This window comes from Cupressus sempervirens, chromosome 6 (genome assembly GCF_028749045.1).
Source record: "Cupressus sempervirens isolate cs-2001-9-10 chromosome 6, ASM2874904v1, whole genome shotgun sequence".
NCBI lineage: Eukaryota > Viridiplantae > Streptophyta > Pinopsida > Cupressales > Cupressaceae > Cupressus > Cupressus sempervirens.
Window position 1 is genome coordinate 678992311 of NC_143123.1, and position 144179 is coordinate 679136489.

Genomic DNA, 144179 nt, shown 5'->3' on the forward strand with positions numbered 1-144179 from the left:
TTTATATTTGTACATCATCTTGTGGGTACCATCTCCACCAAGGTTTTCCCCATGATCAAGGGTTTTCCCTAGTTAACAGATCTAATGTTACTATGTATGGTTATCTTTTTATGGTTGCTACATCTACTATTTACATGTTTCAAAAATTTTAATGATATTGAGAGTTGTTTTAATTGTATAACTGATTCGCCCCTCCCCCCCCCCCCCCCCCCCCCCCTCCCTTCTCAGTTATTGTAGTGGATTTTACTTTCTAACAATTGGTATCAGAGCATCATGTTCTTAAAGGAAAATCTTAACAACTCAAGGAGATCTATGGTGCAGTTCAAGAAAGAAAGTTTGAAGTTTGATGGAGTTAACTATGGCAGTTGGAAGGAAAATATGTAGACATATTTTCTATGTATGAGTCTAGGTTACTGGTTGATTATAAAAAATATAAATCATGTGATTGAAGAAGACAAGCTTGAAGGTTGTGATGAAACTCATAAAGACATATTCATGTTCAATATGTTTGTTGCAGAAGCACTATTATCAACTCTTCTAGAAGCTGAATTTTCTCAAATAAAATCTTTAAGACTTGTTCATGAAATTCAAAGAGCTTTGCAAAGTACATTTAAAGGTGATAATCATGCTTAGAAGGTTAGATTACATAATTTGATATGTCAAGATGCTAAAATGATGGAAGATTAATTTTCAAGAAGTTATTTTGGTAGAATATTAGAGATTGTTATAATAATTAAGACTTGTGGAGGAGATAAATCATAATATGAAGTTGTATGCAAGATTTTGAAGACCTTGACACCTGTATATAGATAGACAACACAAATGATTAAACAAGTTATTCCCTTAACAATTGATTTTAAAAGTGAGGCTCTTCTTGGAAGATTATAGTCAACAAAAATGTGGATGAGACAGAGTGGAAAATTGCCTAGAGTTGAAACTGCCTCTAGTACATTAAGTGTTTGTTGTGATCTCATAACACATACCCCCTTTTGAGTCACAAAATGGGGATCCCCTAGTTTCAAAATCCTATTGGAACACCTAGTCAAGTGCTTTGATCATTTAAGACCCTCCTCTAAGTTTGTGTTTGTCCTCAGTCCCTAATTAGGTACGACTGAACAACTTCACATGGTCAAAAAATCAAATTTTGGCCTTTGAGTGCATAAAGTGTACACATGTGCATGTGTGCATCAGATTGCCATGGTCTATAAATAGAAACCCCCCTAAAGAAGTCACTTGTTTTCTACTCCCTCTAGTCACTGCACCTCACTGTTGCCATGTCTGCAACTCTGCACCCAGGCCTTCTACCTTTCAAAAGGTAAAACCAACCATTTTGGAAATACGCACATGCATAGTGGCACACATGTGCACCTCCAAAATGTGTGCATGTGCACCCAAAACCTAAAATTCCCAAAACACTTGCTAAATAAAGAGCAATGTGTGTACTTGTGCACCTTACGCATATACACACCTTATGCAGGTGCGCATAGTGCACACTTGTAACTTAAATTGATTCCAAAACTATGAAGATGTGTACTTTTGTACCATGCACACCTGCATAGGTGTGCTAGGTGCATAAGTGTGCATTCCAGGCACTTTGAGGGGGTTTTGATCAGTTTGTCTATTTTTGGTCAGCTTTTCATCTATTTGGGTCTCATTTGGGAGTCATCATAGTCTTCTGAAATCAGAATACTAACATTTCTCCCTTTTGTGTAGATAGAATGGCATCATTCTCAACCTCCATAGCAACGAAGATGACACCAAAGTTGATGGCTTTCAAGTATCAAGGAGCACTGAAGAAATCTTAGTTCCAAGATAAACACACAAAGATTTGAGATACTAAATTGGGACATATTGTCTGGAATGTATTTCTCACCCTATGCAGCAAACCTAAAGAGAGGACAACCATAGTGTCGACCCTTCTCCGAAGTGGATTGGTGAACATGGCTTCTCATCCAACATTAGTTCAATCACATGAACTGATCGTGATCTTAGCACGTCACTATGTACCTGAGGAGAAGGTCGTCAAGAGTGTAACTAGAGAGATAGTTTTGGATCTAAGAACATGAAACATTGAAAAGGTTTCCCACCTTCCAAGGGAAAATCAATACCTTCAAATCACCTATGAGGGCACAAAAAAATGGCATAGGGAGAAAAAACAACTTGGTCAAAGAGTTGGTACAATCAAAGTACCTAATTGATAGGATGCCCTTGGGTAGAAGAGCTAGAAAGGTTGATATGGCACGTGGATATATGATTGATGATATTGGCTACTTGATAGTTATCCTAAGTAGAGTCATGGGCCTTCTTGTAACAAGCCATCTAGAGACATGGATGGTACACTTCATTGAAACCATCAAAACAAGAAAGATGCCTATTGACTGGGCTATAATCCTAAGTGATAACTAGGAAGAACAATTGATTTTAGTGAAAAATAACCCCTGCTTATACATGACCTCATATATGGTATATCTATTAGTGACAAGATCTACAAATTATCTAGGGTTGTATAGAAAGGGAAGCATGCAAGATGCAAATTCTTGACCTTATGTCGTGTACACATAGTTGGTAAAGAAGAAACTCACAATACAAAGTGTGGAATATAGGGTGGTCAATGATGGCTTGATATTTTCCATCATCACGTTCATAGAAGATGACTGTGCAAAGAGGATGTCAGTAGAAGCTGCAACATAGATAACAGAGGTTGGTGCTTACTACATCTAGTTTAATACATTCACTATCTCCGGGTAGCCGATACTCTCTTGTGCCCAAAGAAGCTCTTGCGATATCCATCTAATAGGCTGATATTTCTAGAAATAGCCTGACAACTTTCTTCTGCATATGACAGGGTAAGAAAATAGCTCAAGAAGACCTAGGTGTGGTTGATCACCATCACCTTTGAGGTGAAGCAAAAGCAAGATATTACTACATTTGATTTAGAATGAGATCAATATCCTCTCAAGGATTATTAGGCACCTCAACCATATTTTCACAACATCTGGATGGTCTAGCATCTAGTGGGGAAGAAATTTGTACCTGAAGAGGCCCTGAAATATCACTGGATGAACATTGTAGATGACTGTGATTTTTGCATTTGGGACTATTGTAGAATGAGTCTATAGCTGGCAGAAAAGGTGCTAAACATGGAGATACCCCTCAAAGCATGGGACAAGGATATCCATGAGATACTAGATCCCTTGTACAACAGGGACAAGATCTATGAAAGGCCCATTATGAATGTAGAGATTGAGCTTGAGGAAAATGATGATATCAATCATTGGGGCCAACATGTAGTTGAGAAAAATAGAGAGTGGATCCAATTCTTCAAGTCCTACCTCTTTAAGCAATAACTTGACCTAAAAGAGGTAAAGGAACAAAGGTCACTATGTCAACCTACCCTACCAAACTACTAGTGAGACCAGAGATGATACACCAACATGAGCAAGAGGTTGATTATTTTGAGAAACAAAAGGCAAAAGGCTAAGGGTGAGAAGAGAAAGCAATCCCCTCGAAGAAGAGAGAAAGAGGAAGAGGCTCAAGTAGAACCAACTGCTTAGGAAGAAGAATCCCAACAAGATCCAAAATAATCTCAACAAGAGCAAGAATAGGTGCAATTGATGCAGGAAGGAGTTCCACCACCTCGAGCCTTAGCTGAAGAAGCCTCCTCATCAGTGCCCATAAGAGCTAGAACAGAGATGATGGTGGTAGGTGTGAAGAGGAGAAAACTAAAGAAGAAGAGAACTTCCTCACCACATGTACCAAAAACTATCACTAAGGTGGAAAATGAGGAGGAAGAGGAGAAAATAGATTTTATCCCTTTAAATAAGAGGCCTCAATCAACTACTGTGGCTAAAGAAGATATAAGAAGAAGCTCAACTTAGACACCACCTTATGCCCCTAGAGAGCCTATCCAGGTTGAGACCTTAGAAGATGAGAAACAAAAATGAAATGCAGAAATGGAGGGCGAGGGGGAAGACATTTTTGACCTCTTAGAGTTTGACTTCATGCTTGTAGGTACGGAGATAGTAGGAGAGAAAATATGAGACACCCCTAGGAATGAGTCATTGGTAGAAGATTGGAATCAACTACCTCTGCTACCATAGGTACCTTTGGGTATTCCTCCTCCACTAGCACAGGATATGCTCGAGGTAATGAATCAAGGATCAGTGACTCTACCTCCTCTGACAATTGAACTAGAGACTCAAACTCTAGAGGAAGAAGAGTATGTGCAGTTACACCTCGACGAAGTATTTAGGGAAGGAAAAATTATGGAAGAGAGGTAACAACCTCCTCCTCATATAGAGGTTAGATCCCCAACTGAACATGACCTCTCTGAGATTCTTCCTTGACATGAGAAGACTCTAGAGAGGAGTGATGAGGGAAAGGAGCCTATAGTAGAACCTACCTCTTAAGTGTAATACATATCATGTTACTAATGGGGACAACACCACCGTGGCTTAAGAAAGAGGTTATGTTCAGACAAAAAAGGCAGATGGAATTGACAAAAGAAGAGGGAATGATAAAATTAATAAAGGTGACTAAGAAGCCTGAGCCACCTAAGGGTGATGCAAAAACATTTGCTTTCATAACGAAGGATCAAGATCAGGACCTTCTAGCACACATTGTCATTTTGCCACCTCATGCAAATATAGAGGAATTAACTCCTAAGGACTACTAAATAAAAGAGATAGAATTAGGGAAACCCACAGTGGACATAATAAAGCTTCTGATCACTACAAGTCTCAAACAAGTGTTCACACATTTGGACAAAGATGAATCAGAGCTTTTGATGTTGAGCAAATAGAATGAGCTATTGAGAGGGTATTTGAATGAGGTCATAGGACCTATAGACCTTGAAAACCCTGAGATTGCTCTTGGAGCTACACTGAAAAGGAAGGAAACAAGGCCACTAATGGATTCATTTTTGGAGGCTTGTCAGAAATGGCATCATAGTTTTGAGGAAAGGGGAATGAAAATAATACAAGGTAATTTGAACCTATTGCAGAACATCTATACTAATACTAAAAAATTAGTTACCATTATAAACCAATATTTTGGGCTTATGGATGAAGTACGTACCTGGGCCAATGATTTATAAGCATTGAAATCTATCAAAGGGCAAAGGTACCAAATGCTAATGGAGATATACTCGACAAAGGAATTAGATAAGGTAGATGATTGGATAGAGAAGATATCTTTTGAGAATAAAGACATGGAAGGACTACACAAAGATATTCAACAAATAAATAATAAGACTTGAGCAATTTTTGGAAGCAGATAAATACTACAATGCCGCTAGCCTTGAGATTTTTGAAGATGAGTCAAAGACTAAACTCTCCTTAATAAAAATAGTAGTTAAAAATTAAGGGATACATTTGAGATAGCTTTGTTAGAAGATGATATTAGACAAGCTTTTAAAATAGAAGAAGCATTGTTGGAACTGGATTCTAAGCTTGAGGATTTTGCAGATACGAGGATAGATGTAAGAAACTACCAGCAAGTAGTTCAAAATAAGTATGATTCATTAGATTTACTAGAGGCTAAGGAAGTGACAAAGATAATAGATAAATTAAAAATAAAACATCCTTACACCATTTTGGTATAAAGGGGAAGAAAACCCAGATGTTGGAAATCAAGTTTTGACACTTAGAAGAATTTTTTGATTTTTCAATCTTGTCATCAAGGTGCGCTTTTCAAAGGTGTTCTTTTTTAAGGTGCGATTTTTCAAGGTGCACTTTTTTAGAGGTGTGTCAACAATTTTGAAGAAGAAGCAGTGCACCGATAGTTAACTACTAGTTACTATATTAGATCATTGCATGCATTGAAAACACATTTTGATGATAATTCAAGTCCTAAATACACCTAGAGAAGGCCAAGATTCCATTGTTAGAGCTCTCAATTACTCCCAAATCATCTCATAGCTTCTATCTTCTTATCTCCTTATTTTTCTTTTTTAAGTCATGTAAAGGCTTGTGCACCCATTAATTGATATAAATAAGGGTGGAGACCTACTTAGCACAATTTAGAGAGTCAGTCAATATGTAAATAGCTTTTTTCTATAAAAAAATTAGCATGACTTTGCATTAGAAGAGCTCTCACTCCTAACACAAAAGGAGGAGATAATTTCTTTTAAATACATGGATGTAATATGTACTCTAGGTTGTTATTTTGATGCTATAAAAGTTGTTATTGGTGCTCTCATTCTAAGTGTAGTAAATCTTACTAGAGTGTGTTATTTTTGTGAATGAATATTCATGAATAATAATGGAGTTGATAGTTTCATTACATTGTTATGATTGTGTGATCTTTTAGTTCTGGTGTTTTCCTTGTGTTAACGAATTTCACTATTGTGACGAATTGGAGAAAGGATCACTATTGTTCTTGCATGGCATTTTGTCTTGTGTGAGCACACTTTCTGTGGCCTTGCGATTTGATGAAACGTGAAACACCTTTCAATTTTTATTAAAGTCTTATTAATGATTGCATTAGTGGAGATGAGGAAGCACTTCTCTTAATTTTATTGGTTTCCTACAAGATCCTTTTGATAATTTAATTTGCAAACATGTTGTTACTTTGGCTTATGTTTGTTAGGAATTTTCTTTTCAGTAATTTGCTTTAATCTCTTGTTACTCCATCTTTGTTATTTTATTTTCAAACCCTTGGTTAACATAGGAATTCATATAGTTGCATTGGTAAACTGCATTCAACATAAAATGGAAAATACAATTTTTTTTTTTTTTTTTTTGTGGTTACATTTCAACAAAGTTGTATAGATTGGTGGGTACCAACAAATGCCTCCTTGTTAAATTCACATTTATCTTCAATTTAGTTACCCAAAAGGTTGAAAAATAGTCATCCAAAACCTTGGAGTTGGCCATTGATCAAATTTTCAAGAGAGAGAATTAAAAACATTTATGTCGTTAAGCATCATGCAAAATGACCGCTCAACAATGTTCAACCTATATTGACAAGGAGTGCAAGTTCAAATGGAAATTATGCCAATAGCAGCTACAAAAAAGTTGAAGAAGAAAAGAAGATTGAAAAAGGACTCGCCCTACCTAGGAGGAGAGAACCTAAAGATAACAAAATCTCTAAATGTTAGACTTGGTCTTCCAAATGTCCTAAGAGAGTAAGAAAGACTAGAAACCCCTATAAATCAAGAATGCCTAAGGAATGTATTTTTGCTGACAAGGATGAACTAAATGCTAAAGTGCAAGAAGTATTTAGTGAAAGTGATGATGAAATAAGATTTATTTCTATTAAGGAAGAAATCCCTGAAAAAAGAAGTGAGAGAAGAAAAAGAATATTTATCACAAGTTGAAAAGAAAACATCTGATTGGATTATTGATAGTGGTCGTTCTCACCACATGACTGAAGATATGAATAAGTTTGTTGAATTCAATAGTTATGATGGAGGAATAGTTAGAGTTGGAAATAATGCAACCAGTCATATTAAAGGAAAATGATCTATCACACTTGATGGAAAGACTAGCATTGATGATGTTTACTTTGTTGATGGTTTGAAACATAATCTCTTGAGTGTTGGAGAACTAGTTGACAAGAGATATCAATTCCAGTTTAGAAAGAAGACTTGCATTGTCAAAGATAAAGATGACACATTGATTAGTACTAGTACAAGAACATGAGGTAATGTATTTAAGTTGAATCCCACTGAGATGCCATGTTTATTTTGTAAGGTGGGTGATATTTGTTTATGGAATAAGAGATTTTGTCATATTAACTTTTATAACATTGCGAAATGAGTACTACATTTGCAGTTAGAGATTTTCCTAAGATTGTGAAACCTACTAACATGATGTGTAAGGAATGTTTAATGGTAATACATAATAAAAGTTCATTTCCAAGCAAGAAATTTACTACTTCAGCGAAGTTGGAGATGGTGGACACAAATTTGGGTGGTCCTACAAAAATAAGAGTGTTTTATGGTGAAAGGTATTTTATGATTCTTGTTGATGACTTCACTAGAAGATTTTGAAAAATTCAAGATATTTAAAAGTGGAGTTGAGAATGAATCTAGTTTGAAATTTAGATGTTTGAGATCTCATAGAGGAGGAGAATTTACTTCAAATGAGTTTAACAATTTTTGTGAAGATAGTGGTATAAAAAGACAGCTTTCAACCCCTAAAATACTTGAATAAAATGGAATAGAATAAAGGAGAAACACAAAAGTGACACAAGAAACAAGAGTAATGATGGTTGAAAATAATGTATCTAAGATCTTTTGGAGACAAGAAGTAAATATAATAATATACACTATAAATATAGTACAAATCAGACAAAGCAATGATAAGACACTAATAGGATTAAACCACCAACAAAAATAACAATTACATGCAAATATAAACAATATCAGAAAATAATAGATCATGCAAAAAAGAACACAAGACACCAAGATTTAATGTGGTTCACCCAATCCCTGGGCTACGTCCACCAAACAACAAGTTTGATATTATTATGATCTAGTGATTACAACTTGATTACAATCTGTAATCCCTTACAACTCAATATTGTTGCAAGAACCAATTTTTGCATTACAACACTGAAACAATCCCCAACTCTAAGCCATTTTATACAAGTATTTTTACTACTTTAGGGTTATAATTAATAATTACATGTCAGCCCAAAATCTCGATAAAATAGGGCCCAACTTTATTTTTTCGGGTCGATGCCCTAAGCCCCAAAGAATTTATGAAGTATGTACAGTACTTTCCTAATCAATCACCACAAACTAACAAACACCTTATAAACATTGGTTTGGACATACACCTTACATGAAATATTTTTGAATATTTGGAAGTAAATGTTACATTAAAAGAGATGATGATATTGGAAGGTTTGAAGATGATGATATTGGAAGGTTTGATTCAAGAAGTGATGAAGGTATGTTCCTTGGAGATTCATTAAAAAGCAAGGGATATAGATGTTTTAATTAGAGAACTAAAACTGTTATTAAAAGTGCAAATGTGAAAGTTGATGAAAATTTTAGAATTCAAGAAAAGATACTCAATCATAATTCTAATGAAGAGACTAATCCACGGCCTAACAAAGAGATTGTTGAGTAGAAACTATTTTATGAGACTAACACTGATTTGTAGAATGAAATTCAGAGAGAAGTACAAAGAGAAGAACCCTGAACATGGAGTTGAAATTAGAGTTGAAGCAATGAAACATAATAAAACTTTGATAAAGAATCAACCTAATGAACAAATCATTCGAAGCAAAGATAGAGGAGGTATGATAAGGATTAAGGTACATGAAGAAATATGTTTAATTTCTCAATTTGAACCAAAAATGATGATGAAGCTTGGAAGGATGACTATTGGATTAAAGTTATGAGAGAAGAACTAGAGAAAATTAAGAAAAACAAAACATAGGAATTGGTTCCTAGATCTAAGGATAAGAATATTATTAGAATTAAATGGGTATTTAGAAACAAGATGGATGAAAAAGGAAAAGTTGTAAGAAACATAGCTAGATTGGTTCGTAAAGGTTATTCAAAATATGAAGGAATTGAGTTTGAAGAAACTTTTGCACTGGTTGCTAGATTAGAAGTGGTTAGAATGTTTTTGGCATATGCAGCTAACAAGAACTTTAAAGTTCATCAAATGGATGTCAAACCAACTTTTCTAAATGGAGAACTTGAAGAAGAAGTATACATTGAGCAACTTGATGGTTTTCCTTTGACAGATAAAAATGATATGGTTTGTAGATTGAAGAAGGCATTATATGGACTGAAACGAGCACCTAGACCTTGGTATGCAAGATTGGGCAAACACATGACAAATTTGAGATTTGTGAAAGATAATGCTAATAGCAACTTGTATCTAAGAAAAGATGATACTAGATTATTGATCATTGTAGTATTTGTGGATGACATTATTTTTGGAGTTAATGATGAATTAAGTTATTTTCAGAAGAAATGAAGAAAGAATCTGAGATGAGTCTGATTGGTGAGATGAAGTACTTCTTGGGATTGCAAACTGTACAAAACAATAATGATATTTTCAAATCATAAGATAAGCATCTTAAAGACTTATTGAAAAGATTTGGTTTTTAAAGTTGTAAACTTGTTGGAACACCTATGATAACTGGATGTAAATTATCTAGCAAAGATGAATCCCCTACGATTGAGCAAAAAATGTATAGATCTATGATTGGTGGATTGTAATATTTGACACACACTAGACCTGATGTAGTTAATACAATTAGAATTGTAGCAAGATTTTAGACAATTCCTAAAAAGACACATTATGCAACAATAAAAATAATTTGCAGATATTTAAAGGGTACACTTCATTATGGACTATGATATGACAAATCAAATAACTTTACTTTATGTGCATACACCAATGCAGATTGGGAAAGAAGTGTAAATGAAAAAAAGAGCACCAATGGTGGAGCATTCCTCTTAAGAGGAAGATTGGTTTCTTGGCCTAGCAAGAAATAAGATTGTATTTCACAAAGTACAAAGAAGCAGAAAATGTAGAAGAAACAAACAATTATAATCATATTTTTTAGATGATGCAAATGCTAAAGGACATTGGGATTGAGTTTACTAAGCCTACTATCATATATTGTGATGATACAAGTACGATGAGTATGCCAAAGAATCCTATGTTACATTCTAAGACAAAGAATTTATCTAACAAGTATCACATTTTGAGAGAGAAAGTTGTAAAGAAAGAGATTGGATGAGTATATTAGCACAAAGGAGTAGATAGTAGACATATTTACAAAACTTTTGGTGAAGCACACATTAGAGTACTTGAGATGTATGCTTGGGGTTATGTCTCAACCTAATTTTGAGTAGTTGATGCAAAGATTGCACCAGTCCAATGGTAACAAGTCACTATTTCCTTTTATCTGGATTGGATCCTTGATGCTTCCTCTATGAGGGAATATATGTGTTTGAGTTGAGTCATTAAGGGATCTTGGTACTAGTATTTAACAATGTCTTTGGGCACTTGAGATGATTGCAGATCACACTTAGAAGAATTAACATAATGATACCTTTGTTATTGATGTCAATGAGGCAGAGTAGCACATGAAAAAATCTTTTAATAAGTATGTTTGGGGGAGAATAACACATGAAATATTGATTAATATCCTTTGGGGAGAGAGATGTTACTAAAGAAGAGATTGATTGATGAAGATGATTTGAAAATTTGATTGATGAAGAGGATTTGAAAAAATGTTGATGTATGGGGGAGATAAACACCTTCCTTGTACATGTTGGCTATAGTAAAAATGACATTTATGAACAACATGAATGGGGGAGCAGATGCAATCGAGACATTTAGTATTCATGGAACTTAGATATTTTTCATCTATGTTGGCATCAATGCCAAAGGGGGAGATTATTAGCATGAATGTTGATGCTATTCCTATTGGGGAGTATCCTAATAGTGTTGATGACAAGATTCAAAGGTTGAGTGTTGCATTCATGACAGAGTTTGTCATTGATGTCAACATACTGGTTATTTTGTGAAGATTGATAGAGCAACATATTTGAGTTTGGCTTTGTGTTGTTTGAGAATTAAAAATTAGTTTATGCACACATGGGACTATGTTCTAGAGTATGTCCAAGTGCTATAGTTAAGATCACATACAAAAATATAAAGACTAGACAAAGTTACGATGGGTTTAGTAATGACAAATTTTTTATAGTGTTTCTAAAAAGTGTGTATTGATGTTTTGATTGTATCTCCTAACAAAGATGGAATCTAGTTGAGCGAGCTTAGACAAAGTTTGAAGACATGTTGAAGATGCTTTAGTTTATCATGCACACCTAGATGATCAACAGGTGTAAATTTATGAAGATTGTGAGCCAACAAATTGCTTATAATTGTGAAACAAGATGTAATGTGACATGTAAATGTAATATCTTAAGTTGGTCCTATATAATTATTGTAAATTGGGAAAACCTCAAGGACGACTCAATAATTTTTTTATGGACTTGGTATAAAGGAAATATGTTTTCCTTGGTTGTAACCATCAGTGAGATCATTAGTGTAAATATGCAGTAATATCTATTTGATATATTGTGCAAACTTACATGCAAATATCTTTTGGACTAGAGAAGTATTTGGTGCAGTCAAGGCACAATGACCTTACAAGGAAATCTATTTGGCAAAGAAGTGATTGTTGAATAGTTGTTGATTTACACTTGTATTATTCAATAAGGATAGTACTTAAGTTTTTTGGATAGTGGTTCCTTATGTCTTCCTTTCAACTCCTAACAAGGTTGGCAAAAATCCTAATATGGTTGGAATCTCGTAACAGAGATTCAAAGTCTCCTAACAGAGACTCATATGTACTAAATATATTTCATTGACTCATAATAGGGTTCATCCTTTCACAAGGAACATTTATATTAGTACATCATCTTGTGGGTACCATCCCCATTGGGGTTTTCCCTGTGATCAAGGGTTTCCCTAGTTAATAGATTTGGTGTTATTGTGTATGTTTACCTTTATGTGGTTGTTGCATCTACTATTTACATGTTTCAAAATTAATAAGGATATTGAGATTTGTTTTCATTGCATAACTGATTCACCCCCTCCCCCCCTCTCAATTATCTAAGTGGACTTTACTTTCTAACACCTCCTGCATCATGAACACACTTATTTTTCTTCTATAATTTGCTTGTATAACCTTGTGTTATCCTTTTCTTTTTATGGTTGTTTACTACTTTCCTCATTAGTTAATGCTCCTCAACAACTGTATATATGTCATTCTCCTCCCCCCACCCTCCTTTATGCGACTGCGCTTAATGTTCCTCAACAAAGCAATGCATTTTCCATTCTCCTCATTCGCATCCTCCTTGAATGATTTGGTAATTATAAATTCTTTAGACCCTATGATTTTTTTTTCCATTTGCATTAATTGCCTTAATTTCTCTTTAAAAATGACAAAAAATTATTTCCTTCATAATTTTTCATAATCATTGCCTTTCATGCTGCACCAATGATCCAAATATTTCTTTAACAATAACACAATTTTCTTATGCAAAGAGAATTTTTTGATAAGTATGAGATGTTCTCCACAACAACTCTAGGTATGATGTTCATGGTTTTTGGGTCAAAATCATTGATCCATGTTTCATAATTAATGGTTCATAAGAATCCATCTCTCATAAAAATAGATGAACCGCTTAGAATTTTTCCTTTTCGAAAGATAGTGAATGGATTGCTCTTAATGAAAAGATGATATTGCAACATATAACACTACATAATGGAAAAATTTGGTAGCCATACTAGTAACCTACTTTAAAATATTTGAACTAGATAAAAGTACAACCTACCTTAAACAAGGGGAAAGTTCAATTGGTGGAGATACATAAATGAGGCAAAACTATGAGCCAAGACACACAACTAGCAAAAGTTAAAACATTGACAATCCATTTTTCATGAGAATAAATGAACCCAGAGCTAGTAGATTGTCACAATCCATGAGATCATTGTAATATCGCTTTTGAATTTGATTTTAAACTTTTTTTGCATCAACGTTTCAGATCACACTATGATCCATCATCAAGATGACTATGGAGAACATATGAAGAAATATATAATATGACTCATGGATTTGATTGTGTAAGTTTTTTTGCACCAATGTTTCAAATCACTCTCTGTGATCCATCATCACAATGAAGAAGGATAACATCCTATATTCTCCTTTTGAATTTGATTGTGTAAGTTTTTGGCACCAAAATTTTGGGTCACACAATGTGATCCATCATTAGGACGAAGAAAGAGGACATCATGTGTTCTCTTTCTTCATTCTACATATAAATCACAAAGCGCATTCCGAAACATTGATACAAATAAAACTTACACAATCAAATTCATAAATGATATTTCAACAAGGTTTCAAAGCAACTAAGTTCTTTCCAATTTGTGGTAGGTATGTTTAAGCCAATAGAACAAAAATGATATTCTAAAATAATAGATGAACTTTAAAATGTGAATTTGATTTCATAATTTGATAGTTTGAATGTGCTAGTTTTTTTGTTTAATTTAATGTTGTATTATTAAATGTAATTTAAAATTTGAATATATTAATATTTGATTTAATTTATTATGAAAATAAATATAATAATAAGTATATAGTAAAGAGGTATATTTTAAGTTAACAAATATTAATATATTTTTAAAAAGTAAATTTAAAATTAAAATTAATCATTTAAATAAGTTTGTTATGGTTCTTCACTTTTGGAAATTTGAAAAGCACTTAGAAACTTTTATATTTAAAAATATTAAACCCTAAACTTATTTATTGTTATTTTAAAATACTTTAATACAACTTTATTTCAAATATTTAATGATTTTTTAAAGAAAATATCAAGCCTCTCCTAATCTAAATTCTGAAGATTAGTATTCACTATCTTTTTCTGCAATATAGGAGAGAATAGATTAGTGATTTGAGTCTCGACATCCCTCATTTTGGCTATCAAACTTCTTATTTTTATTCGTTTGATATCTTCTTGTTATTTTTGTCTTCCTTTGCACAAGTAAACAATGGGAGACAGTTAGTATTCATTTTCTCTCATCACTTTCAGGTATTTACAATAATTGCAAGGGCATATTGACGAGAAGACTTTTTAATCACGATAGCTGAGAAAAATCATAGGTTAAGGAGCATGAGTATTGTGTATCGATAAGTTTATCATTATATGCATTTATGTTGGTTGTATTCATAAATGTAATATTTTCAGCTAAATCTAAAAATAAAAAGGAGAATCTTGATAGAAGAAAGAAGACAAATTGCACATATAAAAGAGAAAACAGAGCTATTGAAACAAAAATCTGTATTCATTTACAGCAGTTATCGTAATTATATAAACCTAATAGAAAACCTTCCCCTACGTATGCTGCAATCAAAGATGCATGACAATCTAAACTCAGAGTTAAAAATGGTGCTGGATGTTAAAAATAGTGAATCAACATTTGCGTTGACCACATCTTAGCGTTTGCATTGGCCACATCTATTTTGTCATTGCAATTGGAATTATGCACCAACACCCACCCTTAATTCTAACTTTGGAGAAAAGAAAATAAAGAGGAAAGAGGGAAAACTCAGTGGGAATAAACCCGCCCCTCAAAATAGTTGCTAATAAAGTAATACAACTACCATGATACAATTTCTTTCATCCCGAGAGGATCTCCAAGAAAGTGAAATGGAAGAGAAGATAGATACCTTCACAATGTGTAGTCAATGGTAGATACTCGAAACTGAGTGCAGAAGGTGGTCCATGATCTTCGAACAACAATCTTCCCTTTAGGAAGAAACATAACTGAAGATGTATGAATGAAGTCTCCCCAATCCTGAAAGGAATATGAAGGAAGAAATCTCAAGATGTATGATGCCTCTGACAATTGCTCCATGGTCTCTATATAGATCTTGAAATGGCTATAATCTTTTAGAAATTGTTGTAGAACATAATCAAAAGACACACTTTTCACCTCAAAAGGCAAATAGATCTCCTCAAAATGTTGTGCAAATGTATCCAAACTCGTATCAATCTGTGAAGAATGACTATGTAGAGAAGGAAGAAGAGGTCCAAGAGGCTCCCTCACAACAACTAAAGAAGAGTCACCTTCTTCAAAGAGAAGATGAATAAAATCAATGCTATCATCTAGATCCAAAATTAGGGATTCTACAAAAAAAAAAATGATATATCTAGTAGAAATCTATCCCGATGAACTGGATCCGAAAGACACAAATTATCCTGTTGCAAAGAAACATTAGAAGCTTTCGATGGAGCAACTCTAATCTCTGAAGAAACAACAAAAGCACCAAGGTCATCAATAAACTGATCATCCACAAAGGATGTGTTCACACAAGATGAGGCAACTGAAATCTTAGTATCACCCATAGAAGTCTGGTTATCTAAGGAATCATCACTTTCAGATGAAGAATCCATGTCTCCATACAACTGTCGGATGATGGTCCAAGCAATGAAAGGGCACTCTGTGTGCTCTATATGATATAAAATATCCTCAGAAATAGTAAGACATATTAGTCCATAGACAATATCATTACTATTAAACCATGCAATTTTCCATTCATACTAGCTTGGCTTAGAAAAGTGTCCAAGGAGATAGGGCATTAGATCTTGCTCAATGCAATAATCCTTTATCCCTTTTTTCCAAGACAGATAATTTTCTAAGGTTAGCTTGACAACAGATGGATGAAAATACATACTAAACATCATTGATCTCCCCCAAAATGGAACTTTTTCTCAGTTCGTGATTACAAATAAAAACACATTAACAACCCCTAATGTAATGAAAAAAAATCATTTTAAACAACCTCTAATTTGCAATACCTGCAAAAAAAAAAGGAGAATCTTGATAGAAGAAAGAAGACAAATTGCATAGATAAAAGAAAAAACAAAGCTATTGAAACAAAAACCTGTATTCATTTACAACAGTTATCGTAATTATATAAACTTAATAGCAAACCTTCCCCTACATATGTTGCAATCAAAGATGCATGACAATCTAAACTCAAAAAAATAGTGAATCAACATTTGTGTTGACCACGTCTCAATGCTTGCATTAGCCACATCTATTTTGTTGTTGAAGTTGGAATTATGCACCAACAATAAATTTTTATATCGTATTTAACATTTTATTTGCTAATAACTTATACTTGCTTATTATTATTTTATTTTTTGTTGATTTTATTATTTTTATACATTTGTTGTAAAGTCTTCAATGACAAAATTATTCGCTTGAGATGAAGGATTTGGATTTCATTCTATGGACATTTTTTGATAATTCTTGTTTAGAGTTGATTGAATTTTTTTTTCAAAGAGTTGATTGTATTTTGTTCTTGGTAAGTATAATTATTCTTTGACTTCCTTACAGATCTACACGAAACTTTGGGATGGTTCTTTGTATTTCAATTTTTGTTCTCATTTAGATTGCCAGAAATCTTGATGTCAGTTAGAAAATTCTAAAAACAACAAATGGGATTTGGTGGTTAATAAATTATTTTCACAATAATGTTCTGTATCTAGACACATCATTTTTGAGAGTTGCATGCATGGTTGGATGGGGATGGATTAATGTTGGGAATTATTTTTAACTATTAGGCAAAATGTGTGCCTTTGAGGAACTTATTCTTGAGTATTTTGAAGACTATATTAAATTTTTTTAAATTTAAAATACATCATAGTATATAATAACAAAAAAAAAGCCTTATTTCAAAAATATATTCAAAACTATTGGCTGCATAGCAACAATACTATATTCTAAAAGCGTAAGCTCATCTAGCCTATGCCGCCCATCAAGAATGATGAGTACCTTTCAAGACTATTAAATGTTCAAATCTATTCAATATTGTTTATTTTTCCATCCTTGGTATGGACTTAATGATCTAGTTTGATGACATTTTCAATAACCTGATGCATCAAAATCTGTGAAGATCGAGTCAAAATATATAAAAATTGAAGCAAGGACCAATTATTTCCAATATGTTGCCTAAATAACATTGACAATGCAAAATGTTAGTTGAATTATTTTGGAATGAATTTTCAACTTTCAAATGAACAATTGAAATGACAATTGTTGTTGATATACATGTTACAATAAGCGAACATGTTTTGCTAAAATTTTGATAATGATGAGCAATGAAGAATGAAAAATAGAAGCAAATGGATTTAAAAACAAACAAACAAACAAACTCTTATGTCTGTTCATATTTTTTCAAAGTTGTAGTGGGAGGTTTTTTTCAAAAACTGGTAACTTCCATTATTTTGTTTCACCTATTCTTGAGAGCTCATCTGTTATTAGCCTGGTTTTCTTTGCTGCAGCATATTCCTTCTGAATTTGTTCATGATATCATACATGACATTAATCAAAGATTACAAATGGAAGATATCTGTAAGTCCAATTTATGAGTTTGGATATTTGGGAGAAGTGGATGTGAAACAAATATTGATTTTGATGAATCTAAGGAGACTCTTTTTGATTTACAAAATCTATTCTCTTCTTCAGAAGTATCATAATGTTAAGAAAGTCATTGATGTTCAATGCAATGTTATGTTGTGATAAAATTAAAACTTGGATGGAGCAATTGATAACTTGACTTATATTACTTTACTCTACACTCACATTTTCTGATTCCACTCAATCCAGGAGTTATGGCCACCAAAATAAATGATGCCTACTAGGAGCATGGGCTTATTAGGAGTAGATAGAGGCAATTGATTGAGTTATGCCATTAGTGTGGGATTAGATTGCTAAAATAAGTAATTAATAAGTTTGCTAGAATAAGGGAGCATGTGTGGGGCTACTAGAAATATGGAGAGTTTCTTGTAACTAGAAGCATGAACATGGAGTTTAGAATCCTCAATGGCAATGCAAAAGGTTAGTCTATCAATGCTATCTCTAGGTAATGCTTAGCTACTGAGGCTAGGTTTCCAAGGCAATCTGGAAATCAGTGAGCATCACATGGGTATTGCAACTAAGCAGGCAGCAAAAAAATAGTGTAGGTAGCAAGTAACTTTTCATAAGCAAACTCAATTACTTTTTAGAATTATACATGGTTACCTTAATGTCAAAAAACATGATCTACTTGTTACTGTACAGTTATGTGTGCCATTCCACAGATTCTTTTTTTTTCTCCTTAGAGTGAACATATTGATAATGCCAATGGGAATGATATAGAGCAGACATATTATAGAATAAAATAACAAATTTTAGATTGCACATTTGGTAGAAAATGACAGCTTTGCATAAAAAGTAAGGGCAACAATGTCAACAAGCAGACATTTGTATGTATAATAAATACAGATTCATATAAGAGGTAGATAAGAAGTACAAGTTTCTATAGAACTATAGACAAAAGATTTATGATTATATATCTTAGTGTTTATATATTTACATTTGGAAAAATATAAGGATGACTGAAGTTAAGAGTTATTTAACTTTAGTTTGATATCTAAGCTAAGCTATTGGTAGAGAAGTTTGATTGTGCTAGTAACTCATGTACAATTTTTTTAAATTTTGTTTACAGCTTTCATGTCATTATTCAGAAGACTCCATTGTTGTGATATGTTCTTCAGTTCAGCTATTCTTCTTTAGCTTGTGAAATTGCCATATAATTAGTGTTAGAAAACTTTGACTGAGATATTAGTGTTATAAAACTTTGACTAAGATATTCGTTGTTATTGAAGCAGTTCTATTTTGAAATACATGTTTCATTGAATTGTTTGACATACCTTTTCACCTGACTAAGTAGTTTGCATTAGACTAACATGGACAATTGTATTTGATTAAGTGAGTGTAAAATAGTCTTCAATGGACAATTGTCTAAGTGTGAAGACAACCTTGGATTTGTTCTGCATGTAATCTTCATACTTGAGGCTACAGATTGCTGAGATTAATTTGTCAATCATTGAGTCATCAATGGAGTAGTAAATTTGCTAAATTTTTTTCCAGTAATAAGCATTGTTTTTAAATGTAATGTGTTGACATAAATGATGTTCTGGTTACACCTGGTACAGTGAGCTGTTTCATTGTTAGGAAGTATGTATCCTTCAAATATGTGTTGATAGTTTGGACAGAAGGCGCTGAATGGAACAGAGAATGGATTTGCAACTTTCAATACACCATTTACCTATTGCACAGTACACTCTGTATGTAGTTGTTGTAGCAAAATCTATGAGCTTTTTATGTTTGAAAAGTGCGCATGTATTACCTCTGTAGTTTTTTGCAATATTTCATGTAACATCTGCAGGGTAATTTTGTCATTGAGCTTGCAGATGAATGTTGATTGGCCTATACAGAGTGTTTTCTTTTCTCACTTTTTGTAACAATATTCTTAATAGTAATGTTGGCATCTCATTTTGAGCAAGTTTATCTTTGGCTACAATGTAATGGTGAAGAAAATTGGGATGGATCTCTAGTTGCAGAGACAATAATGAAAGAGACATATGGGGGTCTTGAATGAAAAACATTTAGTTTTATGTCCTATTGACTGTATTAATTGTATTTGTATTTATTTTTGTTATTTCGTGTTACCTATGCATAATCTTCCTCTGATTGGCCATCATTTATTTCTAAGAAATTAACATTCCCTTATTTCAATGCACCAACCATCGATGCACCAATAGTTCCAATAGGATAATTGCTAGTGCTATTTAGGAGAGTTTGGATTGTGTTGTTTGGAATGAAGTTGTATTGATTGCATATGCTATTTATTTTTTCCACTGTACTTGAATATTTCAGTACAAGTATATAGTCACAATCACCTCTATCATACTCTGATTTTGATACAATGTCAAAATCTTCTATAAAAACACCCATGCCTGGTACTATTTTGTCTTCAAATTGTTGTACTAAATATGTGTTGACAGCTAATGTTATTGTCATTTCTGCTTTTTGGTCTGTTAGATCTGCACGTAACACTTCACGGGTTTTGTTCACCTTGTCAAGAGTAGCTTTATACACAACCAAAACATCTCCTTCAAATGTGTTTCCCAGCTTGCCTAAATTGAGCTCTTCAATGGAGATGTGAGCACTAGTTTTAACTCTTATCCTAAAAAGGTTGTTGTATTAGTCTATTATGCATGCAAAAATGGAAAAAGAAATGATATATGTAATGAGGGATAGAAAATACATTTTTGTAGATTGTTCTTGCCTTGTTTGTGTAGAATTTTCTGTTGTTTTATTTGTATCCATTGTTCCTTTAATTTCGAAGAGGTTGATTATCAAACTTTTTTAAGAAGTCAACTTTTTGGTGCAATATTAGTTTTGTTTCCTTTGTTTCAAGTGTAATCTCGTGAGCAAGAGGAGAATGGGGGAATCTTTTTTTTGATGTTTGCTAATTAGACAAAGTAGGTGCCATTGTTGAAGTGACTAGCCTAGTGTGTTAAATGCAATTGCAGTACTATTGGGAAATGGTCTGACCAATATGCCTTTGTTCTATGGATGGAGCATATATTCGAGGTTATAGTTGACCAAATGTGATCGATGAGTGGTCTGTTCATGGCATGTGTGTGGTTCAAAAGGAAGTTTAGGTGAAGATGTTGCATATGTGTTGTTAAGGCTTTTGTGCTTTTGCCAGTGGATGCCATGTCAATGTTGAAATCTCCAACAATGTAAGTGTTTATATTTTGATCTATTGCATTTTTTATATTGTCCAATGCTTTCTTAATATCTATTATGGGAGAATTTGGCCTTGCATAGATGTTTGAAATGTTCAATATATTGTTTAACTTTGAAATAGTCAATGTTATTGCTTCTACATATTGTGATGTGTAATTTGTTTTTTTTGTTATTATGGTTGGATTTCGTATCATTATCATGATGCCATGTATTGCATTGTTGCAATGAGTAGTGAACAATCCATATAAACTATGATTTTGGGGCAGGGAAATGTGTGCTTCTTGCAAGCATAGTACATCAGATAACATAATTTCAAAGTCATTTAGTAAATCAAGTTCATGGGCATATAAATTCTGTGTATTTAATGTGCACAAGAGAAAATGTGGAGTTGATTGTGGACATGCAGGATCAATGTCAAGGTGCCAAGATGCATTTGATTGCAAGTGCTCCATTTCTTTATTTATTTTGTTTTTCACTCGGAAATGTTTAGGGCTTAGAGGTTTTACAAGGAACAAGTTTTCCATTGTTTTTGTTCATGATAATGTTGTATATGTTATTCCATGTTGTCGTATTGTTGTAGGATCGAAAGCTAATGTGTTCATTGTCAGGCCTTGCGATTTGTGAATTGTGCGTGCACATGCTAGCTATATAGGGAATTGTTTTCTGATAGTTATTTTTTTGCTAGTTGATATTTTCTGAATCAGTCTTGAAATGTGTAGAATAGGGATCCAATCTTTTTGAATTGATTGGTTATGGTATGTTGTATATTTCTTTCTCAATTGATGCCCAACATTAGGATCATTAAACTTAACCCACACAATGTCAAATGTATCATGTTTGGTATATTTTTTGAAAATACCATTAGAGCCATTTACTAAGTCATCATTGGTGTTGTAATTTCCTGAATATAACTCTATAAGCATGTTACGTTTTAGTTGTGTTTTAGCTAGTAGAGTAGTTGTATGGGAGTAGAGTCGTATACCATCAATGTTGTTGTCGTATTCATCAATGGACTTTAGAACAATAATTTGTCCAGCCATAATTGTAAGCATTTTTTTGTTATGGGCATATACATCAATTTATCTATAAAAAAGAAAAGGGAGTGTTGGGTCAATTGGTATTGGTCTAAGACAATGGTGGTTGAGGTACTCTATATCTTCCAAAGTTTGTTTGACTTTGCAGGTCTTGTTTAATATTTGAATAAAATTTCCATCTTTCTATCGCATGGTAACATGTAAAGTGTAACATTTAACATCTTTCTAAAAGTTATATGACAACACGTCTTTGTCTGTACGCCTACTTTCGAATATATTAGAGTCTAGCACTGGTTGTGCTTGGTACAGGTTACCATAAAAAATTGCGTCTAGGTTTCCAAAATAAGTTGTAGGTGTGTGCATAATTTCTCACAGTCATTTGTCTATGAAACGTAGGAAGGATGAACCTGCTAAGGAGATTTTGTCAATGAAAATAAGTCTTAGTTAATTGTAATGTTTTGACATTTTGTCAAGTGTGTCACTGTTTAGTGGTAAGAATTCTAATTTGTTAAAAGGAATATGCAATGTCGAATGTATTGTTGCACTGCCAATGTTGAATGCTACTTTTCCTGTATAAGTTGTAACTAAGCCTTTTGGTTTATCAGGATCTTTGTCTATATTGTTGTTATAGATGCACAAAAGTTCTTGATAAATGGCCTTTGTTGTAAATGTTTTCCCTGTCTCAACACCTCCTATAAGGAACAAGTTAATTGGAGTTTTTTCATTTTTTCATTTTCTTCATAACAATGTCTTTGACTATTTGTTGTTGCTCTTTGTTGAGCTTTTGTCTAAGTTCAAAGTAGTCAACATTATTGAGTATTTGTGGATGTTTTGTTACTTTAAATCCTAAATATGTTGTGATAATTATTTTCTTATGTGATTTTGCTTCAATCTCACTATGAATGTCATATTCTTCTTGAGGCCTATAGGTTTGTGTTGTTTCATTGTTGTTATTGTTTTCTATTATTTGCATGTTCATATCATTAGCTTCAATATCAATGTCACCACATGCAGGGTTGGTTTTGAAGAAGAATTTTGAGTAGTTGATTTTTATTGTAGGTTCATGATGTCTAAATACTGATTCCCAGGATGTAAAATTTTGTTTGAGATGAACTTCATTTTCTATGAATGGTACGAAAAGAAGTAATTGCTCTCTACAATAATTTTCAACATCAATATATTTATTGTAATTAATGAATCGTATTATGATTTGTTTTTTCTTTATTATATTTTGCATTGCTCTAATATTATATTTTGAGACAAAATCAGCCAAACATATGTGGGAGATACTTGTTGGTCGATTTATGTAGTGGTTTATTAGAGATTTTGATATTACATTTTCGGATTCATCTAGTTCTTGGTTAATTTGAATAGTAGGTTTTAGAACAAAGATACATTCATTGTCTGGTCTTGTGTCAATGAAGATACATTTGTGTGAACTTTTATTGAGGGGAAGTGATAGAACTAAGTGAGCAGCTTGTTGTGCTAACATTTGTTGCAAATTTAATAAAGCATTTCCTAGTTTTCTTATCATCCCTATTGCATCTATTTTTTCTCTTTGGTGATCATCTCGTATTCTTTTGAAAGCATGTGTCATAGACTTGTCTACTTTTGCCATGTATGAACTACAGTACATTGCTGCAACATAAATATTTAAGACAAATTGAGCGTCTATGTTTCCTCTCCATAACACTGCCATTTGTCTGCAAAAATCATTGTTGTATATCTTTGATGGTTTTCTCTTTAGGAACTAAGTTGGTTTGTGTAACATTGATCTCACCGATATAATGTATTCTTTATGTGTTGTTTGTAAATCTACTAAGATCATTTCAAATGTGTAGAATGTGTTAAATTGCTTGCTCTCCAAAGTTGCAAAAAAAATTGAAGCAGCCATTGTGATTGTTGCGTCGTTATCAGACAATGGCTCCAAAATTATGGTATATGGTAATGGAGGTATTGGAAAATTATATTTGCATTTTTTCTTTGATGACTTTTTGCATTGTCTTGTGTGGTGGTGTTTTTGTAATTTAGCCATATGTGTTTGCAAGTGGTCAGTGTTGCATGTTATGTGGTGATCGATAAATTTGACAATTTCATCATTGCTTTCATTTCCATATATTGGAGCATTTGAATCCAAATAAGCATGTGGTCATGTTCATTTCCCCTATTTTGAAATTTTGTCACTGAAAAGTAATCAACAACTTTTCCAAAAGAAGAATTATCTATCAAAATTAGTTTCCTTAATGCATTAATCTTATGTCTATAATACCTGGCACATGTAATCAGATCCTTTCTTACTAGTTCAACATTGTTGATGTCATTGGATACAAATGATGTCGCATGTTGCATTCTTTGTTGATGCAATTTGTGCAAATATTGCAGTGTTGTGACTACAGGGTCCCAATTTTGTTCAACGCTAGTAAAAGTGAGGAAAAATGTAGGTGGTCCAAGTTGTCAGATTATTGCAAAGACATTTTTCTTTAATTGGTTTACATAGTTTGGAGATATTCTTATTCTTTTGAAGTCTACATATTCGATGTTAGATTTTAATATTTTTTCTAAGTTTGGTTTTTGTTTCACATCCTTTGCAAGTAACTTTCTTCCTTTTAGCTGACCTTTTCTTATTCGTATCCACATTGTTGACATCACTTGATGTATGAGTAATTTAATTGTTTTGAACAAAAGGTTTGTTTTGTGTAATGCAAAATCTTGATGATAATGCAATAATTCTCATTGTGCCAACTTTTGGTAAGTAAATTTGTCCGTAATGTTTTTACTTTGTGGCTCACAGTAGAAGAGTGTTGGGAAATTCATTTCCTTTGAATATATGTCTTTGAAAATTCCAATTGGATAACATTCCTCAAAAGGAGTGATCTCAATGATTTTATCTTACATCTTTTGAATAATCTGTGAGTCTGTGTACCCATGAATTAGTGTTTGTGTTGGGTTTTTCAATTTCAGTACCACTTTGACTTTCTGAATCAGTTGAGTCTAAATAATCCTTGTCATCATTGTCAATGTTGTTCTCTAATGTTTGTATCCATTTATCATTTATTTCTACATTTTGCATTTTATAGAGTGTTGTCTTAGTCAAATCAAGCAAAGCATGCATGATAATGTTTGGTCGCACCATGCATTTTTGGAAAGCATTCTTATATTGTAAACGTCTTTTGAGGGACATGACAATAGTTGATGTGTTTGATAATGATAGTGGTAAAGCACTTTGAACCGTGTATATGTTTATTGGAACATTTATGATGGAACTAGTTAAGCCTAGTTGTGAATTTTTGTGTCCTAGTTCCCATATTTGTCCAAATGCAATTCTTAATGAGACCAAGCGCTCTTCTAATTGAGTCAAATTTTGTACACTATTTATTGGAATGTTTTTGCTAATGTTTAGAGGAACAACATATTTTGGGACTTTATTTGTAGTTAACGCATTTTCACATGTTTTACATATGTTCTCACTGCAAAACATGATGTTATGATTTTTTAAGTTGTAATATTTAATTTTATGGCTATGTTTAAGTTGTTTTACATCTTTTTTAAAATTGAGGAGTTAGCATATTGCACAAGGATGTTTTGGTGTGTCCTCTATTGTAGCTAAATATCGTTGCACTTGTGTGATGCTTTTCTTTTTTGACGCTCTTTTAGTATTGACTGCCATATTTGATTGCATCTCCAAGTTCTATTTAACTTCATTCATTGTTTGACAGACCCTCAAATTGTCATCCTTGCTCATATTTTCATCCTTTTTTGAGCTTGACTTCTAAGAAATTTCTTTGTTGCATGCAAGTTTTTATGTCCAAGGATTTTTGCATTGTTGAGTTTACCAGTATTAGTTAACTTGTCATTTGTAGAATGATTTTTTCTTTTCCTTTTTATGTTATTCATTTGTATTTCACTTTTGTCTCTAATAATTTTTTTTACTTGATGCAAGCTCATGCTTTGGCTATGTCTTTTTTTGGTCTTTGTAATAACCAATGGCTCAAAATGGCCATAGAGAGGATTTGCATCGTGAAATATAATGATGTATGTAGCAGAACTAACTAACTTGTTGAAGTCAAGATATCATTTTCTAGAAGTCAAAGACCAAATAGAAATGTGAATGTTTGACCACTTAGAGAGCCAATGAATGCAAAATATATCACCCCATAAACCTTGATCTTCTTTTGAGCTAGTTGCCTTTGCAAATAGTTGCATTCTTTGTAAATAAGTGTTACAATCAACTATATTATGTAGCTCTTTCAATGTTTTTGGATGCAATTCATGAGTGAAAGAATGTATAGCCTCTTCATTAGAATTTTGAAAGCAAGTGATGAAGAAATCTATTACTCCCTTGCGTATTTCAGTTGAGGTGAGTTGAAAATTGAGTAAAAATGCAAATGAATTAAACAAAAAATCACCAACATTGTATTTGAAGTTATCAAATCTACATAATCCGTGTTCTTGAAGACTTTTATCAATATCAATTTTTTGTAAATGGGATTTTCTATTGTATTTGTGTGCTTCCATGTTTGTTTTATGAGTGAACAATTTCAATTTTGTTGATTTAGCATAAGAGTATTCTAAGTAGACTGGATGTGAGCATCATTAATATGATCACTTCTATGAACTTTGTTCGTGTGTATGTGATTGTATCTATAGGTAGTTGTCTTTGAGATTGTAACTATGTCATGATAGATAGAGATGAAAAAATATTGAGCAAGGCTTATAAAATGCAGTTAGCAATCAACCTGCATTTGTAGAAATTGAAATCATTGTCAAATTTTCATATGGGAAAAGCAATAGTTCTGTTAACTAAAGATCTATGTAACTCTAAAGTAGCATGGTCAAATTTTGAATAAGAGCCATGACATGCACAATAGTTTATGGAAGCCTATTGTTCGATACACATTTTCACCTATGCACAAACAATTATCTTTTTCTTTCAAGTATTTGATTTTAAATGAAATAAATGTTTATGTTGTTTGTTTAGAAACACCTTTTTACCATATGAGCAAGTTCTCTAGTAGCTAGAAAACTATTTAAGCAACATTAATCCCATGGGAAAATCTTGATAGCTTTATATTTTTCCACCAGACTTGCATTTCTACTTATTGCATATGTTGCATACAAATTCCTTGAAGAAACTAGTCATCATTCTAGCTAGCTTTGTGAAGTAATCAAACAATTTAAGGAAACATTTATAAGTTGTTCCTTGGTAATTATATAGCAACATCCATATAATATTAGGCAGTCCTGATGTAGTTTGTCTTTTCTTTAAACTCCATGGCTCACTCAATTATGTATAAAATTACATAAAAGATTATTACATTGCAGGCCATGAGTAACATGGAAAAGGGCATTTCTTTTAGTGAGAAATAGAGGAGAAAGAGAATGCAAATTTTAAAAAGCATTGTTGATTCAAGTAGATCCGTTCTATCACAAGATAATCACACTTGCAGTTGCCAAGATGAAGAGTGTATTTGTTATATGAACTTCAAGTTGTAATAGCAACTTTAGGCTTGTAAAGTGTTATTGTCCTGCATCATTCATATTCAAACTTTGCATTAATTACTGCAACTCTTGTACAATTTCATTTCTAAGTAAGATGTAACACAAAACAAGTAATGAAAACTAAGGTACAATATTTTGCAAATTGGTAAAGACACATGGAAAACAAATTGAAGATCTTTGTCTACATTATTATTAATATGCGAGTAATGACCTTGGCATTTGTCCATAATGTCATCAAATAATAATTGATAATCGTGCCATATTAGGTGAATGCGTTTCAAAAGTGAAAGATACACATATGCATGACATGTGAAAGGTTGTTACCCAACTTTAAATCAACCCTTGCACTGTATAGAAAATTCATTGCATAGAAGTTATTTTGAAGCAAACACGTTAGGAAAGCAAGGTGGTGAAACATGTGCTTGCAATTGACTGTTGAGATCTATATGTAGTTTGCAATGTTACTTTGAACATATAAGATGACTACATTGGTTTAGATTCATGATCTGAGATATCTGGTAGAAAGGAGATCACCGTAGTAGATTAAAGTTGTATGTTTTTCTTATGTAGTCATTTAGAGAATCAAAATTTCATGGCAATGAATGGAACAGGTAACATGAATTGGAAAGAGGTGATTTTGACAAAGTTGAAGCACCAGGACTTCCCAAGTTTTCATAGTTAAATGTAGGACTAAATGGAACATGGGTTTTGCAAACTAGTAGCCATGAAACATGGGGTCAATTAGTTTGACTCATAAATATAGTTGAATTATCTATATTGAATATTATAATGTTAATTTTATTATATATTATACTCATGATTAATTATGAGACTGAATTAGAATTAATGTGGTAAAGGAAATCTAATTAGACAGTGGTTCAAAATTCTTTTTACGAACTATATTGTATTAGAATACTAGTTCTCTTTTCAAATCCCAATGTTGTAAGTGTAATTAATTCTAATCTACTAGAGAGGAAAGAAATATAAAAATGGCTAATTAAAATATACAAATGAATCGATGAATTAGATCTTATTTCATTGGTTACAGAAATCACAAATAAATTGCTAGTTGATAAGATAGGGTTGAGATGTACTGGATAGTTGTTTTGCATTTAACTTATACTTAGAATCTATAGTTGTTGAAATAGGCTTGGGGAACCTGTAAAATATGATATAAAGAAACAAATGAGTCGACCAAGTATCTTTGATTAGAACAATATGTACATAATAGTAAATGCAATTGCGTAATCAAACTTCAAAGGAAGAGGATGAAGAACTTAAAATTTTTTCACAATTGCAATTGCATCTTCGTAAAAAGTTTCTAGCTAGGTAGGGAAAGGTAGAGAACAAGTAGTGAAAGATATATTAGATGATATAGTAAAACAATAATAACAACAAAAACCAATAGAAACCATGACTTAAACTAATACAAACCATGACTAATATTTTGATTTGTTAAAATTTAAATATCGTGTATTACTAGGTTTTAGAATATATTTTGTATATAGCACCATAAGGAAAGCATAGTATTTGAAGTCCATGAATATTAGTAAAGTGACCAATAGTGTAAATGAAAACTTGAGTAAGAGAAATTTAACAAAAAATTAAAACCATACGTGATGCAAAATAATGACATAGAAATAGATTTTTTATTTGTCAAAAATTTATTTTGTAGTGTGATATTTCACCACATATAATGTTTACTATATACATATATGCACTATATGGTTATACATGACAGACATTTTTGAGAAATATTTCACAGCTTATAGTAGCTCCCCACTAGAGGGCATAATCATCGAGCAATTGGTGTGAATATAAGGAGCACTGGAAGAGGAGACATATGAACTTGTAGGAATATCATTGCATCACAAACATCCGAAATTCTTGATGCATTTTGTGGAGATAACTGCAAATGGTGAACATGCAAGGCACGATCTATGATAGATTTGTACTTACTACTAATTACAATTTTGAGGGAATAATATAGACATGTAGTGACATTACATGAACTTATAGATTCAAGGGAGAACAAGCCACCTATGAGGGCATGACTCATCTCTATCACATATGCACTAATGTATGCATCACAGTCGTCAGGAGATCTGAACTGATGGTTGACATATGCATTTGCCATTTGCTTCACAATTTCTACATTCTCAAAAAGGTTGATGCAATTGGTGAGGAATTTAGAAACAATGTCCTTGTAGCGTATGGAACTAGATATATTCTCCAAAAATTCTTCACCAAGAATGGTGCACAATGACTTTACATTTACACATTCTATGACAAACACATTTTCCAAAGTTTGTGTTTCAATGGTGCCAATGATTGGGCAATCCCACTCAGCATTTGGACTTGGAATATAAACTCGATCACACATCTTCAGAAGACAAAATCTACCATAATATATTACAACATCAGATAAGAATAATAAATCATATGATAGACATAATTTTGTATAATATTTCAAATGGAGCTTACTGACTCTATTATTCACTCGCATACAAGAGTATTAAGAATATTGTAAATGGACAAGTACGAAATCATTTGGTTTTGAAGATTTATTATAGGGGTAGGCCATTCAAAATAATTAGTGGGATCTAAAATTCTATGAGGGGTTGGATCAGATGAGATTGGATCGAGCCGCTGGCTAGAGAATCATCATGGGTGGGAGATAAGATTTTTGGCTTATAATGTGGATCACTAAAGGCTTTGAATATTTTTCTATCATTCCTGATCTTTTTCCAAAGTTAATAACATACAGTAAGAAAATGTTAATTAACAATTTTCATATGTTATCTCAAAAGATTTTAGTTGCATAGAAGACTTGTTCAAGAACCATTAAACAACTTCATACAAAATATTCTACACTTTTATCTTTGTTACTATATAGTACCTCTTTATCCGTATTCTTTATTTTGGAGAAAAGCTCAGCGAAAAAGAACTCAATCATTATATGAAAAGATTTAACAGGATTCTTGAAAATAACCTATAAATCTTGGAGTAAAGATGTAAGCAATTTTTGTAACATTGTTCATTGAAAGAACATGCAATATTATAGACCAAGAAAATTGAGTAAAAAGTTCCTATAGATATTATTAATTCAAAAGATACTAATTAATATAGATACAATATAACAATTTCAGATCTCTATTATTGTTTTGAAAAATATGAAAAATATCATCTGATTTCTATTTAGAATGTTATTTTTTTGCAAAATCAACAACCTACTACAAACAAAAAATCTTTCCACTATACAGAATAACTTTGTGAACATTAAGACAATTGCTACAATTAAAAAGAAAATCAAACCTACCATTTTGCACAAAATTTTTAATCTAAAATAGGCATATTGAAAAAATAATAAATTGCTTTTTATATTTGCATTCGTTTTATTTGTTCCTAATATATTTTTAAAAATCATTTTACACATAGCTTTGTTATTATTTTATTTTTGTGTAGATGTTGCTCTTATTCAAATCCTACAGGCTAAAGCATATAATGTATATTTCAATATGGCTTCTTGTAGCCACTGTCCTCATCCAAGCAACTTTTTAGTATTTGTTGATCAAAATATCAACAGGAGTATGTAATAGATAAAAATAGAGGAAACTATTCTAGGCGAACTTGAAACAACTATTGGGGCCTCGAATTTGAATAATATGGCTTTGAAAAATAAAGGCAATAGCACAAGTTGCTTGCTTCTTCAACTTAAAACTAGATTGAGGGTACATAGAGCCTCTCTTCACTAGATTATTATTATTAGTACATAGAGCCTTTCTTAAGTAGATTATTATTAGTCAACTATTTGTTATGGTCATTATGGAGTAAAAGCCACGTGCAAGAGCTTGCTCCTAGAGACATATTATCACCAGAAAATTTAGATTCCATTTAATATTAATTATTGTTGAAATTTGTACAAGTCACATCGCAATATTGTAGACCAAGAAAATTGAGTAAAAAGTTCCTATAGATATTATTAATTCAAAAGATACTAATTAATATAGATACAATATAAAAATTTCATATCTCTATTGTTTTTTTGAAAAATATGAAAAATATCATCTAATTTCTATTTAAAATGCTTTTTTTTTTTTCAAAATCAACAACCTACTACAAACAAAAAATCTTTCTATTATACAGAACAACTTTGTAAACATTAAGACAATTGCTACAAGTAAAAAGAAAATTAAACCTACCATTATGCACAATTTTTTAAATCTAAAATAGACATATTGAAAAAATAATATATTGCTTTCTATATTTGCATTTGTTTTATTTGTTCCTAAAATATTTTTAAAAATCATTTTACATATAGCTTTGTTATTATTTTATTTTTGTGCAGATGTTGCTCTTATTTAAATCCTATAGGCTGAAGCATATAATGTATATTTCAATATGGCTTCCCATAGCCACTGTCCTCGTCTAGGCAACTTTTTAGTATTTGTTGATAAAAATATCAACAAGAGTATGTAATAGATAAAAATAGAGGAAACTATTCTAGGCAAACTTGAAACAACTATAGGGGCCTCAATTTTGAATAATATGGCTTTGAAAAATAAAGGCAATAACACAAGTTGCCTCTTCTTCAACTTAAAAACAAGTCACATTCTATTGCATATCCTAGTTGGATGATAATAGAAGCTAGGTAAGATCACAAATGTTTTTTGAGCTATATTTTTCCACTTTTCCTTTCTTGTTCGAGCATATTTTTTACTTTCACATTTCTATATGCATTACTGCACATTATAAGTTTCAGGGAACTATGGCAGAGGGAGAGGTCTTGGGGAGAACCAATGGATCCATTGGTTCTAATCTATTTACCAATATTACTGTATGCAGATCATGAGTAGAGAGCACTATTATTTAGGTAGTTTAATTTCTTTAATTTTTTTCCCTCTTTTTGTTCGAATTGTCAATTAGTTGCAATTCTACAAATAAGAAATCTCCCTAGATGATGGAGCAAATGGGAGGAAGACAACTAAGAGATTTACTTGTACCTCTACAGAGAATTCAGGATTATCTTGATAGACATTGAAGAAATCTTAAAAGACAGAAGAGTTGCCAACTCTTTCATTGGTAAATGCTATTATTGATGAGCTTATGTAATTGTTGTTTAATGTAGCTTATTAATTTTGCAGTGAACATCTGTTTGAATTGAATATTCATTAAATATAAACTTTACCTAAGTTGAACATTTCATATATAATGAAGTTGAGTCTCTTTTAACTTAAATCATAAATAATCTACAACTCGAAAAGGGAAAAGAATTAACAATCCATTGTATAACTTATAAAATTTTAAAATAATCAAATCAAAACCAATAACTTATTGAATGCTGTTATTAATCACTGACATATGATATTGGGATCTACCATGTATTGAAATAGACACATTATTGGGAAGACTTTTTCCTCTCAGCAATTGGTGAATGATAAAAACTATCAAAGAACTCTTTATCTATGAACCTACATGATTCTAATTATCCTATCCGACTTAAAAGAGTACCCATGCCAATCCAATAAATCTTATACACACAGGTTAAAATTTTTTGTAAAAGAATATTCAACAAAGATGGTCAGAACAAAGTTTGGGAATACACTTACAATTATATGCAAACAAAACTTTAATGACCTGAACCAAAAAAAACTTGTACGATTTTCAAAGAAATCTAGTCTGACTATAGTAATATCTTTCATGTAGAAAAGTTATATATTTTGTTTACATAATTTGTGATTCATAGAAATAGGTAAAAAATAGAAGCTTGTCTAACATTGCTCTTTGTTTCGAATCTCACTGCAAATTTGAGCATCACATAGTAACACAACATTTAGCGTTGCTGGAATTCATTTCTAATTATAAAATCTCTTTAAATAATCTGATAGATAAATTGAGTGCTAACATACAAAAGTTAAACAATAACAACAAACACAAGTCTACAGAAAACCTTAAAGACGGCTTGAAGTAGATTTTGCAAAGTGTGAGCTACTAGAATATAAATAACTTCAACACTAACATAAATAATTTATACAATGTAAACAAACAAAAGCGTACAAGAAACATAAACTTTACAGAGGACTTAATCACGTATAAGTGATTTTTTCCTTAACACATATAATAACATACATGGCCTAATTGCAAATCTTAGTTTAAATTAATGAAAAGCTACCTGCTTTCTTGTCGTAAACCCCAAATTATTTTTATTCGATGATATACCTAGGATGGAATACAAGATTTCCTAAACAATACATATCTATTTGATGCATATAAAATATGTAGAGTGAGATGTATAAAATCTCAAACACAAAATGGGTTGGGAGGCTACCAAAATTGTCCACTTTATCGATATAAATAATCATGATGGAACATTCATGGAGAGGAGAAAACCCAATATTTAGACTCGAGTCAAATGCGAAGTACTTCCTGGAAAAGGAAAAATGACTCACTAACAATAGATTTGAATTTCTTGCAACAAAATGAGTAATCAAAATGTGATTTGAAATTAATTTTTACTCATCTCAAGAAGAAGGTAATCAAGAATAAAAAGTTTTCATTATACAGTAGCTTGGAAGTTGAGGACATGTGCCATAATATAGGAAAAATGAATACAAAGTTAAGAAAGAAAGTGAGTTCAAGACGTGCCATAGTAGAAGAAAAACAAATACAAAGTGAAGAAAGAAAATAAGTTCAGGGCATGTGCCATAGTAGAGAAACAATGAATACAAAGTTAATAAAGAAAATTTTAATTTCTTGATGAAAAACTCAGAATAACAATTACCAAATATGAAATGTTTATGCGTAAATATTTATATCAAATATTATAATAATCAATTTAAATAATATAAAGTCAATATGACCATCTCCAAACAGTGTGAACATTTTTTTTAACGTTCTCTATAACAGTGACAAGTATATTTCTCACCGCACCAAATATTGGTGTAGAATCCATTTCATAGTTAGCTATGAATACCATGCAGAGAAAATTGCATGCAAAAATCTAGTATATCAAGTTTGCAATGTATGGAGCATATGATTTCATTATGTAGCAGATGCAAGAAAAGAAGATGATGATTTTGGTATGAGCAATCAAAATATTGTCGAGGCTGGTGTTGTCTTGCATATACTCTAAATTGTTCAAAAGGTAATGTTTACTTTTTGCCAGAACCATAAGCATGCCAAATAATAGAAATTGGTGAACTATATCATACGAGTATCGTCTAGGCTTCAATTTGCAGTGTGGATTAGGGCGACCAAGTAAAAATCATTTTTTCCAATCATAGTTGCTTTCCATCCAGGTAGCAATATTCGGGTTTAGCCAATTTGGTGAGCATTTTTTCTCAAACTTCATGATGTTGTTACAACCAACAATCAGATGATGGAATGCGTTCCTGATCACTCTCCGGTGGGGCTCATAGTTCTTGTTGTAGATGATGATCTGACTTGCCTCAATAATTTGCATAGAATGCTTCAGTAAATATGAGGTAATTATTTAATATTTACACTTATCTTAATTTCGAAAGCGCTTCTGCACTTTTTCCCTAAAACTTATCAGTTCTTTGTGAAAGAAATTCTTTCGATGTGTTAATATGGAGGTAATTCTTCCACATGCTGTAACTTTCTTATGGTTACATGTTAGTTGTCTTTCAATAAGTCAACTCTTTATATGAAGGCGAAGAGAATTGGTAGCAGTCCATCTGTCAGGATAGGGAAAGGACAAGCCATAAGCATCTCAGAACAAATGTTATAAGAAGCTCACTACAGTGCTCAAAGTTATATTTCACCAAAATGGATTTGGATTAATATTTTTCATGAATTCATGTCTATTTAGCTTGTGGGACTCCTATTTTGTGGTTGATATTGCGTTGCAAAATGATGATGGTGCAAAACCTAGTTATATGTAACAATTTAAAAAAGGATATGGGTATTTATCTATCTAATTTCTGTGATTCTAGTGCTCTTTTCTATAATATAGATCCAAGAAACAACACATGTTGTAGACAAGAAGTGTTTCTTTCAAAGAATTAGTTACCAAAGTACTCTGTGAAAACAAAAATAATAACTAAAAACATGATTAAAAAATTCAAAGACCTAACAGACATGCTTTCCAAAAAAGGAAAATGAAATAGACAGATATCTAAACCAACTCCTTTGCAAATATGCAAACTATAGAGCAATACGTTACAATGGATTCATCTGTTACCTTCAAAACCCACTTTTTATTTCTCCACAAACCTATACACGCCTAGTAAAGACAACACACCCAATAAAGAGAAGGCTGGATGAAACAAGCTCAGAGAAACATACCTTTATGAAACACACTTCTTAAGTTGGAATTGCCTCATTGTAGATATGCACAAGAGGGAAAAGATAAAATTACAAAGTTGGTAAATATTTTCCCACATTAAACAACTGTTGCAAACAAAATAGATTGCAAGACTTACCTGGTAAACCTTACCACTTTCTCCAGGCACAACACAAAGTGACCATGTGAACTAAGAAAACCCAACATACCTTTCTATAAATGCCACCGAGACACATTCTCCTAGGCATTAATTGCTCTGCGACCAAATGCAAACACGTGTGTAAATTTTTCAATAATTATCGACACCTTGCAACAATGAAATCACACAATGCATTCCCAGTCCACAAAACAAGATTTCATGAGATTTTGTTTCGTTTCATGTTAGAAGAAAAAGGAATGACAAAAAATGTGAAAGTCACTAAACCACAATCCGCTCACCTAACACAGATTTATGCAATCCGCCCAGTCTCAAATTAAATGAATTGTATTCAGGAAGATTTTATAAGATATTCCCTGGTTTGTCGGTAGAAAACCAAAAAAAATCATACATTGCAAGAAAAAATGTGAAAGCCCTACTATTCACGTAACATGCCCATAGCCATTTGACATGTAATGGCAAGAACTAAAAATACAACTCAATCAAAAGCAAAAATACTATCCAAAAGATTTTTATATTTTAAATAACCATTTCTATTGGTGAACATTAAATTGGAAAAAGCACCCACTCCATGCTATACAACAAGTATGAACTAGTACGAATGAATTAATATAAATCAAAAGATAGAAATACAATGCATAGGAGGACATAAAGATTTACTTAGCTACGTAGACTTTAAAAAACTAAAATTGAACCAGGCCTAGGTACACAATGAATACAGAAGCTATAAAAAAAAAACTAAAATTGAACTACACAAAAGTACAACCTACCTCAAACAAGAGGAAAATTCAATAGCAAGCACATAGACCAAGGCATAACCATAAGCACAGCTAACTAGAGTTAAAAGCATTGTTCTCGCGGCGGGCGGGTGGGTTAGGTTCTCTAGTGTCTTTTTGTTCCCTGCAATTACCATGCCTCCACGCTGCCAAGTAATCAAAGAAATGGTTGCGCCTGTTCCTCTTCTGCACGGCCCACGTTTCTGCTGCGATTCGATCCCTTAACCTGCGTCTTCATCCCCTTTCGGACGAGATAAGAGTTTAAACTTTTTTCAAGTCCAAGGACAGCAAATTGGTCAGCAGGTTCTGTTCAATCGCAGAATATTCTTCATGCCCAATTTTAAAATAAATTCTGTGAAGGATTTACAGGAAGCAATGCAGAACAACGTCGTCGTCGTCGTCGTTCTGTGTTGAAGATTTTGTTCCTCGGCAGTTCGTAATTGTTGTGAGAGGGTTTGCGCCAGAAACATAGAAGGAAAGAGATTTGGAACAAGCTAATTGTTGCGATTCGGCTTTTAATAACAAGGCAGGGATTCTTGGGGCTTTGTTTCGTGTTTGGTGAATTTTCTGGAGATTTGCAACCTGCGAGCAGTCGGGAGGGTCGAACCTGAGCAAGTGGTGGTAAGCCTTTACAATGCCAAATATTGTTAGACTTTGTTAAAGATTTATAGGTTCCCGCAGTCGATAAGTAATTGCAAGAGTGTTTCCGGATAGCAGACATTGTCTAGTAGATTTTGAAAGAAAGGCCGTTGTAATTCGGTTTGTAATAATTGGAGGATTTAAGGTTTTGCTTTTTCAAGGTGGTCTAGTTTTTTGTGGGCGGGAAGAGTTCTAGGGACAAGATGGTGTGAGGATTTTACCCGAGTATTGAACTATTAAGTAAGGGTGATGACCTCAAAGAAATTTAGGCATAGAGGATTTCTCGCTGAAAATAGAAATTGGACAAATGATGGTAAATTCCCACCAATTACTGCTGGACGATTTATAGCTCAGAATTAAATTTGGACGAGCAGCTTTACATTATCACTAGCGTTGTAGGATTTCTAGCTGAGAATCACCATTTGATTAGCGGTGATAAACTTGCTAAACTTACCGCCAGAAGATCGGTTGCAGTGAATTGAACTTGGAACATGTGTTACAAGCTTCACTCATTTTATGCTGTAGGATGTCTAGCTGATAATTAAAATTGATTACGGTGATAATGTCTCAGCATTTTGCTGTTGGGAGATTGGTAGCATAGAATTGAACTTGGACCATCTGTGATAAACTCCATCAAATTTGCCGCCAAAGGAGTTTGAGCTGCGATTCTAACTTAGAGCGGCGGCAGTAAAGTCCCACTAATTCACGGTTGGAGATTGTCAGAGGATTTCTAGCTGAGAGTTAGATTTGGACCAGCGGCGTTACATTCCCACCAGTTTACCACTAGAGAGAAAACAGAGAAGTTCTAGCTGAAAGTTGAACTTGGTTTAGTGTGCAATAAATTTCCATCAATTTACCATTAGAACCCACTCTGGCAGGCTAATACGAGTGCTTGTTGGTGTGTGATGATTATGTTGGACGGAGGAGGTGGAGGCCTGTCCCATGCAGAAGACCAGCAGCAGCAGGATAGGAAGCGGCGCCTGGCCCGGGCTTGCACTGCCAAGACATCTGCACGTCTGGCACCCCTCGCACCAACTGTGGAACGGACAACCCCGCGGAAAAGTAACAGTGAAGACAGGGATTTCTTTACAGTTTTGACAACTCCTCCTGCTCCTCCTCACAAGCGCAGATGGCTGCTTCGAAGTATGTGGGAATTGGCCTCTGTTCTCAATTTCTTCCGTGTAAGTTCTTATACCTTTTGTTTTGGTAAAAACTTGTAGGAATTAGAGACTCTGACCTTCCATTCTTTGATTGAAGACTAAGATAGATCGTGAAAACACACACACAGACAGATTTTGATAATCAATAGTTTTGTTTGACAAAATCTTTTCATGCTCTCGTGGCACTCATCCCACTGAGAGCATATTACGAGGCTTAGATTATCTTTATAATTGAAATGATTTAGTACAACTACATCGATGAGAGCATCACTTTTTCAAATTTGGTACCATCAAGATGATTACTTTGTGTCACACTAGACCCTTTTCCAATGGACATGCTGAAGTCAATTTTAGTTCCAGAATTATTAAATTTTAGTTCAAATGTTGCCGGCAACTTCAAATTAGCGGTCATTAATTCCAGTTCTATTGAGACAGTAGATTACTCTATATTACGTGCCTATCCTGATCTCGTTATATGCTTGCTATACATATGGCTAATCACAGTGCGTTGGACAGAAGTGATATTCATACATATAATTTTATTCAGTCTGAACTCCATTATGCAGACAATTGCCAGTTCCTAGTCACTGGATATGAGTTTGCACCCCAACAAATCATTACATTATCCTACATGACTTTTTCAACATAAGTTCTGGACATTCCTACCCTGCCTCAATATGATTAGATATTTTCTCTTGCAATTTAAAGTTAGGACACCAATGACCCGTCTACCATGGCCCCTGGGACATATATAACTCTATTTTTCGCTCTCAATTTATTCCCAAAGTTATACTTGACTATCATTCAGTAGGCACAGGTCAAATATGAAGAGCATTCAGCTATCCTTGGTCGGTGGGTTTTGGGGGGGGGGTTGTAAATCAGCATAATACAATTTTTTAAATTTATCAAACTTCATATCATAAGCATATCGATTGCACAATGTCATTCACATAAGTTGCAACTATTATGCAACACAAGAGCACAAGATTTATGTGGAAACCCTCATAGGAGAAAGCCATGAGAAAATATTTGCTAATATAAACTTGTCTTACAAACTCTGTAGGCACCTACCCACAGGAGACACCAGTCCCCTTAATTTGTAGGCACCAACCTACTGGAGGCCCCAATCCCTAGAGCTAAACACTAACGTAGCAAGAGACACCAGTCCCTTCTTTAGTAAGCACTAACTTCTAAATTCTTCAATTGATGATGCTGTCTTTACACAATCTTAAAGTAGTAATACTTTCCTTAACAAATCTGCTTGTAGATGATCCAATGGTTATCATACAAATGCTATTCTTCATAATTCTACTTGATGATGATTCAATAAGTTCATCCATAAATCTGAATGCAATGATTTCACACATATCTCTACCATAAAATACTCTTTCAGATTCTTACATTCCCTGATTAGTTCTTAAGTCCAATCAGGCACATTTAAATTTTTTCTTTTCCCAAATTGCGGCCTTATTTACATCTGGAGTTCTTGTTACTTTGTTTCTGTTGTCAATAAAAGCTGTGATTGCATTGATCACATTTATCTTGCAAAGCTTGAACCTTGCCTCAGGTTTATGTTGATACTTGAATTACTTGTCTTGGAAAGCTTTAATCCTTAGTTCATCTTAATACCATTGTTATGGTCACATATATTTCTACCATAGTCTCCTCCTTTGAATTCTCACAACTCTACTTGACTACCATTCTGAAGTCCAAGCAGGCACATCTTGATTTTCTGTTTTCTGAAATTGTAACCTTATTAAGATCTGGAGTTTGTGTTACTCTGTTTCTGTTCTTAAGAGAAGCTGTGACTTCATTGATTTCATTTATCTTGCAAAGCTTGAACCTTGCCTCAGGTTTATGTTGATACTTTAGTTACTTGTCTTGGAAAGCTTCAATCCTGCCTTAGGTCATTAATTTCATTATAATACCATTGACATGATCAATTTGCCATTCACTGGTATCTAGCACGAGTCCTGTGATATTGCTGCAAAGCTTCACATTCTTGTCTCATTTCTTACATGTAATTCATTCTTTTTCATTTATGACACAATTGACACTCGCTGGTTACAAGTTCAAGTCTCTCCGAGTCATCATCTAATTACTTTCTTCCTCTGCTAATGCCTTTTTCACAGGTCTTAGTTAGCTTACTTGACTTCCCTGCTAAAATTCACTCTAGAATTTTCTTAAAATCATGACCCTGTATCTTTTGAGTTCTGACCAGTTTGGTTCTTAAGAGGTATTTATTTTAATCGCACTTGTCCTCTCATATTAATATAACCGGCCTTTGTGCAGGTTTTCCGGTCTGTTATCAATATAAATGTTGAATTCACTGCTGAGGAGTTGGAGACATCTTTGATTACACCAAACAATTTGTTGGATGATATACACATACCACTATTGAAGGTGTGGATTTCAATATTGTGTATTTTAATTTTTACATTTTCATGTCAGCAGGTTGACATACATCCTTGTTTGAATTATTTCATAGTTTCCTAATTTTGCATAGAGATAGCCCATGCAATTGACTTGGACTGCACTAATGTTTCTTTTAAACTGAAAGGTCTCTTTTTACTTTATTGTTTTGCAATTTTTCTTAATATCTTTAGGTTATCAGAAGAACAAACTTGCCTTGTATGAGTTTGGGCACTTTTGGCAGTCAGTGCTTTCAATTTCTATTTCTCTCTCATAATTAAATAACATTTTAATTATTCAAACAGTTAATTAGTTCATCTATAGTTAAAATAATTTCTTTTATTCCTTTAATCATTTGCACTTTAAAAACAACCTCTTTTAAAATGAAATAAAATCATCAATTTATTCATTAACGTTCATGCACATGAGTTAAGTAATTAATTAATTAAATTCATTTCTTAATTCTTCTCATATGCTCAGTTAAATAATTGTTTAATTCTAATCAAGTCTTCAGTTCTACCTCTCAAACCCCACTCTTTCTCTATTCAGTTGTGTTAACCAATGTCCTCCTAGTCAAATTCTCATATTATGTAACTTCTTAATTAATATTGTTGATCTGATTTATGCAGTTCTATGTTGTAGTTATCTCAACCAAGTTGCTTGAACAGAACTTAGCTATTCATTAATTCTATCGGCTGTTTAATTGGAGAGCTAGTTTTTAAAATTATTGTAATAAAGAGCATGCATCCCATAAAATGAGGAAAACAAACCTGCTCGAACATGCTATTGTACTCTTATTTTACCTTGCACAATCAAAGGCAAATCTATGGAACTTAACCACACTTGCAGTAGATATCAAACTTTTCTATTGAAGCCTAAAGGTATTCTTTCCAAGGTACATTGAATGGCATGGAAAATTGCTTGTCTATATTTTCTTTTGCTTAGGAGATAGCAATTTTGTGGGAGATAGTTAAATCATTTTCAAAAGAAGTTGGAGGTTGCTGCTTGGACATGGCAAAACTATTTTTCCTTACATAGGAACCTGCAATGGATTCTGTGCATGTGGTATTTGAACAGGGGATGCATAAATATCAGGTACATTATACCAGGATTGGCAATGGTTTCTTATGATGTCTAATGAATCTAGAGCCACTCATTCTGCAAAGATGTCTAGGATAATTGAATTTCTAAAGCGTGATATTAATAAATTTGGCAGTTTGTTTTTGTCAGAGTCTTTCAGATTAATAAGGATAGAGGGAATTCTGAGCGAACCCCTCCTGCTTCCATATTTTGTGTCATGAAGGTTCAAACATTAGGGAGAGCTAAGCTCTGATAATAATGTTCATCCTTATACTCTAAAACAAATTCTACCATAACCAATGTGATCTCTTGAACCTTTAGAGAAGTTCTTTCTTATATACCTCCAAACCAAATGCAAATACATGCACGTAGCCTAAACTTTCCAAAGCCCGCACTATGACAACAAAATGGGCTTGTACATCATTTACATGCTATAAAACTATAAATTGTAATTAACAAAACAAACTATGGAGCATGCCTATTATTTTCAGGCCTTTCTTAGTGGTCCATTAACCTAGTAGTACTCTGGGCTGAATTCCTTTTTTTGCTTTTTATTGAATCTCTCGTGTTTGGCCTGCTTTTTAAATTATTTTTTTACTCCATCTCAATCTTTTGCAAGTCATGCACATCAATCTCATTTGTATAATTCAGAAGACACGCATGTAGCGGCCACATAGGCAAATAATAGTCATGAATGCAAATGGTGTTCATGTAGGCAGACATTTCCTCCAAGAACCATAACATTGAGTGCAGAACCTGCAGCAATGAAGAAATACAATTAACTCAAGAGTGAAAGGATAATTTTAATATTTATACATGTACATACCTTAAAGCTAATTTTCTTATGGCAGCTGTTAAGCATGCTCTCGGAGAAATGATTGCCCACAAAAATAATAATCTTGAAGTGTTAAACTGACCTGTTTCCACAACTGACTTACGTAGTTCCAGGACTCTCCAAGACTTTTCAAGTCCGGGTGAGTCCTGAGCTGAGCCCCAGGGCCCAGAACTCTCTAGGAACTCATTCTAGGTGAGACTCACTAGAAACTGGTATTTTGCCAAGCTTTTGTTGAGTCCAGCCGAGTCTTGCTAAGTTCCAAGTAGGGTCAGCCTTGCTTAGTCTGAGTCCTCATTCTATGGTTACCCAACATTTTTTAACAGTTTAGCAAGGCACAAAACCTCTCTTCTTTGTTGCAGATTGATAGCAGGTCAGTGCGTAAAAATAAGATGAGCGATTGACTAATGAAGAAAAATCAGTTTTTACCTTGATTAAATAAATAATCTCACTGTATTTATGATATTATGTTGGTTCAGGCATGGGTATTGGAGCCCGGTCTGGCAATATTGTTCTCCTTAAGAACAATAATACTCACAATTCCCAATAGCAAGAATATTGAAATACCTTATAGTCATTTTTTGCCAAAACAAAATACTAAATTCTCGACATGTCTTTAGACTCTTTACACAAGAAAATTCTAAAATTACAAATCCTATTTGGTAATTTTCATTTTCTTATTTGTCAAAAGCATTTGTAACTCCCACTAGCATCATGTGCAGATGTTGCCTTGTCTATATAGATTTTGGCAAGTTGTGCAACCCTAACATCTAAATAATCATACTTGGGGGATAGATCCTACTCTTTGTCATGCCTTCATCATATCCAAGTGTCTTATGTGACGAGATGGCAGTTGGATATTCGTGGATCAAATCTTGTGCTTTTTTCACACCCAAATAAATATGCTTTCCAAATAAATGGGCTTATTTGTGTGGATGAAGGCATATGTGCTTTAGTTCATTGATTTGAAGAAGAACTTGCAACTTGTTGAGTTTGCATACAACATTTAGCATTTAATTTAATAAAGTAAAAACATAAATAAAAAACAAAGAGAGGAGATTTCACAATCGATGATAATAAGCTGCTAGAGTTTTTGGATTAGATTGTGTTGAATATTTTTGTATTAGCATTTTGGATCACACTCCATGATCCATCATTACTATGAAGTGTAACAGTGAAATTGTTAAAAACTGAATGAATGGAGAAAACAGAATGAATATTGCATTAACAATGAACTCCTAATAGAGTTTATATATGATAATTATAATATAGTCTAGAAAAAACTAAAAAAAAAGCCTAAATGACCATTTACTAAGGTTCTAGAAGAACATGCTAAGTATAGAAAGAACTGAAGATACTAAAGACAATCTAATACCCTCCCTTAATGGTCATTCTATCAACTACCCCATAGAAGACATACATGTCTTGTAGTGATAGATACTTAGAATATTCTGAGCTGTTGCTGAAACCCTCCTTGGATCTGCAGAATGTCATTGACCAAGTGTAGCCACCAAAAAACAGAGAAGGTGGTCTCCTTCTCCAGAATGATTTGCCGGTGTGAGAGTAGAGCCTGTCATAATCTCTTCCATTGACCCCCCCAGAATCTGCAAAACCTTTGACTAGAAATCATCACGGAAGCATCCAACCTGACGTTGGATAGCAAATTTACTCTTCCTTGTAGACAAAGACAAAAACACTAAGAACAATTGTCATGACTTTGAGGACAAATCGCCAAACCCTTCAAACTTTGTAGATGAGGATGATGCTTTGGAATAGAATGCAAGATATACTATGGTGTGAAGAATTACAAAGCATCATTTTTTGGAAAAAAATGTTAAAGACCTAGAATTCACATCTCATGTGAACTATGCATATTACAAAAGCTAGAAAAGGATTTCGAGGAGAGAAATTGACAAAAATCCAACACAATTTTTGAGGTGAAAATTCGATCAAAACCAAAGTAATGAGACTCGGACCGGGCTCGGACTCGGCAAGGGTAACTCGACCTATGACCCGGCTCGGGCTCGCCTTTGACTCTGCAGTGGCTTGGCAAAGTGATAAAACCTTTGAAATTTAGAGATTTTTTTGGATTTTAATTAATTCCATGCACCCATTATTGAATATAGATTAAAGGCCAATAGCATCATAAAATAGAAGGTAATTTGATCACATACATAACATGCATTGATTACGTAACTACAACGGCAAAAAAAATTAAAAATCAGCCAAGTTAACCGATTCACCTAGGTGAGTCAGCTGAGTCACCCAGTCAAGTCAGGTGAGTTAGGTGAATCAGCTCAATTGACCTGCCGAGCTAGTGTCACGGGTCATTTTGACCTGGCTGAGGTAACTTGACTTGCAGACTCGGACAACTCGCCTGACTCGCGGCAAGTCTCGTTACTATGATCAAAACCTAACAAAGGATGAAGGAAACAAAAAAAAGAATGTTGAACTCCATTTTTGAGGAAAAATGGTAAAACCCAACCAAATTATTTTTAAAGGAAAAAATTATGAAAACCCAATTGAATTTTTTAATGGAAAAAACTATGAAAACCCAACGGAATATTCTTTTAAAGGAAAAATTATTAAAACAATCTTAAATTTTTTAAGGACAAAAAAAAAACCGTTAAGATAACTTTATGTAATTTTTTTTTGTTAAATTTGATAATGTGTTTTTAAGGATAAAACTATTAAAAATCCCAGATTTTTTTCTATAATAGAAAAATTATTAAAAAAACGCAAGGACTGACTGCTGGAGACCACACGAAAAATTCACTGACTTGGCAAAAATAAGCGCAAATGGGGAAAAAATAGTGGATTGTGGATCTTTTGAAAGAACTGGTGCTGGTCTGATAGAGCTGGAAAGAAAAAATTGACGGAAATACTTTGACGTGGGCACCAGCAGATTGGATGGGGCCGAAAATTGTGGGGGTCTTGAAAAAATTCCCTGCTGCTACCAAAAAACCCCAAAAGACGGGCTACTCCGCTGACGTGGCTGGGAAAAGTCATGGGTATTGGATGCTGCCCAAACACGGGTGACACATGCTGGCCTTCTTACAGGCCAATAGAAAAATTAGTGCGATTGCAATTGAAACAACTGAACAAAATGGAAGTTTTAAACTTTGAAACTTTTGGAAAATTACACTAAAAATTTCATGAAGAAATTTTTAGAATTATAAATGCATAAAAAAATTAAAAGCTTTAAAATTTCTGAGCCCTCCCATAAGGGAATCAGGCTCAGGCCTGCTCTAATATCATTACGTTGTTAAAAACTGAATGAATGGAGAGAACAGATTGAATATTGCATTAACAATGAACTCTTAAATAGAGTTACAGACGCTAATTATAGCATAGTCTGAAACTAGATTGAACTAAGAAAAACTAAAAAGAAATCCTAAATGACGATTAGCTAAGGTTCTAGATAAGATAAATTTATTAATGTCCAACGAGAGACTAAATATAGCAAGAATGGGCTAAATATAGAGAAAATGAGCTAAATATAGCAAGAATTGAAGATAGTAAAAATAATGTAATAGAGTACAAAGGATGATCATTGAGTGTGATCCAAAACATTGATAAAAAATATTTAACGCAATCTAATCTAGCAGCCCTTGCAGCTTATAAATTATAAAATATGTCATTTTAATTCAGTGTAACATAGGCCCTCGGGGGTAGGGGGACTAAGGATGGTTTCTTGGGACTAGGGGAAGAAGGGCTTCAGTTTGGGGACGACGGTGGGAGCAGTGCTGTATATACTATTTACTATACAGATAGTACTTGAAATGCTAGTTATGAAAAGATGTATAACAATATAAGAAGTAAAATAGAAAAAATGCAAATGCTAAATTTTGAACACTTGAACATTGAACGAATGAAGAATGAACATTGATTATTGAATCACTAATTACTATTGGAAATTAAAATACTAAATAAAATTGTCAAATCAGCAGATGGAAGATTTCTAGTATATCAAAAATATTTTAAAGGCGATTACAAAAAATAGTATGATACCAAAACAAGTACAAAATGGCAAAATGTAGTGAGGGGAGGCCTCTATCTCAAGGCTACTCTTCATCTTTGGAACACAGCAAAGAGGGTGTAAAAACATCGACTTTATTTGACATCATTTCCCTATTAATTTCTTCTTTTATTTTTAAATGTGAAAGCAAGGGTTAGTTATGCTTAGTGGGGTCTCAGGGAAGTGCCATTTTTGAAGCATTTTTCACCCTAATAGCAATTTAAACACTTATTAAATTCACTTTTTATTCTTTCTGCCAACGAGGGATATGCAGACGTCCCAAGTGTTGAAGTTGATGAAAGACCAACCCCACAGCTCCTAAGAAACACTTGCATGCAAACACCTATCACAGAAAGAGAAGCAAAAACTATGGTCGCTGGAATTCCCAGATCCACAAATGAGACATTCTTGATGAGCAAAAAAGAGATTGCTATTATCAAAAGTGAATGAATGAATTACAAAGAGATCAATCCTTATAAAAGGAGATCAAAACCCTAACAGGTAAAACATAGGTTACATGATAATAATTAATAAAATAATTAATTAATATATGCCTAAAGTTTAGCTTAAGTAAACTAGAGATAATAAGTGACTTAATAATTAAATCAAAGTGATTTAATTAATAAGGCAATATCTTATTACTCTAACGCCCCCCCTTAAAATAAACTTAGCGAGTAGCTATACACCTAGAAACTATTGCTCAAAGGAAATTTGGGTCCCGGCAACAATGCCTGATGAGATACCCAAGCACAACCAAATCTCTGTAAAGAGGAGAAATAGAGAAAACCACATGGGAAAAGCCCTACTCCAAAAAGAGATGGAAAGAATGTTTCATAAGATAGGAACAAAAGATGATCATGAAGAACACCGCTGAAGCATGAAGCTGCAAACACTGCCAAACTACTGATCTGAAGAACCTCCATTGTATAGAACATGACCAGGTAGAGAAAATTAAGTTTGAAAAGTTGATCAATTGAAGATGGAAGGTATCTTCATGGCCTCAAAAAATAGGAATGAAAGAATATCTATATGGTAAATGATCCATCTCATCGAAATGCATAGGTATTCAGCCACTACAATCGCCTAGTACATAGGATCAAATATTGAATACATAGCTCACTCCATCAAACCAAGAAAGCAATAGAACCAATGTTACCCCCCTATAATGCTGAGAGGTAAAACATAACACTCACACTCAATGCGATATCTCCTGCAGAAAGAAGAACTAGGAACATCATTGAAGCATGAAGAAGTCGCAAACTCTGTCGAAAAGAAATTGCTGATTTGTAGAACCTCCACTGAAATAGAACTTGACCAGGTAGAGAAGATTGTAATCTGCATTGAATCAGGAGGCACATGAAGGCAAACAACTAAATGTGAAGATACAGATGGCATGAACCACCAAAGCCTGAAGAGCTGATCAATCAAACCAAGAAAGCATGAGAAACAATAGAGGAACCCCCCCAATGTTGACAAGGGTGCAATGACAAGCAACTGAGAAAGTGGGCCGATAACTCTTGCAAAAGGGAAGAACTGAGAACATCGAGAGTGAGGAAGAGGTATAGACACCTATAAAGGCACGTGCCATTGGCACATCATGGAGCTAATGTTGTGGAAGGGACACTCACTTGACAAAGATGACAGTAAAAGGCAAACAACTATACCCCCTATGGCACTTTATAATGTATTTGGAGTACAATTAGTCACAATGATGAACAAGATCCCAAAAATGCAAGGAGTGACACTTTATTTCAGTGCGTTTGCATAAATGTGCTTACAAATGATATCAACAATGATTAGAAAGGGCAAAGAGTTGTTACAACAGAAGTATAGCCCAAAAGAAGAAATGTCATGCCACGAAAATGATCCTCGCACTTGAAAAATCCAAGATATCCACCATAGTGCAATAAAGAAAAAACCATAATAGAAAGAGTTTGGAGCAAAATCTGGAAGACAAACCAACATTTCTGGAAAGAGAACTGAATGAGCTTTTAAAAAATATAATGTTTTCGAAAACGAAGTTGGGATGCTCAAGCTATGCGCATTGGAGTGAAAAACAAAATACCTTGCTTTGACTGCCCAAATAGGGAACCAAACAACATCAAAACCCAAAAATTCCTGCGCCATCGTCTCCGTCTTGGAACCAGCTTTCCGGTGCTTCTTTTGGATTGAAAAAAGACCTCTATATGCTCAAGATATGGCCAAAAAATCAATAGTTGGTCTAAAACGGGTCTTGAAGGGCATGCAGGTGGGATGATGCAGTGCTGATGTCAGTAGGTCACTGCATTAAAATTTACGGCCTAGCGGCCGTTGTAGCAAAAAAAAAGATCACCACGTGGCATCCGAGTGCCAGTGGGGGCCCAAAGGCTGATGTGGCACCTACGTTGGCAGTGAAGCTTGGGCGGAGGAGAGCAGTGGCCGGCGGAGCGGTGGTCGTAGGTGGCGGTGGTCATTGGAGTGGTGCGGGAGGAAGATTGCTGTCGGTGTCGGAAACTATTGTAGGTGGGAAAAAAATCGGTGTTGGAAGGTGCTGCGGCTGGTGTCGGAATACTCCCAACGCGCCGAAAAAATGGCTCTGGTGTCGGAAAATGGCATTGTGGCCGTTTTCATTTTTTTTTTTTGAAAAATCATCTTGTTCTGCGTACAGGAGGCCGTACGGCCTGTTGGGCAATTTTTTTGCCTTTTGGATCAATGTTGTCCAAAACGGACGAACTTTATATGAAAATGGGGGTTTTGACGCCTTCTGAATCCAATTGCAAGGTCGGGTTGGCCTCAAAGTGCTCCGAATTTCAAAGACCCCCCTGTTTTCACAAAAAAACTCTCGTAAAACACTAGATCTGATCTGTCAAACCCTCATTCTCCTTTTTCTCCAAATACTGAATAAGCTACAACAGATTTGGCTCTGATACTATGTTGAAGTTGATGAAAGACCAACCCCACAGCGCCCAAAAATCACCTACATGCAAACACCTGTCACATAAAGAGAGAAGCAAAAACTATGGTGGCTGGAATTCCTAGATCCACAGAGGAGACATTCTTGATGAGAAAAAAGAGATTGCTATTATCAAAAGTGAATGAATCAATTACAAAGAGATCAATCCTTATAAAAGGAGATCAAAACCCTAATAGGTAAAACCTAGGTTGCATGATAATAATTAATAAAATAATTAATTATTATATGCCTAAAGTTTAGCTTAAGTAAATTAGAGATAATAAGCAACTTAATAATAAATCAAAATGATTTAATTAATAAGGCAATATATTACTACTCTAAGGATAGTCGAGGGACACTCGAGGATCCCTCAACGCTCTTGGGGAGGCCATCACGTCCCTGCATCTCAATAGGTGGTGAAATGGAGGTTGTGGGGGATGCCCCATCATCATCCTCTGTCCTTGAGATGTTTGCGTATTGGAAACTCGGGGGTTTAGGAGGGATCCACTCATGTGATTCACCATTTAAATCACAAGAGGTTGCAAGTAAATGGAGGCTTGACCTTGGAGATACCACCAATCAAGAAGATTTTCCTATAATTGTCTTGAAGAACATATATAATGCGATTTTTATAATATTTGAAGTGGCCAAACTTGCTCAAGACAATATTATGGATATCTTCCTATGCAATTTGTTAATGTTTTGGCCAGAAAATAATGATAAACAACAATAAACAAAAAGAGCAAAATAGGTACAAAACACACAAGAACTTATCTTGGGGAAACCCTTTAACTTGAAGGGAAAAACCCAACCACACTAGAAAAATCTCCTTTATTGATATAATAAATGTTCAAGTACAATACTTTCCACTTGATACCATGTTTCAACTCTCATAGCAATCACTTATATATAATTGAGAGACTCGTCATATCACAATTGCAAGTTTGTTCAATTTCCAAATACAAGTCTCTTCATATTTCGAAACATATGACTCTTTGCATGACACTCGTCTCTTCATATAATATTATCTTAAATATTATCATAAATATCTAATCCACTTGTAAGTGTAATACATAGGTATTATCTCAATTTCAATATATAGCAAAATCAAAGATAAAGCTCTCTATTGCAGCTACAATCTTCAACACTCCCTCTTAGCAAGAGAGAGATCTTTAATATGAAAGGCACACATAGCTGCAACTAAAGATGTCAATGATAAATTCTCATCACATGGACCCTTATTTAAAACATGTTATTTTAGCCTAACATAATTCACATAGTTACTTCATAAGAGCATAACATTAAAGTCATGGACGTAGACACATGACGTCTACCATGCCTACTTACAGAAGGTGGCTTCACGATACCTACTCGCAAAGGGTGAAACAAGGACTTTCACCTCAAATTTCTGCTAGGGAAGAATGCATTTCCAACATTCCTATTCATAGAAGGTGGAACAAGGTCTTTCACCTTATGCTTCTCTCAAGAAGAATGCATTTCCACCATGCCTACTTGTAGAGGGTGGATCCACCATATACCTACTTGTAGAGGGTGGAACAAGGGATTTCACTTCGAACTTCTTTTGTAGAGAACTCATTAACAAGGGATTTCACCTTGAACTTCTCCCTTACAATGAACAACTCGTTAACAACATGTATAAGAATGACTGTTTTTCTCAACAAAGACTCCCTCCCAGCAGGGACAACCTTGATCACCACAGTACAATAGCTGGTTCCAGTTTGACCAAACGGGAGCTTTAAAATTTACACTGCCAAATCAGCTTGCAAAGAATTAGACATCTCCCTTTGTCACCTAACCTTCCTCTGAAGCTGAAAAATCTCCTTCTGGATATCATTTCCTGTATATGATATTCTTTTTATCATCAATTCCATGATTGCAACCAGCATTCACATGTTCATTAATTTCTCATCATCTTATAGCTTCTTCATGCATCCTGCAATCAAGAGAGATTAGTAATAACTCATCAAACTAAATATAGGGACCAATGCTATACACTTTTCCCAGTAATATAACAAAAAATGCAAGATCCATGTGTGAGCTTGATGCCAAGCAACCTAGCATTGCATCCCCGCTATGCACTACTAACAATTCTAACAAGACCCCCAATCTGAGGTATGACAGTCTAGAGTATCACATGGTAATATCAAGAGCGACTACTCTAAAGCTCGACAAGAGAGTCTCTGAAGCCGATATCTCACATCTCAAAATAGAGTCTCATACAGTCTCGTACGATTGCTCCAGAATCATTACCACTTGAAGTAGATACAATAATCACACATAAAACATCTACTACTGACGTCTGAAAGTCAATACATTGAGTATCACGAATAATATCCTTCATATCCTGCAAAATACCTCAAAATACATAATATCTATCAAAATTTCAATACTCCTTACCCTGTTAAAAAAAAGCTGAGATAGTAACAGCAAGGCCACCAATGAATATCCAAGATATGCACAGCTTGAGAGTCGACACTTACACTGATTCATAATATAGAGATCATAGCTTTCAGTATCATAAAACCAATAGTAGTAGAAGATAGCAGAGCTTATGAACTCAATCCATACATTGAACATAATCTCTGGTAAGTGCTTATATATATTGAACATAAGAGGTGCATATATTAGAGGTCCAAAATGAATGCATAGGGTCAAATCCGGACCCTGTTCGAATCCAGCATGAATCCATCACTAATCCACGTGGACTTGGGAGAATCTGCCACGAATCCATCATGAATTCACGTGGACCCGGGGGAATCTAACACAAATCTGTGTGGATCCCCAGGAACTTGCATGCCAAACTTGGAATAAGTACACATGAATCCATATATAATGCACATAAATTTTTTCTTTTATATAATGCACACACACACACACACACACATACGAATACATACAAATGATAATGGAAAAAAAATCACAAATCGGATTCTCGTACCCGAATCCGAATCAGCAACTTAGATAGCCTTGCTTTCAGTGGTTTAGCCCAACACTAAGAAATTCACTTCATTATCATTCGAATTACAATTGTTTAATTGAAGCTGCATAACATTCTGTCCCTTAATCCATGTTTGGCAATCATCAAGTAGTTCCTCTCATCTCCTTGCTCATGCATGAATGACTTAATTCAGTTTTTCATCTCGGTTTGCTCAGTTCTCCACTATTTATTTTTTGAATGCTATATAAATGTGGTTAGAAGTTAAAAATAGTAAAGTTTTTAAGAACACTTTTAAATTCGTGTGGATCTCAAATATTTGACTGTATGAAAATGCCAATCTGACACCATGTCTGTGTCATGCAGGCAATACCTCCCATAATCAGGTCTGCATTGGGGCGAGGCACATGGGTGACTGTATTATGTAAGAAGCTTAAGGACTGGTGGTTCTGGGTAGGTTATAGGCATGACATGGGAATTTTGAGGTCTACTGATATACTGTTCAAATTTCTGTAACTGAACTCTCTTGGCTACTTTTGTCTTTAGGTGGCTGAAGGGGAGCTCCCAATCATAGCATCTCATGGGTGAGAGTTTTAATTTGAAGTATCAACTTTTTATTGCTCGGTTTCTATTTGTAGGAGGAATATGAAGGGCATGCAATTGATTGTGCAGAGAGGAGCTTGGAGCATACAAAGAACTTGACCCTGGTACTCGGGTGCTGATTTTGAAAGCACTTTGTGAGATCCGTGTACAGGTATGATTCATTTCTGCTTGGTTTTCTTGTTTTGGTAAAACTGCGATGGATGAATGCTGCATACTTGGTTGACGAGTAGCTAAGAAGGTGCAAATTTATTTTCTTCCGACATTTTCCAGTTGCCTTTGATACCAATTTTTTGTTTGTACACAATATTGTCTTTTTCCCTATTATGCTTTTCAATACCTCCTGACTTGTTTTTGGATGACAAAACCTCTATTTCTTTTTGAATAACAATGATCACTGTTTTGAAGTATTCTTACCATTGTTTTTTCAGTGCATCGGTAAGAAAAAATGGCTTTCCCTTATGCTTATTTGAGTTATATTAGCCTCAAATTATTTTGTGAATATCCATTATCTTTACCCGTATGAGTAGGTAGAAACTTATTGCTAGTATGGCTTAATCTGTATCTCATGTGACTAATAATATGCACCATTTTATGAAACATTGTTCCTTCAATTTCATAATAGCAAGAGGACATTCAACGTTATATAGATGACTCTCTAAAGCACGGGATCATACTCTCAACATTTAGAAAGGAGCGAATAGGGGGTGATGCACATGGAACCTCCTTTTGGTAAACTATTTGACCACCAAAGATCTTGTTTCTCTTTGGATTCTCTTGGCTTATTACAGATTTCAGAGAAATACTATTTAATTTAAGCTCGTTAAGAAGTTTTCTTCTATAGTTTTAATTGATGGAAACTGCCATGAATTTCTCATCTAAAATGGTTATGTTGCATTCCTTTAAAGGTACGAGGGTGATCATATTCTTGGGCATCGTTTATATAGAGAGATTCGGAAAATTGAGGTCAAAACCAAAGCCAAGGGTAAAGGCCGATCTTCATTGCCAATAGTCACTTGTCAGTGGGAAACTGTTGCAGTCAATTTTGATGAGTTACAGGTGGTAGCGGTAAGTTGTTCCAAGAAGAGAGATTTATTTTTAATTGCAGTTTTTATTATTTAGAGATTTATGCATCTTTTATAATAACAACTTTGTAAATTATTCACTCTTCTTATAACTTTGAAACATTTAGCAAAAATGAGCAAGATTAGGGAGTCCAAGTAGGTTGAGCATCTCTTTCTATCTAGTTACATTAAGTGATAAATTTGTTCAGCATCTTGGATCTTGCATTTTTTTACCTTCGACTCTGCCACATCTGTCTGAAAATGAGCTGTGCACATTGGTAGAACCTACTTGCAGCTTGGTCCCTGTTGATCTGTATTTTCTGCATTTGAATGGACATATATTAGCATTTGCGGTTCACGACAGAAAAAACACCTCTTAAATTTACAGGTGTAAAATGTTTTCTAAGCTTATTTTTGATGTCACTTTTATAAATATCTTTCTTAATTTGTGATGAAATCAACTTGTTAAGCCTGTGAACCTCATCAACTCTGCTAGAAAAGTTTCTCAACTCCATAGACAAGGTCACCTGGGATAGCAGAAATCAATTAGGCATGAAAAGAGTATAGACATCTCAACAACTTAAAAGGCACCACTAATTTATAAAAACTTAATGTTCTTCCGTACCTCATAATGACAAAAGATCCAAATGTAAACTAGGAATGGTACAAAAGATTGTTGGAAGCATGAATGCTGATGATACTTCTTTGGGGGAGTATTACAGAAATATGATTAGATCATTATCATGATGATATGTTACATTTATGACTGTGTTTGTCATTGATGTCAACATAGCAGTTTTCTGTGGTGTTTGACAGAAGGACAATGGAAAGATCAAGTTGGTATGGACAGATCGTTGAGTACTTTCACTAGCAAGGTTAATGGGAGACACTATTAAGTGTCTAGTATATGCAGCTAACCTCTAAAGAAAAAAGATATTAAGTCTAGAAGAAGTTATGCAAGTTTTGGTGAAGACTGTTCTGAGATAGAGTTTACAGAAGCATGTTCTGGTAAATTTGTTATATCTCTTAGCAGAATTATTATTTTGAGAAGCAAGGTTAAAGGCATGCAAAAGACATGTTGGTGATGATGTAGCTAAGCTTGCTCATCATAATATTACATGTATGGAAAGTTATTCAACCTACAAGGGGACTGATTATTGTTATCACTAGGTGTAACATGTTCTTAATGAGGTCCTATAATAATTAATTGAGAAGTTGTAATAGCCGACTCAGGGAATTGTATTATGGATTTGGTATAAAGGAAGGACATTTTCCTTTAATTGGATATATTGTATGAATGATTGCAAGAAGCATGAAGAGCAGAATGCAAAGATAGGCAGAGCAGAGCAAAGTTGGAGAGAACTTCGTTGCCAAGGTTTTATTTGGTGATCTGAGGTTTGATATTTGGATCCGAAGTTCGTGACTTGGTCTACAAGTTCTAACAGTGATTGGTCTTGTTAACAGGACAGAGGATAAAGCACAATACGAACAATTATTCTGCAAGGAATAGTCGAGAGATCAGTTGGACAGTGAGTTCATTGGTCTTGCTTCAGACACTGTTTGGACAGTGGGTCCCTCTGTCTTCTACAACTCCTAACAGGGATTCAAGGTCTCCTAATAGGGACTCTTATGTATTGAATGTGTTTATAGACTCATAACAAGGTCCATCCTCTAACAAGGAACATATATATCAGTATATCTTTGTGGGCATCATTCCCATTGGGGTTTTCCCTCTGATCAATTCCCTAGTTAACAAATCTGGTATAATTGTGTATGTGCATCTTGTTGTGGTTGCTGTTTACTTTGGTTGAATAGTTAAGATTAATTAAGGTTGATAAATGTTTTAATTGGATAACTGATTCACCACGCCCCCTCTCCAGTTATCTTGGTGGACTATTATTTCTAACAAAGATATCCTCTTAGCCAAATAATACTAATGTAATTTGTTTTGCATGATTGCCTTATTTTTTTAAAAATATGGCTGCATTGTTTGTAATACAGATTTCTTTTTTTAAAGTACTAACTAACAAATATGATACATATGGGATGTTCACTTTAATTGATATGACATTATGCTATTAAGTATAATTGGAAGAATGACCTGATTTCTACCCCAATGTGGGGCGGATGGGGCTGGGAGGATGAGAGAGAATGAAGGGTCTACGATCGCATTTGCCTAGAAGATCAAATCCCCCAGTAAATATTTTAGTCTTATCGAAGCAATCAAAGATTATAATTTATAATGATCCTTCTAGAGCATTCTATATGATTCTTTCTCACCTCTTAGCCTCTTTGCAAGGCTGACAACTACAACAATGGGACCTAGACTACCAACTACATGTATCATAAATGTGATCTTTGCTGCCACAACATATGAATAGAGCCTAAGTTTAACGTAATTTACAATAAATTAAAGAGCTTAATTTTAGTCTAGATTTAAAAAAAATAAAATAACTAACTTTCCACTCATGTCTTTTTGAGAATGTGCCTTTTAACTTTACCCTGCAACTACCAACGTAACAACCAATTCTTCCAATAAGGATCATTCGCCACATTGAAAGGGATGTTAATGTAACAAAAATCAGCACATGCAATGTCCGTTTAAGCAGCGCACTTCCCTGCCCCATTTTGTTGCTTGCAATGAGGGTTGTGCTCCATGTGTTTTTTTGGGCACAAGAAAACTATGTGCATTATTGGGACTGGTGCTGGTACTCTACTAGAAGTAAGTGAAGTGGTGGCTGTGGTGTTGGTGGATTTGTTTTGGATGCATGGACCATGAAGAGAGCCCACCATGCCCTGAGCTGCATCTTCATCCAATTCATGGTTGAGTGGAGCACCTTGAGAGGAAACTATAGATGTTGTCATGGCTGCCTTTGTCCTTGCCTGTTGCAACTTTTCTTTTCTGTCACTTTAAGTATGGTATTATATTTCCAGTGTAACACAGGGACGAGAATCCTTTCCATGTACCATATTCCCTTCAAGATGGGATGTCCCAATGGATGAGAGTCCTTAAAGGAATTTTCGTACGGGCCACATTTTAAATAGGCAGAGATATAGCAAAGATAACAACATTTAATATGCATGTCGGCAGCAAGGTGGAATATTCTCTCTTCTATCAGATGCAAGTTCAATGACTATCATACAATTCATTGCAATGCACATCATACCACTGAATTGGATATGTAAAGAAGCTGCAGTCCAAAAATTCAACGTGTCCAAATGACTCTACTGTTGAGGTTTTTTAGTGACAACAAAGATTTCCCTATATAAAGATCATAAAGTTGTTGAATGGTTCAAGGAAATGCATTGTAGGCCTTTCCCTGATCCTGGTTTACAATCCAAATTTTCAATGAGTCCAAATTGCTCTTCTGTTGAGGTTCTTTTTTGTGACAATAAAGATTTCCCTATATAAAGATTCTGAAGTTGTTGAGGGGTTCAAGGAAATGAAATGTGCTGTAGGCTTTTCTCTCATCCTGGTTTGCAAGATGTAGTTATAAGTTCGTTGTTGAGTTCATACACTGGATTAGCCTAAGTATCAAGGGTCTTTAAGGATGCTCATAGTCGTTGGAACTTCAATGGGCGACAATTTCAACACCTACAGCCTCTTGCAATCAAAGTTTTGTTGCAAATAAGTTTGGTAACTTTTTATTTATTTTTATCTTTAAGTGTCATTTATAAATATTAAGATTTACTCTGTCCCTCAACTTTGTCATAAATTTTACTCGGCTGCTTGTTCATCTGCATTTGAGAGGAATTGGAACACATGTTCCATCTGCTTGGTAAAAATTGAAATCACTTAAAATCACTTAAAATCACTTAAACAACATGGCTTCAAGGGGATACAAGGTTGTGTATTTTCTAGGACAAATCATTGAATGAAATTTCTTTTTTTAGCAGAAGTGGAAACATTGATTGAGAAAGTGGTGAAGATAAATGGTGCAGCACCATTTTGATAAATGCAGTATTTTTCTAAATATGACAGAGTGATATTGCGAAGTTGGAATGTTTCAAAATGGCCCCTGTTAAGGGGTGCTCAGAGCTAATTTAATTGTAAATTTGGTAGTCTTAAAATGGACAATACCAATAGGAGGTCTGGAGAAGGTCAATTTTAATGGAGCAGCCAACAGAAACCAGTGCCCATTAGGGTGGGATGTACTTTGTTTGGGAAGAGGGGTGGTTACTGTTCATCTTCTTGAAAATATTAAAAGTGAGAATTTGGTTACACAAGGCTGAAGTACAAACAATAATTTTTGGGTTACATGTTTGCGAACATTTTGGTTTTCATTAGTCCAGATAGAGGAATAATTCATTGTCATAATCATCATAGATACGACCTATAGATAACAATTTATTGATGCTGAACTTTCTTTTATATTTTAACTATTTAGTCTGGAGTCATTTAGCAGCTACTGCAAGGTTATGCTTTGAATATATTATTTTTGTGTTCATAATATCAGTATAATGTATGTGAGTAGGGAGAGAGGTGTTGTTAAACTTCAAGCTGTCTTCAGAAATGATAATTATTTTCTAGGATGCCGGTTCAGGTTCATGTTCAAGCTTGGGTTTAAAAAAGCGGTTTACCCGTACCGATTTTTTTTGAAAAAGGGTTTGGATTTGTTACTAATAACATGTAATATATATAGGCACACAGACGCACACAGACGCACTCATATTAATGCAGCCTAGAAGCATGAGTTGAGATTAGAATGTCACTTAGTATCATAAAAACAACAAGAAGCTTGTAAGCCATTGACCGTGCCATCAATGCTTTGAAATACATTTAAATAAAGCCAACTAAAGCTGTTGTGGCATAAGATAATCAAAAGCAATTTGTATTCCTTTTGATCAATGACTACAATCATGTTTCAAAGATACGATTTCAAGTAAATTATGACTTTGGGGACTTAAAAGCACCTTGTAAACCATCTGTATAGCAGTTTAAAATTTAAATCAATGGAAAATGCAAGAGACAAATGCAAGGCAAAAGAGAAATGCATACAAAGGAAATGAATAAAATCAATGCTTATGTTGGCTTCTCGACAACTTGAGAAGACTTCCGATCACTATTTAGCATGCAAACTTATAAAATTCAGAGAATGAACCATTTTCTTCATGTTACAGTTGAAAGAATATTATGCGATCTTCCCATTGTTATACATTTCCCTAGGATGTATAATGAAAAGCAATTAGGATGTATAATGAAAAGCAATTATAAATACTCGGTCCATATGTAGAATAGGAAATTTTGGAATTGCTTCCTTTAGCTGCTTGGGCTATTGATTGGAACAGTCAGGATCTTCTTCTCACAATGTGATTCCTTTACCTTGCAAACTCATCTCTTATTTTTCATTTCAGTCAATGTTTAGAATGTATTTGTAATTTGAATATATGCAGAAGAGGGTTTCTCACCCATTTTCTTAGATATGTTCGTCTGTGTTTCTCAGAAATTCGCCTTGGTCTGCCCGGGTCTGAACTGGGTGTGGTCTGGTTCAAACCAGCCTTCTGTGGGCTAGACCCTGTCCAGACCCACAGGCGGACTGGACCAGAACCATATATCAGTTAGTACCATGGCTGGTCTGGGGGCTTGGGGGGTGTACTGGACATCCTGTAATATATTTAGATTCTATGTTCCATTTTAGGGTTAGAAATAGAATTTAATTCTCTTGGATTTTGGTTATATTAAAATAATATATGGTTACTTCCATGGACATTTTAGTTTGTTTAGGTAGTTACTATTTGCTTAGATCTGAGGGATGTAGTAACAAAAAATTCATAGATGCATATTTTGTTATTTGCTACAAGACATCAAGATATATATTGAAAAAACTTACAGTAGTCTGCACTAGATCTCCATTGGGGTTATTGCAGACATACAAGAATCAAACTTTTGTTTTCTTGCTTGCATGTCATTGCATGTAATCATTTGATGAGAGCTCATTGGTTAGTGGTAGTTTCAGAGTTAAATTTTAAATTCGTTCAAAGTCTGTCCTGATTGCTTGCCATAATTTTTATTATTGCAATTTGCAGGAGAAGCTCTTCTTAAGTAGAAACAGGATGGAAACTGCAATTGGAAAGAGGCTAAAGAATGATATTCTTCCAGAGCTTGAAACACTTCAGAAGGTAAAGCTTTTGTGGAAGACAGTTATTCAAATAAAGGTCACTTTGCCTTAATCAATGATGTCTTTAAGCTCATGCCATGACTGTAGATTACAATCTTTGATTTGAAATTCTCATGTATGGTAAATGGGCTTTGTATTGTCTTGATGCATGCATTAAGAGTGCTTGAGTAGTGTACAGTGAGAGGGTTCAGAACTCCGCTTTCTGCATTTTGTGTTCTCACAGGCAATAGATTTAGATTTTTCCTTTTAAATTGCATATGAAATCTCTATATAGTTTTGCTTTATTAATGTAGTAAGCAGTTTCTTTTTCCTCTACTTTCTTTTGTATCAGAGAAAAGAGAGGTCACTAAAGAAGCAGCAGAGGCAAGCTCTTCTTCTTGATAACTTTGTAAGCACTCGAGGACCATCTTCAGGCCGTGCTCTCCGTGATCGCAAACCAGTTACATACACATTTGGTATGTAACTCATTTGATCTGGATATTGCACATAAATATTTCTAAACTGTAATAAGCTAGTTTAGATTGTAAAGTTAAATGTCTACTTTGCAATTAAAATATATTCCATCAGTACCATGTGATACTGCTGGATGATGCTGATCTCTTTTTCAATGATCCAATCTTATCTTCTCTTTATACAACAAGCAGGTGACATAAATATAATCACTCAATCAAACAAATGTTGTATTGAGCACATTTGTATTTGAGGAGTGGTAGCATAGATCATTCAAATCTTGACAGTATAAGTTCACATTGATTACATTGAGGACAACTGAATTTCATAATGTCAAATGAACTAGTTTGCTGTAAGTGCAATTGAAATAAAATTCTTAAAATGTTAATAAGCATGTATAATATTGATCTTCAATTGTTTAATCATATTCAAAGATAAATTGATCCTTTGTAGTCCATATCGGAATGATAAAATATGGCAGTCTCTCTGCTAGTGAAACTCACATAAACCTTGAGTTCTCCACTCAATAATTTATTGGTCTTCTTTTACACCGTGGATCCATTTCTTAGATCCCTATATCCCCTTTTTTACCTATCATGGAAATATAGATTGGTTTGGTTTCTTCTATTGGCATGTATATTATGGTCTTAAACTTAAGACCTTACTACAACATTGTGGTACTTGGTCACTCGTTATTTGTTTACTCTAGATAATTTTCTAATACACTTAAAACAAGAACACGGGTTGTAACTGTAATGTCCCTTTCTAGGATGTTCCTGATTTTGCTTTGGAATGTGAATCCCAATGTAGAATGACAATTGCATTATAAATATAACTTATCTACAAAAATCAAATATTTTGTTAAGATATTCACCTTGTAATTCTTTGAATAATGACGGAATACGAACATATCTTTGTAATCATTCTTAAAGCTTCCAACTAAAAATCATGTTATATTCGGATCAATAACTTTCTGATAATCAATCATATCTTGAATTCTTTGCAATTGCTTTTATATTTGGATCAATAACTTTATGAAAATCAATCATATCTTGAATTCTTTGCAATGGTATTATTTACGGTTTTCTTTCTTAACTTGCCAAGGGTATTTGAGGGTCTTCATCCTTAAAACTCTTTGTTCACCCTTGGAGGCTTTTGTTCTTCAACAAGATTTACCAAGGTTTGTGTTGTTGTCCTAACTTGGTAAGGGGAAATAAGGGTTTTCGTACATAAGTCTTTATGAACCTGGGAGGTGTTTCATCCCCCTTATTTCAAAATCAGTAACTCAATTTTGAAAATGATTGTTTGATTTAATGATTGCCTGATTCCTTTGATGGATTGGTGATTTCTTGCTTGATGTTTTCTTATTGATGAATTGCTTGGTCCTTTATATTAAATTCTTGGAGGATTTACCGCCCTTAACAAGAAATGAGTGACTACCTTTCATCATTGCTTTTCGGGAATAATAAATTATTTCCATATTAATTTATTGGCTGATTCCTTTCTCCCTTTTACAATTTATACCTTTTATCCTTCAATTTCAATAGTCATAGTTCTTTATTTGATGTCTTTTGATTATTCATTAAATGTAATTAATTGAATGTTTTATATATTTTTAACTATATTAATAATATATATATATAAATTTTTTAAATTTATTATTGAATTTCATTTGATAGTTATACCAACTAGCTTAATCATGTTACATACAGTATTTTAAAATACATGTAATTGATTTAAAATATAGTCACTTTGGATGATGGAGCGAACATATTTGTTATCTCTAATATCTAGTTCAATGATAATTCAGCCAGTTATGTATTAACATAAATTCATGATTTTGATCTAATATTAATGATAGTGCATATACACAACACTATATATGTGAAGATCTTAAGGATTGTAAAATCAAAATAACATAATCTATCCTACTATTAAATCTTTATGCAATACAAACCTAAATGAGTTAGTCCATTTAGAATCATATACCATACAAAATCCTTGTCAGGATAGTTTTAAGACTTTTTGTTGGGATAAGGTGTCTCAGCTTTGGAGCGAAAATCAAAAAAATTATCTATTAGCATATTCTTTTGGATTTGTTTTTATGCAAGAGTTGTGCACAAAGGAAGTTTCTAAAATAGGTTGTAAATACAATGAATGTAGATACTTTAGAAACAATTTCCTTGTTGCACGAAAACTCTATAAATAGAATGTGTTGTTGAAGAGAGAGAGAGAGAGAGAGAGAGAGAGAGAGAGAGAGAGAGATGTATTTGAAGAGCGTTGTTATTGAAAGGAAGCCGAAGTTCGGAAATGCTTCCAAATGCTAAATGTAACAGGGAAGATAGTGCAGAAATTTCTTACAAATCCTTGACCTATTGCAAACTAGATAAACACATGCAGAAAACAGATTTAAGCAAAAAATAGTACACCAAATATACGTGGGAAAACCCTTTTAGGAAAAAGCCCACCACTCTAAAGCTAGACCTAATTGTATTATCAACAACAATCAACTACAATACAATCTCAAGAGCCAATGCTCTCCAAGAGTAATTAGTTGTGATATCTAAATCCAAAATAACTCTGACAACATATCTGTTAACTGCGAGGGTTGCTGTTGCACCAAAAGATCAACCTATCAATGCCCAATACAAACACTAGACTTTTCCTCATGAGGCTGTTAAACCATGTCATGAATCCAGCAAGGGATGCTGACCCACTGTCAACAGTTCCCTTCGAACATTACTTATTGTGGTCTGCAAGAATTCGAACCTTTGACCAAGCTTTGATACCACTTATTAATCAGTAGGGTTGCCTCTGCACCAAAAGATCGATCTGTTAATGCTTGATACAACCACTGGGTTAATAGAAGACACATGAGGCTATTCAACCATGTCACGAATCCAATAGGAGATGCTGGCCTATTGCTAACACTTTTCATGCCTTGAAAGACGATATATCACTTGTAATATTTACAAGATTCTTGGTACATACAACTTTGTACAAAATTTATTATTTGCTTGTGGCTCCCAACAAGGATTTATTATCAGGCAATTAGTGTAACTAATGTTTGTTAGTATTGTTGACGGCTAGGTAGGTGGGGGATAGTTTTTGACCATTGGCACACGCATCCCCTCAACACATCTATATATGTTCATGTATTCGTCTCTAAAGGATATTATGGTTGTTGAGATGAAATAGAAGTGTTGATGATGTTATTGTGATAAATTATAAAGTATTGATGAGATTAGTAGAAATGCAGTTGCGAGTTCTCTATATTATATCTCTTTTGTTTCATTTACTTGCAATTCTCATATGTGTTTTACTTCACCCTATGAGGCAAACATTCGACAATAGGCTTTGTTTGAAGAGAAGGTGAAAAAGCATTGATAGTAGACTTCACAAACATATTGCAAGAATTGATAGAAACTCATCTCCAAAGGGGATTGACACTAGAGGAGATTCCTGTGAGCGCTATGTGGAATTCCCTGGAAGGGAGTTCAATGGTGGATTAGTTGATGTGTTGCCTACGAAGACTATTTGCCCAACATTTCATTGCTCTGCGTAACACAAGAGAAGAGGGCAACAATTGAAGGGAAGAGGATCATGTACGGAGTCGAAGGAGGCAACACATCCTAAACCCTTTCGAGAAAAATAATTAATGCCAAATACCTTGATAAAGATAGAAACCGTATCTGCAGAGGACAAGAAGACGAGCATGAGGCTATTAAGTGAGCCTTAAAATTGGAGAAACAAGCGGAGAGAAGGTGATGACCATAGATACTTGCCAAGGGTTGACTCAAGGGGAAGAATTACTTGAGGAAAATGTAGGAAGTGTTGAAGGCAGTAGCAAAGGGTATGAAGTGATTGGTGCTGAAAATGATGTAGTCAGGTATGGAGGGTACAAAGGTGACAGTGAATAGTGCCAAAGGGGGTGACAATGTGTCCAAACTGATCAAGGATACTCTACATTGATTGAGATATATCACCCTTCCATCGCCAAAAAATTGGAGGGAAGTAGTGGAGACCAACAACAAAGGCGTAGGGGATATTGGTGTGGCCGAGGGTATCGAAAGGTCACAGGAGCATGATAATTAGAATAATTTGTTTGTTTCCACTATACCAAACTTGGGAGGTTACACTAGACTAAAGACAAGGAACATAACCATGGAAAACAAACATGAGTTGCTTAAGTTCATGGGGGATGGGAAGAAGGATCTCCTTCAAAACTGTTAAACACATGAGACAATTTGTTTGGCTAATGAGGTGACCAATCAAGATGAATAAGTAGTGCAGTGTCTTGTAACCCTACATGGAGTGACCATTGATTGGTTCTTTGACATAGACAAGTCAAACATGAATAAATGGGATGAGTTGAAAAAATCTTTTCGAAGTGAATTCAGAGTGCTTCGGGATGATGATGAGATCGTGGCCGAAATTTACAGTATGAAGTATGTGGAGTGAGAATGTAAGAACGTACAGTTGGCAATTAAAGTAGCTTAGAAAAATGGACAATAACTAGCATACAACCTAAAGAAGTACTAGTTTGCGGAGGGGTTGAGAACCTGAGATCCTCCCTAAGAATGAAATGAAGATTGTTCCTTTGACGTCGTATCAGGATGCATACACCAAGCTATCGACCTTGAGAGTGAAAGAAAAACATTGAGGAAGAGGACGAATAGGTCATTAGATGATGATGCTTCTATTGATGGAAGTAGTAGTGATGAAGAGTCCAGTAAAAAGGTGCAACCACTCCAAAAAGACTTGCATCATTTGATGAAGGAATTTAAAATTGTGGTGCATAGTTTGTAAGGAGGGCTATAAAAAAGGCACATGCCCCAAAAAAGCCTCACATGACATTTGCTGAGTGATTGGACATTCCACCAAGGAATGCCCATACAACATCAAAATAAAGAATGCACAAGTGCTCTTTACAGGCTAGCAATTGATGTGCGCATCACTGGACACTTCTCAGCAATAGGCCAACACAACATCATCATTTGGCTGCACCAAAATAACTAAAAAGGAGGAATATAACAATAGTAATAATAATAACAATGCCTAGAGTTGGATACAATACAATGCAAAGGATTGACCAATGATTCAATGTTGAGCTTGCAATCAATAGGAACACTTCGCCCGAGATTGCCAAAAGGAGGAAACCCCTTAATACTTGTGCCCATGGTGCGGTTTTGGCGACCATGAGGATGCAAATGGTCCCAAACTAGGAGTTAATCTATTGAACTTTGAGAGGCTAAGTGGAGAAGGGATATTAGCGATTACTAGAGCATAAGCCATGAAAGCAACCTACCTAGACCTTGTTTGGAGGAGAGGGTATGGGAAGTGAAGGCCAACATTGAAAGACATATGATTGCTGAATGAAGACAAACCAAGCATACATCGAGAACTTCATCTCGTATGGAAGCAAAACAAAATATTATGATGCAGTGCTATAGATGGAGGTGTTGGTAAAAATTAAAGACCTTGAAACTATGTAACAATTGAGTGCTATCAAACTAAGCACCTTATCGGAACTACCCATATGACAAATCATACAGAGGTTTTGGTCAGCCCTTTGGCCGACCTAATGTTACTGGCTATGAACTATGGGCAAGACCACGTGGTATAGAGATGGACATCTTAGGAATCATCCTTATGAACACCATTGCCAAGGGAGGATCATAGGTCAATGTGGTACTTGAGGAAACTTGAAGAAACATAGTAAGCCAACATTGTAGTGGCTAACTTACAATTTGGTGGGTGTTGGCTAATACGACATCAAGCCGATTGAGACCCTTGATGGCCTAACAGGTGACTATTCGTACCCAACCCCTCATTCTGGATTTCATGGCAATCCCTTTGAAAAAGAAAGGGTAGAATGCTTTTTTGGGGAAAGGTTGGCTTGTCAACGAAGGTGAACCATAACTAAAAGTGCAACACCCTTTCAATGGATAATGGTGGAGAAAATTTGTGATTGACTTGAGAGTACAGATTGGAAGTGAGGAGTTGGCATCCTCTTCAGAGTCAGAGTCAAAAGGAGAGTTGATAGGACTGGAGGACGGGAAGCACAAAATGGAGCCATACAAAGAAGGTATTGTGGAATTGAAAGGGTGTTATAAAGAAGACATGGATTCTTTGAACATATTCTTCCACTAGAAAATGGAAGATTATGAGTTATTTCATTGCAACATGCTATAGATTGAGGAGTCAGAAGGACTTGTTTTTGTCGGAGTTGGGGAATACAAAGAAAAAGAGGCTAGAGTCAATGAGACTCCTGCACACAAATTTGATAACGTATACAATCCAAAGAGCCCACCTTGAAGGTAAGAAACTTGGGAGATGAAGTAAATCTGAGAAACATACTAGTGGGAGATGATTGGAATGTGATATCGAATGTTGCAACGTTCAAAACATTCATGGAGTACAACGATGTCTTTGCTTGGACTTACACGGATATTAAGGGAGTGCCTTTGGAGCTGTGCAATACATTGCATTCCATCGGTACTTGGAGCCCAACTAATATGGAATCGGCCATACCAAATGAACAAGAATTATGCCTCTAGGATGAATGAGGAAATAGAGCAAATGCTTGAAGCCCGCATTATTTTTTGGCTCCAGACCAACAAATGGGTATCAACTATTGTGATTTCACTAAGGAGGTAGCTTAGATCTAATTTGTGTGGACCTTTGGTGCTTGAACACAATCACTATCAAGGAGCCTTTGTCCCATGCCATTCACAAATAACATTTTGGAGAAAGTAGTAGGGCATGAAATGCATTCCTTCATGACAGTTTCTTGGGGTATAATCATCGAGGAAGATAAATTGATAACCATATTTATGGTGGAAGACGATGTCTACGTGTACAATCAGATGCCCTTTGAACTATGTAATGCTTTGCTACATTCTAGAGGATCATCTTACTCTTCTTTAATAAAATATTAGTAGGAAATTTCTAAATATTTTTTGACAACTACTCCATTTACAATGGGCAAAATACCCATCTAGTATCCCTATGGGAGTGTATGGAGTGTTGTAGGAGAGCCATATTGGCGCTGAATCCTAAGAAGTGTAGGTTTATGATGCCTCAAGGGAAATTGTTGGCCACATTGTTTGCAAAGATGGGTTGAAGACAAGACCCAAATAAGGTGCGGGTGATTGTGGAAATGAAACCCCCTATTGATGTTATCGACGTAAAATTCTTCCTTAGCCACATCAGGTACTATCGAAGGTTCATTAAGAAATTCACATAGATCTTGTATCCCCCAAAAAAATTTACGCAGAAAGGAAAACTGTACTCATGGGGGTCCATACAAGGTGAAGCCTTTGAGGAACCAAAGGCAAGATTGGCATGTGCATCTATCTTGGCATACCTAAACTGGGATAAGGAGTTCCATGTCTATGGAAATGCCTCGAACTATGCAATTGGTGCTATGTTGGCTCAGATGGGCCTGTGCAGGCTATACCATCCATTCTACTATACTAGTAGTTTTCTGTCCAAAGTGAAGAAGAACTACAATACGATGGAGAGGGAGGCTCACAAGTGATCTACGACATATAGAAATTGAAGCATTACCTATTGGTGACTACATTCACATTTTATGTGGGCCACCAGGTGCTTATATACTTGGTGAAAAAATTAATTGTTTAGGGAAGGGTCAATAAGTGGTTACTTCTATTGCAAGAGTTAACACCTTTACGATCATTGTGCAGCCAGGGAAAAGCTATGTGATCGTTGACCAACTATTATGGAAAAAGTTTGCAAAGCTGCCAGAAAGAGTCAATAATGATTTTCTAAATGCACATTTGTTTTACATTGCGATACTACTAGTTTGGTACACCACCATTAGGGAATTCCTCTTGACTTCACAGTTCCAGAGAGACATGCTCTTCTGGAGGTATATAACCTATACTCTATCCCTAGGTCTTAATCATTTAATCATACGTCATCAGGTGAAATGAGAAAGCTTGTTCTACAAAGGAATATTATGTTGATATACACATTGTTGTATAAAATGGGACCTAAGTAAGTGTTGAGGAGGCATCATGAAGGAGGAGGTTCCAAGTTCTTTGAGAGAGGGTGCACAAAGGTACGACAAGAGGGCACATGAGATCAGACACCACAGTGTGAGAGTTGTTGTTGGTAAGCTTATGCTCGCCTATGTTGTACAACAACGCTCGAGAGTAGGTCATGGGGTGTAATATGTGCCAGAGAGTTAAGAAGATGTTGAAGAGGGACTTTATGCCCCCCAAACCCTCACACGCACAATAATTGTTTGAACGGTGGGGGTTAGATTTCATTGGACTGTTGAAGGCCAGCAACGCATGGAGATGTTGATTCATCATAGTTGCTATAGAGTACTTAACTATGTGGATGGAAGCACAATCCCTACCTGATAACGCAACATTGAGGACAACCAAGTTTATCTATGAACAAATCATCAACCGATATGAAATTCCCATTCAACTGACAAGTCATCGGGAAAGGCACTTTGTGAATCATGTAAAGTTGCTAACAATGAAGTTAAATTTTTTTCACTCCATATCAAGCCCCTACCATCGGAGAGTCGATGGGCAGGCAAAAGTAATGAATAAGATTTTGGTCTCGGTGATTTTTAAATCATGTGGTGTTAAATAGGAAGATTGGGAAGAGAAGGTGTTGTTGGTACTATGGGCCTATTGTACGACATATAAGGTAATGACTGACTAAACACCATGAAAGTTGTTCTACGACCAGGAAGTTATCTTGCTGACAAAGTTCATGGTGCCAAGTCTTCAAATAACCATTAATAATAGGTTGCGTGACATGGAAAGTTTGAGGGAGTGACTATATGCCTTTAACAAATTGGATGAACTATGGATGATGGCCAAGTGGGCCACAAAGGCAACCCAATAGTGCCAAAAGTTGTGGCATGACAAGCATCTCAAGCGTATGAGATTCTCTTTCAGACAATTGGTTTTGAAGTATAATGACATAATGAGATAAATCCATGGAAATTCAAGGTGAGGTGGCAGAGAACTAAGCAATAAAACTATGGACTTTGGATGGTTAGGAAGTTCCCTAGGTTGTGAACAAGTCGAAATTAAAGTTGTATCACAAAAGGCGATGAAGGGATGACCTAGTTTGCATAGATAATGACAGAGGTACGTAATTCAAATACTTTAAAAAATAAAATATTTGAGAACTCATTGTATGGTGGCCATCATACAGGGTGGCTAATGTACGACCCCCAACTATAGGCCATCGACCTTTGAAAAGCCTTACAACGGTGTGGAAAAAGGAAAGGATTTTTTAACAATGAAAGTGTCATACATCGTATAGAGTGGTAAGTAACGAAGAGAAAAGGAGGAGATGGCCATACTAGGCCAAAGATTATCACACCATATTGAGAAAATAAAAAGACATAGCATACGGTCAAAATAAAACATTTCATCTCTGATCTCACATTGGTATCAAAGCAAGATAAATCTTGGTTTATGCAAATTTGGTGGAGTGAATGCTATTCACTGAGCTTGAAAATTGTGTGTGCAATGACTTCTTCCTGTGTAGGTCTAAGTCGTGTGTTTGGTGTTGCATATGCAATTTCTCATTTGTGTAGTGTTTTCCCTTTTTCCGTAGAACTTAGAGTCGTGTGTGAGTCCTAGTTTGTTTTTTTTCTCACAATTTTTTGATTATTCTGAAAACTTGCAAAAGGAAGAGGAGGGCATGAATTGATAAAAGAATTTCATATGATTTGACAACTAGTCATTCGATGCTTCGAAGTGCAAGCCTATTTCGTTGCTTAAGGCTTGGAAGAGGTCATTACCTATCATAGAGTATGGCATAATTTCATCTACTTTGTGGTACTTATACTATTGTGTGTTGGATTCGATTTATATTGTTGAGGGCATTGTATGTTGAGTTCTATTTGGAGATGGTGTAGGGTAGACACAATATTTAATTCAGAAGGTGACAATAGCTAAATGGTATGACTTATAGGAATTCAAGAGTGCAAGACATAGGATTGGATATCATACTTTATTGGTTTTGCAAGACAACAAGGAGTTGGTAGATTTAGGATCAAAGAAAGAAAATTGCAGAAAACAGTTGCAAGGGTCACCATCAATGAGTAGTTCGATCATGAACAAAGACAAACTTGTCCTTCCATCAAGAGTAAAAATTGCAAGAAAGATGGATACAAACAAAAAGAATGTAAAATCAAAGGTTCAAACACAAAGGGAAGAAGTTACGGTGCAAAATACTACATTTGAAGGATTAAATGGTGTGGAATGTTGTACATGGTGGTAGGAAACTCTCGAGAACCATCCCATTAAAGAAAATCTAAGATGTGCGTAGGAGTACTGGGCTATACGAATGTCATGTTTTCTATCTAAGATTTTGAGGGGGCATTGTAAATAATGATAGAAACCTAAGACAGGCACCAACGTAGGTCCATATTTGAGAACTTGGAACACAACATTACAATTTCTTTTTCAGATGTCAAGTTTACTAGAGTATTTGGCATCCCAAGGTTTGTGGGGTAAAAGATTGATATAATAGTGAAAAAGATTACTATGAGAGAGAAAGAAAGGCTCATAAGTTGGTTTCCCAAGACATGACAAAAGTAGAATGAGAGTCATTAGCTACCTACAACAGCAACATGGGGTTGAAGAAATCTTCTGTTGTTGTTGGAGAGTGGAGGTGCTTGATGAATGCCATCAAGAATCAACTCCTAGGCTCCAACCCAACTTCAAACATTGCACTACCTCAAATTGCCCTCATGAACAGACACAAGAATGGTATTCTTTATGATCCGATGTCAACATTCACTGACAAAATGGAGGAATTTCTGATGTTGTAATGCAAAATGTTTTACATGCTACATGTACTATGCTATCAGATTCTTTTGGGAGGCCACACGCACACAAATACTTGCAAGCCTATGTGAGGTGAAGCTACAAAGTCGTTTGCAGCCCTCTTACATGTCCATTCTGTATTGGGGATACTTGGACAACTTGACCACATGTGGAGCTATGTAGTCTAGTCAATAGTGAAAGTGTCAGGTCAATAGTGGATAGGAGTCTCTTGGCACAATGAGGGTTAGGGAGGGAGTTTCATGTTGGTAGGGTGAGTCACTTGGGGGAGGGAGAGGTAGTGGACTCAAAGATAGGAGTTGGTGTTAGATTTGGGGATAGTCTCACACCTTTTGAGGCAATACCACCCTCAAATTACCAACAACTTTGGTGGTGGCACATGGACACACGAGAGAGTGCTTTTTACTTAGCTACTATCCTCGAACAACCAGTAGATCCCTCCTAGCTCTTTTGGTGTGCCTCGTAAAGAGCGAGAGCCCGTAGTAGTAGAGTCTGCAGTAGGAATGATAGGGCAACATGTAGTCGAGGTCGTGGAACAGTTAGTAGTGGAGGAGATATCGAGAGAGATGATTGAGCACATGTGGTCATTGATGTGGTTGAACCAAGGGTTGTGGACATAGTAGCGACAAAGATGGTAGGCATGGAACAACTGACAAGGAAGGGCGACAAATGCTAGGGAGTGTTATTGAGTCAGAAGTCACCATGAGCGCTTAGCTCACCTGCATTGAGCTTAGACCCATGCTACTTGTTGGATCTGCACTCTTTTCACCACCACGACAAATACCATCTCAGGAGATCATGGATTTGGAGGGTCACATGATGTTGGACCTGCACGCTTTTCACCATGACGACAAATACTTGTTTGGGAGTTGGAGACGAGTCCTTAACATGATGTAGCTGTACGAGAGGGGGAATGTGTGGGCAAGATTGAGGCATCTCTCCAACATGTACTTGAGCCCCATGGGGAGTTTGGCGACCTGCACGAGTACTTTGTAGATATGGTCACAATCGTTAGACAATATCTGGCTGGCATGGGGGTAGGTGCTAGGAGGATAGTGGCCTTTGCTTGATTACTTGCCTACAAGGTGGTTTATCAACATGTGGAGCAATTGTTAGCTTTTGTTAGTGGGGGTTGCAGATGAGACCTTGGCTATGTTGGAGGATTGGGGTCTTCTAGACATACGAAGAGAGCCAATTTCATTCCTTACCGAGGAAGGTTGAGCAGGTGTTCCATGAGAGGTACTATAAGCTTAAGAAGACTAAACATGTGGCTTTCGTGGCTGAGGCAATACGATTGTCAACAGTTATAGCTTAGGAGTTGACCATTCGACTCTAGGCGGTAAAGGAGTTGGCTTAGTATTGGGACAATTGGTAGTATTGTGGGATTACTTGGAGTAGGAGAGAGGTGAGAGGGCAACAATGATGGCATAGTTAGAGGAGTGGGTAAAGTGGGCGAGGGTGGAAACTTGCCTTGCTAGTGCTATGGAGATGACAAACATGAAGGATAAGGAAGTCTTGGACACAACATTCATGATGAAGTTTGTTATTGAAGGATAAATATTAGTGCACCGAGACCTGAGCCTACAGATTGAGCAGGTGTACAGGTTGAGAACACGATTGACTTCATCTACACTGCCACTGGTGCTGTCCTCATTAGGGATGCTCTCTCAACACTCAACTTAGTCTTGATTTACTTTTGTAAAGTTGTGTAGTTGGGTTCATCCTCGTTTTGTTGTATGTTTTTAAGAGACAACTTTCCTTTTGGGAGGGAGAGGATGATATTGTCGGGCAATTAGTGTAATTAATGTTTGTTAGTATTGTCGAGGGTTGCTTGATACATCTATATATGTTCATGTATTTGTCTCCGAAGGATACTATTGTTGTCAGGATGAAATAGAAGCATTTCTAGTGTTATTCTCATACATTGTAAAGTATTAATGAGATTAACAACAATGTAGTTGTGAGTTCTCTATATTATATATTTACTTGCATTATCATATGTCTAAAACTTTACTAGGCAAACAAATTAAACTTCAATTCTTAAAAAGTTATTGTTATGTCTTGGCAATATCTAATAAAGAATACACCCAAGACCCTCCTTGAAGTTTTAAAACTTGGAAAACTAGACCTTTTCCTAGGCGTCATGAATGCGCTTTGACAAGCAGTGACTTGCACTCAAATTGACATATCCCCATTTTAAGATAGAATTTTAATAATAGTTAGATAATAAAATGTTATTAAATAAATAATGATAATAAAGTTATATTTATAAAACTAGGAAATAATAATTATTTAATCTATATTATTAATGAAATAATATTTAGTATGATATTTTAGATTTTTATTTTCCAAAAGTAAATAAATCAATAAAATTAAATATAAGAGACAATATTGTAGAAAGTATGTTAACTTTCCAAATAGAATTTCATAATAAATAATAATAAACACAAATAAGTAAGTAAATAAATTATATAGCATAGAATAATATAAATTAACTAAATCTAATGAAAAGTCAAGAGAGATTTAACAAATAGACATGACTCCTTAAAATTAAGATTTAAAAGGGAGGAGAATTTATTTTAGAGAGGGGAAAAAAGGAAAAGGAGAGGAGAGGAGTTCAAAAGGAAAAATGGAAGAGGAAAGTAATACGAAGAAAATAAGGAAGTGACTTTTTGGAAAGGTATCAATGTTATTGAAAGGATGCGAACCTTTGAAAGGGTTATAATTATGAATAGTTGCGACTCTTCAAAAATATTTTAATTATAAAGTATTGGGACTTTTCCAAAGGATTTTAGTTATGAAGGGTTGCGACTTTTCGAAAGGATTATAACTATGAAGTTTTGTGACTTTTCAAAGGATTTGTATTATGAAAGGGTGCGACTTTCGGAAAAGAAGAAGGTAAGAAAGGTATGTTTATGAATTATGTTTATGGATTTATTTATGAACAATACTTGTGGATAATATTGTGTTAGCTCATGGGGTTAACACCATGGATATTAATGAGACTCGAAGCGTGAAGCATGTGAGATATTAAGATCTCCATTGACCACCATGGCCAAGAATCAATGCAAACTCGAAGCATGGAGCATGTGAGATATTAATATCTACATTGCCCGCCATGGCCGAGATTTGATATCAAAGCATGGAGCATGGAGATATTAATATCTCCATTGTCCACCATGGCCGATAATCGAGTAATAATACATTAATTTAGTAGGAGAATTATAAGACTTGAAGCATGGGGGTAGCAAGGTATTAACACCTTGAACTGACCACCATGGCCAAGAAATCTCTGTGTTGCCAGAATATTTTGATGTTGTTGAACATATGCATATGTCGTTGGCCTTGGATAGAGGATGCCTGTCCAAGAAGAATCTTAAGGGGTGCACTCTCGGGATGACGACGAAGTAGCTATGAGCTATGAAGCCCAATTTGGAGATGTCCTTAAGATTGGGATTAACTTAGAGGGTAGAATAATATAGTTAGTTTTATTATTATTGTGATTCTAACATTTATTTTTGCAGGTATTACTTGTCCCTAACTAACCCTATTAGTGGGGACATTACAGTGGTATTAGAGCATGATCTTGCTATCTTGTAGGGTTAAAGGGGATTTAGAAAAATAATTTATATGAAAGACTAATGTAGAAAATTTAATGACTATTAGAAATGTTTCAAACATATCCATGATAGCAACCTAAGAATTTGAACTAAAAGAAATATAAATTTCAACTCAATAGAAGAAGTTATTTAATTGCTTGAGGACAAGCAATTTGAGGAAGGGCGGAGTGTCATATCCCCATTTTATGATAGAATTTTTATAATAGTTAGATAATAAAATGTTATTAAATAAATAATAATAATAAAGTTATATTTATAAAACTAGGAAATAATAATTATTTAATCTATATTATTAATGAAATAATATTTAGTATGATATTTTAAATAATTCAAAAAAAATAAATTTTCAAAAAGTAAATAAATAAATAAATAAAATTAAATAAAAGAGACAATGTTGTAGAAAGTATGTTAACTTTCTAAATAGAATTTCATAATAAATAATAATAAACACAAATAAGTAAGTAAATAAATAATATAACATAGAATAATATAAATTAACTAAATCTAATGAAAAGTCGAGAGATTTAACAAATAAACATGACTCTTTAAAATTAAAATATAAAAGGGAGGAGAGTTTATTTTAGAGAGGGGAAAAAAGGAAGAGGAGAGGAGAGGAGTTTAAAAGGAAAAATGGAAGAGGAAAGTAATATGAAGAAAATAAGGAAGTGACTTTCTGAAAAGGTATCAATGATATAGAAAGGATGCAAACCTTTGAAAGAGTCATAATTATGAATAGTTGCGACTCTTCAAAAATATTTTAATTATAAAGTATTGGGACTTTTCCAAAGAATTTTAGTTATGAAGGGTTGCGACTTTTCGAAAGGATTATAACTATGAAGTTTTGTGACTTTTCAAAGGATTTGTATTATGAAAGGGTGGGACTCTTGCAAAATAAGGTAAGAAAGGTATGTTTATGAATTATGTTTATGGATTTATTTATGAATAATACTTGTGGATAATGTTGTGTTAGCTCATGGGGTTAACACCATGGATATTAATGAGACTTGAAGCATGGAGCATGTGAGATATTAAGATCTCTATTGACCCCCATGGCCGAGAATCAATGTGAACTCGAAGCATGGAGCATGTGAGATATTGATATCTACATTCTCTGCCATGGCTGAGATTCGATATCAAAGCATGGAGCATGGAGATATTAAGATCTCCATTGTCCACCATGGTTGATAATCAAGTAATAATAGATTAATCTATTAGGAGAATTATAAGACTCAAAGCATGGGGGTAGCAAGGTATTAAGACCTTGAATTGATCACTATGGCCGAGAATTCTCCGTGTTGCCAGAATATTCTGATGTTGTCAAACATATGCATATGTCATTGGCCTTGGAGATAGAGGATGCCCGGGATGCCTGTCCAAGAAGAATCTTAAGGGGTGCGCTCCCTGGATGACGACATAGTAGTAGCTTTGAGCTATGAAGCCTGATCTAGAGATGTCCTTAAGATTGGGGTTAACTTAGAGGGTAGAATAATATAGTTAGTTTTATTATTATTGTGATTCTAACATTTGTTTTTGCAGGTGTTACTTGTCCCTAACTAACCCTATTAGTGGGGACATTACATGAATGCCATCAACACCAACCAAACTCATTTTAAACCTACTCAAAGCCTTTTTTAGGGTTCCTAGACTATGCTAGTTTGAAACACAATTCCTTGAAAACCCCTCCAGTTTGAATTGCACAATTATGGTGCTTACAATGGATAGTGGCATCCAAATGAGAGACTAGCACCCAAATGACACTAATGCATGGTGCACTGGTGTCCTTGATTCATGCAAGTGCTTGATTTTTATGTTGGCATCCTATGGATTAGCAAAACCACTCTGTTGTCCTTTAAGACACATTTGTTGAGGCTAGTGAGCTTCTCCTCTGAACTGCAGGACCTCTTGGAGCTAGTTGCATAAGTGAAGATGAAATGCAAATCCAACATATAGATTGGGAGGAATTGTTGAAAACGTGTAAGGATTGTGTGCAAAGTGTCCCTAGGGTCACTAGATGACACTTTCAAACATGAGCAATCTTGGGTTTGCCCTAAACATGTCAAGCTTACTCCAAACTTCTTGAATTCAATTCTAACACATTGAACTACATCCAATTGATTGGAAACCACATTGGGACCAATCATTGATGATGGTTTGCAATGCCAGTCAACCATTTTGAACATGCATATCCGCCCCAGTGCTTGTGGAGTTTGTTAAACAACCCATCAATTACACATACACTGGGTGAATAGGTGGCATACAATCATACATGACATAGAGTTTGCACATCAAGAATGATTAACATCGCAATTAAGAAGAGCCATTACAATCCATGTACCATTTATGGTCACTACTCAAATCTAGACAAGGCATTAGATACTAGAGCGCAAGTAAGGGAGTGTCATCATGTGTGCTCATGAGGACACAACATAGGTAACTGAGCACTCTTATACTGACAAGACTGAGGATCATGCTGAATCCAATGTCACATGTGTAGGCAGAACAGTCCTAGATAAGGATCGATGCCTCCTTCTCAAACAACCTTAGTCTCATAGTGTAATGTCCCCATTTTTGGTGAGTTTGTGCAGATGATTGAGTCAGTTCATCATAGCAACCCTCGTGATTTGAGAGTGAGATTTGAGGGTCTCAGTGGTGGATTTACTATTCTAAGTAAATCTAATTCATCATATTTGGCAGTGCAAATGGTTGCACTGACAATTGGTCATCACTTGCATTGGATGAGGAGTATCTATTGTCTAAGCTCATATTTATTAATTAATTATTTAACTTAACATTATAATAAGACACTTCATTATAATTTTTTTATTATAAAATGATGGGTTGATGAAGCTTCTTAGGTGGAGTTGCATTTGGGAAACTAAGTGCCATTTGGGGATTATAAATATGAGCTCATTGTGAAGGAAAAAGCATCTGATTGTCAATGTGCTTTTGTTGCTTGAGAAGAGTTTTTGAGGTTTATTTCTATACCCTTGCTGAGGTATAAGGGTTTGAATTCTGAGTTATAGAATCTTCCATGTCTGTATTTTCTGTTGCTTTGGAAGAAGACTTTGGTGCTGAGGGTGTGAATATGCTGGGAATTTTGGAAGTATTTCTAATTGGTGTCTAAATTTGTTGCTGAAGTATAAACAATTGAAGGATCTTTCCCTACCGTGTTTTCTTGTATCTGGGAAAGAGGATTTTTGCATATGGTGAATTGTTCAAGAGTTGCATTGAAAGTTAGCTTATACATGTGGTTGGGTAGGGCTGCAATTTGCTGGTTCACAAATTGGATAGCATTTTCCGAGGTTGCTGTTCCTTGTAGGGCAGTGTTTGGAGCTTTTACAGGCCTGCGATCTCAACTTTCAGCAGCCTGTGTATGACTTTGGAGGGTCTGCGTCCAACAACAAATGCTTGCAATTCTTTCAATGAGGCATGCGTTCCCTTTTTGGTGGCCTGCGATTCAATTCTTGGAGCTTGCGATCTAATTCTGGGAGCCTGTGATTGGTCTTTGTGCATGTGTTTTGATGTGCAAGGGACTGTCAATTCAAACTGAGGCAGTGTGGCATTTGGAGGCATTTTAAGAGTTCATTTGGTCACCGAGAGGAGCTGCAAATCATCACAACAGTTTACATTTCATTGGTGGAGTCTACAAACATTTCCAGGTTCTGGGAAATTTCATTAATTGTTGTTATTGCATATTAATTGATGTGCTGTTAAAACATACTGAAAAATTCAGAATTGATGAATGCAAATTTTCCTTGCAACTTATTTCAAAGTTTAATGTGGCATTGCTAGAAACTACATCAGTGCTCTATCTTTTCAGTGTTCAATATTTAATTGGAAATTCCAAAATTCGCAAAAAACCAAGAAACAACACATTTGAACTATCAGAGGATGATTGCCATGTGTTTGATATAATGCCAAACTGTTGATTAGTAAGGGAAATTGATGTTTGCTAAAGCTATACCAAACAGGGTTATTACACAGTAGTGCTCAAGCAATGTTTGGGGCAGCAATTGTTTTGTTAATGTTCACTCCAATGTTTTTACTATGTCATTGCTTGCAAGACACTTACGGGCTGGGGGCACAATGGGAACCACTCCCTAGACTCATTCTAGTACCTAAACCGAAGCTCATTTCTTTTCCATGAATGAGGTAATCAAATGGAACCAATACCAAATGACAAAATGAATCATAACACATTATCTCAGAATGTCACTATACACATGCTTACGAATGCCCAGTTGGCCATATGTGTGAGAAGACATATTCAAATAGGTCCAAAATTAAATTTCCTATGGAATCCATTCTTCCACGTTATAAACTTGTAAAAACCAATAAAATCAAATTTTTGGCCATGTCACAAAATCACCATAAAATTAGTTTTAAACTTTAACCTCCGTTGATGACAATTTCAAAGCTCCAAGGTTCAAAATCCAAATCTTGAAAAAGTGAAAATACCCTTTTGATCTCCATATGCTCAACATAAAAACATGTTCAATTTAATCATTCACTCATTCTATACAAATTGGGCAGCATAACATTTTGTAAAATCATGTTGGAAAAATTTGAATGAAACAATTTGGGGAATTGATAAAGTAAGAAAGCGGGTTAATTCATCTTGGAATCCATTTGCAACCATTTAGGACATTTAGATTTGAAAGAACAAAGAGAAATCAAAGCCTAGCTCAAACTTGAACTAAAAAATAAATCACACACCAAAAATGAGGATGTTTCCTTTGGACAGCTGATAACATTCACCAAGACAATAAGATTTCCCACAGTAATTAATTCAAATTCACAAGGTAGTAGGGTTTGGGAGAGAGAAAATTGTGTGTAGAAAATGGTTCAATTTTGCCATTGTAAATCCCTTTTTTCCTAGTCCCATTTAAAAATAAATAAAATAATCAATTAAAAAAAGCATAGAAACTCCCAAAATAACCCCCACATCATAAAATTAAAAACTAATTAAATTAAATTGCCACATGTATAACATTTAAACACATTAATTTGTCTAATTGGGTTATCTTGGACATTAGTATTTCTTATTAACCATTGTTAGGGATGGGCATGCTCAGACCTCTGGATCTAGGTGTTGTAAATATCCACTACTTGCATTCGCTTGATAAACAATGTGGATTCTTGTGCATGTAAAGTGCATGTATATCAATATTCCCCAATCAGGACAAAATATAGTAACATACTCAATATGCAATAACATAATAAATAAAAATAACATAATCAATATTCCATGATATCAACACAACATTGTCAAGTATCGTCAACATGTGATCATATATAAACATCTTGTCATAATGTTGCAAATATAACCAACACTTATTTCCATGATTAACTATCAGTCACCATCAATAATATCAACACAACCCAAAATAATGATATACAGTATTAGGGATGCACCACAAGAATACCATTACAAAAGGGCTAAGTTGTCGATTTGGATGCAGATGCAAGAATCGGGTGTGCAGATGCGGATGCATGGATGCACAATTTTTTTGAAGTATTTTGGATGCATTTTTCTACCAAGTATAATGAAGCCATTGGCACTTACATTTTGTATCACAGCTGATTGATATGATTCAAAAAACACTATAAACAGTACATCTGATCTGTACAGTCCATACTATACAGGACGGTTACATCTATGTTATATGTTTACAAAATGACTAAGTAGCCGAATCGGGTATGGATACATGGGTACGAAATGTTGGTACGGCAGAATTTTTTTTAGGGTGTTGGGTACGGGTATCAGTACGTCCACAGATATATAATTGTTTTTTAATATATATGTATATGTGCTGCTAAAGAACATACCAATATAAAAAACAAATTAAATTTAGAATTCACATACCAATACATATACTGGCAGTTAAACAAAATCATTACAAATTTCAGATTTTGAAACATAAGTAATTTAATTTAAAATTCAGTTTTCGATATCAAAATGATCAAACTAGTGTCATGAAATACAGTCATTGTTTGAAATAGAACTAATACTAGAAATCACTGATCAGCTCACTAATCAGAACCATATGGGTCATCATCAGTATCAAGATTGTCATAAACATTGACATTAGATGATTGACAAGTGGAAACACTGAAAACAAACCACCAAGAGCCATCGCTGCATGTAGAGCCATTGTGGGAAGGATAAACGGATGCAGTGAATGAAATAATAACCTAAGCTGCATTATTGAAAAAGCTAAATTTTAGGTCTCCTTTGTTGGTCAAAGTCAAAAACACATTAGAGTCGGCTTGGAGTTGACGTGGAATCGCCACGTTTGCACCACAAGCCTCCCAAAATGAAACGAAACGAAAAAGGCAGATTTGCAGCTGACTGTAAAATTAGTACCCTGGTCGATTCCGCAGTGGATTCCATGTGGTTTCTGATTCGGAATTGATTTGTTTCCGGGTACGCATGGCTAAAGCTGACAATTTGGTAACTTAGACAAAATGTATGCATCTCAAATATAACAAAAAGAGGTATAATCATTTAGTTCAGCTTAAGAACCAAGCTGTCCAGACCTGTACTCCTGTATTCCATTTGAGTATTTTCTCCTGGTATGTAAAAACAGCATTAGGATTATGCATCTCACCTTGATCTGGTAAGGAAGAGGATCAGCAGCAGACAGCATTGTCAATCTGGGCCAATAGCTCTCTAAAGTTAGGTCCTGGAGATCTTTCTCAACCTCAATATTGTATCCATGAGTAACCTCTCTCTTGTTAACTGTGACAGATCCACCATTGAGCATCTCCAAGAACTTTATCTTCTGAGATCTGCAATGTGAGTGAAACCTGCGACAAGATATAAGTCAAGTGAGTCTCCTAAGAGACTCAGTAAGTCATCTCCTCTTATTACTGAAAATGTCATTGTTATGCTCTTTCCAAAGAAACCATAGAATATGAAGAGAAAGAACATGCAATAAAAGATAACTGCACTTATTAAATCTCAAGAATTTCCCTGAAATGATGTCAAGATTAGTGAAGCTCACATTGAGAGCCAGCCCAAAAAGTAACCATATTTCTTTCTCGAAAAAACAATCAAAGAATAGATGCTGGAAGGACTCATCACACCTACAGATGGAGCAGGTTGATGCAGTGCAAGGCAGAAGAATACCCAAAGGAGATGTCCTAGCCCAGAAAATAACCAAACAGCGGAAACGCAATAACAATGCAACACAAATGCAAGATTTGATACCAAATAACAACTCTTTATTTATGAAATAATTGTTTACATGCAACATGACCGGTTGTAAGGCCTTCTGGGTTACGACCAATTACAATAGTAATTACAATAACAGTTCTGCAAGATCCGTCAAGATCCAACTTAACTCCTAATTCCAGCTAGCCTAGATCTATAACACAACAACACTTTGGTAGAAACCCTCAAGATCTCAATTTGTGCTCACAAGCCACCAAGCAACCTCGTTTCTAAACCGCAACCACTAGCTCTTCTGCAAACTCACACCTCCACCACAATCCTACTGTAAACTACTCACATTCAACGCTCTGTCCACAGACTCTGGAAAACTCACCCTTCAGCTACTCTACGCTAAACTCAGGATCCTCACCCTCTGAATGAATGAATCACTCCATGAATGAATGACCTAAGACTCCACAAGATCCCTTACTTATACCCAACTAAGCCACAAGTTGGCCTAGCAATTACAAAATTAAATAAACCCTTTGCATTAAATGCATATTTAAGCCACAAGTCGGCTCACAACAAACATTAAATACAAAACGTTAACCCTTGTGTTAACCCGTAGTTAACATGCAATAACCACATGAAAATACTTAGGACAAGCCCCAAGTTTATAACCAAGATTAAATGCACATAGGAGAGATAACCAAGACCTCAAATAGGTCCACACAAACTCCCAGATCGATCCACGTCATGATCACATGCTACATGCATTAAATGCATGAAGAACTCCAGTTGGCGTCGATATACTGCTGAGTGTCAACAAACTCCCAAGCATCACCGAGCTCCCACAAGCATTGCCGAGCAACCAATACATGCCGAGCAAAATAGACCATGCCGAGCTCCATAGTGTTTTCTGAGCTTCCTTCAAAGACCAAGCTATTCGGCCAATACTAAACCCAAAAGTGACTGAGCACCACTCCTTCGACCGAGTACCAGTCCAAGCACCCTCCAAAGCAACCTCCGAGAATCCTCCCAAGAACTCCAAAGTAGCCACCGAGCAAACCCAAGATGCTCCTACATCACAGGTATTCAATTCCCTATTAGGCTTCTTGAGGGGAAGTCTTTGCAAGAAGAATAGCCATATGAAGCATCTGATTTTAGGCTCAACAGGGGAGTGTCATACATGGGAAAAGGCTTTGGACCGGGAAGAGGGTTACAGATTTAGATTTCAGGTAGAGTTGGTGTGCAAAAAAGGAGAGTTGTCACCAGTTAGGTGGCGGTAATCATTGTGGACTTGATCTGGGTGAATCCTGACCCATCCTTCCATATCATATCAACAGCTCTGTTATCACAAACTGAAATCTGATAAGGCAGATTCATATTAAGGCATGCTTCTCTGATCATATTATACGTTCTCCGTTGAGAGGAGGGGATATCAAATTTCTCTCCAAGTGCTTGCCAGCTGATAATCTGACCATTAGAAAATATATCAGAGAAACTACAAATGCCCAATCCAGCCCACTTTCTCCAGCCCACTTCCTGGCTGAGCATTCCTGAATAAGAACTAAACGCTTATTCCCATGCAAAAGGTTCCACCAGATAGATTTTTCACCACAGACTTTATTCTTCTTATCCACCACTCCATTATTACTAATCAGCAACCTAACTCTGCTCCAGCACTTCCAAATGGCCTTGAACACATTAGATTCCTCAACCTTCAGGTCCCAATTCCCTGAAATCAAATCATTCCTGTGCAAGTTTTCCATGAAGGGGCAGAAGCAGGGGAGGATCTCTATATATGTGTGTGTGTGTGTGTGCGCATGCAAGAGATGCCAAAAATATACAAAATTAAATCATTTGATAGTATGATACTTCATCATTGATCAAGATATCTGATAGTTCACAAATATTCAAATTGAAATAACTAATAACTAATAATCCATATCATATACGTTTATGTTCACGATTCCAATGCATATAAAAAAATCATCACAATTACACAATAAAAAATATTAAAAAATGATACATTGCACATGTTTTAATGTGCTTTTCAGTTGTGTTTTGGTGTAAAAAAAGTCAGACTGGGCCTTTGTTCCGTGGAGGTGTTCGGATACTCCTGGATGCCCTCTGAATGTGCATAGGAATCACATCCAGAGCATCCACATGCTGTCTGGAAGCTCAACTGAGCATTCACAGCGCAGCAGGATGCCTTGGAGCGCTTCCTGTGCACATCCACAGGGCATCCTACTGCTCTTCTTCACCAGAATGCATCCGCATCCACCTCTAGGGCAGGGTGCTACGCATCAGTAACTGAGTAAAAGAGCAATATACACAATGCATATGTAATTAAACAATATCAAAATAGGATCAAAATGATAATAACAGAATGCAAACACAGGTTTTCCTACAACAAATAATGTTCAATTGTCTATTATTGCCTTTGTAATCATTTATGTAAGCTTCTTTGAGGCTTTACTTTTTTTTCCACCGAGATCTTTTTTGCCATTAATGGAATAAATGATCTCCACAGTTAACCTTTGTACAGGGTTGGAGTTGTTGAAATTGATAGCAGCGATATAGATCTTCAATCAATTACATGCAATCTGCTATTCATGTATTTTCACGAGTTCACTGGCTTCAGTTCGCGTTGATTCTGTGGAATCATATTTGACCTTCTATAATTATTTACCTGAAAATTATAATGATGATTCAGCATCAGATTCCTGTTTCCGTGCGCTGGCTTGGCATTGTGTATGTGTTTTTGTATGCCGATAGTTTTCTTTTTGTTTGAGCTCATGCTTTCTTATTGTCTTCAGTTTGTTGTCATTATGGAAAACGGTTTATGGCCTTGATGGCATCAGTTCCCTTCATTATTTCTGCCACGTCTTAACATTACTGATGAACAATTCACATTCAGGTCACTGCATTTGTTGATTTTGGGTGGACTATTCACATTCTTCTTACAGTTGATTTCGTTTGATCACTCTTCTTGCAACAAGCAAGTTGCATCTCTTGGGCATTGCATGGGTTTTAGTTTTCTGAGTTTGCTAAGAAAGAACCGATGATCTTAATTGTTATTGACATCATTTTGGTGCTGCGATTTTTTCTATGAAGAAGATATTTATTTTGTATAGCATGTGAAGGTTTCATGTTGTGTAAAGCAAGATAATTGCTCTCTGTAACAGCTCAATTTGTTCATGATCATTCAGGAATTTTTGGTGACACATTTGATTAGTTGTCTGATCATTATCAGAGATTGTGTATTTCTGATTATTGGTTGATCAATTCTATGCAGTGATCTCGTAATTGTTTCTTAGATTCTAAATAAACGCTTTATCTTATGATGGGCTGTGTTTTTTCCTTCCTAGGATAATTTATTGTGTCATTTGTTATTGTGTTTCTGTTTCTTGCATTCTTGAACCAGAATAGGCGATGCAAAGATTCTAGGGCTCTACTTTAGGCTTCTTCATGGCACCATCCAATGGCTCAACACGCTTGCCTTTCCGAAAAGGCTTCAACACCCTTGAACGTGCTCCTGGCCCTTCTACTTGTCAACTCATTGAGTAATTCAATCTCCCTTAGGTGATACAACTTATCACATCCAGCTGTGATATCCCTATCCAAATAGGGTATAAATAATAAATAAAGTAACAATAATATATTATAATATTATCAAAGTATTGAAAATTAAATATTTAAAATAATAGGCATAATATATAAGTGAAATTATTATGCCCTATATATAATAATATTGATATTAAAAAAATGATGCTATTAATAATAAGAAATATAACTGGTATAATATATAGTATCATATATGTTATTAATAGAATATAATGATTAACAAGATATTATCAATTATGAAAACACATGACTTTTAAGAATAAAACTATATATATAAAATATTAATGTTGAGAAAAGGGCATGGAGAGATATGGAAAAATAGAGAGAGAGTACCTGGAACTAGTCTGTAAATAGAGAAAAAAAATAAATCAATGGAGGTCCCAATATGGGACATTACACAAGCCCAACCCTAGAGACAACTTAATGCAACCTAAACCCCTAGCATGTGAGGCTCTTTTCACCATATCTAGCTATTAGGTTTGTGTGGGTGTTACTCATCCTCCTAACACCTTGCTTAAATGATTTAACCTTTTGGAAATAAGCCAAACTGCCCCAAAATCCTATTCTTGTTCAATTACCTCTACTAGGAGACCTAACTCAGTTTCTGGCCCTTAATTCCCAATTTGCATGAACAAGGTCCCAAAAAAATTGTATTTTCTGATACCCTTTTGGCTTTTATACACAATATCCCCAAATGAGAAATGGGTTTTGACGTTGACTCAGTCAACCGGAAAGTGCCTAAATTAGGCCTAAATGGCTAGTTTGACTAGGGTTGCAAATACTCTTCACCAGCCAATTTTCCTTGACCAATGGCTCATTCCATCATGTCTGCCCATACATGAAGGAACTAAATTAACGTTTCTTTCACACCCACAAACCTACTCTCTCTTGCAACTCAATTCCTACTCCCATTAGGCTTGTCACATCTGAATGCCAAGCCTAGGGCTTCTTGCCAAAATTCAGGGATCGAGAGGACTGCTCCACAATCACATGCATTTTCTAATATACACTAAGATCTAACATTCCCCATAGACTTGGTCGGATCCAATGGTGAAGTGTTAGGCTATAGCCATTTGTGCCCAAAACGTAGTGTTTGAGTGCTTTATGACCAAGATTAACAAAATTGAATGGATCTCTGTAGTTTGATCACCAAATGACTTCAAACCAGTTGCAATGGAAAGTTAATTCATCCTACTACACAATCACAATCATAGTTTTGTTAGGTCAATCAGGCAATGTCTGTACAAAAGCATTAAATAGGAAAATCGCTTGGAAATTTATTGGAAAAAGTCTCAAAATCTCCTTTTCATTCACCAAAATCTTCTTGTTACATCTTGAGGCAACGATACTGGTCTTATAACTTCTTCCTATAACTATCCCAATCGGCTTCAACCAAAATTTGAATAAGTTGGCTGTTGAACTACAAAATTACAACTTTTTGTCAAAGTTGCAACTTGAGAACATGGACAACTTTGACAATGTCTTGGCAAAAGATGCATTTGTGCTCATAACATAACCAAAACATGGTAATTTGATTCCAAATGCCTCAAACCAACATGAAACATGTGACGTCCTTCCACAAACCTATGGTGGCCGTTGACCAAGTTTGATCACTAGAACCTTACAAATAAAAAAGGTTCTACTGGCCTTATTACATAGCATCATTATAGGAAATGGCCTATAAGAGACCTTTTGATATCTTAACAATGTTCCAAATTCCTTCTAGGGTTGTAGCAAGGTCTTGGGTGCCTTGCAGCAATAGGAAAATTGGAATCTAGAACATGTGTGATGACTAATGGGTGTCAAATTTGTGGTTCAATTGATTATTTAATACAAAGAAATTCTCGCTAATTGCATGCTGATGGAAATTTAAGAGAAAGAACCTATTCAGATTGTCACTGTAATTAGTTTCTTTGAGGAAGAGATGACATTTAGGGGGAGACTAATCTGATGTGAAAATCAGATTCAGAGGGAGCTTGAGTGGCAGATGTAGATTGCCAAGTCCTTTGCAAAGTATCAATAAGCTTGTGTAGCAGTGTGACTGCAAAAGGTCATTGTTGGACAAACATTGGAGCCAATTTCCTAGTATTGTGGTAATCAAAGCTATGAAAATACTGCTTCTATTGATAGGGAGTCTTAGCATTTAGATTATCCTTTATGTGCTTTAACGAGTTCTTCTTTGCGAGGGAGAAGATCGAGGTGCAATCCCTTGGTAATGAGTTCTTCTCTAAGAGGGAGAAGTTCGAAGTGCAATCCCTTGTTAACGATTTCTTCTGTGAGAGGGAGAAGTTCTAGGTGCAACCTCTTGTTAATTTGTTCCTCTCCGAGAGGGATAAGTTCGAGGTGAAATCTCTTGTTAATGAGTTCTTCTCTGAGGGAGAAGTTCAAGGTGCAATGCCTTGTTAATGAGTTCTTTGAGAGGGAGAAGCTTGAGATGCAATTCCTTGTTAATGAGTTCTTCTTCATGAGGAAGAATTTTGAGGCGCGATCCCTTGTTAACACGTTCTTCTTTGTGAAAGAAGTTTGAAGTGATATCCCTTAATCCACCTTGTGGGAGTAACTATGGTTTATCCAGCCTTTGGGAACAGGGGTAGTGGAAGTTCTGTTTTTCTGATTCACCATCTAGGAGTAGCTATGGAATATTGCTATGCTGAGATAACAATTTTATTGAGAAAATCTGTGATGAGATTTTTGTAAACATTCTTTTTGGTTGCAGCTATGTGTTCTGGTAATGTTATGACTTTTTAAAGATCTATCTCTTGCTAAGAGGGAGTGTTGAAATTGATAGCAGTGATATAGATCTTTAATCAATTACATGCAATCTCCTGTTCGTGTTTTTTCATGAGTTCACTGGCTTCAGTTTGTGGCGATTCTGTGTAATCATATTTTACCTTCCTATTGTTGTTTACTGAAAATTATATTGATGACTCAGCATCATATTCCTGCCTCTGTGTGCTGGCTGGGCATTGTGTATGTGTTTTTGTATGCCAACAGTTCTCGTTTTGTTCGAGCTCATGCTTTCATATTGTCGTCAGTTTATGGTCAGTATGGATGGCGGTTTATGGCCGTGCTGGCATCAGCTCCCTTTATTATTTCTGCCGCATCTTTCCATTACTGCCAAATGGTTCACATTCAGCTCACCTCATTTGTTGATTTCGGGTGGACTATTCACGTTCTTCTTGCAGTTGATTTCGTGTGATCACTCTTTTTGTGATTAGCAAGTTGCGTCTCCTGGGCATTGCACGGGTTTTGGTTTTCTGAGTTTGCAAGGAAAGAACAGATGTTATTCATTGTTATTGACATCATTTTGGTGCTGCGATATCTTGTTTGAAGAAGATATTTATTTTGTATATTGTGTGAAGGTTTCATGATGTGAGTAAAACAATACATTTTTTCCTTGTAATATCTTGACCCGTTCATGATCATTCAGGAATTTCCGGTGATACATTTTATTAGTTGTCTGATGATTGATCATTATCAGAGATTATGAATTTCTGAGTTTTGGTTGATCAATTCTGAAGGATTCAATCATGTGCAGTGATCTTGTAATTTTTTCTTAGATTCGAATAAAGGAGCTATCTTTTGGTGGGCTGAGTTGTTTCCCTCATGCACAAGGTTTTTTCCGAGGATAACTTATTGTGTCATTTGTTATTGTGTGTCTGTTTCTTGCATTCCTGTATTCTGATTCAAAAATATTAGCAGAAGTATGGTCTCTAGTTGATGGTTCAAATTTTAACTCCATGAACTTTTCCAATGTCATCAGTTCCAGAATAACACAAGCTTCTCTTCAAGCTAAATGATAACGGATATCTTTTTGTTAGCAACTGTGAAGTTGTAACTCAATTGTTTCACTTATATGTAGATTGGAGAAGCAGAGACAAGGCCCATGAACAATTTAAATGCCTCAAGGGACCATGGTCTTTTTGTCTGCAATGATATTAGGATTTGCATAGACTAAGCCAATAGAAAGATTCATTGAAATTGCTAAATGAAAGTAGTCGTAAACAACATTAAAGCTTTAATTACCATTCTCATAGCTAGGACAATGTGAGATCTTTGAAATGGAGCTTTTACAGAGGAGATATGAATTATTTGGATGGTGTAACAATGACGGACTGGAGTTTACCATTTGAATCTTAAAAACCACCGAGTTTTACGATTATGTATTGTGGCCACATCTTTTTGCATCTCAACACATATTTTTCCATATTTTGGGTTGCATTGTGTTGATGTTTGGTAGCTTCTGTTGGATAAACCTACTTTATATATATATATATATATATATATATATAATGAGATAATATATATATATATCTAAAAGTATTATTGTATTAGAAATTAATATAATAATGTCTTGGAAATCCTATATATATACTACAATAAAATTTATTATTATATTAATTCCTATTAATCGAATAGACATGTTTCTTCTTGGCCTATGCTCTTTATAAATAAGAGATTGCTGCCATTTAGAAAACATATACTGAGGAGGCAATGCAAATACATTTGCAGTGATGCAAAGAAAACAACATGGTATTAGAGCTAGGTTGCAAATGTAGGAAAAATAGAAAGGTATAAACTAAATGACAGATGAAGGGACATTGATGTAGAAGATTAGAGAAATCACAGGTTTACAAATAAAAGATTCATTACAGATTTTCTCATATTCAGAGGTGTTTTGTATTGTTTCAAATAAATTCACAACACTGGCAAAGAACAGTTCCTCTAGAAACTTTTTCTATGCCAGTCAAAGTAATAATTTGCCATAAAATCAAAATGTTAGGTGCAACAAAAGTTCCATTATAGTATCATAAATCCACTTTTGCAGACTGTCTATTTTGTCCCTTCTTATGTGTTGTAGAATCTGTAATGGAATTTGTAATATATAACGTAAGTTTGGTTTATTCAAGAAGTGAAGTTTTTCTTGTTGTGGTGAATGTTGGGGTTAATTGATCTAATAAACATTTCAAGTGTGGAAGCCACTAAGAAATATAAACATGGAGATTGGAGCTTATCACAATGACGTTGAGTCTCTTAGTTGAGATCCTAAGTCTCGGTGGAGAAATAACAGTCTGATTACACACGTGACTCGGGAATTTGGTAGAGAACAAGCAAACATAGAGGATTTGATTTCCATACTAGGACATTGATGCTTATGGATAATGTAAACTAGAGATTATTAGGTTGGAATGGCAAGATAAATCATTGCATTGTGTGGTAATTCCATTGTACCTAACACCTAAAGAAGACAATAACAACAATGAAAAATCAAATCCTTTGCCCTAAGGAGTATTTGGAAGATTTGTAGAAAAATTATGTGATATCGTGAATTGGGTGCAATACCTGCACAACATAAATTAAAGAGTCAAGTATTTGATATCCAACATCGGGCTCTCAAAATTATGTGATATCATGAATTGGGTGCAATACCTACACAACATAAATTAAAGAGTCAAGTATTTGATATCCAACATCGGGCTCTCAAAATTATTAAAACAAATTCATTGCGGAGAATACGTCTTCACTGTTCGGTTGATATTTAAGGAGTGCTACAATGGTTCTCATTGCAAGATATCCATTATCTTGGACGTCTGTGGTAAACTAGGGGAAAAGGATTTTGGCAATAGTGAGGTGAAATGACCAGAAGTGTTAGGTGTTACAAAATGTAAGTTTTACGAGCATCGAAATTAGAAGAACTTCACTGTCAGGAAGGACGTTGGACACTTGTATATTCGGGGAGGTTGAACCCAAGTATTGAAGTCAGTGGTTTCATCAACTTGAAAATGTGGGCAACTTATGTCTTGGTTTAATTGTTTTTAACATCCAAACATGGGTTGCATGATCCACTGTGATTTAGAAACTTTCAAGTCTTCTACAGACTACATGCGTTCCAAACTTTACAACTAGAATCCATGTGTTCAAATCATCTTGGAAATACAAGTCCTCAATGCATATGCTCATTATCGATAGAAGCATAATTCTTGATATTTTTGGTCAAAGACTATCGTCGGCCATTTTGTGCCATCTGTAGAAAACTTATTGCTGCTCTCCTTTACAGAGCCACGTGTTTTGACAATAATACGGATCACCACTTCGTTCATTACAATCAGGAGATTAATTGGACTTTGGGAATTATTACCGGTCAAAGAATATTGGACAAAAGTGTCTCATCACAACATTATATATTATAAGGGAAGTTGTTGGGATACACTTACTCATTATCGAGGTGTAACAACCACTTTTCTCGGGTCTTAACTAACAACTAACATATTAAAGAAATACAGTTATTACTTCATTTTCATAGGAAGACAGTTATATCAGTTACGTTCATGTGAATGGGATTAACAGTTACAATTAGTTAAATGAAATTTCATAACTAACAATTGAAAACACCATCAATGAATTTACAATGGAAATTAAAATCTGCATACCATGGAATTCAAAACCGAAATCGATTTAGGGATGCATCTGCAAACACCCAGGTTAGTCCATAAATACCACTTAGGATCAAATGACGATTACCATTCAATACTACTATATCAAAATCAAATGACGATTACCATTAAATACCACTTATATCAATTAGGGCATCGATTACCAATTGATCATTTAGGGCATCACATACCACTGTATCAATTAGGGCATCAATTACCATTGGATCATTTAGGGCATCATATATCATTGTATCATTTAGGGCGTTAGATACCACTGTATCACTTAGGGAATCAGAGACCATTGTATCATTTTGGACATTAGATACCACCGTATCATTTGGGGCGTTAGATACCTCTGTTTCATTTCTTTTCTTCCTATTGCTAACTGTTGCAATAACATAAGATTAGAAGATATGCTCATAATCATTATTCTTATAAATGAAAGATTGAAATAACAATCCTATAGATATATTCCATATTCAATTGGAAGGTCAACCGATCTAACTAGTTACAAATTATATTGACGAGAAAGGTTTTTCTCAATAAAGGAAAATATTTGAAACGATGATATATAACAAATCCATTTTATCTTCTTACTTGAATAAACATCACAAAAGTAAAATACCTGTTACCAATAAATGTTGGAATGCTCAACTTATCCTTGTTTGATGCACGTCCTAACATCTTGTGGAGAGGGGAAACATTGTTAGGGGCTTAACCACCCAACCACAGACCTTAAACTTACCTCCACACTTTCTCTAACTAGAAAGACCCTCCCTACCCGGAATAGACATGGAACACCTTGTCAACCACTGAGCATTCCTGGTACTTAATCACACCACTCGACTGGACAACAGATAATGAATTGGACATGCATGAGCTTTTAAATGATTCCTTTAAAAAATAATATATATTGTTATGTTACATTTGATTCTATTTCATGTTATTACAGATTTCTCTCTCTGAACTCTTCACCACTTCCTTGGCCATACAGCCGGGTGAGTCCCAGGTGTATAAATCTTAGAGTAAACCAACTCATTTTGTTGATCCTCAGCTAGTGTATGAATATTACATGTTTTAGTATATTATAGCTTTTATGACTTGAGAAAATAATCTTAAGACTTGCAAAAGTACATTTCGATTATGTCTTATAGCAGTAAAATAAAGAGGTTTAGACTTATCATGAACAGTTGTTCTTGACTCAATACATAAAGATTAGTCTCATTGATAATACAATACAGATCTCTCATGGATGTACTTCCTTCTGCTATAGGGTTGATTTAATGGTAATGTGAGCCTTGGCTTGATATTAAACAGCTGGTTCCCTCACAGAAGCAATCCGTATGCAATTTCTAGAATATTTTTGATTTCCGACCTTCAACAAGGGGGTAGAACATAAAGTAATAACGTGGAAAAATATGCAGAGGTAAATTGTGTGGAGACAATATTCATCCCCTGCCTTATCTCGGCTTGGGAAATTCGGACTCTCTAAGGAACTATTCAATGTTATATAACATAGATGATATACGACATCCTATGGAAAGAATCCTTACTGTTGTAAATACATGCACAGTAATATAGAAAAGAATACTATGTTTCATTCAAAAATGGTACACCGACCACATAACTTGATTAGCTTGTGAGAAAGAAATGCATTTGCTGGACGCAATCAACCAGTCCCTTAGTAAAATATCCTGAACACAATCTTAGAGTGATTAACAATCTCGATTTTCAGTAGAGGTGAAGAGAGGGAAATAACATGGCCAGAAATTCAGAATTAAATTCGTGAAGGAGAAGAATACAATTCATAATACATGCCCCAGTTTCTCATGAGTTCCAAATATATAAGGAGGCATTTGATTTCTCAAAGGCTTCCAAGAAGCTGTAACTCTTAAAGAAATCTTTTGCCTTCTTGGATGCCGATGTAATATGTCAAGTGTGCATTTCAATTTCAAGTAAATAATTGAATAAATAAGGAAAAGAATTTGAAGGTTATAAGTCAAAAGAATATTAGAAACATATTTATTTCTTGCACGTAAATATATCTTATTAAGATGGCACATAGTAAATGTTTATCCAAGGTCGTATTTTTTTAAATAAGTATATCTAAATACATGTTTCATCTTGGAAGATTTATTTTATCTTCTTGTACATGCATTTAAATGTATGTATTAAATAGATAAAATCTTATATAAGAATAATATTATGATGTCACCTTTAATTTATATTTATGTGTACGTACATAAATATGTATTATAATGATGTGGTGGAAAAGTCAACCAAAAGTCATTTGAGGTATGCACTAATTAAGTTAATATTTTAAATGTTTATTTAATAGCTCATGCGTATATAATGTGTGTATCCTGGGATGTAGTCGCTAGGTCCTCAACTATGGTGATTTATGATTCATACCCATTTGCCCAATGATGGTGATGCTTCTGTGCCCAATTCTTTTCTGACAATGCTTTCACCCATTTGACGTGCTCCCTACAAGGAAATTCTCTGCAGTTAAATCATATTACCATAACAAGTTATTAATCATAAGTAATCATAACGGCTAACCACCTTTTCAATTCCATGAATTTATGATAAATAATCAACTAGCATGTTATCTTCATATGAAATCATAACGACTAATCATCTTACCATTTCGCAGGATTATAACAAATTTAATTGTCAATTGACTTCATGTGAACCTCAACGGCTATATGAACATTTTAAATTGGGTCAACAATTGGGATATAACACGAGGGTACACTGGATTATGGAATAATTGTTTCTTCCTTGAGAGACTACAAAATTAAATGTGGTTGTTTCTTTTGAATAATATATATTGGAATATTGAAGCAACAACTTTAATAGAGCAATACCTTTGTAACTATAGTTTACATAATGATGGTTGTAGATTCTATTTGTGAAGCCTTGGAGCTTAGAGAGTATACATATCATGCCTAAGTGTTTGGAGAATTTATGAGGTATTAAAGCTTTTAAAAATTAAAGGAGAAATATAAAACACAAACCCAAGTGCTTAAAATATAATTGGTCTCCCATGAAGGAATTAGAATTTAGTCATAAGACATAAAATGATCGAGAAGTCGATCAGTTCAGAGATATATGTTAAGACATGAGATAGAAGAATAGAAGAATATAGAACAAAAGGTGAAGATAAGGAAATATAAAGTTCACATGGAAGGATATAAGAGGGAGATTGAGATTTAGAGGGAGACTGACATTTCATTAGAGGCATCCATGAAAGAGAGGGAGTAGATAGAGGGTGTGATTCAATCAACCTTGGGTGATCTCAAGCATATTGATTCAGAGGCAGTAAACCATGTTGAGATAGATTCTCTAGTGATCATTAAATTGTAGTGGTCAAGATGACTGTGATTCATTAATATAACTCATGACTGTGTAATTTCAATGGGCTAACCCCTATGTACATCACGAGGAAGAGACAACTTCCAAATGATGTCACTTGTATCTACAGAAGTTATTGAAAGGTAACGATCTTACAATAACTTAATTTTTTATTATGATGGATATCTTACAATATCTATGTAGATCATGATGTATTATACTTCTGCATGTTGGATGTTTATATGGTAAGCATTATGAGAATGTGCATGCACATACCTTATAAACATTTTGAGTACATGGTGAATGTTATGCAAATTTATGTTCTAGAGACCATTACACAGAGTACGTGGTGAATATCATAATTCTTGATGGTCTAGAGGCCATTACTCAGAGTACTTGGTAACTATCTTGCATTTCATTCTCGAGGCCATTATTTAAAGAGTAGTTGCTGAATATCATATGTTGATATTCTGTAGGCCAATACTCAAATGTGATCTCAAAATAGTGAATATCATATGTTGATATTCTGCTGAGCATTCCCTCATTGAGTAAATGGTGAATAACATGTGTTGATATTCTGCAGACCATTACTCAGAGTATTTGTTGAATATTATATGTTAATATTTTGGAGGCCAATACTCATCATATCAAATGTGATATCAAAATGATGAATATCTTCTAATCAAAGATATTCTTATATTACATTGAGGCAATAAATGGTCATATGTTTATCCTCCCTAGCTAAGAGGGAGTGTTGATGTTTGGTAGCTTCTGTTGGATAAACCTACTTTCTTTATATATATATATATATAAATAAGGGACATGTCTCGTCTTGGCCTATGTTCTTTATAAATTAGAGATTGCTGCCATTTGGAAAGCATATACCGAAGAGGCAATGCAAATTCATTTGCAGTGAACCAAGGAAAACAACACATTGTTTCACAAACCCACAATTTTAAATTTTATTATATTCGAAGATTTTAGTCATTTAAACATAAATATAATTAAAAGTTTGATTTAACTTTTTATTAAACCCTCTCAAATACATTTGTTTAGATACTGAGTAGTTGACATTAATGTCCCAGTTTATTTAATTATGTTTGACTAAAACAATGGATGTTTTAGTTGTCTTTTTAATTAAACAAGCTATTTTTTCTATAAAATGAAGAACAAAATTACACTTTTCTCAAAACATTTTTTTTCAAAATATAGAGTGAACGTAGGGAACACTAGTCCTCCTACATGGCCAATAATACCTCTTGTGCGCAGTGGTAGAATTCACTATTTAATCTCTGTAGTCCAGTTTTTACACTCTTAATGTGAGAGAAACTTCTTAAATATGGAAGGGTTGTCTAAATACCTAAAACGGTATTAACTGCACTGATTAATAATAATAATATGATTGTTTATAGATTATAATTGTTTTAGATGGGATATAATCAGTAAGCTTTAATTATATACAAGTTTTATAACCTTATATTAGAACAATATGTAAATGTTATAAGGGTATGACCCCTTAAAATCATTATTTTCTAACAAAAAGTCAAAGTGAGACTGTAGATCATCTTTTCTGAATTTGTGGTTGGTACATCATAAATTTCTTAGACTCAGGACTATTGTATAGTGGTGTCTGTCATTCCAATGATGTATGTGCAGGCAATTTGTAGGGGATACAAGCTAGTGGTGTCTGTCATCTGAATGATGCATCTGCAGGCAATTTGTAGGGGATACAAGTCTCTTCTTTGTGTCTCTATGGAATTAAATATCCTGACTTTCTATTCAAGGTATTCTTTAATATGTGTATTTCAGATATTTTCAATCTGAATCCACTATTAAACATGGAACTAAATCATTATCTCAGGAGCTTGAATCCTAGAAGGCTCTGCTATTGCAAGGCCTAGATGCCTGAGATTCAGCATAGCAAATTCTGAAGCTGAAACTCAAAACTTGAGAAAATTGGGTGAATTAATTTATCACTTGTCATTGCTTCAGCAATAGTTGCAGGGAGAAGACACAATTGTTTTTCATTGAAGAAAATAGTGACCCGCCCAAGCCCCCTGTTGGAGCATAAAAAACTGAAAGCTTGTAATCTAAGATTCCTACTCAGCATGAACAGCTCTAGAAGGGAACAACTATAATCAACAGTGTACTCAAAAGTTATGGAAGAACATGTTTTGTGGGTTGACGTTGTGAGAGGCCAAAAAAGGAGAAAAAATCACTTGTCATTTATAGATGGGAGTGAAGTGAAATTTGAAAAAGAAAGAGCATGGAGCTTATCAATGTGACCTCCATGATGTTGGTGATTCTTTGTAGATCAGCCATGCTTTTCTGCTCAGACCCTTGATGTAATGGATCTTTCTCTTCAGAGGGCTTGAATAACTCAAAAAGGCATTCTGCCCCATCCTGTTTGGATTTATACTAAGTTACCATAAAAGTTTGAACTGGTTCGTGGTTCTGGCCCAGTTTGAACTTGGTTCGGGCAGGGTTCTTTTATTGCCCTTAGGGTATGATTGTGATTGAACCTAGGCGAATCAACACCAAAAAGTTTGAACCGGTAGCGAAATGGGCCTCACAGACGGCTGGAAAGTGTTTTTTTGGGCAAAATTGAAATGTTTTTTGGCGTCCACAACCTTAAAAGTTGTCATGAATTGCTTTTGGTGGCCTCTCATTGTCATTTTATGTTTTATCTTAAGGAAGAGCACATAACTTAGAGTATTAATAGTTTTCCTGATTTTCATTCCATTAGTTGAACAATGAATATGAAACAATGATACTTGAACTTGATATTTATAATGTTTTGAATCTTTGATGTTGAAGTTGATTGAACTATATATAAGATGATATGATCACTTTGATTACAAGTTTAACTGTTTATGCTATATTTGTTGTTTAAATGTGTTTATGCTACTATGCTACGTTCTAATTTTAAATCATGCTTCATAAATATGTATATATATATACATATTATAATTTTTACATGTTTTTGTACTAACGAACCCAAACCCCTTTCCAAAATTTTGACGAACTTGCAAACCGGTTCTCAAACTTGGAACTTGGAACTGAACTCGAATCAACAACTTGGGATATATAATTGCACGTTCCACTTAGTTTTGCCAAGATGATGCTGGGACAAAAGCACTGCTTATGAACACTATTTATAAGTCAGAGAAAGACCATGGCTTAGGGGTAGAAGTTGTGAAAGGAACTAAATCTCCTGCCATTGTAGAAATGACTATGTAATAACCCCAACCGGTTATAACTTCATCAAACACCAAATTCTTTTATAATTCAGTTGTTTGACATTTCGTCAAACACTTTGCAAGCAAGCTCATTGTAATAGCTCGACTGGCTCATACTATTGTAATGTTGGATAAGATTGTTTTTTGTTTTGAAATGTCTTGCAATCTTGTGTTTTTTTCAGAATATATGAATATTTGGTGTATATCAAATACTATAATACGCAAGTAAATAACTCACAACTAATAATGCTAGATATCAAATTCTAAACAATTTTGCAATTAATGACTCGCAAATTTATTGCTTCACAAATTGAAAATTACAATTGAATATAAGGGGAACCTGAAATGTTTGATATAATTCCAATTTGCAGTAGACTGAACACATTCCACCTTGAGCTTTAAATGACACCAATCACAGCTTGTATAAGAAAGGCCCACATCCTTCAGTAGTCACCAACAATGCCAATAATGTCTCCAATACTGCAGCCCTTTATATGCCTAGAGAATGACATTAAAACTAGACTTCCGATCAGTTTCTAGACGCCTAGATTTGTGGTTGCAGCAGCTTGAGAAAGCGCCAATAATGACGTCTGAAAGCTACAGCCGTGTGGGAATAAATAAGACACAAATGCTATCCAATGTTGCCCAATACATATCACCAACAATTTAGAAACCTAATGCCAATATGCAGCAAAAATTGGCGCTAGAAAACAAAGATGTGAAATGCCCAAAACATGCCTCTATATAGCAGATGCAATCATCAATAATACCTCAAATTTCCTTCACAAACTCAGCCAGCTAAAACCCTCTCCTTAGAAACATTAGCAACAGTGAGGAGGAATGACAAATCGTACACCTCAACACAATTTTCTAACCAATCTTGGAATAAGTCTCAGAATTGAATCTACAATACTTCAGCTGTAGATCCCAGACCTTTATACTTCAACAAGGGCACAAAAATCAAAACTTTAGAAGTGTCACAAAGACAACAAAGTAAGATAAGATAATCAAATAATTGGATGCTTTACTCATCAAATGGGCTCATATTTATAATCTCCAAATGACACTAAGTTTTCCAAATGAACTATATTAAAGAAGCTTCCCACACACAACATTAAAATATAAGTGCCACTATAATCTAATTTATTAATTGCTTTTGTTCTAAAAATGACCTTTTTCACCATAACTTAAATTTTTAACACATAAGGCCACTGTTTCTTGATCCCAAGATTTAAAACTTTTCGTCCCAGTTCCAACAAGCTATGATACTGAGGTGACCAACAAACAACACCAACAAAAATAACAACCTCGGTGTATTTAGATGAATAATAATAATAATTCACCCGTTTTGCGAAAACAATTGAAGAAACATCAGAATTGGAATCTGACAACACCAAAGTGATCTTGATGATGAAAGAGGGTGAATTAACCTGACGGAGTGACTTACTATAAATAGACGCTCCCTCCAAGATTCTTGGAGCTCAATCTAGAAGCTCGAAATAAAAACTGAGAGCATTACCCAACTCCTCTAACTCAACTGAGCTTATCGGAACCAACAGATTGACTTACTATAAATAGTAAGTCCCTCAAATGGAGCCAAAACACACCATAGGCTGTTGGAAAGCCTATAACCACACAACTGAGACCCTCAAATCCCATTGTCATCTCGTAAGGGTCGCGATTGTGAACTAACCTGGCCAATTATAGGAACCTGCTAGAAATGGGGACATTACAGACTATGCCATAGTTTAAAAAACATGCAAGTTACTCACAAACTTGAATGTCAAGTGGGCTCAACAAGTTCCTCTCTAGAAGTTCTGATTTTGAGATTTTGATATTTGGTTAGTTTTTCTGTGTATTCTAATTTCTCTAGGTAGTCATATTTTTTTTCTATTTTTTTTCATTTAGCATTTTCGAAGTTCGAGCATTTCAACTATGCTCAGTGCATTTGTATTGGAAAATAGATGACATGATATGAAGCTCAATCTTTGAGTATGTGGCATCCCAAACCCTACCGATTGTTTGTAGGAGAGCCATGCAGTTTTGCAAAAACCCTTGATATAATGGACATTTCCCTTTATAGTGCTTGGGCAACTCAGAGAACAATCCTCATTATCCAAGTTCTCTTTGCAGTTGGGCATTTGTTAGCAAGTGGAGGCCATTGGTTGCAAAATGGAAGAGGCATGATGGTGATTATACTGAAGGGTTTAACACAGTATTCCATGGGTACGCGTCCCCTATGCTTTTAGGCTCGTACCCGTCCCGGGGACAAAATGGGGACACGGACAGATTTTTGCTGTCCCTTTTTTGCCAAATTCGGAAACGTCCCCGAAACGGCAAAATTTTTTGGGCAGGAAACTTGGGGACGACCAGCAATACTGGGGATGACAAAGCCGTCCTCTTTTTTCCAGCTAGTTGGGTAAAGGCAAAACAGTAAATTTTGCTTTTTGTGTGGGTCTGTAGTTGTCTTAAAGACATAATAAAAATGTGCAAACCATATTTGTCCATTAAAACACTAAAACACTAACTCTTCCAAATCTTCTACTCATTTTAAGATATGATGTACTTGCTAATAGGAAAAAAAACATAGAGCAACAACAGTAGCAGCAGTGAGGAAAGATTGCATTTAGTATTTCTATTTACTACTTACTATTTTAGTTGCACTTCCCTTTATTCCATTCTGATTTCATGCATAATTGTATCAAGAAGAATATTACATGTCACTATTATGAGAGGCTTGGTCATAGCCAAAGATCCTGTAGAAAGCGGCTGGCTGATCAGAAAAGCAGCCAGGGAGAGTCTTAGCAGCAGGCTTGTGTCACAGAGCGTCGTGAAGAGGAGTCATCCTTATATTGCTTTTGATAAACAGATTTTGTCATGTCAGTTGGGTGGTATTTTGTTATTTTTAGTTCTCTATTTTTGGTTCTCTATTTATGGTCATTTAGGTGTTTTTATTTATTAGTTTATTTTAGGCCTTATATATTAAGAAGACGTAGTTTCTATATTTCCTTCAGTTTGAAGCTCTTGTAATTGCCTTTATGTATGTTTGTAATTCATTCAATCAAATGCACAATTAGTTTTTCAGGGACCATTTGACTCTCCACAACTGCAATCTTTGATCATTGTCTCTAAATTGCACATGCATCATTGACTACTATGGAAGACACAAGCTCTTTGACTGCATATGAATGGTCGTCAACTATGAAATAAGAAGCAAATTGTTTATCGACAAGCTTGATGTGTTCCACCTTCACAAATTCTTGATAAATGGCTTGTCTATGTTGATTATTTCATACAAACATCTATATTTTCATGCACTTTTCATGAGTTCTAAGACCCGAGGGAACTCGTAAATGTTTCTGAGTGCATATTACTGAATCAGCGTACACATGGGTAGCATCTTTAGAAATTTAAACTAAGTGATGCCACTGTTAATGGCATCACATAGGTGGTTTTGGAGGAACTTTGCATCTGTTTTCTCATCCTAAACATTCAATTGACTCAAAAAGTAAGGGCCTTTGGTGCAGGTTACCGTAACATCAAAAAGTGAATAGGTTCATGGTATCTATCTAACCTTCCATTACAATGCTGCATCCTTTTGTAGACCACACTCTTTTCATTTGTTTCGTTTGTAGTCGTAGTATTCACCAATCAAACTCATGAATCTTTTCATACCTATGTGTTTGTAATTTGGTAGTTCAATTTTTAATAGCTTGAATTAACTTTTCATTGAATGCTATTTCATTTGCATAAAATAATTTTGTGAAGCAATCAAGTCAATGTTGACCATGGAAATTAAGCAATTTTCAAATGGATTTAGAGCTATTAATTTGCAGTCTTCTGTAAAAAATCCTACGTTTCATGTCGCATCTCTATAAAACATGCCTTCGATTCTTTGATTTCTTTTGTTTCTTGACTCTGAGGTGCCCTTATTGTTAAAACTTGAAATCTCAAATGAGACAATTTATTGTTTTTTTTTTTCTTCACCCTTAATATCTTCATGCCTTTTATTGTTTTACCAAGCTTTACCACCTTTTGCATTTGTGTGGGAAAAATGAGCCTTAAATCATTTTGTAGGTGCCTTGAAATGGCTTCCCACAAAGTTAAGATATGAAGGTGGATGTTCCACCATAACATTTGGCCATCAAAAGATGATCATAATACTGTACAATGAAAACTAACTCTTTTTTTCTCCACTTGAATATAAAAGAATAAAAAATGAAACATTAAGCTATTAAAGATTGAACTCTAAAAGTCTTAACCCTAAAACCCTACAGATTGAAGTTAAACTAACTAAAAAATTTGAAAATGGAAAAAGAAATTAAAAAAATAATTTACCATTGATATCATTTTTTGCATTCTAGCACAACATCGAAGGGAAATAGTTCACATCATGGGGGAGAAAATTATTCGTGGGAAATGGAAAAATTGAAATTGTTTATGGAGTGGAAGAAAATTGGTCTGCAGCTTCTCCCATCCTTTGGTGCACATTGCTTAGAGTCTGGACCAGATGCCCATTGCTTGTTTGCCACGTCCACTAGGGCAATGAGTGGATGGAGTGATTGGAGCACATACCTTGTAGAATGTTTTAGTGTTGCTTTATTTTAATTTTCTTTTCAATTTTTTTTTTTTTTTTTGTACACGAGTTTTGTCTTTTTACCTGTCTCAAGTACTGGACATGCATTCTAGGGAATGTGAGATGCATCTCTGCAACACTACCACAATACATCTTTTAACTACAAACAATTAAAAGGAATGGCATCTGAAACTTCTGCATTCTATTTCTAATTCTTATGCTGCCAAGATTGGTTGTCCCAGCACCTGTACCAGGTCCAAACAGGTCCGGATCTGAGTTCAGGAATGAGTTACCTGGAGCCTGCTACAGAGGATCTTCCCTTGGCTGCACTGGGGAAAAAATAGCTGAACAAAAGTGATAATGTGTTTAAGAAAAGAAGAAACAGATTTCTCAACTCTGTCCTGTGTTTGTTCACTGTTCTAGTTTGATCTTTACATGTGTGTTTTGTTTGTTGCCTGGGTTGAGACTCGAGTTTGGGTCCATTACTTGTCGATACTGTTTTTGTGAGGAAGGAAATCTAGGTGGGTGGAGAACAAGGTGAGGAACCACAAGGTGCTATAAGTGTTAATATGAATGCTGATGATACTACATTGGGGCAGTATCCTGAGCATTGGAGAGTATTGATATGTTGCATTCATGACACTGTTTGTCATTGATGTCAACATTGTATGGTTTTTGTAAAGATTGTTTAAGTATGAGACAAAGATCTTAATAGTAGGGACAATGGTTTGATTGTTTGGTGATGCGCAATCATGGACATGTTCTATACTGTGTCTTGATGACGTGGTCAAGTGCGCAAAGTCTAAGTTGAAGATGTATGGAAGTTGTACTTGATTTACAAAGACCAGTTCAGAGACAGAGTATTGAGAAAGCAGTTCCAGAGGTTTGTTTTTTATATTACATCTGAGATGCAGTAAAGAAATGCGCAGTCAGACAGTGATAGAGGACGGTGTGTTGATGACGTCAACAAGTGCGTAGGCCCTACTATTGCATGTGTGAAGTTTTGTATAGACTGTAAGCCGATAGTGCTATTGTAATAGTAATTAATTAATTATCTTATTATAATTAATTGGGAAAGCCTCAAGGTTGACTCAAGAAATTATTTTGAAGATATGGTATAAAGGAAAGATGTTTTCCTTGTTTGTAAATGTATGGAATGCGATTGAAGAATGCAAAAGTAATCAAGAAAGTGTGAAAAAGAGCAAAGTATTTGGAGAATGTGAGTAAGCGATCTAAAGGATATTGGATGCGAGTTTTATGATTTGATTACAAAATCAGAAGAAGAAAAAGTCTGGTTGACAGGATAGAAGAAAGAGGAAGGAACAATACAATACAATTTTGTTATTTTGCAAGGAATAATATAGAGATCATTTGGACAGTGGGGTTATTGGTCTTGCCCTTGAAGCTGTTTGGGCAGTGGGTCCAGTTGTCTTCCACAATTCCTAACAGGGTTGGAATCTCCTATCTGGGATTCAAAGTCTCTTAAGAGGGACTCATATGTTGGAAAGATTTGGATTGGAAAGTTGTAAACCTGTTGGTACACCTATGATAACTAGGTACAAGTTATCCAACAAAGATGAGACAACTGCAGTAGAGAAGAAGTACATATCCATGATTAGAGGTTTGCAATATCTGACTCACTAGATTAGATATAGAAAATGCAGTTGGGATTGTAGCTAGATTTCAAGCTGACCCTAAGGAGTATGATTTTGCAGCAGTAAAGAGAATATTCAAATATTTGAAAGGAACATCTGACTATGGAATTTGGTATGATAGATCAAGTGATTTCACTCTGTGTGCATATACTGATGCAGATTGGGCAGATAGTATGGATGATAGAAAGAGCACCAGTGACGGAGCATTCTTTCTTGGAGGAAGATTGGTTTCTTGGCTAAGCAAGAAGCAAGATTGCATTTTACAGAGTACAACTGAGGCAAAGTATGTTGCAGCAGCAAATAACTGTAATCAAGTTATGTGGATGAAGCAAATGTTGAAGGATATTAGAATTGAGTTTGAAGAACTTCTTATTATTTATTGTGATAACACAAGTACAGTGAGTATGTCTAAGAATCCTGTATTGCATTCTAAGAGTAAGCATATATCTATTAAGTATCATGTGTTGAGAGAAAAAGCAGCAAAAAAGAAAATCAAATTGGAGTATGTGAGTACAAAAGATCAGATTGCAGATATCTTTACGAAGCCTTTTCTTAAAGATACGTTTGAGTACTTGAGAGGTATGCTTGGGGTTATGCCTACTTTTGAATAGGTGATGCAGTAAGTGCATCGGTCCAGTGGTACAGAGCGCTATTGTTAGAATGGACTGAATGCTGATGCTTCTTGTATGGGAGAGTATCTGTGATAAACTGAGTCATTGAGGACTCTTGGTATTTGGTATTGAACAGTGTCTTTGGACACTTGAGCTGGTTGAAGACTTGGAGAAACATATTAGCAATTGGTATGTTGAAACATTGAGGCCTTTGACATTGATGTCAATGGGGAAAGTATGCATGAAAAACATCGCCTAAGTTATGGGGGAGAAGAACTCCTAAGCAATGGGGGAGAGATATCTCTTTAGGGAGATTTAGAAAGATTCATGTAAGGAAGCATGAATATGCACCAGATGTATTGTGAGTTGTTTAATGTGAAGTACACAATTGTTGCCAGAAGAAGAAGAAGAACAGAGCAGATGTATGCACTTGTTGCGTTGAGAATTATTTAGCACGTGCACAACTGATGCTGGTCCTAGAATCTAGAGGATTTCAGACTTGTTTGATGAAGATGATTTAAGAAGATGATAGTAGTAGCAACCGAGTACTATTTGGTATTCAAAAACATCTATGTTGCCATCAATGCTCAAGGGAGAGATTGTTAGCATGAATGTTGATGATACTACATTGGGGGAGTATCTTGAGCATTGGAGAGTATTGATATGTTGCATTCATGACTGTGTTTGTCATTAATGTCAACGTAGCATAGTTTGTGAAAAGACTGGCTGAGTAGCATAAAAATATCTTAATAGTATGGACAATGGTTTGATTGTCTGGTGATGTGAAGTCGTGGACATGTTCTATACTATGTCTTGATGACGTGGTCAAGTGCACAGAGTCTAAGTCGAAGACACATGAAAGTTGTACCTGATTTACAAAGAGTAATTCAAAGACAGTATTGGGAAAGAAGTTCTTGATGTTTGTTTGCTATATTACATTTGAGATGCGCAGTTAGACACTAACAAAGTACGGTCTGTTGATGATGTCAGCGAGTGCGCAAGCCCTAGTATCACACATGTGAAGTTTTGTATAGACTATGAGCCGAAAGTGCTATTGTAATTGCAATTAATTAATTATCTTGTTATAATTAATTGGGAAAGCCTCAAGGCCGACTCAAGGAATTATTTTGAAGATGTGGTATAAAGGAAATATGTTTTCCTTGTTTGTAAATGTATGGAATGCGATTGGAGAATGCAAAGTAATCAAGGAAGTGTGAAAAGGGGTAGAGTATTTGGAGAATGGGAGTAAGCAATCCAAGGGATTATTGGATGCGAGTTTTGTGATCTAGTTACAAGATCAAAAGTCTAGTTGACAGGTTAAAAGAAAGAGGAAGGAACAATACAGTACAATTCTATTATTCTACAAGGAATAATGCAAAGATCATTTGGATAGTGGATTCATTGGTCTTGCCCTTGAAGCTGTTTGGGCAGTGGGTCTAGTTGTCTTTCACAACTCCTAATAGGGGTGACAACTCCTAACAGGGTTGGAATCACCTAACAGGGATTCAAAGTCTCCTAACAGGGACTCATATATACTGAATGTATTCATAGACTCTTAATAGGGTCCATCTTGCAACAAGGATCATTTATATTAGTACATCATCATGTGGGCACCATCCCCATTGGGGTTTTCCCTCTAATCAAGGGTTTCCCTAGTTAAGATATATGGTGTTATTGTGTATGAGTATCTTGTTGTGATTTCTGATTATATTGCTCATATGGTTAAAGTTTAATAAGGTTGATAATTGTGATATAAGTTGGATAACTGATTTTCCCCGCATCCCTCTCAGTTATATTGGTGGACTATATATTCTAACAATAAGTGCATGTAATAACTATGCACTTGGTTCCATTTAAGTTTCTTATTGAAAATGTTTGCAAGTTTCATATTCACCAAATTGAAATTAAGTCTATCAGATTGAAAGAGCAGGAGCCCATTAAAATTTTAAATTGATAGGAGACCAAAGTCTCTTTTGCTGGATGCCAAGAAGGGGGCAGAGGAGATTGAAGTTGACCCATGTCTCTGTAGAAAGAAGGGAATCTGTGGTAGAATTTATTTTCAATTGCTGGTAAAGGAGCCACTTCATTCTTTAGGTTGTTTGCTTACCTCCTGCTATCCCAAAAGCTGTGCCAATCAAGACAATGCTTATTATTTCTGTAACACATAAATTGACTTGGAACATAATGATTTTTAATTTATTTCTGTGTTTTTATTAATACTTAATATTTACAAAAGTTATCTATTAATGATTAATGAAATTATAAACTATTTATTTATTATTGATTTATTTAAAATTTTATATTTATCTACTACTTTTATTCTTAAATTATATATATTTATTTTTAATATATATCAAACACAACCATGCCAAACCCTCAAAATAATGGGAACATAGTCTAATTCTGTCATGGCATATCCATTTATTAAAGAAAAATTACACTAGTATACAAGTATTTTATTGGTATAGATAATTTTTTTATTGTTAGTTTCACATGTTTGCATAATCATGACAATTGTTGCTGTTTTGTCACATTTGAGAAGTTTGAACTAATTCAAGCTGATTGTGATTGTTATGGTAAATCAATGTTGTTGTAGTTGTATTAGACAAAGGAGATGAAAGCTCCTTATATAGATTTACAAAGACGATGTTTCGAAAAAGAAACAATCATGAAGTAAAGACAGAATTAGAAACATTATAATATTCTAACACCCTCCCTTAATTGTCATTGTTTAACTGCTGTCTTTTGGTCACAAATTCGACAAAACATTTTGCTGCTGTTGAGACCGTCCCTGGATCTGCAAAATGTTAATGATCAAGAAGCCAAAATTCACCATAACAGAACAGAGAAGGGCGCCCCTTCTTCAGAATGCTTTGCAACAACAGACAAGAGACTACCATTGAGATGAATTTGCCACTAACCCTCCCAGAATCAGTAAAATATTTGACTAGAAATCATTATAAAATAGCCAACCTAATGCTGGATAACGAAGCTGCTCTTCCCTAGAGATAGAGACAAGCACTGTGAATAACTAGCACGATTTTGAGGGAAAATTGACAAACCCTTCAAACTTTGTAGATGAACATGATGCCCAAAATAGACTGCAAAAAGATGCGATTTTTTAGGAGAAAAGTCCGGAAAACCGATCATTATTTTTGAGGTGAAAAATTGATTGAAACCCAACATGAATTTTTAAGTGAAAAATCGATCGAAACAAGGCAATACAAAGCTTCGTTGTTTTAGGAAACAAGGTAAAACCCACCAGATAATTTTTGAGGAAAAAATTACAAACCCACCAAGGAATCCCGCCCAACTTTGCGAATTATTGAATTAGAAAAATTTTAAGGGAAAAAATTATGAAAACCCATTAGAAATTATTTTCAAGGGAAAAATTATGAAAACCCAACAAAATCTTTAAGTTAGGCTAAACACGAGACTGTGTATGGTAAACCAACACATGCGAGCAACATGCAAGTACATGCAACCGTAAAAAATCAATCTTTTACTGCAACCAAGAAATCATGGGATCAAAACCCTTAACTTGGCTTGCGATTTCTAGCAAAAATCTTGGAAGACTAACCACAAAAACTCCATAAAATACCTCTAGTGATTTTTATTTCTAAAAATCGAAAAACAAATTTTTTGAAAAAAAATCCAGATTAGAAGAGGCTCAAATTTTTCTTAAAAAATCCACCAAATTTACGAAATCCCATCAACCTATTTGGTACCATGTTATAGTAAATCGATGTAGTTGTAGTTGTATAATACAAAGGAGATGAAAGCTCCTTATATAGATTAACAAAGATGATATAAAAGAAACAATAATGAACTAAAGACGGAAATAGAAACCACCTAATAAACTAAAGACTAATTAAGATGACAATTACAGAAACATTATAATATTCTAATAGTGATACCATTGAAGTGTTTTAAGAGTGATGATATTGAAAAGCAGGAATACAAGTGGATCTTAACATTTTTTTGTTAAATGGGGTAGCAAGCTATGTGGGTTTGACCTTGGAGGAAACTCCATGGTAAGTGCTCGAGTTGGAGCAATACTGAGATGGGTGACCTCTTGGGAATGGCTGGTGCTTCACCCCTGTGAGTATTACCTAGATGCAATGAGTGCGTGTTCGATGCATTCTCACGAGAGGCGTGTTCTTGTGAACCGCTACTCGTGAAACAAAAGTCAATGAGTTCGACTCGAAAACTGGACAATTGAATCCTAATAGAAATATCACATTTTGACTTGCTGCGAAAAGCTCCTACTTATTGACAAATGATTAAATAATAATTCAATAATACATAAAGTTGATTTCACATTTTTGCATCATTGTTTGTTCTTTTTATCATTTGTAAAGCTTAAACTAGTTCAGTCTTTGAAACATTATTAAGGATTATTTTGGAGCCTGTCTTGGATAAATTTGTAGTTTTGGAAAGTTTACAAGAGGAATGCCTGTACATTGTAATGAAAGGATACTGAAAGTTGCACTTATTATATTTCCTTACCCAAGTAATTAGTGCGCAAATTATTTGTGGTCCCTTTACTTCCTCCAATGGGTAATTGGCTGGTTTTTAAATTTAAAATATTGAGAATGCATCTCACCCTCAACACACAAGTCCAATGGAAGGTGGTATATACCTGGTAAATGTAAAACGGAGTAATGTTTGCCATATTTGGTTTCCTGTGCTACCATTGTTTTTTGAGATGTTAAGTTTTGCTGCATTTCAAATAGATGAAATTTTGCATGCTTTACCATGTTGCAATAAATGGCTTTATTTATTTCTGTAATTCATCATATAATGTGAATTAGCTATATGTTAACTTGCCATACAGCTTGAGGTATTGTCTTGCTGAGGGCTGTACATCTTAGCTTCGTAAACCTGGGAGGGGTTACCATTGGGTTTGACCACTGTAGATCATACATTCAATTTTCCGCTGTAACTTTGCATTTGTTGAACATCATTCACTAGCACGTCATAAAATACTTTGAGTGAGTTATACTGTTTTTAACTTAGGCTATCATTAATTTGTGTAGACTCAGCTGAGTGATTGGCAGTATTTGCTTTCTTTTATGTGCAGATGATTTTGACCGATCTATTAATGAGGCAATAAAAGTAACGGCGTAAGTAATTTCAGTTAGTTTAAACCTTATTTTGTTTGTACTGTTTTAGAGTTTTAAATTTACATTTTAAATGCAACAATACAGTATACAGTATCTCAGTAAGTGCATTTGAAATGATTCAGAAAGAAGCAACCATCACCAGAGCCCATTCTTAGGAGGTTTCAGATGAGATCTGAAGTTCCAATGGTAAATGGCAGAGTGAATGGCAAAGCAAATAGCAACATGGAATATTCTGATGCAGGTTCCTCTTCAGATCCAGGGAATGAAATTGGAGAATCTGATTCAGATCATTCACTTGTACCACTCAGTCGCAGGTGTGTTCACCTTTCTAGCAAAACAAATCCTTAGATATTACTTTCTTATTTTGTATTACAACTATCATCCTTGATGAAAGTCACAAATTCTCTTTCAGTGTGCTCAGACATGATTACATAATGCATGCTTAGTATTCATTGAATATTGACATGCTTTGTACTATGCTATGTAGTGAAAGACAAAGGAGGCGGCCTCAAAGGTATTCAGAGAAGGAGTTCGTTGAAGCAGTTTCCGACAATGAAGCAGACTTTGATAGTGATGAAGAGATAGTTGGGGAGGCAGTATATGATGAGGAGTACATTAGAAGTCGAAGACGTAAAAAACAATATAGTAGCTCAGAGGGTGATGATGAATATAAAGGGGATGAGGACAGTATCGAAGAGGAAGAAGAGGATGGTGATGCTGTAAGTACTAGTGAGGATGTTGATGAAGTTCAAAATTTAAGATGGAGACAAAGGCTTTCTAATGGACGAAAAAGGAAAGAACGCAAATTGAAGTCTTTTGATGAACTGCAGTCTGGTCTCCGTCGCAGCAAGAGAGCCACTCGTACCATTAATTACAGCCAATATGACATTTCAAATTCTGATGAAGAATATGCTGAAACTCATGAGAAACCAGTTGGATCGAGTGAGGAGATAGATGAACTCAAAAGACAGTCTTATGTGAGTAGCAGTGCTGATTATGACATGGAAAGTGAAGAATCTCATGATATGACCAAATATCCCAAGGATGAAAAACTGCTGAGGAAATGTACTAATAAAGTGGATGACTCCTTGGAGAAAGGATCTGTACAAGAAATGACGTGTTCAACAAAGGAGGCTTCAAGGGAACAGCCTGCAGATGCAAAGAGGCGACGTTTCATTGACCTGAATGAGCTAGCTCCTGTTGCAGGACTTGATGATGGCCCAGCAGTGTAGAAGTACAACAGCATGAACCAGTCGGGCATTGGCAGGGCACGGGGACAATTAACCAGCATTTTATAAGAACTAACTCGTGTAGAAGTCAAAGGGACATGCTTTTGCAATTTCCCATGGCATGCGGAATTTGAAATCAGGAAATCCACCTCTCATATGTGTACCATCCATGACAGTTTAGTTCGCCTCTCTGATCCTCATTTATACAGATTCTAATCCTCAGTGGTTTAGTTCTCATTGGAGTTTATAGTCCTGACTATTTTAAAGCTCAGGTGTATCATAATCAGAAAGCCCAAAGATATGAAATTCATTATTCACATTTTTGTAGAGAGTAACAAGCTGTCATTACAGTTGTAATTCTAGTCTCAAAATATTTTACATTGTTGCATTGGCCATGCACTTTCCATCTCGTGTTAGATTAACGTGAGTTAATTTAATTCATAATACGGGAAGTGATTCTAGTGACACTTGTTCTAACTAATAAGTGGTCGCCGTTCAAGGTTTACCATTACTTTTATTCGAAGTATAGAACTAGGTAAATAATGAGATGGAACGGCATCAAGATCAAAATTTTAACTGATATTGACACACTATTGTTGGGCTAAAGTCATATTTAACTTTTACCGTTTTGTCAAATTTGTTTTTGAAGGTATGACAAATTCTATTCTGTTCTACTAATGAATTTGTAAATTGCGATTACGTTTTTGCTTTATTTAGCAGGCATTGCATTTTTCACTGAATATGTTCGACTTAAATTTGTTTGGCAGATCATTCACTGGTTTCTTTTTGGCTATTAGAAATGCCGATCTTCAAAATTGCTCGTATCTTGTAATTCAAGTAGTATTGAAAGTTAATGATGCTTGAAGGATAAGGTCTTTGACATTCATTCTTTTCATAAGCTTAGGAGGTGCTCTTTGTTTATGAAAATAGATTTTCAAAGCTCTGAATTATAAGATAGTTAATGCACTTTTAATGGCTGAAATTAACGACGTATAGTTGTGCTATCTCTGTAAACATTCGGTTTATTTGGCTTGTGCGGCTAACTATTTTGTTAAAAATCTTTATGCAAGTTGGTGCTCATCTTTGTTACTATTATTAAAGAAGTATCATAAGGCGATCATATCAAGAAAAGCTTCACAATACTTAGTAAATTAAAATTCGGAAGTGGGTAAATTCGAAATCGGTAAATTAGATCCGTTAACATACGAAGTGTATGACGTGTGAAACTGACCTCGTTAATTTTGCACAAAGTCTTTCGAGTTAAATTTAAACTGGCCTTAAAAAAACATAGTAATTACATAACACAGAAAAATTCTTAGTGATGGAGCGCTGAAATACCAGGCTTGTACATTCTATTTATAACAATATGCATAATAATTGTATAGATGTAATTAGATTGAATATTTATTTAATATAGTTGGGTGTTATTAAATGTAGTGGGCTGTAAGCGGCTATGGATGGCTGTGAGCGGCTGTGGATGGTGGATGTTGGTAGTAATTACTTTATAAACACTAACATGCCCCTATAATTTAACTACATTAACTATTCCAAGTATTTCCTCAGTATTTAGAAAAGATGGGTCCTTACCTAAAGCCTTGTTCATTACCCATATATCATCATTTATTTACTTAATACAATGGTTGTAATTTAGTATGTCCCCCTCGGAATGACAACCATAAGAGAATCATGCGATTGCTCATAAGCCAAAATAATGTCTAAGAGATACAAACTTGGTTTCACTTAATGCTTTGGCTGATATATCCATAGTTTGGTCTTTTGTCTTGCAATATTGAAGTTGCATCACTTATTGCTGAATGAGATGTTGGATATAATGATGGTAGACCTCGAATTGGTTTGCGTGAGCGTGAAACATTGGATTCTTGAACAATGCAATGACACTTTGATTGTTACAATGAAGTAGATCCTCCAAGATGTTGCTTGAAGATTGATAGAATAGTTGTAGACAAGTTATTTCTTTTGCTGATTCATTTGTCATAGTATTGATGTAGGATCATCCAGCGGTAGTTGGCAATCTTGTATGTTGAAGTAATTTCAACTTTGGAATTGGAGGATTTGATTGAAGAAGAGGTGATGCTCGATCATTATTAGGGTGGTTTTGGGTTGTAGTTGGACTCGAAGCACTCAGTGACTGAAGGAACTCAGTGATGCTTATGGTGCTTGATTGATATTCTCCTTAGTGGAACTAGTGCTCAGTGATGCTTGTGGGAGCTCGGTGGACGTGCTTGCTCGGTATGCTTGGTGATACTTAGGATGCTCGGTGGTTGCTGTCAAGGCTTGGTGGTTTGGCTCATTGACTAGATGTTCTTGGGAGGTTTGATCAGTCAACTTGGTGCATTTATTATGCATTGTGCGTGATCATAACGTGGATTGATCATGGAATGTGTGAGGACCTATTTGTGGTCTTGGTTCTTTGTCCTATGTGCATTTAATGTTTGTTGTAAGTCAGTTAAGGCATGTTATGTTTATTTGGGTTCTAGATGATTTTGTTTGTAATAAGCCGACTTGGGGCCGTGCAAGTATACAAGAGGGGTTTGAATAGTGTTTTAGACAGTGGGAGAGAGCGAGTTGGAAGTCAACTAGAAGGAAGTAGCTAAGAGGAGCGAAGTTTAGCAGAGTTAGTAGTTGAGAGTGGGCTTAGGAAATAAGAAGATTGCTTGGTGGCTTGTGAGCACAAGTTTAGATCTTGCTTGGTGTTTCTACTAGGTTGTCGTGCTGTTGTAGATTTGGGCTAACTAGGATTTATTTGGATCTTATGAGATCTTGTAGAACTGTTATTATAATTGCCTTATATTTGGTTGTAATTGGGAGGCCTTACAATTTGACACATTGCATGTAATCAGTTATTTGATGAATAAAGAGTTGGATTTTCTACCAGATCTTGTATCTCGTGTTGTGTTTCCAGTGCGTGGTTTGCTGGGGGCATGATCACCTCCATTGGGGGTTCACTCGGCCTTGCACTGTGTCAGGTGGAATCAGAGCGAAGGTTGATCTGGTGGGTGATTTGTGCAGAGGGTTTTCAAAGATCTTGGACGATGCCTTCAAGAAGATTGGACCCTAGGGCAGTTGTAGATCTCTGTGATGTTGTGGAGACTAAAATTTCAGAGGTTAGATCAGATTTCAAATTTGAGATGGAGTTGATGAAGAATGATATGGTCCTGAGATCATGAGAGCTATAGTTGGTGTACTGAGGAACATGGGTACGAAAGATGGTTATGGGGGTTCATTATGATGGTCATTAAGGCATAATTAATTTGTTGAGTCCTTTGATAAATATCTTGAATAATCTTGGTCTTTGGAGGAGGAATAGATTCTTCAACTATATTAGAGGTTTCCTTAGAAGTTTCACAAATTTCAAAATCATTGGTAGATTCATGATTATTTATGGCCACTTGTGGAACATGTGATGATTTTTCCATATAATTAAAGCCCTCATTAAACTTTGCATCCTTTCTTGTAAACACTTCTTCCACACTAGGATCATATAACCTATATCCTTTTCTTTGGTCTTCATAGCCCACAAAGATGCACTTTTTACTTTTCTTATCAAATTTCTTTTATCTAATCTCATATGGTACATGAGCATATGCTTCACATCCAAAACTCTAAAATACTTAATATTGGGATTTGTCCCACTCCAAACTTCTTAAGGAGTAGTATTTTGCAAAATGCTTATGGGAGATCTATTTAGAACATGAAATGCAGTATTAGAAACTTCACCCATGGAAACAAAAGAAGATTCTTGGATTGTATCATAAAATGTGCCATTTCTACCAAAGTCCAATTCTACCTTTGAACAATGCCATTTTGTTGAGGAGTATATCTAATAGTCATCTCTCGTTATCCCATGATATTCACAAAATGATATAAACTTATTGTTTACATATTCCCCACCATTATCAGTTCTAATTCGCTTAGTCTTATTTCCACTTTCATTTTCCACCAGAGCTTTAAACATTTCAAATTTGTTAAACACTTCATCCTTTTGCTTCAAGAAGTAAATTGAAACTTTTCTTGAAAAATCATCAATAAATGTTAAGATATACTTAGCTCCTCCCTTTGATGTTGGATTCACAGGACCACAAAAATCAATATGGACAAGTTCAAAACTTTTGCTTGCTCTCCATATAGACTTTGCAAAAGTGTCTCTATGTTGTTTACGAACCATGCATCCTTTACACACATTTGTGTTTATTTTTATCCAAGGTAGGCATCACTTAAGGTTGATCTTGTAGTAATATAAACCTTCATATCAAAAAATGCTACAAATGTGCATATTCCATCAATAATATTCTTGACTAAACACTTATTTGAATAAAATTCCATCTTATAACCATGTTAAGTTATTTGACTCACTAAACAAAGATTCTTGGTCAACTTTGGTACAAGATTCACATTAGTCTTATTTCTAACTTTTCCTATTCCTTCAATGTCATGTGAACTATCATCACCAAGAAATATTCCTACTACCTTTTTGTTTCCTCTAGAGAGCTAAATATATTCTTGTCGTGAGTCATATGTTGGATAGCTCCTGAATCAATATACCATGCATTACTTGAATGACCTTGAGTAGCTAAAGATGCTATCTTTATATGATGATCACCCTCTTCTTGAACAAAATTTGATTGCCGTCTTTAATTAAATCTCCTTTGTGATATTTAAACTATTTATCACTTTTATGTCCTTGTCCACACTTACAACATTTGTTAGTACTCTCTCCCTTAAAATTATTATTGCAATTTCTCCATTTATTTTGTTGCCTTTGAATTTTTTTCCTATTTTGACTCTCTTTGTTGAGTCGATTGCCTTTGGTTATTTCTATATTGATTCCCTTGATTAGTTCTTTGATTTTGATATGATCTACCTTTATTGTAATTCTTGTATTTTCCTCTAGTTATAAATGTTTCTCTTGCAAGACTCATTTGTAAACTTTTAAAGCCTTTCTTCTTCATTCAACAAAGCACCAAATACTTCCTCCAATTTAATATTCTCAAAATTTTTAGTTAGTTCCAATGCATGAATAAAATTATTATACTCATCTAGAAGACTTTCAATTTAACAATCTATAAGTTTAATATCTTCATACTCAACCTTCATCATTGCAAGCTGATTCCTTAAATTTTTCAATTTAACAATATGATTATTCATGCTATCTCCTACTTTCATTTGCAAATGAGTTAATTGCCTCTTAATATCCATCACTTTTAACTTGCTAGTTCTTTCATACATTGTTTGCAAAGTTTCCCATATTTCCTTTGTTATTTTAAAATGTTGAGCATGAGGCCTAATCCCTAGATTAATTCACCATAAAAGTATAGTACATGCATTCATATCCATTTATCATGTTGACTTTGATATATAAGTTCTCGTCTGTGGCTACTTCCCATAAACTTTTCATTTGTAAAATATCTCACGTTTTCAATTAACATAATCAACGCCATTTATTTTTTCACTAACCACAATATTAGACATCTACTGGTAGCTATAGTTAAAAGCATAGTAAATTTCTCAAGCACAAAATCACACAAGTATCAAGTCTTTAGAAAAGACCATGCCTTGATTTTGGCTTTCTTATGAACCAACCAAAGAAACTTCAAATTTTTTTTATGGCTTACAGAGATCAACAAAGCTTTATGAAAATTTCAATTCAACAAAAAAAAAACACTCTCCACCTTGTACTATATATTTTCAATAATACTTCTTAATCACATAAAATATCTCAACAAAAAAATCAGTGGAAACTTCTAAACCACAAGATTGTAATAGAATAGAGAAGTTTAACAATGTAATATTGCCCTACACAATAGCTTGTTCCTCCAAGATTGCTTTTGTTTTATACTTCTTATTCTTCAATACATACCTGTGCAAAAGATCAAATGTTATCTTTAATAAACACAAATCTATCTTCTATATCTTTCTCCTCTAGAGAATGATTGCATCAGATCTTTCTTTCTTTAGCAGTTGTAATGTTTTACCTCTTAGATAGAATAACCTCTAATAGCTCAAAAAGACACTCACGAGTCCTTACTCATGGCTCTGATATCATGAAAAAACATAGAAATTACACAACATAGAGGAATGCTTGCAATGGAGTGCTAAAATACCAAGATCATACATTCTATTTACAACCATATGCATAATAAATGTACAAATACAATTGAATAAACATTTATTTATTATAGTTGGGTGTTATTAAATGCAGTGGGTTGTAAGAGGCTATGACTGTGGATGATAGATGGTGGAAGTAATTAATTTATCAACACTAACAAACCTTAGGCTAGGGTCTTATGGAAAGGGACTTCCTAAAAAGTTGAATTGAAATTGTGAAGATTTCTTATGAAAATTTGAAAGCTACCAGTCTTATGAATTTTCTAATCTAATTTAGCTTAGATATTTAAGTTGGAAAATTTAAAGAAACTAGTAATCTCATGAATATATCACATTTAACATTTTAAATAATCATATCACATGTTTTCTTTTTTCTTTTTCGAACAACCTCTTTTTCAAAAATAAAAATGAGAAGGTAGAGTGGTCTTTCACACACATTTTTCTAAATACACTAAACTATTACATTAATTCACGTTAATGATTCATAGTGTAAGACTAGTTTGGAAAGTTTTAAAAAAAGTTATATTGTAATACATCTAGTTGTTGGAACTACAATTGGAAGAATTGTTATGTAGTCATTAATGTCAAACCTTTTTGGAGAGACAGTCGCTACCTAAGTAGAGTGCCATATCAAGATGATTGATGAAGAGGATTTGAAAAGAAGAGATAACAAGAGGACCTAGTGGAAAGGTTGAGTTATGTGGAATTACAATGGGCACTTGATCAGTTGGTTTTTGGCAAGATAATGTGTTGTTTAATTATAACACTAAGTGAAGAATATAGTTGTGCGAAAGCTTAGAAGAGCTGATCAATGAATAACAAATACTTAGGCTTAACCGAGCTTCAAAGAAGAAGATAAAGAAACTTATAATTGAAGTCGAGCTATGCTAGTGTCAACCGAGTGAACTGTAGAAGCCAAGAAAATTCACTGTCGATCGAGCACCAGTAAAGACAGAGTAACATAAAAGTTGGACCAAGCGCTAGTAAAAGGACTGAGCAAAGATAATGTAAGCTGAGCAAGGAAAGATAGTGATGACCGAGTTATCGAGTTATCCCAATTAGACAAGACAATCCCTATTTCTAGGTTATACTATATGCTTGTTACTTTGTCTACTATCTTTTACTTCCAGTTTATGGAAACACTCAACTACCTCAGCCAATTATAGACATTTCAAGTAGTGAATCTGACAAGGATGCCCCAACACTGACTAAAATGTCAACATCCATGAATTGGAGGGAAATGACAAAAACAAGATTATAATTTTCTTGAACAATCTTCTAGCAACTTGCAGTGAGATATGTGACCATGCCATTCAAATAAGTGAGAATACAAGTGATTTACAACACATTAATTTTTTTTTTTTTTTTTTTTTTTGTAAATACTCATGCTGTGTGTTTAATTTATCATTTTTGTTCTATTTTTTCACTTTGCACTTTAACTAACTTCACAATTGGTATCAGAGAAAGGTAGAGTTGCTAGGAGTGATTTTAGTGGTTAAATTTTAATAAGGGTACCACCCTTGATACCATAAACACATAATAGGAACAAAGAAATAATAAAAATTCACAAGAATAAAATATGGGCTTCTTATTATCACCATAAATGCGGAATTGCAGAATTCAAAATTACAATATGCTAACCCACATGGGCACCTTCATTATAGTAATTTGCAAGACAAAGTTGCGAACTATCACCTAGAGTTGTCCCATAAAATGTTCAAGCATTGCTTAAATAAGCAATTTTATGCCACTCGTGAAGGTTCTAAATACTCAATACTTAGGGATGAAAGAACCTAAAAATACATATAGAGTTGGTCAAATACATTTTTGACATTTATTTTAGAAGTTTTGGTCAACCCAACTTTAAAAGGGCATAACTCTTGGATCGTTGCTCCAATTGGCTATTATAAACACTTTTCAAAAACCTCAGCTTCTGATATACAGGCTTGGATCCGTGCAAATGCCCATATGTCAAGTTTTTGAGCCTCTTCTGGGCACATTTAGGCCTTCAATGATGAGCCTGAAGTTTATATACCAAAATTGCAAATAAAAAATCTACAATAAATCCATAAATACACATGATATGATACTGAGCCTCAACTAGTAGGATGATATATCCAAGATGAATATCCACCTTTGAAATTAGGACATTTCGAGCTCATATGACTAACTTACTAAGTAGAAAGCCTCCACTGACAATAACTCTGCATTAAGACAACCCTTATTCAAACAACTAAAATGAAATATTTTTGGTTGATGCATGATTGCTCTTACACCTAGGATGCTCTTGCATCAGACACCCGAAATAATTTGAGAAGTGACCTTGTCACGTCTCATGTATTTAGAGGAAAACTAAAACAATTAATCTCCTCCCTTGGTAGCAACGATGAATAGCGGTAAAGAGTAAGAAAACTAAGCCTTTTGCTCCCCCTTTAGATATGAACCTTTGGTCGTGTAAGGGAAACTTCAAATCAAAAGGAAAATCTTAAGTTCCCCTGTTTTGACTAGTTTTTTTGTGATGGTGAGTGGGTTGTGGCTCTAGCTCGCTAGTTACTGGTCTGGGAGGTTTCACTGGTTGCCTTGCCATCCAGTCTGTTTACTTTCTAGGTTCCAGTGTATTTTCTAGTTGCTTTTTTTAGATACATCAGTTGGTTTTAAGTCCCTGTAAAACTTGGTTTAGATGTTCAACTGGTTTCAGGTCCTTTTAAAACCTGGTAGTGCTTCATGGTATATCTTTCTTTTTGATGTAAAGGGTTTCAGGGCCCCTTCAAAACCTATTTTTACCTTAATGTAAAACAATGAATCTTCTACTAGCCTCCCTTTCACTTGACCAGGTATTCTGCATAAGTTCTGTTCCTTGTGCTTTTGCCAATATGAAAATTCAATATCTCCTCAATCTCCTTTGTAGTTGAACTAGCTACTAAAATACTCCATTGTACTTCTGCAACTTCATCTCCATCACCTCCTTCACAATACTCTGTCAAATTTGAAATATTAAATATTGGTAAAATATTCAGTTCAATAGTCAACTCCATTTCATAGGCATTTCTAGAACCATGTCTTTTTACTATTTTTCACGGTTCAAACTTCTTCATTTTCAACTTATTATATGTACCCACTGGAAAATGTTCCTTTCTCAAATGAACCATGACTTCATCTCCAATATGAAATTCCTCATACCTCCTTTTCACATCTGCCTTAGCCTTGTACTATGCATTCATCTTTGTAATGTGCTTCCTCACCTCTTCATGGATATTCTTCAAATGTTCAACAAAGTCTTCTGCTTCAGTACTACTTATTTCTCCTTAATCCAATATCCTTAATTCAGAAGCATTTCTGGGACTACTCCAATATAGAATTTGGAATGGTGATTTACCAGTACTTCTATTCAAAAAATTATTATATGCAAATTCTGCCTATGGTAAAATCAAATCCCATCCTTTTGGTTTATCTCCAACCAAACATCTTATCAAGTTTCCCAAATTGCGATTCACAACTTCTATCTCTCCATCAGTCTGTGGATGATGTGATGAACAAAACTTCAAATTTGTCTTCAATTTCTTCCACAATGTACTCCATAAACACCCAACAAATTTGGTATCTTGATTTGAAACTATACTCTTTGGAAGACCATGTGTTAATGTTGATGAAAGATCAACCTCATAGCTCCTGAGAATCACCTACGTGCAAACACATGTCACAGAAGAGAGGAGAAAAAAAACTATGGAGGCTGAAATTTCCAGATCCATAGATGAGACATTCTTGATGAGCAAAAAAAGAGATTTCTATTATCAAAAGTGAATTAATATAATTACAAAGAGAGATTATCCTTATAAAGGAGATTGAAACTTGAAAAAGGTCTAACCTAGGTTGCATCATAATAATTAATAAAAGAATTAATTATTAGATGCCCAAAGTTTAGCTTAAAAAAATTAGAGTTAATTAGAAAATATCTAATTACTCTAACCTAAAATCCTAGAAACCACTACAACAAGTAGATTTGGGTCTCGACAACAAAGCCTGATGAGGTACCCAAGCACAACCAAATCTCTGAAAAGAGGAGAAATAGAGAAAACCACGTGGGAAAAACCCTACTCCAAAAAGAGAGGGAAAACATGCTGAAAGAAACTAGTGAAGGACTGAAGAATCCTTTAGACTAGGGAATGTCCCAGAAGATAGGAACAAAAGATGATCATGAAGAACACCACTAAAGCATGTAGAAGCTGCAAAACTTTGTCAAAACTAACTGTTGATTTGAAGAACCTCTACTAAAACATGTAGAAGCTGCAAAGCTTTGTCAAAAGTAACTATTGATCTGAAGAACCTCCACCAAAATAGAACCTAACCAGGTAGAGAAGACTGTAATCTGCATTAAATCAGGAGGCACAAAAAGGAAAACAATTGAACTCGAAGATACAGATTGCATGAAACAACAAAGCCTAAAGAGTTGATCAATCAAACCAAGGAAGCATGAGAAACAACATAAGAACCCCTCTAATGCAAACAAGGGTGAGGTGACAGATAATTGGAAAAAAGGGCCAAAAGAATTGCATGTCAAGGAACCATGATCAAGATGCACAAAAGAGTATATATGTGTGTATTGGGGTGATCAATCTCAGACATGACATGAGGTTAATATCATAGAAGGGACACTCACTGGATAAAGGAAGATGATAGACAAAGGTAACACATCAACCCATCATGATACTTTAATCAGAGTAGTGCATGTACAATAAGGACCAAGATATGGTGAATCTCAAAAATACAATAATCTACACGAGTGTCCTCAAATGACACTACTCGAATCAAAAGGAAAACAAGGCAAAAAAATTGAAACAAAAATATAGATGCAGTATGACACTTTATCTCAGTGCATTTGTAAGAATGCATATAAATGATGTCTAAATCTCTGGACCTAAAATAACCAAGATATCCACTAGAATGAAAAAATGCAAAAAATTGAATAAAATATTCCTGGAGTAGAATCTAGAAAAATAACTAGCATCATTGAAAAAATATTGAAAAGACCTTTGCAATGATACAAAGAATTCCCAAATAAGAGATCAGATGCTCAAGATATGTCTCCTAGAGTGCAAAACTATACCCCTGAATTTGATAGCATAAAAGCCATAAAATGCATTAAAACTAAAAACTAATGGTACCACTATGATGACCTCAGAATTAGCTTTCTGACAATATCTTATTTTGCAAAAAATGGAGTCTGCATGCCCAAGATATGAACAAAAATGCGAAGGTAGGTCCAAACAGATCCTAAAGAGGTGACATAAGTGTTGATGTCAACAAGTAATGAGCAAAAAATTGATGGTCAAACAACCATCGAGGAAAAAAATGCCTAAAAAATGGTTCACTGCTGGAAAAAAATTTAGCTGCCGGAAGCAAGATAGAGGTGCCATAATGTCGCTGATAAAAGAGCCAGTGCCCGAAAAAGAAAAATCTGGTGGCCACAAAACAAGTGTTTTAGAATAATTTTCAAACAAGGTAAACTAATAGCCTTTGCAAAAAATATTGAAACCACATACATCAATGGAAAAGGAACTGTTGGACAAGAATGAGCAGTGGGGCCCAAGAAAAATTATCCAAAAAAATCAGCCTCCACTTTCTATTGCCCCCACCAAAAAAAATCTGCCAATAATTGTCGAGATAAAAGGACCATTTCCCAAAATTAAGGGCAAGACTAGCGATGGATTCAAGTTGTGGACGAGCAAAACTAGGGGTCATAGTAGAGGCATCCTTTCTTTGGCCCTGCAACTGAAGTTCATGTCACCATCAACAACTTTTTATGGAGAAAATGTTTCAAGAAACTGCCCATGAAAAGGAAACGAGTGGCCATGTGAGCCCCGAGAAGACCACCATTTTTTTTAAAACTCTCCAAACCACCAAAGAAGCCAAAGAAAAAACTTTCCATGCATGAAAATGACCACTGTCAAAGGTGTAGGAGGAGGATGGACGACCCAAAAAAAATGCCCCATTTCTTCCCATGAATCGAGCCACTACCCAACAAGAAAGAGAATGAATTCCTCAAGGCATGCGTTGGACAAGGTGGACGGGCATGGTCTCCATTATATTATGAAGCATATATCACAACCCAATAAAAAAGGGTGACATCCAAAACAATATCAACACCTCCATTACAGACCACAAACTGGAGGTCGATCCCTCTGTTCCCTTGACCTTCACTAAGAAACTTTCCCCAATTCGCTACTAATTTTTTTCACCTGCAAAATTTTCTCACCCTTGACACTTTTCACACCATCTTCAATACTAAATTTCCACTTGTGCATTGAGCATGACTGTTAGTAGTTTAAACATAAATCCCCAAGAAAATATCCAAGGGTTTGGAGCTTGCTAGGAGTCTTTGATCCACTCACAAAATCAACCATTTCCATTTTGGGTATACAACCAAATACGTGATTTGAAGATTAAAAAACCCAATGTTTTGATATGAAAGCACTCTCCACAGCTCTCAAAAGACAAAAAGTGTCACCCAAAAATGTGAAACTCTACCCAGTCAATGTGTGTCTGCAAAAAAAGATCACCAAGCATGCGACAAATCACCAATAGAAAGAGAGGAGCATAAGATCTGGTTGCAAATGTTGAGACCCCACAAAATTGGAGTTTGCATATGTAAGTGGGTCCAGAAATTTGGAGATCCTTTAAGAATGCCGCCAAAAATCAAAATGTGAGGCCCAAACAAACAAGTGCTCCACCCAACAAAAGATCAAGCCAATGTGTTGACAAAAGATGATGTCTCTAAAAAAAAATCAACCCCACATCCAAAGACAAAATGCATTCTCCCAAGCAAAGAATCAAGCATTTCTACAAAAAGAAAATTCACAAATATTTTTTTGACAAAAAAAGTAAAAATATTACTACCTTAGGATGCATACCTAGGTCAATACGGCCTGGGTACAATTTTTTTTTTGCCTTAGATTTCAACAGTGTGTAAACTAGACATATTTTATATGGAAATGAGGCTGTTCAAGTGCTTTGAGCTCAACGATGATATTTGTTTGGGCTCATAGTGCTCCAAAAAAAAGGTCGTCCCCAGATCTAATACAAAATCCACTCAAAGCCACAAATCTAAAAACTGATGCCAAATCTCTCAAGAATAGAACAAGGGCATGAAGATTTGGAGCTCTGATACCATGTTGAAGTTGATGAAAAATCAACCCCATAGCTCCAAGGAATCACCTGCATGCAAACACTTGTCATAGAAGAGAGAAGCAAAAAGCTATGGAGGCTAAAATTGCCAAATCCATAGATGAGACATTCTTGATGAGAAAAAAGAGAGATTACTATTATCAAAAGTGAATTAATATAATTACAAAGAGAGATCATCTTTATAAAGGAGATTGAAACCCGAAAAATGTCTAACTTGGGTTACATCATAATAATTAATAAAAGAATTAATTATTAGATGCCTAAAGTTTAACTTAAGAAAACTAGAATTAATTAGAAAATATCTAATTACTCTAACAGTCTCACCACTTCTCTAGAAAATAGCTTTGCCACATGAACAACATCACCAGTATTCTTGCAGGGAATAAAATGTGCCATCTTTGAAAACCTGTCAACCACAACAAAATAGAATCATGCCCTCACTGAGTTCTTGGTAATCCAAGAACGAAGTCCATACTGACATCCTCCCACGGCTTCTCTGGTACATGTAATGGTTGATACAACCCCATATTCTATCTGACATATTCTGAAACTTTGCACAAACTTCCTCACATCTTGTTACAATTATGAGCAATAATAATTCTCAACAACTAAAACAATGGTTTTATCTCTACGAAAGTGTCTAGCCAATCCTCCACTATGCTTCTCCTTGATGAGATTCTCTCTCATTTAACTTCCTAGAATGCACAACCGACTTCCTTTAAACAACATACCATCTTGGATTATGAAATCCAACCACTTCATCCTATCAAGTGTAATAGGTTTTGTACAAGCCTTCCACGCTTCACCAAAATCAGGATCCTCTAGATACAAACTATTGAGTTCTTTGAACCCAACCATCTCAATCTACATCTCTATCAACAAAATTTATATTCTACTAAGAGCATATGCAACTCTATTAGACTTCCCACTCTTGTGTTTCAAAAAAAAATGTACAACTCTGCAAAAACTCAACCCACTTTCGAAGGCCATTGGTTCAATTTTCCTTGACTATTCAAATATTGCAAATCTTGATGATCAATATACAAAACAAAATTATTAGGAAGAAGATAGTGTTGCCACTTCTTCAATGCTTGAACTATAGCATAAAATTTCTAATCATATACAAAATATTTTCTTTTGGCATCATTCAACTTCTCACTAAAATAAGCAATAGGTCTACCTTCTTCACTCAAAAAAACTCCTGTTGCAATGCCACTACCATCACAATCTACTTGAAATACCTTGTTAAAATATAGAAGTACTAAAACAGGCTACTTTGTAACTTTCTATTTCAACAAATTAAAACTCTTATCTACTCCTATAGTCCATTTAAATTCTTTCCTATCCCCTCTCATTGTTTCAGTCAAGAGTCCACAAATATTGCTAAAATATCTTATGACCAGTCCATGAAAATATCTTACCTCTGTAGGACTCTTTGGAGTAGGCCATTCAAGGATAGCCTTCATTTAATCTAGGTCCATTTTCAAACCTTCTACTAAAACTACAAATCCTAGGTACACCAACTCCTTCACAAAATTGCACTTCTTCAGGTTTATTAGCAACTTTTCTTCTCTCGACTTACCAAACACCTTTTGGATATGCATCAAATGCTCCTCCAATGTCTTACTAAAGATCAAAATATCATCTAGGTAAACAATGAAAAACTCACCTAGAAACTCCTTCAATACCTCATTCATGAGCCGCATAAAGGTGCTCAGTGCATTGGTTAGCCCAAAAGACATGACTAACCACTCGTACAATCCTTCCCTTGTCTTGAAGGAAATATTTTACTCATATCTTTCTTTGATGTGAATTTGATGGTACCCACTCTTTAGATCCATCTTTGTAAAATACACAACTCTACTCAAATAGTCCATAATATCATCCATCCTTGGCAATGGAAATTTGTACTTGATTGTGATCTTGTTAATAGTGCAAGAATCTGTGCACATCCTCCATTCTTCATTCTTCTTTGGTGCTAACACTATTGGTACAACACATGGACTCAGGCTCTCCTAAATCAACACCTTCTACAACAACTCATGAACTTGTTTGTTCAACTCTTTACTTTCTGATAGTGTCATTTTGTGCGCTTCCTCCTTTGGCAAGATGGCTTGTGGAATCAAATCCATCTGGTGACTGATCTTCCTTATTGGGGGTAATCCATCAAGTACATTATCTGGCAGAATATCAAGAAACACTCTCAAAAAATCTACAACTTCTTCAGGTACCTCCTCTACTTCCTCTTTTGCATCTTTTGGGATTGCAAAAAAATACATAAGCTCATACTTCATACCTTGGAGAAACTCCTTTCCATCAACAAAACCTATTATGGTAGCACTACATACATTTTCTTCTTTCTCCTTCAACGACTTCAACTTATGTTTCACTCCATCCTTTGTTAGAGTGTAGGTATTTGCTCGCCCATCATGTACAACATGCTTATCAAATTTCCATGACCTACCTAAAAACATATGATACATGTCCATAGGTATGATATCACACAACACCTCATCCTAGTAGCTTCCAATCTTGAACTTCACCAAGCATTTCTCATTGACCATGACCTTGTGGCTATCTTGCACCCAGGCAATACAATATGGACATGGGTATTTCTGTCTCTTCAGCTTCAAGTTTGTGACCATCTTTTCTGACACTAGATTATTGGTACTCCCACCATCAATGATAACATCACAACACTTATCGTCACATTTACACCTGGTGCAAAATAAGCTCCTCCTTTGATGAGGTTCATTCTCTCCACTTAGCAAGACTTTCTTATTAATTATGACTTCTCCTCTTTCAACATATTCAGAATGGGATGATTTGGCATCTTTATCAACATGCACAACTCTGGCCTAACTTTTAGTTCTCGGATTTGTCCTTCCTTGGCACTAGGAATACTCAAACACTCTACGCCCTTCTTCTCCATAGTGAAAATATTTCCCACAAAAGCCTCCTCTTCTAGATCCTTTCCCTCTTCCTCTTCCTCTCTAATCTCTATTATTCTGATCATGGAAATGTTTGGAATTGTTTCCTCTTTAGTTTTGATTGCTATTGCTTGTCTCATCCTTATTCTTTTGATCATCATTTTGGCCTCCATAAGACCGTCTACCAGATCTTTCACTACAACCTTTTCCACTATTCTTGTTATCAAACTTTTTGCTTAGCTTCTCCTCAACTCTTAAGGAAAGTTGGTATGACTACTCAATACTAGTTATTTGAACCAGACTCAGCTCATCTTGAATTCTTGGCCTTAACCCATTAAGATAATGTGTAACTTTCTCCTTATTAGCTTCCACATGGTCGGTTCTTATGATAACTCAGTAGAACTCCTCGGTATACTCCTAAATAGATCTTCCCTCTTGCTTCAACCCTTACATTTTCTTTAACATATCAAGCTCATATTCCATGGGGATGAATTGTCACTTCAAATTAGCTATCATCTAATCCCATTTGGTGATTTAGTCCTTCCCTCTTCTATTTCGCTCTAATTGAATCTCTTGCCACCAGATTCTCACACGTCCCTTTAGTTTTGCCTTTGCAAACTTGGCCCTATCAGGATCCTCAATATCTTCATACTAAAAGTATTGCTCCAATTCATTGATCCAATCGATCAACTCCTCTAGATTAAGATTTCCCAAAAATGTGGGAACCTCAAACTTAGGTTCTTTTCCAATTTTGGAGATGGCCTTGAAAAGTCTTTCTTGTTTTGGGTTAAAAAATGCCTCTACTTCAACATTTTCTTCTTCTTTGCCTTCATCCTTGCTTTCATCTCTTACAAAAATATTTATTCCTTTGTGCATTTGTTCTTCTAATGCTTACATCTGTCTCTAGAGGGCTCGAAAATCCTCAATTGTAACACCTACAACTCTCCCACCGTGCTCTCTTCATGTAGTCATCTTTATGCTTCCACTGAAACCCTATTGCAAACTACCTCACAATTGGCAGTTTATCTACATGCTTAGCCCTAACCATGGTCCTAGTATGATCTCCCTCAAATTCAATGATCTATCCACACTCAAGAACTCTGGCTTTGATACCACTTGATGAAGGGTGCTCCCCCTAATACCATAAACATATAGCATAAATAAAGAAATAACAAAAAATTGTGAAAAATAAAATATGGGCTTCTTATTATCACTGCAAATACAGATTTATAGAATTCAGAATTACAATATGCTAACCTACATGGGTGCCTTCATTAAAGTAATTTGGAAGACAAAGATGCAAACTATCACCTAGAGTTGTGCTAGACAACATTCAAGCATTTCTTAAATAGATAATTTTATGCCACCCAAGAAGGTTGTAGATACTCAAATTTAATACCTAGGGTTGATAGACCCTAAAAATACATATGGAGTCTAGCAAATACATTTTTGACATTTATTTTGGAAGTTTTCGTTGGCCCAACTTTGAAAGGCCATAACTCTCAAACAATTGCTCTGATTGGCTATTATAACCACTTTTCAGAAACCCTAGCTTCTGATTTACAGGCTTGGATTGGCTCAAGTGCCCATCCACCAAGTTTTAGGCCTCTTCGAGGCACATTTAGGCCTTTAATGGTGAGCCTAAAGTTTATATACCAAAATTGCAAACAAAAAATATGCAATAAATCCATAAGTATACATGATATGGATTGAGCCTCAATTGGCAGGCTAATATATTTAAGATGAATATGCACTTATGAAATTAGGACATTCCAAGCTTGTATGACTAACTTAATAATTAGAAAGCCTCCAGAAGTAACTCTATATTAAGAAAACCTTTATTCAAACAATTGAAATGAAATACTTTTGGTTGATGCAAGATTGCTCTTACACCTAGGATTCTGCTGGATCAAATTTTTGGAGTCATGGAAGAATTAAAGGTGCATAAATTCTTTGGATAGAATTTTGGTTTGTGGAAAGTCCAAATGCAATTATTTCTTATTGAGCAAGACCTTGCATTTGCACTTGGGAAAAAAACAAAGAAGCTTGCTTCAAAGCAAGATAAAGATTGGGAAACTCTTGATGAAAAGGCGAAGGTAATAATTATTTTCTCACTTTTAAAAAATGTTTTGTTCAATGTATTGAATTAAAATACAAAAAAATATATTTGGGATAAGCAAGCCATGTATGAAATGGCATCAACTGCAAGTAAGATTTTCATCATGAGGAAACTCTGCAAGATCAAGATTAAGGAAGGGACTGCAATGCCTTATCACATAAATGAGTTGAATACCTTATTATGTCAAGAAACCTTGGTTGAAATGCCTCAAGATGATGATAACAAGTTTTTTATCTTGTTATATTCATTACTTGACAACTGGGATGGTGCTTTGACAATAATTAACACTCTAGTTTTTGCTAATAGTAAGTTGACTTATCATTAGGTAGTGGCTGCTCCTCTTAGTGAGGATACGAGGAGAAATAATTAAGAATCCTCATCTGGTGAAAATTTAATAGTAGTAAGCACCACAAACAGATGAAGGGGTTGTAATAGAGCAAAAAAAAAACATCATATGAGATCCAAATCAGCTAGGCGATCGAAGTCAAAGGAGAGAAAAGGAGATTTTTGGTTTTGTGGCAAGGTTGGCCATGTGAAAAAAGACTATAGAAATTATAAAAGATCATAAGAAAGAGTACATGACATCAATGCAATCATATCTTATGAACAACGTGATATTGTCTTGATACTATCAACAAGCAAGACTACTTCAACCTCTTGGATATTAGATTCTAACACTTCATTTCATGCCTCCCCATGTACAAAATACTTCACAAAATATCAAGAAGCTAACTTTGGTGAAGTATATTTAGGAGATAATAAATTATGTGAAATTATTGACAAATTTGATATTTTGTTGTCATTGAAAGAAGGTGGTAAATGGTTGTTGAAACATGTGCGTCATGTTCTAAAGTTAAAAAGTAATCTAATTTTGGTAAGCCAACTTTATACACAAGGTTTTATTACTTCTCTAATCAATAAATGAAAAATCACAAAAAGGATCCATGATAGTTACAGAAAGAGACAAAGTTAGTACTTATAAATTCTAGAAAACATTGGTGAGGTGGGAGCAGCCATGACAATTTTGGACAATAACTCTAAACTTTTGCATCAAAGGCTTGGTCATATGAGAATAAAGGGCATTGATGTTATACATAAGATGGAACAATTGACGGGGATATAATTAGTTGATTTGCAAATTTTCAAACATTGTCTTTATAGAAAACAAAAGTGGGGTGGGCCAACTTCTTGAAGTTTGAGCATGACAAGAAGAGAACACTCTTAGTGTTGGTATATGTTGTAGGAGCATCCTCGGTGTGAGGGAAATCTTGCATCACCCAAAAATATTTTTATTTTTAGCCTTTTCTATTTTAATAAGGAATATTAGACAAGGGAGTTGCTATTTCTGGGAACTTACTATTTTTAGTAAGTTTGTCATATAAGCTCAGAATGTTCTCATTTTCTACATGAAGGTTCATTTTAGAATTAAAAGCCTATCAAAAAAATCTCATTGCTCTAGCTTAAGTATTAGAGAAGTTTTTGCAAATTTTTGGTGGAAAAATTTGGAGAAAAATCTTTAGGCTCACCGTTGGAGGACTTAGAGTGCCTAGATGAGATTTGAATACTTGATAGAAGGATGCTTGTGCAGTTCTAATCCTATAGATCACAGGCTGGCATTTTCAAAAAGTGGTTATAATAGCCAATTGGAGCAACGGTTTGAAAGTTATGACCTTCCAAAGTTGGGCTACCTAAAATTTCTAAAATAATTGTCAAAGATGTATTTGGTAGGCTTTATATGTATTGTTTGGGTCTGTCAGCCCTAGGTATTAAGTTTGAGCATCTACAACCTTCTCAGGAGACATAAAATTGCCTATTTAAGAAAGGCTTGAACATTGTCTAGAACAACTCTGGGTGATAGTTTGCAGCTTGTCTTGCAGATTATGATAATGAAGGTTCCCATGTGGGTTAGCATATTTTAATTGTGAATTCTATAATTCTACATTTGCGGTCATAATAATAAGTCCATATTTTGTTCTTGCATTTTCTATTGTTTCTTTGTTTCTTTTATGAGTTTATGGCATTAAGGGGAGCAACCTTCATCAAGTGGCATCAGAGCTAGATTTCTTGAGTGTGTGGACAGATCACACTAGGACCATGGTTTGGGCTTAGCATGTAGACAAATCATCGATTGTGAGGTAGTTTGCACTAGGGTTTCAGTGGAAGAGAGAAAATGCCTCTACAAAGAGAGCATGGTAGAAGAGCTGTAGATGTTACACTTGAGGGTTTTAGAGCCCTCCAAAGACAAATGAAAGTATTGGAACACTAGTACATTCTGGGCCCAATTTTCAATCAAGGTTCATCGCTATTTTTCTCATCAAAATTTTGACCAAATTACAGGTTGGTCAAAATTTTGACGAATAAATTCATCAAATTTCCAACCAACCTATAATTTATTCATCAAAATTTTGACCAACCTGCAATTTGGTGGAAATTTTGACAAGAAAATAGCGATGAACCTTGGTCTAAATTTGACCAAAAATGGTCAAAAATTGGGTCCAAATTTACTAGTGGCAAAGAAAAAATTCATAGAGTAATAAATCTTCCCATAAGAGATGAAAGTGAGGATGATAACCAAGTAGAAGAAAATGCCAAAGTAGAGGCATTCTAAACCCACAGGAAGAAAGGCTTTTTAAGGCCATCTCCAAGATTGAAAAAATACCTAAGTTTGAGGTTCCCACATTTTTGGGAAATCTTAATCGAGAGGAGCTGATTGATTGGTTCAATGAACTAGAGGAGTACTTTGAGTATGAAGATATTGTGGATCCTAATAGGGTCAATTTTACAAAGGTGAAACTAAAGAGACATGCAAAGATATGGTGGCAGGAGGTTCAGTTGGAGAGAAATAGAAAGGGAAAGGACAATATTACTAGATGGGATAAGATGATACCTAAACTAAAGTGACAATTAATTCTCATGGATTATGAGATTGACTATTGAAGAAAATGTAAGGGTTGAAGCAAGCGTGAAAATCTATTCAAAGTATACTAAAGAGTTCTACTGAGTTCTTATTAGAACTGGCCATGTAGAGGCTGATAAGGAGAAAGTGGTCTGTTATCTTAATAGGTTAAGACCAAGTATTAAGGATGAGATGAGTCTGGTTTGAATGAACAGTATTGATGAGGCATATTAGTTTTCCCTAAAAGTTGAGGAAAAATTGAGCAAGAAGTTTGACAACAAGAATAGCAAAAGAGGTCATGGTGGAAGATTTGGTGGATGATCTTATGGAGGGTGTAATGATGATCCAAAGAAAAAGAATGAGGCTCAAAGTAGTAGTTAGAACATGAGGGGAAACAATTCCAATCATTTCTATGATCAGAATAATAAAGATTAGAGAGGAAGAGGCAGAGGACAAGGATTAGAAGAGGAGGCTCCTGTGGCAAATGTTTTCACTGTAGAGAAGAAGCGCATAGAGAATTTGAATGTTCCTAGCACCAAGGAAGGATAGCTTGAAGAACAAAAGGTCAGGCTAGAGTTGCAGATGTTGATGAAGATGCTAGATCATTACATTCTAAAGAATCTAAAAGAGGAGAAGTCCTAGTTAATAGAAGAGTCCTGCTGAGTGGGGAGAATGAACCTGATCAAAGAAGGATTTTGTTTTGCACAAGGTGTAGATATGAAGATAAGTGTTGTGATTTGATCATTGATGGTGCAAGTATTGACAATCTTGTGTCAGAAATGATGGTCACAAAGTTGAAGCTGAAGAGACAAAAGCACCTGCATCCATACCCTATTGCTTGGGTTTAAGATGAGCACAAGGTCATGGTCAATCAATAGTGCTAAGTAAAGTTCAAGATTGGAAGCTACCATGATGAGGCACTTTGTGATATCATACCTATGGAAATATGTCATATGTTTTCTATCAAGCCATGGTAGCTTGATAGGAATTCTATACACATGGGTGAGCAAATACCTACACTTTGACCAAGGATGGAGTGAAGAATAACTTGAAGCTGTTGAAGGATAACGAAGAAAAAGTATGTAGTGTTGCCAGAATATGTTTTGTTGATGGAAAAGATTTTCTCAAAGATATGAAGCGTAAGCATATGTATTTTTCTATAATTCCAAAAGATAGTAAAGAAGAAGTAGGGGAGGTACTTTCAAAAGTTGTAGATATGTTGGGAGATTTTTTTTTATATTGTATCAGATAATGTACTTGATGAATTTCCCCCAATGAGGAAGATGAGTAACAAGATGGATTTGGTTCTAAGAGCTAGTTTTCCAAGAAAGGTAGTGCATAGAATGACACTAGCATAAAGTGAAGAGTTGAATAGGAATTTTCATGAGTTGTTGCAGAAGGGGTTTATTCAAGAGAGTCTAAGTCCATGTGTTGTACTAGCCATAGTAGTGCTAAAGCATTAAAGAAGTGGAGACACTATCTTCTTCCTAAGGAGTTTGTTTTGTATACTGATCATCAAGCATTGTAATATTTGAATAGTCAAGGAAAATTAAACCAAAGGAATTTGAAGTGGGTTGAGTTTTTTCAAAGTTATACATTTTTTTGAAACACATGAGTGGGAAGTCTAGCTGATGAAGTATGCTCCCCTTAATACCATAAACTCATAATAGAAACAAAGAAACAACTACAAATGCGAGAACAAAATATGGACTCCTTATTTGCATCACAAATGTGGTATTACAGAATACACAAGTAAAATATGCTAACCCACATGGGCACCTTCATTACAATAATCTACAAGACAAGCTGCGAACTATCACCTAGAGTTGTCCTAGACAATGTTTGGGCCTTTCTTAAATAGACAATTCTATACAGCCTGAGAAGGTTCCAGACAATGAAACTTAATATCTAGGGCTGAAAAACCTTGAAAATACATATTGAGTTAGCCAAATATATCTTTGAAAATTATTTTAGATATTTTGGGTAGTCCAACTTCAGAAGGCCATAATTCTTGAACTGTTACTTTGATTGGCTATTAAAACCACTTTTTCGAAACACCAACTCTTATTCTACAGGCTCAAAACTATGTAAGCACACTTCCACTAAGTTTTTAGACCTCGTTCGGGCACTCTAAGGCCTCCAATGGTGAGCCTAAATATTTTTCTATACAATTTTCCATTGAAAATCTATAATAACTTCTCCAATACTTAAGCTGAAGTAATGAGATTTTTATGGTAGCCTTATACCTCTAAAATGAACCTTCCTATAGAAAATAAGAATATTTCGAGCTCATACGAAAAATTTAATAAAAATAGCAAGTTCCCATAAATAATAACCAGCCTATCTACTAGTCCTTATTAAAATAGAAAAGACTAAAAAGAAAATATTTTTGGGTGATGCAGGATTACTCTTAAACCTAGGATTCTCCTGCATCAGACACCTGAGGTAATTTGAGAAGTGACTCTATCACGTCTCAGGTGTTCAGAGAAAAACCAAGATGGTTAGCCTCCTCCTTTTCTAGCCATGATGAATCCTCAACTGGCCTCCGTTTCCATTTGACCACATATTCCTGATAAGTTCTGTTCCTAGTACTTTTGTCAACATGACTGTCCAATATCTCCTCAATCTCCTTTGTAGCTGAACTAGCTACTAGAATACTCCACTGCACTTCTACAACTTCATCTCCATCACACCCTTCATAACACTCTATCAAATATGAAATGTTAAATATTGGTGAAATATAAAATTTAGCAAGAAACTTCATTTGATACACATTTCCAGAATCATGTCTTTTCACTATCTTGCACGGTCCAAACTTCTTCATCTTCAAGTTATTATATGTACCCACTAGAAGATGCTCTTTTCTCAAATGAACCATGACTTCATCTCCAATATGAAATTCCTTAAACCTCCTTTTCACATCTGCCTTAGCCTTATACTTTGTATTCATCTTTATGATGTGCTTCCTCACCTCCTCATGGATGTTCTTCAAATGTTCAACAAAATATTATGCTTTAGCACTACTTATTTTTCCTTTATATAATTGCCTCAATTTAGAAAAATTTATAGGACTACTCCCATATACAATCTAGAATGGTGATTTACCAGTACTCCTATTGACAAAATCATTATATGCAAATTTTACCTGTGGTAAAATCATATCCTATCCTTTTGTTTATCTCTAACCAAGCATCTCAACAAGTTTTCCAAACTATGATTCACAGCTTCTATTTGTCCATCAATCTTTGGATGATGTGATGAACTAAACTTCAAATTTATCTTTTAACTTTTTTCACAATGTATGCTAGAAATACCCAACAAATTTGGTATCTTGATCTAAAACTATTTTCTTTGGTAGACCATGTAGTCTCACCACTTCTTTGAAAAACAAGTCTGCCACATAAACAACATCACTAATCTTCTTGCAAGGAATAAAATGTGTCATCTCTGAAAACCTGTCAACCACCACAAAAATAAAATCCATGCCGACATCCTCCCATGACTTCTTTGGTATAGGTAATGGCTGATATAATCATGTATTCTACTTTACTCCTTTCACCATCTATCATAGTCTACAACTTTGTACAAACTTCTTCACATCTTGCTACAACTATGGCCAATAATAATTCTCAGCAACCAATGCTATGGTTTTATGTTTGCCAAAATGTCTAGCCAATCCTTCTCTATGATTCTCCTTGATGAGATTCTCTCTCATTGAACTTTTGGGAATGCACAACTAGCTTCCTTTGAACAACATATTATCCTAGATCATGAAATCTAACCACTTTATCCTATCAAGTGTAATAGGTTTTGTATAAGCCTTCCATGCTTCACCAAAATCGGGATCATCTAGATATAAAGTACTGAGTTCCTTGAACCCAACCACCTCTATCTGTATTTCTATTAGAAAAAGTTGTCTTCTAGTAAGAGTATCTACAACTCTATTAGACTTCCCACTCCTGTGTTTCAAAAAAAAAGTATAACTTTGTAAAAACTCAACCCACTTCAAATGCCTTTGGTTCAATTTTCCACAACTATTCAAATATTGCAAAGCCTGATGATCAGTATACAAACAAAACTCCTTAGGAAGAAGATAGTGTCTCCACTTCTTCAATTGTTGAACTATAGCATACAATTCTTGATCATAAATAGAATATTTCCTTTTTGCATCATTCAACTTCTCACTAAAATAAGCAATAGGTCTACCTTTTTGGCTCATATAAACTCCTATTGCAGTACCACTAGCATCACAATCTACTTGAAACACCTTGCTAAAATCAAGAAGTGCTAAAACAAGCTGCTTAGTAACTTTCTATTTCAATAGATTAAAACTCTTATTTTCTCTTATAGTCCACTTAAACTCTTTCCTATCCCGTTTCATTGTTTCAATTAAGGGTCCACAAATACTACTAAAACCTCTTATGAACTTTTTATAAAAGCTAGTTAGTCCATGAAAAGATCTTACCTCTATCACACTCCTTGGAGTAGGCCATTCAAGGATAGCTTTCACTTTCTCTGGGTCCATTTTCAAACCTTTTGTTGAGACTACAAATCCTAAGCACACCAACTCCTTTACAAAACTGTAATTCTTTAGGTTTACCAATACTTTTCTTCCCTCAAATTATCAAACACCTTGCGAATATGAATCAAATGCTCCTCTAATGTCTTACTAAAGATCAATATATCATCTAGGTAAACAATAACAAACTTACCCAAAAACTCCTTCAGTACCTCATTCACGAGTTGCATGAAAGTGCTCGGTGCATTGGTTAGACCAAATGACATGACTAACCACTTGTACAATCGTTCTTTGGTCTTGAGAGCAATCTTCCACCCATCACCTTCTCTGATAGGAATTTGATGGTACCCACTCTTTAGATCTATCTTTTTGAAATACTCAACTCCACTCAAATAGTCCATAATATTATCAATCCTTGACAATGGAAATCTCTACTTGATTGTGATCTTGATGATGATACAAGAATCTGTGAACATCCTGCATTCTCCATTCTTCTTTGGTTCTAATACTACTGGTACAACACATAGACTTAGACTCTCTCAAATCAAACCCTTTTGCAATAACTCATGAAATTGTCTATTCAAATCTTCACTTTTTGCTGGTGTCATTCTATGCTTTTCCTTGTTTGGAAAATTGGCTCCTAGAATCAAATCCATCTACTGACTGATCTTCCTCATTGGGGGCGATTCATCAGGTACATTATTTGATATAATATCAAAAAAATCTCCCAATATATCTGCAACTTCTGCATGTACCTCCTGTACTTCTTATTTACTATTTTTTAGAATTATAGAAAAACACATATGCTCACGCTTCATACCTTTGAGAAACTCTTTTCCATCAACAAAACATATTCTGGCAGCACTATATATCTTTTCTTCTTTCTCCTTCAATGGCTTCAACTTATGTTTCACTCCATCCTTGGTCAGAGTGTAGGTATTTGCTCACCCATCGTGTACAACATTTTTGTCAAACTGCCATGGCCTACCCAATAATATATGACATATGTCTATTGGTATGATATCACAAAGTACCCCATCTTGGTAGTTTCCAATTTTGAACTTCACTGAGCACTACTCATTGACCATGACCTTGTGGTCATCTTACACCCAAGAAATACGATATGGATGTAGGTGTTTCTGCCTCTTTAGCTTCAACTTGGTGACCATCATTTCTAACACTAGATTTTTAGTACTTCCACCATCAATGATCACATCACAAAACTTATCTTCACATCTACATCTTGTGTGAAACAAGCTCCTTGTTTGACTAGGTTCATTCTCATCACTCAGCAGGACTCTTTTATTAACTAGAACTTCTTCTCTTTCAACATCTCCAGAATGTGATGATTTGACATCTTCATCAATATTTGTATCTCTAGCCTAGCCTTCTATTCTTTGATCTATCCTTCCTTGTCTATGGGTACATTTAAATGCTCTATGCCCTTCTTCCCAGTGAAAACATTTCCCACGAAAGCATCCTCTTTCAGATCATTGTCCTTTGCCTCTTCCTCTCTGATCTTTATTGTTCTAATCATGGAAACAATTGGAATTGTTTCCCCTTTGGTTCTGACTACTATTTCTAGCCTCATCCTTGTCCTTTTGATCATCATTATGGCCACCATAAGATCATTTGCTAGACCTTCCACCTTGACCTCTTTCACTATTCTTGTTGTCAAACTTCTTGCTTAGTTTCTCCTCAACTCTTAGGGAAAACTAGTATGCCTCCTCAATACTATTCATTCAAATCAGACTTAACCTTATTAGGATTGACAATATCTTCATACTCAAAGTACTCCTCTAGTTCATTGATCCAATCAATTAGCTCCTCTAGGTTAAGACTTCTCGAAAATGTTGGAACTTCAAACTTAGGTATATTTCCAATCTTGGAGATGTACCTAAAAAATCTCTCTTCCTTTGGCTTTAGAACTCCCTCTACTTTGGTATTTTCTTCTACATCATCCTCATCCTCACTTGCATCTCTTACAAGAATATTTATTCCTCTATGCATTTGTTCTTCCAATGCTTGTATTTGTCTTTGGAGGGCTCTAAAAGCCTCAGGTGTAACACCTAAAACTCTTCTTCCGCACTCTTCTTGTGGAGGCATTTTCATGCTTCCGTTGAAACCCTAGTGTAAACTACCTCTTTCATGCTTCCGTTGAAACCCTAGTGTAAACTACCTCTTTCATGCTTCCGTTGAAACCCTAGTGTAAACTACCTCACAATCAACAATCTATCTACATGCTTAGCTCAAACCATGGTCCTGGTGTGAACTCCCTCACAGTCAATGATTTGTTCACACACTCAAGAACTGTAGCTCTAATACCACTTGATGAATAGTGCTCCCCTTAATAGCATAAACTCATAACAAAAACAAAGAAACAAAAAAAAATGTGAGAACAAAATATGGAATTCTTATTTGCCTTGCAAATGTGGTATTATAGAATTCACACATACAATATGCTAACCCATAGGGGCACCTTCATTATAATAATATGCAAGACAAGTTACGACCTATCGCCTACAACTGTCCTAAATAATGTTCAAGCCTTTCTTAAATAGGAAATTCTATGCTACCTAGGAAGGTTGCAGAAAATGAAACTTAATACTTAGGGCCAATAGACCCTAATAATACATATAGAGTCAGCCAAATACATCTTTGACAATTATTTTAGATATTTTGGGTAGCCTAACTTCGGAAGGCCATAACTCTCGAACCGTTGCTCCGATTGACTATTATAACCACTTTTTGGGAATGCCAAATCCTAATCTATAGGCCCGAAACTACTCAAACACTCTTTCATCAAGTTTTTAGACCTCATCGAGGCACTCTAAGGCCTCCAATGGTGAGCCTAAAGAATTTTCTACAAATGTTTCAACCAAAAATCCATAATAACTTCTCCAATACTTAAGTTGGAGTAATGAAACTTTTATGGGAGGCTTATATCTCTAAAGTGAACCTTCTTATAGAAAATGGGAACATTTTGAGCTCATATAACAAACTTACTATAAATAGCAAGTTTTCATAAATAATAACCACCCTATCTACTAGTCCTTATTAAAATAGAAAAGATTGAAAAAAAAATATTTTTGGTGATGCAAGATTTCTCTTACACTCAAGATGCTCCTACATCACTAACAAAGTTGTAGATGTTCTTAGTAGAAGACAAATTTTGTTGACAAAAATGCAAATAGAGGTGGTTGGGTTCATGAAACTCAGTATTCTATATCCAGGTGATCTTACTTTTGGTGAAGTATGGAAGGCTTGTACATAACTTGTTATACTTAACAAGATAAAGTGGTTGGATTTCATAATCCAAGATAGTATGTTATTCAAAGGAAGCTAGTTGTGCATTCCTAGAAGTTTAATGAGAGTGAATCTCATCAAGGAGAAGTATAGTGGAGGATTGGTTGGACATTTTGGTAGATATAAGACCATTTCTTTGGTTGCTGAGAATTATTACTAGCCACAGTTGCAAAAAGATGTAAAGAAGTTTGTACAGAGTTACAGAGTATGTTAGATGGCGAAATGAGTGAAGCATAATATAGGGTTGTATTTGCCATTACCTATACTAGAGAAGCTGTGGGAGGATGTCAACATGGATTTTTTTCTTGGATTACCGAGGACACAATGAGTGCATGATTCTATTTTTGTGGTGGTTAACAAGTTTTTAAAGATGACACATTTTATTCCTTGCAAGAAGACTAGTGATGTTGTTCATGTGGAATAGTTGTTTTTCAGAGAAGTGGTGAGACTACATGGTCTACCAAAGAGTATAGTTTTAAATCGAGATACCAAATTTTTTGGGTATTTCTAGCATACATTGTGGAAGAAGTTGAAGATAGAGTTGAAGTTCAGCTCATCACATCATCCAAAAAATGATGGAAAAACATAAGTGGTTAATAGGAGTTTGGGAAATTTACTGAGATGTTTGGTTGGAGACAAACCAAAAGGATGGGATGTGATTTTACCACAAGAAATTTTTTCACATAATAATTCTGTTAACAAGAGTAGTGGTAAATCACCATTCCAGATTGTATATGGGAGTATTCCTAGAAATGCTTCTAAATTTTGAGAGTTGGATATAGGAGAGATAAGTAGTGTTGAAGCAAAAGAATTTGCTAAATATTTGAAGAACATCCATGAGGAGGTAAGGAAGACACATCATAAAGATGAAGACATAGTATAGGTCCAAGGAAGATATGAAAAGGAGGTATAAGGAATTTCAAATTAGAGATGAAGTCATGGTTCATTTGAGAAATGAGCATTTCCCAGTGGGTAGATATAATAAGCTAAAGATGACGAAGTTTGGACCATGTAAGATAGTGAAAAGCCATGATTTTGGAAATGCTTATGAAGTGAAGTTGCTTGCTGAATTGAATATTTCACTAGTATTTAATATTTTAGATTTGATAGAGTATTATGAAGAAGGTGATGGAGATTAAGTTGCTAAAGCACAGTGGAGTATTCCATCATCTAGTTTAGCTACAAAGGAGATTAAGGAGGTGTTGGATAGTCATGTTGGGAAAAGTACAAGGAACATAACTTATGAAGAATACTTGGTCAAATGGAAAGGGAGTTTAGTAGATGATTCATCATGGCTAGCAAGGGAGGAGGTTAACCATCTTGGTTTTCCTCTGAACATCTGAGACGTGATAGAATCACTTCTCAAATTACCTAGGGTGTTTGATGCAAGAGCATCTTGGGTGTGAGGGCAATCTTTCATCACCCAAAAATATTTTTATTTTTGACCTTTTCTATTTTAATAAGGACTAGTGGACAGGGGGGTTTCTATTTTTGAAAACTTTTATATTATTAGTAAGTTTTTCATACGAGCTCAAAATATTCTCATTTTCTACATGACGGTTCATTTTAGACACTAGTATATTTTGACCCATTTTTTGATGAAAATTGGTCAAAATTTTGAGCCAACTTGGTCAAATTGTTGACCAAGTGGTGTGTCACAATTTTTGTCATCAAAATTTTGATGAACCTTCCAATTGGTTAGAATTTTGACCAAATACTTGGTTGTAGTAGGCTACATTTGGTATGAGCATTGTTGGTGGCCATTGGTCAAAATTTTGACCAAACTACATCAAAATGGCCTCCAAAGTGTGGTTGAAAGTTTGGCCAATTCTAGTCTATCAATGACTAGGAAGCTATACTCACGACCAAAGAATTGGTCAAATGTTTCGACCAATATTAGTCAAAATGGACACCAAGCTATGGTCAAAAGTTTGACCAATTCTGGTCTTTCAACAACTAGGAAACCATACTCATGACCAAAGAATTGGTCAAAATTTTGACTAATATTAGTCAAAATGGACATCATGTCATGGTCGATAGTTCGACCAATTCTAGTCTTTCAACAACTAGGAAGCCATACTCACGACCAAAGAATTGGTCAAAATTTTGACCAATACTTGGTGAAAATTGTTAGAGTAAATAATTAATTTATTCTATTTACTTAAGCTTACTTAGGTAAATGCATTTATTAATTAGTTGTATTCTAGGAATTTGTTATAAGTTGTTGACAATACGGGAGTTTGTTCTCTCCTAAGTCATACATATCCTCTCACATTGTTTGAGGACTTTCCACCTTATGTGGATGTATGCTTAGTTATCACACTTATCTCCTAGCATCTTCTAGCTTGTTCTGGAAGATTCTTGGAGCTCTTTATATTCAGGCTCCCTCATTGTATCATATCTCATTCTTGGATATTGTAAATGCATTTTTTTCTTGTGTTCCAATATCTT

The 144179-nt window shown here is 34.9% G+C and overlaps 1 protein-coding gene across 1 annotated transcript; it reads left to right on the forward strand.

Annotated features, from left to right (window-relative positions):
- Nucleotides 1–37048: 37048 nt before the first annotated feature.
- On the forward strand, nt 37049–113286 carry LOC149554015 (DDT domain superfamily). Its single transcript, XM_089789338.1, has 12 exons — nt 37049–38725; nt 40997–41107; nt 53301–53387; nt 53481–53518; nt 53607–53688; nt 54160–54266; nt 54443–54602; nt 60626–60718; nt 61049–61172; nt 111379–111421; nt 111544–111735; nt 111909–113286. Exons 1-12 carry the CDS (start codon nt 38450–38452, stop codon nt 112651–112653), a joined length of 2058 nt encoding a protein of 685 aa, XP_089645464.1. The 5' UTR covers nt 37049–38449; the 3' UTR covers nt 112654–113286.
- Nucleotides 113287–144179: the final 30893 nt, after the last annotated feature.

Excerpts from the sequence above, each read along its gene's own strand:
- LOC149554015 (XM_089789338.1), top strand. The coding sequence starts at position 38,450 with ATGATTATGTTGGACGGAGGAGGTGGAGGCCTGTCCCATGCAGAAGAC. Across the intron at positions 41,108-53,300 it reads TACACATACCACTATTGAAG|GCAATACCTCCCATAATCAG; the intron begins GTGTGGATTTCA and ends TGTGTCATGCAG. Across the intron at positions 53,689-54,159 it reads TTTGTGAGATCCGTGTACAG|CAAGAGGACATTCAACGTTA; the intron begins GTATGATTCATT and ends ATTTCATAATAG.